Source organism: Astatotilapia calliptera, chromosome 13 (genome assembly GCF_964374335.1).
Source record: "Astatotilapia calliptera chromosome 13, fAstCal68.1, whole genome shotgun sequence".
In the NCBI taxonomy this organism is placed as follows: Eukaryota; Metazoa; Chordata; class Actinopteri; order Cichliformes; family Cichlidae; genus Astatotilapia; species Astatotilapia calliptera.
In genome coordinates, this window is record NC_137434.1 from 19149789 (window position 1) to 19254626 (window position 104838).

General features: G+C 39.8%; 3 protein-coding genes across 4 annotated transcripts; 1 reads left to right on the top strand and 2 right to left on the bottom strand.

Moving 5' to 3' along the window:
* Positions 1 to 2677: 2677 nt before the first annotated feature.
* LOC113034806 (SH3 and PX domain-containing protein 2A-like) lies at positions 2678 to 62776 on the top strand. 2 transcript variants are annotated; one of them, XM_026189864.2, is made up of 14 exons: positions 2678 to 3052; positions 13585 to 13665; positions 22362 to 22437; positions 23073 to 23149; positions 23913 to 24004; positions 31050 to 31081; positions 38932 to 39060; positions 52730 to 52843; positions 55220 to 55303; positions 57926 to 58043; positions 58133 to 58461; positions 58611 to 58660; positions 59561 to 59680; positions 59837 to 62776. In XM_026189864.2, the coding sequence occupies exons 1-14, from the start codon at positions 2981 to 2983 to the stop codon at positions 61763 to 61765; spliced, it is 3303 nt and encodes a 1100-aa protein (XP_026045649.1). In that variant the 5' UTR covers positions 2678 to 2980; the 3' UTR covers positions 61766 to 62776. The 2 variants fall into 2 exon arrangements, with proteins under 2 accessions (XP_026045649.1, XP_026045650.1); XM_026189865.2 differs by lacking the exon at positions 55220 to 55303.
* On the bottom strand, positions 4222 to 8548 carry LOC113034807 (N-acetyllactosaminide beta-1,3-N-acetylglucosaminyltransferase 3-like). Its single transcript, XM_026189866.2, has 2 exons — positions 8410 to 8548; positions 4222 to 6043 (listed from the first exon to the last, which is right to left on the bottom strand). Exons 1-2 carry the CDS (start codon positions 8415 to 8417, stop codon positions 4927 to 4929), a joined length of 1125 nt encoding a protein of 374 aa, XP_026045651.1. The 5' UTR covers positions 8418 to 8548; the 3' UTR covers positions 4222 to 4926.
* A 6536-nt stretch (positions 62777 to 69312) lies between the features above and the next one.
* Positions 69313 to 101397, bottom strand: LOC113034880 (E3 ubiquitin-protein ligase NEURL1-like). Its single transcript, XM_026190015.2, has 6 exons — positions 101102 to 101397; positions 95107 to 95348; positions 92501 to 92822; positions 76295 to 77014; positions 70308 to 70487; positions 69313 to 69701 (listed from the first exon to the last, which is right to left on the bottom strand). Exons 1-6 carry the CDS (start codon positions 101133 to 101135, stop codon positions 69457 to 69459), a joined length of 1743 nt encoding a protein of 580 aa, XP_026045800.2. The 5' UTR covers positions 101136 to 101397; the 3' UTR covers positions 69313 to 69456.
* Positions 101398 to 104838: the final 3441 nt, after the last annotated feature.

Sequence of the window (104838 nt, forward strand, 5' to 3'; positions counted from 1 at the left end):
CATTTGATTTAGATGATGCTTCAAAATAACTGCCAGAATAACTTCCCGTAGGAATGACCAAAATGGCTGCCAGGTGAAAAGCTTAGTTGACTAATACAATAAAGGGTTTTAAAAACCCCTCACATATTAAACTTATAAGACAAAAAGAAAATCTATAATAGACCTTCGACTGCCTACGTCATAACTATACAAGGGTCTATAGCGTTTGGAGTTAGGTGGTCATGGATGTCATATTACATCTGCCTTTCTGAGCTAAGATGTATTTTTGCTGTGGCTTTGTACACTATATATTCCGCATCTAAATAAACAACCAATTATAATTTACATACATTATTCACGTTAGATCAAATATAAGTATATTACGATAGAATATATAGGATTATAATCACATTTTATAGTAATACATTGTGTGACGGTACTGCGTGACAAGACCGAATTTAAACCTCGATGGTTAGGCGTTTCAATGTACGATAGGTGGCGTAAACGCAGTATCAACGTGATTTTACCGAACCGGTCCGCTTCACTGGTTCACTTTGGAGTACGAGAAACAGACTGGTTGACTTGAGCAAAACAACAGAGTGGACGCTTTTACGTCGGAGGATAAAAATAGATTTCCGCTGTCAGCAGGTCTATTTCTAGTTAGCTTGACGCAGCTGGGTAGCGGCTATTTCCTCCCCAGCAGGACGTGCTCCGCTCAGCCGGGCTCAGCCCCCTCGCCTCTACCACGCATGCCAGTTGTGGTCCTCCTGTTGGCATAAAGAGGAGAAAATGGTAGAATTCTTCCCCCCCCCCCCCTTTTTTTCTTTAAAAATATTTATTTATTTATTTATTTTTTAACCCTACAACTGTTTACAACTTGCATAGTTCCCATTTCTGTATAACTGTATATCTCAGATTTCTGTAAAGTTATTTATTTCATATTCTGTATAGTTTTTCATATTTATATCCTGTTCATATCTTGTACATAGTTGTACTCACTACAGCCTGTACATACTATTCACAACATACTTCATACCGTGTACATTATAACATACCATAATAGACCCATTTCTGTAATATACTTACATATCTATATTATTGCTAGTATATATTGTAATATATCTATATCACTAAAGCACTTCTGGATGGATGCAAACTGCATTTCGTTGCCCTGTACCTGTGCATGAGCAATGACAATAAAGTTGAATTCTATTCTATTCTAATTCTATTATTTTTCATTTTGTGAATACCTGGTAATATTAGTTTAATTAGTTTATTAGTCATTAGTTTTCACATTTAGCAACAAAACTCAGTGCATCACAACTCATCTTTGGATTTCACTGTAAAATAAAATTGTCTTTCACTTTTTTACTTCTCACTGGTTTTAACAGCTAAACAGTAAAAACTACAGTAAAATTAAAAGTGGACTACTTTTATAGAGTTACCAGTTAACCCGAAAAAAGCATTTTAACTGGTTGATACTTACATTAGAAATAATGCTGTGGTACAGCCTAAAATATATAGCAGAGTATTCATCTCTAATCTGAATTTGATAACAGCCAAAAAATTATAATATTTCACTTGCCTACAGTGAGCAAAACATTCAAATAATATACTTCAGTCTATGTTGGGAGCCTATTAAGAATACAAATGTCATTATTTATAGAAATTACGTTACACACATCTGATATGTCAACATTAGCAATATTCGCATATGACACAAAACCTTTTTGTTCTAGAGGGAATGTAAAGGCGTTACTAAATATGGTCACTTCAGAAATCTGCAAAGTAAAAATAAGTAGTTTTAAAACAGTTTATTATTATTATTATTATTGTTGTTGTTGTTGTTGTTGTTTTTAAAGCAGCATATTAGGACGACACAAAAAAGGTTTTGAATTACTGTATGTGGAATGAAGCTGTGGAGCAGACTGAGAAATGTTCCAGCATGACTCAGTTTCAAAAAGTGGTGCAAAAATATCTGTCTGTGTTTTTTTTGTATGTTACTATGTTACTAGATGTTATAAACAGTATACCTGTCATAAATTATAAGGAACGATTTATTATAGGATAGGGCACAAACAGGAAGGAAATTTATCTAGACAGGAGGACAACGCAAACAGACCACTTATGTTCTGCAGCGCCACAATGTGGGAATAATAATGAATTGTTCTCTTTACCTCCTCCTCGCGCTTTACCTCGTGTCTCCACAAGGAGGGAGCAACGGTATGCTGGCTGCTTTAGGTGCTGTCGGAAATCTAATGTATAACGTGGAAGCGATAGCCAAATTAGACAAGTATATACGCGTCAGCCAACTAGACAAATTGCCTGTTTGTTTGCAAGTAGCGAACACGGTCAATGTCCGTGCCTGCTCAGACACACGGACTGTTTTCTTGAAGTTAAGAGACAGCACATGTCGGGGACGTTTATTGTTGCAAAAAAGCGTTTCAAAATCATTAAAAAAAAACTACAGATGTTTCATCTTATACAGCAGTTCAGCCCATCGCCCATTTATGGAGAGGAAATGTGTCTTTTCACTATTCACATTTCACCCAAACTATCAGTCACTTTAGGGATGACCAACAAATCCAAGAACCTGTTTGAAAACAGTGTGACCTCCTTGGTCCCGTGTGGTGTGTCCAGCCAGCTGAAGCAGGACCGCCCCATAGCCTACATATTAAATCGCTGTACTGCTCAGACTGCCCCCCGTTTTTTGGCAACAGCAGCGGCGCAGCCCCTCCCGAAGGAGGAGAAGTCTGATTAGACGGCAGTTTTATTGCGTTGTCATGTTTCACAAGGAGTCCAGATGCTCCGAGGCCGTCTGACACTGTAATTTCATGGATGCACCCAAAGCCTGAAAGAGGAAAGTTATTTCTTTTCATTCCTCTCAACTCTTTCTTCTTCTTCTTGCGCTTCTACTACAAGCAACCAAGTTTTCATGGGTGAACATCGTTGGTGCAAACTGTAGTATTGTGTTTGGTGCAAATCTTGTTCGCTTGTCAAGATGCAGTTCCGCACCTTCCTTGACGTAAATGTTGTGGACGTGCAGAAAAGAAGGAATCCTTCGAAGCACTATGTAAGTTGTATACTCTCTCTCTGTTCTGTTCTTGTTCAAGTAGATCACCAGTGCAGTTATTGTGTATTGTCTCTGTGGAAATTTAACCCATGCTATGCAGCTCTGTGGACGCCAGTGTTGCTCTGAGGGTCCATTACTTTCACCAAACAGCTGTTGAACGGACCTGGTGCTTTTTTTTTTTTTTTTTTTAATTTAATTTAATTTTTTAAATAGAGACATTCATGGTACCCAGAAGATGTCTCTTTATGACTGTGGTGATCTGAGGCGTTGTATTTTTTGTCACCACATGGCTTTGATTGAAATGTAGATACAACCTATTACATTTGATTTTGTATATACTTGACAACAGTGATTTAATATCAGGTCATTTAAAAAATATCAGATGCTTTGATTTATTTGGGTATTTTAATAAACTAAAGTAATTGTGTTTTAAAAAATGTTTAAAGTAATAGTCTTCTTGCAAGCTTTTGCTTAGTGCTGTACTGTCGTGCCTGAAAAACACCAGTATTTTATTTTTGCCTGTAAAATACAGTGTCACTGTGTCTGACGTCTGACAGAGCCGACAGCATGCACTGAGGCTTAAAAACACAAACAAACTGAAATCACATATACGTGACAGCCAGCTGGATGAGGATCCTAAGACTTGGGCTGCACCCTAAGCAGCGCCATCGTCTAAATAGACGTAGCAAAAGTAGTAGTCAGGGATTTGCAGCTATATTTTTTACACACATATATATTTAATCTTTTAATTGTGTATATGGCATGCAGACTAACTGTGGTGCCCTGTTTCCCAAGTGATTTTTTGCTTTTCATTGTTCACCTAACAATCTAAAGTGCAGAAAAAGTGATGTTTTCATGTTTGAATGTTAGATGAGAACGAGCTAACCCAGGGATTAACTTTATTTAAACTCTGTTAAGCTGGGACCATTGGTAACTGATATGTTTTTTTTCCTCAAAGGAGAGCTCATTTACAAAGCAAATGTGTATGCTGTAGATGTCAAACCTGTAATTTAAGTTTTGAGCCTTACTTCTTGTTGAGGCTAGAATGGGTTAATATGGATTTGAACTAACACAACACCAAACTTAGCATACATATCTACACAACAACTACCCAAATTCACTTAAATATATCATATTAATGGATGAACAGATCACTCTTTACAATAACGTTTTGGTTGACAAGTAGTCTCCTTTTTATTTCGTGTTTGTTATTCATTAACAAACATTTTGCCCCATTGAAACAAACAAACCCCTACTTTAAACAAAACAACTACAAACAAATAACTAAAAAGTATTTCAATTCTACACTGCATTAACGTTACAAACAGATAAAAATCACAAGTTGCCTTCAATAAGTGCATTTTTTTCACTCTGACCTCAAATGTCATTACTGGTTAAATAATAGTGCATCCCTAGTCACAGTTAAAGCAGGAAAAGTAATTAATTAATACTTCAGATGAATACTTCAAATACTAGTGCCCCCGAGCACCAACCCACTTTCTTGAATTTGGCCTACTCGCAGTGAACATAACTGTGTTTGTGGATTACCTGCAACATATGAAAACATGACAAACACTTTCGACCCTTAGACTATATTCAAAAGCTGGAGATTACCTCCCAATCTGAAGACTTACCTCAACTCAATTCACATTTATTTACAACGCACATGTTAAAAAAAAAACAAAAAAACAAATCAGAAATAAAATCAGTACTGAATCTTTTATGTACTGTTTGTGATTATGTCACTCATGTAACAGTGGCTGTCTGGCTGACTGTCTATATGGGCAAACGTGATATATCAGTTTAAAACTTTTACATAATTCAATGATTGCTGTGACTTAAAGTCATAAAATGCAATATCACTAACCGTAAGTTTAAGTTTGGATCGTCCTAGTCGAATTTGTGACACCACATTTCAGATTAGGGTCATTTATTTGATGCCACATAAGGTACATATTATTAGGAAAGAATTGGTGTACCAAGAGGTAATCTTTAAAATAGCAAGGATCATATTGATCTATTTTTTTGGAGGGAATGTACCATCCGAATGTCTTTATACCGATATGAGGTGCTGGTGCCAGTTTTGCTTTTTCCAGGCACATTCCCATGTAAACGTCATCAATAGGAAAAAGTGGAATGGCATTGGAATAGCTATGTATCATTAAAGCTGTAAAGCTGGACAAAAGAAAGCCCCCACCACCACAATAGTTGGGGTAAACATTTTTTTCATATACTTGAGATGGAACAAAATACTTGCTCCTGTCCCATCTTACAGGAAATCCATTCTTTATCAGAAAACCAGTAAACAGATGCTGGCTTCCATTATTTTCACGGCGACCATGGAGGTAGTCCACAATATTGTCCGTATTGGCAAAAACGTCATCATCACCATTTAGCAAAAAATTAACTTGTTGACAGTTCCTTTTCATCCATTTGAGGAATAGAACCTGCTTTAAAGTGAGATTAAAAAATGTATCTTGAAAGTCCCATTGGAGGATGTCATTGTGTTCCTGGTGCTCTGTTTTGAGGAGTTTGTTCAATCGCTCTTTCTCAAAGTCATTACCCATTGTTCCAAGGATGAAAATCCTTCGAATCCGCAAACCTTTGTATGACCTCTCTTGAGCCCAGGTTTTTCGCAGCACTTCACGTCGTTCATAATGCATGGGGGAGCTTTTAATTACAAGCAGAAGGAAGATGTCTTCAGGTTCTTCGATGCCTCCGCATTTGTCAGGAAGGTCCAGAATCATGGGAAAATAGCGACAGTGACGATAGTAAAGAAAGTCTTTAAGTATATCAGGGAAACCATCGAAGCCTGAGATTCTGGCAGCAGCCATGTTTTGTTCACATTTTGGGAATGAGTATTTATAGGAATTGTTATACATTTTTACAAGTTTTGGTGAGCGGAACATTTCAGTGTCGCTATAATATTGAAGAAAAAAAACAATAGAGAGAAGTGATCCTAAGAGCATAACAATTTCGATGTGGCCGGCCCTGGAAACAGTGAAAAAATAAATAAATAGTCACTCAACAGAAATTTCAATCAGGCATGTATCAATAAATAACGCCTTAAGACATTCAGGTACTACAAACATATCATATCGTACATACATAGCATAGTTTCTATAGGCCGTGTCTAATGCATGACTAACTAAAAATGAAGTGTGGTCTCTCTGACTTGGCTCCCTGTTGAACCAGAAATGAATTGAAAATCCAACTCCTCACATACAAGCTCTTGAATAATCAGGGCCCATCTTAATTTAATGACCTTATAGTACCGTATCACCCCATTAGGGCTTTTTGCTCTCAGGCTGGTTCTGTGGAACCAGTTTCTAGTTTGGATTTGGAAGACAGACACCCTCTCTGCTTTTAAGTTTAGGCTTAAAACTTTCCTTTTTGATGAAGCATATAGGTAGGATTGGATCAGGTGATCCTGAATCCTCCCTTAGTTACGCTGCACTAGGTCTAGGCTGCTGGGAGATGAACATCCCATGAAGCATTAAATGTTTCTTCTTCAGTCACCTTTTTCACTCACTATGTGTTTTTACACCTCTCTGCATTTAATTATGTGTTATTATTAATCTCTACTGGTAGGGAGTCATATTCATTTTGAGGTTTTCTGTTTTCTGTGTAACATTGTAAGGTCTTTACCTTACAATGTAAAGCACCTTGAGGGAACTTTTGTTGTGATTTGACGCTTTGAAGGTAGGCCTCTGAAAAGCACATCACTGATGTTACCAGTGATGACATACTATCAAACTACCAGGCAACCTTGCTTTTATACAGGAGTATAGCCAGAATTAACCAGCTACTGCCCAGCTGACTCGAGTCCACTATTACAAAGAGATGTATTGCAGAGGAGTTGCACTCACTGGCACAGACTGACTTGGATTGATTGCAGCTTGTTGATAATATTTCTGCCTTTAAATTACACAGCTGTTATTTGCAAAAATGACAAAAATTCGTCCTAGAGGGCTTGGAGTCAATCAGAGTGACTCAATCTTTGATTTCCCCAACTACCTGCAGTCCTCTTTGATAAGGAGGTTAATAAAAAATAATAGCTTAATATAACTGATATAGGAACAGTACATTTTGTTGTGTTACATTTTAGGATTGATCTCTTATTGAAACTTCTTTGGAGGAATTCAGATTTTGGAGTCATGGTTTATATCGGATTAAACATTTTTTATTTTATTTGACATTTTTCAAAAAGCTCCGGATATTCTGTAATTATATAATAAAACATTTAAAACTGTGTCTAACTAAATGTAACCATTCTTAGGTTACACCATAAATGACAGAAGTATATTAAAAAGTAAAAGTGCTTAAAAGTCCTAAAAGCTGACCAAATCAGTTAATAAAAACAATGTGCTAATTCTGCTGCTGACTTCAGTGTAGACAAAGGAAACAAGCATAATAAAACTAGCTACAGAAAATTCACAATCAAAAACATGATTCTTTGCCCTCAACAAAACTTTCATCAACTGAAATGTATCAAATCAAAGGTGTTTTTACTAAAATAATATATCATTAAAATTAGTTCGGAATAAACTGAATATATACCAATCAAGTACATTTAATTTGATCATATTCTAATAAATTTACTTTTGACATTATACTTATGTAACAAAATTGCATGCAAAATGTCCATATAATCAAATTACTTAAAGTCAGCATTTTGAACATAACCTGAACTCTTCACCTTGAACAGGTGTGACAAAGACTGAAATGGATATTGTCACTAGAAACAATCTTCCATTTCACTGAAACGCTAGAAGAAGCAGATCATCCTGTTTTCTTCACTGTTATTTCCTAAACGTCTGCGAAACAGTAAGTTTTCTAGCGAACTATTAACTGTGATAAAATGCAAATTCAATGAATAATAAATCATAATGCTACAGAACCCCCCCCCCCCCCACACACACACACACACACACACACACACACACACACACACACACACACACACACACACACACACACACACAGAGCGTTAGTATTATATCATTCTAGCTTTAATGCTAGAATTGTTTGACTTATAACTTATCTTTATTTCCTCTTATAGTTAACTTGTAAAGGAATAGAGTCTCTCAGTGATAGTGTATTTGAAAGCTAAGAATCTTTTTCAGGACTTCTTAGAATGACAGAAAAGTTCTCATTCAAACATCATCTCAGCTTATCTTGTCTAAACCAATACAAGTTGTAACAAAATTAACCTCCTAAAGCAAAGCAAAATTCAATATTTTGGTCTAAATAACCCAAAATGTTATGTCCACATATGTGAACGCCAGGTCCTAGGAGGTTAAAGCACATTATTGTCTTTATACAAACGGCATAATAACAGAAAAGTCAATGATTACCTGATCATTTTGTCTGACCGAAGTGAGGGCCAAGTCTCCTCTGATAGCTGAGTTAGCTGTGTGAAATACGAGTCACTGTGGCACACAAACTTGTTTAACTTCTCAGGTTGTGTTGCTCGTCATCGCTGAGACTTAACGCTCTAGCGACTAAGCTATGCAAAACCCCAGTCAAACTGGCTGTGGTCTCTTGTCAACAAGTGGTGACAAGGGAAAAATGTGGGGTTGGCCCATCAAATTAAAATTTGAATTTCCATTTTATTACTGCAGTTCCTGGTAGTTTGGGATTAGTAGTTAGTAGTTAAAGCGTGTATTACTTCTATGCTGTACTATTGTAATTCGTTACAGGCTGTTTTAAAAGCTTCCTAAAAAGCCTTCAGCTGATCCAGAGTGCTGAGGTGTGATTACTGAAAGGGACTAGAACAAGAGACCATATTTCTCCCATATTAGCTTCTCTTTATTGGCTCCCCATTAAATGCAGAATCAAATGTAAAATCCTTCTCCTGACAACATTATTTAAAAGTAGACTGGGAGGGAGAGCTTTTAGGTTCCAGGCTTTTCTTATGTGGAACCAGCTCCCCAGTTTAGATTCAGGAGACAGATACTCTCTCTACTATTAAGACCAGGCTTAAACCTTTCCTTTTTAAGATAAGATAAGATAAGATAAGATAGAACTTTATTAATCCCTCGGGTGGGTTCCTCTGGGAAATTCGATTTTTGATAACACTGGAACTGGTATTATGGGTGGATCAGTTAAAAAAATCCCTTAAAACCCTTGTTTAAAATCCCCTTTAACAGGAAGAAATCTTTGGCAGAACCGAAGCATAGTTTAAAATGACATCACTTGAATACACGAATATTCTTGATTCACTAGTAGTAGAAATAGTCTATGAGTTTCACTTTCTCAGAAAAAAGGTTACGTAAATTACAAGGTCACAATCTTAAGCCCACATTACATCTTATTGTTAACATGGATGGTTTGAGACCGTCTGTGACAGCTGAGTTGTCATTCGTGTTATACTAGTCTGCTTGGAGCCTGGCCTCTCGTGATAGGTATAATATGTTGACCGTCCATGCTCGCATGCTCGCATGCTTATATTCTTGATAGCATAACATGATAAATGGTAAATGGCCTGTATTTATATAGCGCTTTACTAGTCCCTAAGGACCCCAAAGCGCTTTACATATCCAGTCATCCACCCATTCACACACACATTCACACACTGGTGATGGCAAGCTACATTGTAGCCACAGCCACCCTGGGGCGCACTGACAGAGGCGAGGCTGCCGGACACTGGCGCCACCGGGCCCTCTGACCACCACCAGTAGGCAACGGGTGAAGTGTCTCGCCCAAGGACACAACGACCGAGACTGTCCAAGCCGGGGCTCGAACCGGCAACCTTCCGATTACAAGGCGACCTCCCAACTCTTGAGCCACGATCGCCCCCCAGAGAGAAACTCTGAGAATAGAAGTATAATCAGGCAAGAAATGTCTCAACTGTCCAAAATATCTCTTCATATGATAAAGTCATTAAGACATGGCTTAGAGCCATACCTTTCTGAGTACACCTGATCTCATCCGATCTCAGGAGAAAAGAAAGTTTGGGCCTAGTTAGGATTTCGATGGGAGACTCCCTGAGAATACCAGGTGCTGTTGGTTTGGACTTGAGTAGTAGCGTGGGTCACCTACCAATTGGAAAGGATCCCTGGCTCCTCCAAGTATGCATGTTCAAGTATCCCTGGGAAACATACTAAACCCGAAGTAGCTCCTGATACTTTCACTCAGTGTCTGCGTGTGAAAGTCTGTGGTATGAATATGTTACGCAAAGCAGCTAGGCGTACATAAAAGTGTTGTGTGAAATTATTATTATTATTATTATGAGTTATTATGATTATTTGAATGAATTCATTTTAACAGGAAGAAACCTTTGCCCAAAATTGGCCCCTCCCCGAGCCTGCCATGTCCCTTTTTAACAGTTGCCAAGTGCTTACTCATCTTTCCATCCATCCATTCGCTTCCGCTTATCCTTTTCAGGGTCGCGGGGGGTGCTGGAGCCTATCCCAGCTGTCATAGGGCGAGAGGCGGGGTACACCCTGGACAGGTCTTACTCATCTTTATGTTTGCATTTTAGGATGACAATGTAATTACAGTCTTATCATCAGCAAGTGCAGCATGTTTGTTTTGTCACTGAAAGGTGATCTTTACAGGACATCTTTGTTTATATATATTTTAAATACCAAGTTCACACAAATAACACCGAACCCCAAATACTACTCCGTGAATGTCCACTGTGTGAATGTCTGTTTGAATATTAGTTAAAGTACTTCACAGGTGTGTGAATGTATGTGTGTGTGATTGTGTGACTCTTGCCAAAATTGAGTAGAAAGCCACTATATAAGTACCAGTCCACTGACCATATTTGGCAAAAATTAATATGGGTGTAATTAAAAGTGTATAATGCTTAATAATGTTAAGAACAATGTTTTTTGGAAATGGATAATTTGCAGATTTTCCTTGTATTACTGCAGGGTCTTTACCTCACATCACCTTTGGTATGATTTTGTGCTATATAAATACAATTGCATTGAATAACCAGAAATTTTAGGTATTGACAGTATGGCTGTGAAAAGCGATGAATCCTAGACCTTGATTTTTCATTCACAAACTCAAAATGTGCATTTTTTCCTGTGCTTTTATTTATAGTTAAATACTTGACATTAAAACTAACTGCATGCTTACATGCTAATGTAATTCTGTCAGGATGTGTCAGGATGTTAAACTCCTTCTGTGCCTGTTAGGATTCTTTATTATAGCCTCTAAGAGCTGCTTTTAAGCTGTGGACTTTCTGGCCTTAATGTTATCTCACTCAAACTGTTGAGCCATAACAGTTGAACCATGTCTCAGTGGGACAGCAAAAAAAATCAATTAGCCCATCAGGTCCAATTGGATTAATTAACCTGAGAGTTGGGATCAATTGAATCATCCATCTCCTGCTGAGGGAGGGTCCCCAAGGCAGCTAAAGACAGGGCACAGACCTTTTCTCTTGGGATTAAAGCCGGAGGTGAGGTTTGACTGGGAAGTCCCCCAGAGGGAATCTCATTATATATGAGCTAAGCAACTGGAATGCTTATCCGGTATTGAGAGAGGAAAGAAGCAGCCCTTTGTCTTTTGTCTCAACTGTCCAAGTGTGACTTCCTTCCAGGCAGTTGTAGCAGTGGTGCCAAAGAGTACATAGCAACTAAGCCTTGTTTACATATACTTCCAAAGGGTGCTTATGGTAGAGGAGATGTCAAATCCTCTGTTTACTATATTAACACTCCTGGTAACTAGATACTTACACATTTACAGTAAGTGCATGCTTATCAGCTGTGACTACCAATCGAGGTATTTAAACTCTCACAGCTTCGTGAATGTGTGTGAACAACAGAATTACACAATTGCTCTGAGCTCAGCTAAACACGGAAAGAAGAATGCAAATATCCAATGCATGTGGTCTGGTTTAAGCAGTGTTTTTTCTAGTTAACTCAACCTCCATGTTGAAAAAGAAGAAACATGAAATGTCTTTAGTTTTAGTCTTTGGTCAAATTAGTTAACCAAGCCTGAGGAGGCTTTGATGCATCTGTTTAGTAAGGCTTGGGAGGTCTGCATGACTGTGAGTCAACAGCCTTTACAAAATGTGATTGTGTTGTAATTTGGTATTACAAATTACTTTGTCAGCTCCTGACAAAGAACACCCTATTATAATGATTAAAAAGGCTAAAACACTGAAACTGATTAAAACAAAGCTAAGCTGAAATGAACAAACCCACTCTGGAAACAATTGAAAACTGATGGAAAATTACAAAACTAGCTAGAGTCAAGTCTGTGTGCCATTTGATTGTGCCAAAGTGTGAATACCTCAGTAAATAGCATGGTGCATTCAGTTAGTGAGTGTCATGTGTGGTTTCTTGTGTAAGCTCTCTTTCCTAAACTACACAGGTGCTATACATTTCTCCTGAAATCATGTGTGTAAGCAATTATACATGAAACAGAAGAAAAATATTATTATTGTTATTATTATTATTTTTTAAAAATCAGAATAACATAACATAACAATAAACATAAATATAAATATAAATACAACTGAAACATGACATTTAAAGTGTCACACATTATATCACTACTGTGTAGAGATCACCTTAAATTACCAAAAGTGACATCAAATATTAGCTTGGCAGCTGTGGCTACCCATCTGTTAATTGCAAGGTTAGTGGTTTAATTCCGTCCCAGCTTCTCCAGATGGCAAATTAATATTCTGATAATATTCTGCAACCCCTCCGCTTCTGAAGTGAACCGTGCTTTTGCCTAATATGAGAGAGTTTGGGCTGTCTGTGTCTAATTAGCGAGCTGCTGGAAAACTCTTTTGTAATAAGCAGAAGACTTCATTTCAAACTAGTAACTGATGTCCTTGCAACTTGCCACCATATGTGTAAATGATGCTTTTATAAACACTCTGCGCCATGGGTTTAGATGAAAATGTATTAGGTGTAGCCATCTGTTTCCGAACCTCAGGGTGAGCGCAGTTGTTTTTGGGGCTCTTTATTGTTGAGGTAAATAAAAAATTTATTTTGGGAGTATTTTGTAAGTGACCGATTTGTGCCAAGGAAAGGATACTCCTGTTTGCGCTTTAGCATGAGTCAGCACTTCCTTTCCTTGTTATCTTTTGTGGTGGTAGAACTGGCAGAACTTGACACAACGGAAGCAACTTTTCCCCTTCAAACGGTGGACTCATGAGACACTGGTAATGTAAAACTCAAAAATGAAAACTAATGAGAGTCTCATATTCATGTACAGCAAAGAAAATAACAGGCTTACAGCGTTTATTAAACCGCCGCATTCAATATTTGTACTTGTGAAATATTTGAATCAGCTGCATTCAATCGGCTGCACTTAAATACACAAGAGTAATTCAATATGCATGTTTTTAATGAGACACAATGCTTCAAATCTATTGGCCCTCTCATTGACCCCCTGATGGCTTTCCAATGTGTGACTGACAAAGAGAAACATAATGAATTTATTTGACCTTTGATGATCCTTTGAAGTAAAGTCAGAAAGGGGTAAAGCGGTGCCATGATGTCTCTGACAAAGTGATATTGTTCCTAATGGGCTTCTTTTGTTTGTTCTTTTCTCTGCAGGTGTACCTTATCAATGTTACTTACTCAGACTCCACTTCCCATGTCATCTACAGAAGGTACAGCAAATTCTTTGACCTACAGGTACGTTACACTGCAACGACTACAAAATAATTTTACAGATTTAATTCATAGTTGCACAGGCAGTTGCCCAAAAGCTCAATGTTTTGTATTAAGAATGGTTCTAATATGTCTTATGTGTTGTTGTATTGCAACATTAAACTCCGCAAGGCCAGTTTGACCTTTCAGTCAATGTCTTTCTGTTCAGCTCCTGTTTAGTGAAAGGTCTTATTTAAGGCGACTGCATGGAAATAGGAAAATAGGGGAAATCCAGTCACCAGATGCAGGAAAAAACATGACCTCAGAATGCAGAATGCAGTATGGGGCAAACTTCTGAGGCTCTTCTACAGGATCCTGTAGCAGTAAAATACAAACCCAATTCCAAAAATGTTGGGAGGCTGTGTAAAATGTAAATTAAAAAAAAAAAAATCCAGTGATTTACAAATCTTATAAACTGGTATTTTTCTCAAAGTCTGTAAATGTTTGGGGACTGAGAACTGTGTGTCTTTCCAATTATGCAAGGTCCCATTTTCTTAGGCATTAATGCACCCCCAAAACATTCTTTTAATGAAATTGTAAAATGTCTTAGTTTAAAATGTTTATATGTTTTCTATGCCCTGTTGTAAATAAAATAAGGGTTTATGAGTTTTGTGAAATCATTGCACTCTGTTTTCATTTAGATTCTACACAGCATCAACGTTTTGTTTTGGAAATGGGTGTTGTATCTGCCTTTTTGTATACTATAGTTTGTTTCTTAGAAAGAAAGTTAGAGTTAAACCCTAAATGAGTGCATTAAGTCCTTTTCTTGTAAAAGGCCGTCTGTGGACCTTCTCCAATGGCCCTCTCAAAGTGCAGTAAAGCACATTGGCTCTGGTGGGCTGGCTGTAGGAAACCCTTTGTTCTCTTGTCTCTTGCTAATAGCCAGGAAAAGTCTGCCCTGGTCTGTTTGACTGAAACAGACCTCCTCGCCTGTCTTTGTAAACATTAGTCTTGTGCATGGATCTCTGCTGCCAGGGTATGTTTGTCTGGTTGTGGTAATCATGAAGAACAACAGTCTGCAGCTGTCAATACAGAATGGTTAGGTTTAGGGCATTTGTCTGTATATATGTTGCATATAGTATGGATTGCTTAATACATTTTTAGAATTGAAGTCAGTAAGAATACTAAAGGACTATGCAGCTTAAGTAATGCAGTAAGGCCAGTCCCAAAATGCATTCGATTCAAAAGGGAGGCTCTTGTAGGTTGGGGGTTGTGGTAAAGAGCAATTTTGTCACCCTGACTTTAAAGATATAAGATAATAAGATAAGACAGCTATTGGATGCCTCAGAAGCAATAATTTGCAACAATAAAGGTTTCGTTGTCATCTGAATTTTCAAATACTCAATTCTCAAATGAGTTTGAGCTTGTTTGTGTGTCTGCCAACTGACACCTACAGTCTTTTCCAAACTCTTCACAGTTGCTCTCTTTTCGTAGCACAATTGCGTGTTTTGTGTTCGCAAGAAGCTGAAAAGAGGGGGGCCAAATGTGACCATGATCTCATCAGATAACCATGAATTCAAGTTGAAAAGCTAAATAAGGTCACAGAACAAGAAACGCCTTTTTAATCAATTTTTCATACCGTGTCTAAAATCGTTTTAGTAATTTAAAGCTGGCTATATACAAATCATTGTCATCAACAAGCTGTTTGGCTGATTGTCTTTTTAAAGATGAAGTATTTTCTTTTACTGCCAATTTGACATCCAAAAATGCACTCACTGCTGAAGTTTCAAACCTCTCCAGCACACTTAAGATAGTTCATAACTGCTCCTTTGGGAAGCAGTTATCATAAATTACCAGGATCCCGTCACCTTTTTTATCTGATTCCTCCCCCCTTTGTCTTTTCTGCTGACGTAAAGTGAAGTGCACTCTTTGTAATGCATGTGCAGAGTTAAGCACATTGATTTCTTGGTTTAGAGACATTTGTTTCTACGCTAGAAGATTGCTGAGCCTGAATTTCATCAAGCACTGTTTCTGTCGTCAAAGGGAAATGTTATTGACCTGCACATGTTTGACGTGAGCAGATTTGGTCAGTGTGTCAAGCGAGTGTGGTCTCCCCCTCCACACACACCCTTAAACCACAGCGTATAGGTCGCATGGGTCACAGCATTCCACAGGGGGGATTGTGGCGTGTGCAAGCTGGCCTGGTTTCCTTTTGGACAGAAACCTCTCCAAAATCCCTTAGTTGTCATTATTTTGGGATTGAGTGACTAGGCCAGCAGTGAGCTCTACCCTGTCTACATTATAATTTCTCTGTCCTACATTCCTGACATGAATCAGGACTTTAAAAGCTTTGAAGGGTTATTTTTCTCCAACATTGGTATCACACATTCAGAACGGCCTTTATTTAAAGGTTATTTAAAATGATGCAGCAACAATTTAGCATTGTAATAGTGTAGCATAATGACAAGAGTTAGATCTTTTTTACCTTGGTTTTAACACCCCCCCCCCCCCCCCCCCTCTCTCTCTCTCTCTCTCTTTAAGCTACATAACCAAGATTTCTCCTTGAAATTAGACCTGGAAGTGTAGCAGCTGTTAATGTAGTCCTATCCTGTTTGTTGTAATACTAAAAGCAGGAAGTGACAAGAACTGAGAAACACCTGGTAGGAAAAGACAAGGAGACACCTAAGACGCAAATAAACTAAATGTGATCAAACTACATTACCCAGATTAACTACGTTAATGAGAACCAAAAGTAAGATGTGGAATTGGCAAAGGCACCATAATATGGTATAAAGCATTATTAAGGATGCACCATTTGGTATTTTAGAGCTATATTAGCAAGCCTGATTAATGACATGCATTTATAAACTGGATTTATAAGTCACACAGATGTAGACCTTCTAATTAATAGCAAATTGCAAATAAGATACAGTACATCTGAGACTCTATAGGCATCAAGTGCATTTTAAATGTTAAAGTTTACAACAGTGCAGTTAAAACAGGAATGCATATGAACAAGTTTGGCTTGTTCCAAAGAACTGTCAGGAGAAAGACTCTTTTGCTTTAAAGAATGTGAGCGCTTTGGTTTTGTCTTGGAAATGTGCATCCGAACAAACAGTAAGTCTTGTTGAACACTGTCCTGTGGACAGATGAGATCGTGATAACAAAACAAAGCATATCAGCACCTTAAATGACTGTCAAGCATGGTGAGGGAAGGGTGATTATTTGGGCTTGTTTTGAAGCCACAATGTGAGACGATCTGTCCAATAGCCAAAGCTTTATTGAAACTGGGTCCCACAATAGCACAATGATGCCAAGCAGCAAGAGAATGGTTGGAAAAGAAAAGAATCAAGGTGTTGCAGTGGTTCAGAAAAAGTCCAGACCTCAACCTTAAAATGTTGTGGCAGGACCTTAAGAGAACTATGCATGAACTGAAGCAACGTTGTAAAGAAGTGTGGGCCATTCCTCCAGAATCTTGTGAGAGACTGTCACATAGAAAATGATTTCTTTAAGTCATTGCTGCTTAATCATGGGGTGTTTCATAGGAATTTCTAGATTTCTTTGAAATATTTAATATGACTGTAGTAAATTGTTATTATTACTCTATCCAAAAGGGTGTTGCACCACGATCTCGCTGCAGTAGACAACTGCAAAGAAGATGTCAAAACACACCCCAGCAATGAAATCTGATTGTTTTCCCACTCAGACATTCCTATCTCAGAACAGTTTCTTTGTCTTCTGTTACAGCTCAGTGTCTGTGTCGGTTTCTTCTTCCTTTCTCCTGTGAGCTCAGTTATTTTTAAATGGCTCAAGAGATTATCATTACAGTTTACAGAAGCTATTTCTGTTTTTTTCCAGTCACCATAATTCACATCATTGTGACAAAATAAAGATATGTTTGATGATTGACTTTTTATTGCAGTTCCTTCCTCTGGTATTTATTCACAACACTGATTACCAAACAGTGTGGAAAGAGACAGGACATGTCATTACATCATAGCACCTGTTGCCTGATAGACATTCCCCAGTGTTAACGCTACAACTTAAATACACTGCAGTTTCCTGGGCAGAGCGTGGGATAGAAATATAGATTAATTACACCATCTCTGCTCCCCAAAGCCTCTGAATTAAAGGTAAACAAAATATGAGGAGTGTTTTCAATCAGATTTTTGTTCCAAACTGTCCCATGGAGCTGTGAGTGTAGCCACGTAGATCTCCAGTAGTGATGTCATCCTCACTCCCAAATGAAAAGCTGAGGCAGTTTCTTACAAGTGTTGAGTGAACACTCCTGTATTAGAGGGAGTACACAGCTACATCCAGCTGTAAGCCTGATAACATGATGAGCGTGTAGCTTTGTGTATCAAATAAACAATATGGTTGTTATAACTACTGGGATTTGGAGGAATTACAGCCTAGCCTGTAAAGTTATGTTATTGCCATAGCATCCTAAACTACACAGTCTGGTTTACATACATATTTGATGTCGTGCCTTCTCGGCATTAGACTGTAATCACCGTAAGATTAGGAATTTTACCATGGCTATGTGCAGGTGTGGTTAACCAGGACGATTCTTTATCCTCTGCACTTTGCTTTGCCCTTAAAACACAATAATGATGACTGTCCATTTCAAAGGAAAACATTTCTTGTTAGCAGTCTGTAGTTTGGGGGAGAGGGGGGAACATGCTATACCCTGGGAGAAATTTTTAGATTCAGCAAAGCCAGCAGATTAAAGTGGAAACGAAAGAACCACAACATCAAACCAAACCACCTCTTGCTGCACAAGTCCTACAAACAACTCCCACAGACCCAGACAGACTGGATCCAACTTTAACCTCCAAGCCTGATTCTGTTTGTCCACCTGGTTTCTTTTTGGCTCAGTTTAAACTGAGACCTTTCCTTCTCCTCCCAGTTGAGTGTGCTTCAGCTTGATACTCACAGAATTTGCTGGTAAAGCACATCTGGAACAAGGCAAGGGAGGAAAAATTAAGGCGTGGTTACATCTACATCTTAAACCTGTTACTGTAAGATGCTCTCGTGTGAATACAAAGACGATACTACAGTTAAGGTCTATCATTTGTTTGACAAAGATATATTTTCCTTTTGAAAGTACCACATCACAATGGATTTTTTAAATCAGGCAGTCAGCATGCGATGAAAGTTCAGACAGTCAGCTTTCTTTTATTCAAGGGTTTTTACATGCATTTTGCATTAACTGTTTAGAACTGTTAAGGTTAGTACACCCATTTTATACCCAGAGGCTCAAACGCAATTGGACAGTTGACTGACCAGTAGCTTCCTGGCCAAGTGAGGCCTGTTCCATTGTTATTTGGAGGGAAAGGAATTTATGGGCTTTGTATTTATGGCTTTCCACTGTAATTTAAAATATGAGGTCGGTGCAAGTGAAGGAGCCCATCGTTTGGCTGAAAAACAAAAATAAACCTTTCAGAAAGATGGCAAAAACTTTGAGTGGCCAAGTCAACAGTCTGGTGCATTATTTAAAGAATGAATAAAGCTGCCAACTCAGCAGCACCAAAAGGCCTGAAAGACCATAGAGGACAGCTAAAGTGCATGTTGACAGAATTATTTCCATGGTTTAGAAAAACAACTTTAGAACATGTAACCAAGTCAAGAAATCAAAATGGTAGGTGTATCATTGTCTGCAAAGTCTGCAATCAAGAGACGCCTTCACGAATGTTTACAATAAGGTGTAAACAACTGGTTACGCTCAAGAACAAGAGAGCCAGATTAGACGTTGCCAGAAAATAAACATAAAAGAGCCTGCACTGCTTTAGACCCATGAAACCAAGGTTAACTTGTACCAAAGTAAATGATGGCAAGACAAAAGTATGGAGAAGGAAAGAAACAGCTCACGATATCATCTGTCAAAAATGGTGGAGAAATAAGACATTGCCTTATATGGTTCCCACTACGTTCACTGATGATGTGACTGCCAATAGAAGCAGCAGGGTGAATTCTGAAGTGTACAGGGATATACTCTGTGCTCAGTTTCAGCCATATGGTGCAAAAGCAAAAGCAGCCCAAAAGTGGCCAGATTCAGCCAGTAATACGATCTCAACCCAGATGAACATGTTTTTCAGTAAATGCACAACCAAAGGGAAATATCCACAAACAGGAACTCCAGGTGGCTGGAGAAAAAGCCTGGCAGAGTATAAAGAAGAACCCACATTTACTGGGGTAGACTGGGGTAGACTTCAGGCAGGAGATTTTCATCCAGGTTTTAAAAACATTCCTTTTTGTGCCTCTGGAGATTTGGGACTGGGTTTAAAAAGCGTTGCAGTTTTTTAAATATTTAATGTAAACTTCTTATTGAAACCCTTTGAATTAAAGCCAAATGCCTACACTTCAATCACATACTTACTGGTTAATTTAAAATTCACTGTGGTAGTGTAAACAGGCAAAATAACAAAAACCATGTCCTTCTGCGGCAAAATACATACCTACTCTTGTTTGTAGTATGTAACACACATGCAATGCATGTTTGTTTGTTTTTTAGCACTCATCAAAACTTCACCAAATACAAAATATGCGTATCCAAGGAGAATCATGTTGAAACTGTTAGGGACAGCTACCCTCAGAAGGAAATCTTCACTGTAAAACAGTTGTTTTTCATTGTTTAGCTCTGTTTCGCTCCCTGCTTAATCTCTTGAGAGATTGATGCTGTAAATAGACATACAGTGGGGCAAAAAAGTTCCCCCACTTAAAATGATGACAGAGGTCAGTAATTTGCACCAGAGGTACACTTCAACTGTGAGAGACAGAATGTGAAAAAAAATCCATGAATCCACATGGTAGGATTTGTAAAGAATTTATTCGTAAATCAGGGTGGAAAATAAGTATTTGGTCAATAACAAAAATACAACTCAATACTTTGTAACATAACCTTTGTTGGCAATAACAGAGGTCAAACGTTTACTATAGGTCTTTACCAGGTTTGCACACACAGTAGCTGGTATTTTGGCCCATTCCTCCATGCAGATCTTCTCGAGAGCAGTGATGGTTTGGGGCTGTCGCCGAGCAACACGGACTTTCAACTCCCGCCACAGATTTTCTATGGGGTTGAGGTCTGGAGACTGGCTAGGCCACTCCAGAACTTTCAAATGCTTCTTATGGAGCCACTCCTTTGTTGCCCGGGCGGTGTGTTTTGGATCATTGTCATGTTGGAAGACCCAGCCTCGTTTCATCTTCAAAGTTCTCACTGATGGAAGGAGGTTTTGGCTCAAAATCTCACGATACATGGCCCCATTCATTCTGTCCTTAACACGGATCAGTCGTCCTGTCCCCTTGGCAGAAAAACAGCCCCATAGCATGATGTTTCCACCCCCATGCTTCACAGTAGGTATGGTGTTCTTGGGATGCAACTCAGTATTCTTCTTCCTCCAAACACGACGAGTTGAGTTTATACCAAAAAGTTCTACTTTGGTTTCATCTGACCACATGACATTCTCCCAATCCTCTGCTGTATCATCCATGTGCTCTCTGGCAAACTTCAGACGGGCCTGGACATGCACTGGCTTCAGCAGCGGAACACGTCTGGCACTGCGGGATTTGATTCCCTGCCGTTGTAGTGTGTTACTGATGGTGACCTTTGTTACTTTGGTCCCAGCTCTCTGCAGGTCATTCACCAGGTCCCCCCGTGTGGTTCTGGGATCTTTGCTCACCGTTCTCATGATCATTTTGACCCCACGGGATGAGATCTTGCGTGGAGCCCCAGATCGAGGGAGATTATCAGTGGTCTTGTATGTCTTCCATTTTCTGATGATTGCTCCCACAGTTGATTTTTTCACACCAAGCTGCTTGCCTATTGTAGATTCACTCTTCCCAGTCTGGTGCAGGTCTACAATACTTTTCCTGGTGTCCTTCGAAAGCTCTTTGGTCTTGGCCATGGCGGCGTTTGGAGTCTGACTGTTTGCGGCTGTGGACAGGTGTCTTTTATACAGATGATGAGTTCAAACAGGTGCCATTCATACAGGTAACGAGTGGGGGACAGAAAAGCTTCTTACAGAAGACGTTACAGGTCTGTGAGAGCCAGAGATTTTCCTTGTTTGAGGTGACCAAATACTTATTTTCCACCCTGATTTACGAATAAATTCTTTACAAGTCCTACCATGTGGATTCATGGATTTTTTTTTCACATTCTGTCTCTCACAGTTGAAGTGTACCTCTGGTGCAAATTACTGACCTCTGTCATCATTTTAAGTGGGGGAACTTGCACAATCGGTGGCTGACTAAATACTTTTTTGCCCCACTGTATGTATCAAGTGTCAACATCAAAGTGCCTGTTATGCACCCTGATGGCTTTTTAAGCTGCTTAAGTGGCTTCCTTGTGAGGGTTTTTTCAAATAAGAGGGTGATGTAACCTTGCCTGCTGCCCCAGCTATCAAAGTGAAATGGTTTGCACTTTAAATGGTTTTTCAGATGATATATAATTATACTCTGTGTTGAACTCATGTACTGTTACAAAATGGTCAGTTGTTGCTGGAGAATTTTCAGACCCCCTTTTCCTGTATCTCATCACAGATTACTCTACTTTAAACTCGCGATAGATAATTGACAGTTTGTTTGATTTTTTTTTTTGCCATCAAGCATTTGCATGATTATAATTGCTTGCCTTTCATGTCTTTATTGTATTCGAAAGGGGGATTTTAAAAAAGTTTTGCTCCACAATTAATGTTCGTGTTACATTTTCATTTTTATTTCTTAATTTTTTTTCTTTTTTGCAGATGCGAATCCTTGACAAATTTCCAATTGATGGAGGACAAAAAGACCCCAAAAAGAGAATAATTCCTTTTTTGCCAGGTGATTAAACTCAGTATGCACACACTCGGCACTGTCAGTGTTGTCTTATTAGACATTTTGTTGTTCCTCCTACACACTCCATAGCATCGCCTACCACATTGCTTTGTTTTATTGGCTTCCATTCTCCATCCGGGCCAAATCATTTTGTGGTCGGCCATCTCAGTAGGAGGCTAGCAGAAAGGGATTTGTCTAATCTGATAAACTCATTGTGGGCCAGAGCAGAGGAGAGCAGTGAAGAGATCCTTTGTTAGACAAGCTGTAAGCCCACCATGGTGTGAACTGTATTCCTTTAAACCCCCAAATGGTTTGCATTATTTTTCTATTTAGTAGGCTTCATGCTCTTAGCAATCTCAGTCTCATAAGAGTTAGAAATTAGGAAATGGGAAAAAGCGAAAAAGTGGATTCAATTGCCTCACATTAGTCCCACTAGTTGAGAGCAATCAGCTCCAGAGAAGTTCTCCATATGTTGGTTGGAATTTTATATCTCAGTGTCAGTACCAGCTGAGCTGGAAAGGGATCATGCTGGGATTTTATAAATGTCTAAGCCTAAATTATAGCACGATTGTTAAGCATTTAATCATAATATTTTTGTGTTTTTTGTTATATACACCTGACAGTGCTCTGCTTTTCCTCAGGTAAAGTCTTATTTCGCCGCAGTCACATAAGAGATGTAGCCGTCAGAAGGCTGAAGCACCTGGATAATTACTGCAAAGTAAGACAAAAGCTGCATGCCTCACTGTTTCCAGAGCTGGATTTTTCTCAACTTGTGTGCAGCACAATGCATCTCTTATTGAAGAGACTACTCATTTTTAATTTATATGTTGTTTGGAAGAGTGCTTTATCTCTGTCAGTGCTCTACTCTCTGAACATTTACCACAGTTTTTTTCAAGGCCTCAACATTTATCTCCCCTCCACCAGCCTCAACAGGAAAGCAACTGCTCTCTGTGCTTGTCATTTCCTGTCACCAATGTAAATAGGCAGCATATGAAGGAAACGAGGGAAATGGGGGCACGCAGGGGTAAAAACAAAAGAGAGACTAAGAATGAATCAGCAGACTTTAATTGTAGCAATGAGTGCAGATAGCTACCTGATCCTCTTATGCTTATTAGCCCACAGATGGGAATGTGGGGCAGGTGTGTTGCCAAGTGTGGCAGCAGTTTCTCATTTATTGGACCTGAAATGAATGAATGAAAGCACAAAGCTTTCTTGAAAATACAGATTACATGAGGGTGTCTTTTTAATTTCAATCAAACTGAGGTCTGTGTTTTTCTCTTTGTTTTAACCCTCTCTCTCTGTGCTCAGAGCCTTCTTCCTTCCCCTGCACACCCTCCACATCTCTGCCTGGTTTTCTCATGTGACTGGGTAGTGACTAAGTGTTATAAACCAGTTACTCAGTCCAAACTGACACACATTAGTGTGACCTTTTATTGTTTTTATTGGAATCAGTAGCTTTCTCCCACCCTTCTCTCTCCTAGGCTCTGATGAAACTTCCCACCCACATTTCCCAAAGTGAGGAGGTCCTTCAGTTCTTTGAGACTAAGTCAGAAGACCTCAACCCTCCCACAGAGTGAGTAACTATAACTATGTGCTAGAAATCACAAGCTGTTATTGAGCATTGGCATTGTATGCATGAACTGTTAGACGCCAAACATTGCCCTCTGGTGGGATGTGAACATTGGATATGGAAGCAAACTGAATGTGTGTGGCTCAGCAGCTGCCTTTAATTCGTGCTGACCCATCCTGATCCAGAGGCTTTGCTTTGTCAGGGATGATTGATTGATCTGGCTCCAAGAAGCCCTGCTTTTTATTAATAATGATTTCTTGGAGGTGACACCTGATGCCAGAACAAATGGGGAAGGATTAGCAGTGTAACGACAGCACGTCGGAGTTCAAGTCTCAGGGCAGATAAGGCTCTCAGGCGAGCCATTTATCATACTCAGTTCAAAGTCAGAGTGGGAGTAAATCCGGCCTGGCTGCAATATCACTCATTGTCTACATTTTGTTCTTTCCGTTAGATTTATGTTCAGTCATATGTCTGGGATATTATATTTTTATCAGCAATGTGGGCCCATCACCTCTAACCTCTAATACCCCTGCATGTTAATCTCACTTCAAAGACTCAGAGACAGTCCAGCGTAGCTTAAATTAATATCTTAAAGTATAACACCCGCTGCCCAAGTTGTTTTTTTACTCCTGGGGTGGTCTGGGCAATTCACAGAAAACATGTTCTTTTTATGCTCTAAAATTATGATATTTAACACCCAGCTGTGAAACAAATAGTTTTTCTAAATATTTAATATGTTAAAAATGTAAAAGAACCATTCTGCTGTCCTGTTCGGCTAATTTATTTAATTACAAATAATGGTTTTAGAAGTGTTTATTTGTGAAACGAAAAACCTTGCTGTAGATTTAATAGAGCTTCACTCACACTCACTGAAACACGATGAAACAGATGAAAGAGGTCATGAAAGCAATTAAAAATGCGTCCAATCAACCTAGAAAATTGGTCCTGTCATGACATTTCCTTCCACACCGTTCAAACATGCCCTGCAAACAGCCTCGATAGAGATGCACTGTTGCTCATGTCCAAGCCTGTTGATGCTACTGCCATCTAACGTTCAACAGTGGTCACTGCACAGGAAAAAAACACAGGTACTGTTTTGCTTGTCACAAGAGGGAGCCACATGATTGGTTAAAAATTACAAGACGTTTCTATAGCATTTGGGTGAATGAAAGATGGTGCCTCATCCATCATAAATGCATGCCTCAGTCTGCGTTCAGTTTTCGATTGGGTTATTAGATTTATATTGATAATTAAATGTGTAGTATATTGGTGAAGTAAGCCTTGCAATCTTTTGAGTAAAGACACTAAAAGACACTACATATCTCTATCTATTGCTCTATCGATCTATCTATAAAGCTGTGTTTGGCTATATGGAAAGTTAGAAAAAAGGCAGATTTAATGAGAAAAAAACTCACCTGTGTTTATGCCTTCGGTTTTTTAACAATGCCATCGAAAAGGATTAACTAATATGTTGATACTTCTTAGACATCTGAATATTTCTTATTGTTAGGAAATCACTAAAAATGATTTTTCAGTGAGTGGTTGAAATGCAGTTAAACAAAAGGGATTCTTACAGTGCTTTCGCCCAATTCGTTCAAATTATGATATCCTCTTTTAAAATATTTCCAGACGGTTAATGGCCGAGAGCCACTGTATATTTCATAAGAAAGGGGAACTTTCAGAGAAGCTTTGAGACAAATTTGGAGAGACAGATGTTATAAATTTGTATAATAAAAACATGTTGTTGTTTTTTTAGTAGTCTTACAAATCATCTTACATCCTGGAGTCCAAATTAGGTTGTGATAAGAAACATGCGGAAGACCTTTTGAAGTTAGAGTTCCTTTTTGAGAATGAATGCCAGTGGCTAAATATAAAATTAAAATTCAAAGTTTTAGTCATCGGTCTTTGAACACTTCAGTGTTTTACAGTGATGCAGAGTTGAAAGTGGATGTCTCTGCTGTTTGAAACACAGCAATCTAACTCATTTTGACATCAGTTAGCTTTAAGGTGTTTTGCTGGAGATAATACATTCTCCGCCAGCCTCTGTATTATTGTTGTTTAGTGAAAACTATCCATGGGCTGTATGTGCAGTGTGACTGCAGAAAGTTCCAGTTTATTAACCTCCGAGGGGAAATGTTTTCAGGACTCCCACCTCTGAGGCCAGCATCTACGGGAGTGTTGTGAAGTATAATTAAATCTAGTTAACAGGCACATATGCCCATAATGTCAATTTAAAATAACATTTTACCTTTCATACAGACAAATTAAGTTTACACCACGCCATCTCATTTTTCTTTTCTTTTTTCTTTTTGTTAACCAAGGAGCTTGGAAACTATCCTGATTCAATCAAGAGGGAAAAAAACAAAAAGGAGACGAGATACACCACCTGTTCTGTTGTATTTGTTCTTTCATTTATATAAAAGAATCACATACATTTAAAATATTAACAAAACAAATGTTAATAAAAAATAAAGAGAGAGTGATATTTGATTTTAAATTTCTCTTTTTGAACCAAGTGGTTCTATTCTAATATAAGAAGTCACCAAGAGGACACAATCACAGTGTTAATGTATGGGATGCAATACAATAGCAGCCTGCAGTAGTGATGTTACACATACACACTATATTTTAGCTTATATTATGCATAAGCTCTAAACAAATTCGGATTAAGATGTTATGATTCAGATCAGTCAGATTATCCAAGTATTACTCGTATGAGAATTTTGGAACATTTGCAAATTTCGATCATATCCAAGAGAAATTAGTATCAGAAGTTACAAAATCATTAAAATCAAGATGACGCTAATGATCCACAATGATTCAGAGCAAAAGCTCTGTTGGCAAAGGAAAAGAAAATCTAACAGCGATGCAAGAAACAAAATTGCCTCCATAAGGTGTGACTTTGAAGGTCAGTCCTCCATCTTAACTTTAACTTCATTTAGTCACTTCTATGCATATGACAGATGAAGGAGGTTAATCATTTTCAACAGTGAAATAGTTGAATTTTGTTTAAATTCTTATCACTTTTGCAGCATCAGTTCAAAACATATAATGTTTTTGTAGAAAATCGGTGGCCCCTTTCTTCCTGATATATGTATGTGGATGTAAACACAAGCAATTTGGGAAGAAAATGTCCTGACTAACCTCCTTTACCTTAATTATAGTTGTTACATGCCAAACCCTAACCTTAATCTCAGCCAAAACACACATGACAGCTTGCTTTTTGTACTTAACTGGAGGGTGAGCCCTCACATTGGGATTGCATATACAGAACATGATTAATACAACAAAAGGCAAAGGATTTTAAAAAGTTATGAAACGCAGTTGTTCTTTACAGCTTAAGTCTTAATTCGACATCATTGTTTCACCACAAGGAGAGTAATTAGTGGTTGATACACAGTCAAACTAACATTCTTTTAACCTGACATCAGTGTGTGATCATAGCCAAGCTTTGCTGGAGATTGGGGCCAGTACGCATGAGGTTGACTGCAGCAGTGTGTGTGCCTTTGTGAGGATTTGAGTCAACCTCACCACCTTTTTTTTTTTTTGTTACAGGATATGCACAGAAACGGTGTAGTAAGAGATTATGTGCAAATCACAACCCTATCGTAATGGATTGCTGCTCAATGATGTCGACCCATTGACTCGAGCTCGAGGTTACTCCTGCAGAGGTTAATCCGAGGTCGTGCAGAAGTGTCTGTGTGCTGAAGAAAGGCAGATACCTCAGTCCTCTGGCTTGGATGAAAAATGCGAGCACTAATATCTTACACATTCCTTTTTTGTAATAGGCCCACCTACAAAGAGTTTGCAGTTATGTGCAAACAGATGGTCACTCCCAACTCAAGCTTCAGATGGATTCTCACGGGTTTGAATTTTTAATGATGTGTTCAGTGCTAGTGCGTGTGTCCTGCACTGTATGTGCGTCCTGGTCTGAATGATGAAACTAAAGCTTTATGGCTTGAAAAGACTATTTTTCAGCTTCTTGTGTATTTAGAGGTTGAAATTTACCTCTAAATACACAAGCACAGTCTTAAACTTTTAATAGTGTTTGGACATATTTTCGTTCCCCTTGCCTTCCTCTCACCTATTAGATTTTACTGGTGATAAGAGGAAAGTACACAAAGCCAGGACTGTGTGCTCAGTCTCCTCTTGGGAGAGATATTACTCCACCTCTGTGCTACAGGTCACAAGCAAGCAGGGCATGTCAAGAGTCTCCTTTATCTCCACTTTTCTTCCCCGCCTTACTTCAGTTTCATCTCTGCCCAAGCAGATTTTGGCAAAATAAAAACAAATGAAGACATCTTTAAAATAATTAAGAAATATTTAACATCTATAACAATTTTACACATAGGAAAATCTGAAACCAATGGAACAACACACACTTTCCACATCTCCCTAGTACTGGGTTGGAGCTCTTTTTGCCTTCAGAATTGCCTCAGTTCTTTGTGGCACAGGATCAACAAGGCGATGGAAATATTCCTTAGATTTTGGCCATCCTTGAAATGATAGCATCACACAGTTGCTGCAGATTTGTTGGCTACACATCCAAGTTGTGAGCCTCCTATTCCACCACATCCCAAAGGTGTTCTGCTGGATTGAGATCTGGAGTTTGAGTGCAGTGAACTCATTGTCAGGTTCAAGAGTCAGTTTGGGATAATTTGAGCTTTGTGTTATTCTGCTTGAAGCAGCCATCAGAAGATCGGTAGATTGTATAGATGAACGTGGTCAGCATGCTGAGATAGAGCATTTAAAGGATTCTCAACTGCAACTAAGGCACCCAAAGTGTGCAAAGAAAATGGACCTACATCACTATGAGCAGTGTGAATCGCTGATACATGCTTTTTACATGCTATTTACATTAAATTCTGACCCTACTATCTGAATGTTGCAGCAGAAATTGAGACTCATCAGACCAGGCGACATGTTTCTCATTTCTATTGTACAATTTTTGTGAGAATTGTAGCCTCCGTCTAGAGTTCTTAGCAGACAGTAGTTGCACACTGTGTAGTTTTCTGCCCCTGTTCTTCTTCAAGGTTTTGCATTTACAGATGCTCTTCTGCATAGACTGGTGGCGACGAGTGATTACTTGAGTGACTGTTGTCTTCCTATGAGCTCAAAGCAGCCTGCCCATTCTCCTCTGACCTCTGACCCTAGATGTGTTTTCCTTATAAAGTTGGGGTTTTAAAGTTTCCCATTGTTAGTTGGACTATGCATTTTTAATTAATCCACAGCTTTATTTATGTGGCTTGGCACAAAAGTTTAACTTTGTTTTTTGTTCTGTTCATCAATCTTATCGAAAGATATGACATTTATATTGCTGATGAACGATTAATGATTTTTCTTACGCCGTCGAAATTCAGTTCATGGCCTTTTTGTTTCAGTGTCAGTTTAGTCAGTCTATTATTTAATCTTTTAATCAATCTAATGTATAAGCAATTCATTATTATAATTGTCTCATAAATTATCTGTGTTTACTTTGCTCATTCATCGGGGAAAAAGAGAAATTGTGCCGATATTATTTTATCACGAATATATATATATATATTTTACATTATTTCATTATATAGATGTAAAACAAATGCGAAATAGCTTATTTGTACAGCAGTGTCAAATAATCTACTTTGAAAATTGCAGGGTTTTTTTGGTAACTTGGTTCAATCAAACACTGAGTATTGATGAACAGACTGTAACCTGGCAAACGTTGGACAGGTTTTATCCAAACATGTGCTCATATCCATAACTGGCTGTGGCTCCAGTCCTGCTGCTGGCCCTCCATAGAGCCAGGTGTCTGCTTCCATCTGTGTCAAAACTCAACTTCTCCTCGGTGTTTTCTCTCTGCAAGTTAACTAAACCAGGGCATAACACTCAGCCCGAACTTCCTAAAATGGTCTGGCCTGAAATGTTTATGCATTTCCACTTTATAAACAAATTCCCATCAAACTGAATGGAGTAATTATGTGAAGTACCATCACTTGTGTGCCTGCATGCAATTAATGAAGCGTGAGTGCTCCAATTGAATCAACAAACCTATAATGAATTAATTAAAAACTATTCATCATTTATTTATTGCCTGTCTCTAAATGACAAATTTCCGTCAGTGTGAAAGAGGCTGAATAGAACAACGGTGACAATTGGAAATTAGGCTAATGACCTGTTCTGCTGTAATACGAGGTGGCCGTCACAAATCAACGCTCATTTTTTTGAGAGAACGCGTACAAATAAAGAAACCACAAACAGTTCAGGAAAGCATTTTAACGAATTCAACAGCGCATGCACTGCATTTAAAAAAATAGAGAAAAAAACGCTTTACTTGAGTAAATTAAACACATAAATTTTCTATTGCTGTTACCTGCAGCTTGGTACTCTATTTGGTAGACTTTGCATGTGTTTTCACAAGTTGCAGTACACTGAGTGGGAAAAGTGCATATAGTATTTTGACAAAGTAAACATAAATATCCCATCTCTGCTGATTAAGCTCAGCTTTTTGAGCAGCGCAGTAAGCGTGGGTGCAGTGAAGGGATAGTCGCTGCTCTGTGACCTTCATGAGTGTCAAAGCACAGAGCAGGTTCATTGACACTAGCTCGCTTCCTTTCAGTGTTTTTTTCTGCAGTTCATAGTTCGGAACAGAAAGATGCTTTCACATCTTAAGATGAATGGGACTTAAAGAGGGATATGATACTGTTGTAAAGTCAATAAACGCTGTTCTGTTAAATAGAGGCAGCTGCATTCCCCTCATGTACAACATATCTGGCTTTTTAACAGAAATATACACACATTGGCTAAAAGGGCCGATGGGTTCCTTTGTTGCTGTCCTTGACACACTTATTGTGCGACTCACTCATACGTATCCCACCCTGTCTCCCTCCCACTGGTAGTGGGTCAAGTTCTTCATGCATTCTCAGCGAGGGTTTGGCTGATACTTGTGTGCCAACTGTACTTGGATGGTCCCGGGCAAAGATTCAGCTGTAACCAGTCATATAAATGCTCTGGCCTTTCTTGCTTACACACTCATTCTGACCATGTTGCTCTGCTGTTGTTTCTTTTGCAGAGACTGTGGAGGCACTGGCAAACGTAAATCGGGTAAGAAAATATCCTTATGTTAATTTTCATGGGTTTTAAAAAAGTTGTACCGCTTTAAATTTAAAAGAAAAGGCAACTCCTGCAATTCTACCTGTCAAAGTCTTAAGGAGTCTTAGGCAGAACTGAAAATGAGATCAGTGTTTGTTGATAATGGAAAAAAATTGATATCTCTTGTGGGGGCTTAAGAAGATAGATGACCTCAGTAAGACGATAAAGATTTTAATATATCAGTAAATATATGATATTAATATTTTCAGCTTCGATAGCAATGCTAAATGTTTTTTTCTGCTTCTTTAATTGCAGAATTTGCTTCCTTTCATTGCCCCATGTGACAGTAAATTGATTATATTTGGTTTTAGGCCTCTCTGGAGACTAAACAATCTGAATCTCTCAATTAATCAAGAAAATAAGTTGCAGATTAGCTGGTTATGAAGATAACTGTTTGGGGCAGTTTAGAAATAAAACTATTAAATAAATAACATGTACATTTCTGGTTGTGCTGCTGTGAATTATGTGTTGTTTTCTTTTTTCCAAACTGTCCGCCATGAGTGTGACTCTGGTGCCATAAACAATCCTGTGGTATTATTAAATGGTCAGGAAAACAGTGTAATGTGGGCGAGACCACCTGTCTGTGCCTCTGCATTTGCATTGCCAGAATAGGCCGTTGCATTAATATTTTGTGTGTTAGAGTGCTGAGTGACTCAGCTGAGCATGGGGATACGAGCGTAGGAGGTGGCAGGAAAAGCATGAGAGGAGTTTTAGTGAACAGCTGTCCAGTTCTTGTGCATGCATCCACTTGCGTGCTCGAAGTCTCAGAATACCCGCACGCGTTACAAATTACACGTTCGTCCTGCAATCAGATGTAAAGTTGCTTTGGCAATCCCTTCCTGCAGTCTGCCGCAGTTACGTACGGCATAGCTGGGCTATAAAAGCTCCTAGGAAGTTAATTTTCTGTGGGTGATCCACTCTGAGGAAAAGCTGCACTGGAATTGTCACCAAACGAAATAAGACCCCAGCCTAATTTCATTATGCGTTCCACGGTATTGAGGCTTTATGTAACAGTGAATTCCAGCTACATACTGGAATGGAAAAAATTGTCGTATTTCAGCTGTGTGTGTCTGTGCGTGTTGCCTGCATTCAGTCTGTGCAAGATATTAGATTGGCTTCCAGTTATATTCATATCAGTTGCCTGGAAAGTTTTATCATGTAGTAGCTGTCCTTTTTATTTTGAATAATTTAGTTAGATCTAAAATTGATCTGTTTTGCAGACTTTATTATATGCATGTATTTGTTCTTATTTTAAACATTTTTTTGGGTTCAAGTCTTATTAATCAAAGCACAATAATACACTTTATATCTGGTACGTATGCTGGTTTGTTATTCATACTGTTTTAAGCTCCCCATACTTGATCTTGAAGCCCCCCAGTATAGTCCCCATGCTGGACATTAGTGGTTAAAGATGGATATTTCTCTTTCAAAGCAGGACAGCAGATAAGTGCAGTGAGTCTGTGGTGAATTTCTGCTGTAGCTGCAGCTTATGTATTCCATAATTACACGTTGCAGGTTTCCCTTAAGAGTTTACTGATCCCCTGCCTAAAACAGAGAATGTAACCCCTCACCACAAAACTTTGAGCGATTAGAGGTTTGATTTGGAACGCTGTTTACCTGGGAAGAGAAGAAAACAGGAACAGCACACTCACAGATGATCATTCACTTTTGTTTTGTTATCATCTTTGGCTTCGTGACAGTTCTGTCATCATTTGCTGTGTTGGGATTTAAAAAAATGTTCTTCTTCTCTTTTTGTGTTTTTTGGTAGAGCTGATACTAGATGGGGGGTAGTGAAAAGAAGTGTAGTGAAAGGAAATTGTGTTATATAAACTGGGGATCTCATCTGTCATGTGTTTTCAGTAAAATTCAGACCCACATCTCATTTCTTGTTTATGACTCACGCTTCTGGAGCCCTGCAAGATCGAAGCAGTGATTGATTCTGCATCATAGCCTTGCAACAATCTACACGAGATTCAAAGAAAGCCATGCCATTTTTTTTTAGCATATAATGGATTTGTCAGGGCTGACTGCCGATACTCAGCTGGTCAGCATGAATCACTGTTAGGTGAAGAGACACACTGTCAGAAGCGAACCTCTAAAGGAAACAGGATCAACTGCTGCTTACTGTGCTCATAGGATGCCGAAGTTCAGGAGCTTAAAAGATTTAGTATTTATGTGCGTTCAGAAAGAGAGCTGGCTGACCAGAAGACAGATAGAAATTGAGTAGGAAAGAAAGAAATGGAGCGCTCGAGGGTGTAGTGCATGTGAAAAGCAGCTGGAGAGGAGAGGAGGTTTACGTGGCAAGTGGAAACCATGTCAGTGCTGCGCAAAGGCCCAGTGAGTGTGTTTATGTGTGCAGACTTGCTGTCTTTATTTGAGCTGCAGGTCTCTCAGGACCTACGGGGGTGCATATGTGTGGATGAGGTTGTGTCTGTGAGGGAGTTTACATACTACATGTAGTATGCATGGGTGTACGTGTGCGCGTGTTGGAAGGAATCTGGTAACAAGTCAGATGGTGGGTGGGTCAAGAGGGCCGTGTGTTTGTTTGTGTTTGCAGATGGATGTGATTTTTAAACTGGCATAGGAAATCATTAAGGCAAATGAGGACTTCCAAACCACTTTAACAGCCGTACGCTGCTTCAGCAAGCTTCCCTGTCAATGACAAGCTATTGAATACTGGGCATTTTTGTTCAGTCGTACATAATTATGAGTCAAGCAGTACATGAAATGTGTTAAGGTTTAAATCAAATGTCGATCAAACAGATGTTTTTTTTTATTAGTTGTTGTCATATAACAGCTCATTTCATGCACAGATTTCTAGGTTTGGTGTAGAATTTTTTTTCCATTTCTCCTGAACTCTGGCCCCTGCAGCACAGAACAGATACAGTACAGGATGCACGGTTTCTGATAAGAGATGACTAGTGACAGTTCTTCAAAGACTATACTGTTGAGGAAAAAAATTGCAAATGCATATTTTTTATTAGGATTTTGTGTAAGTAAAACCGAGGATCCATTATGTTTCTTTTTCCTTACGTTCTGTTTGTTCGGTGGTGCAGGCGTCAGATTTTCTACTGGAAAACCTGATGAAGTGGAGGAGTCTCGCTCATTAAATTAGCGGTTTGAATCTGATTCCAGTCTCTTTTTTTTCATATCAGCAACATCCAGTGAAGTTAAAGGTGCACTGTGGGTTGTTTTACACTGCCTCTAGTAGTGCTGTAGAGCAGTGTTTTTATGAGTGGGTCCCTGTTCTGTTGTTATCATGCGTATGTGGACAAAGATGCGGCTCACATGATACACAGCCTGGCAGTGATTTCATATTTTCCAATGATCAGCACTTGTTTTTGTGCACTTGTTTTTCAAGAAATGTAGCTTTGTGCCAAAAAAGGCAACAACACAGAGTGAAGTAACCCCCCCAAAAAAATATGTTTGATTCCTCCAGATCATCAGCTCTGTAGTTTTCATTCAATTTTTTTCAAAAGCAGAAACCCGTGTAGCAAATATAAACATACCGTGACTTTCAGTGTTTACCAAGTGGATCATGAGATATTTGGAACTCCAATAGTTTTATACTGCAGAGCTACGCTTTACTGCGAGAATCAGCAGGCAAAAGTGAGGATGATGAAGCTATTCAGCAGTTTCTAACTGAAATGTGAAGGCTGTCTAACTGAGATGATTTGGGTGAATGTTTCTGTACTATTTATTTGTGGTCTGCCTCTTTTCCCTTAGGGCCACATACTGATTCAATGACATGAGTACATCTGTACTACATTGAACAGCAGTTCTGTGTCCCTTTCTAATCCAGCTGCACATCTGCTGCTGATGAGCCAAACAAAGGCACTGCACTTTGCCAAATCTTCTCAACACGGTTCTGCTCTTACAAAGATACCCCAGGGTTAGAAATGTGGCACTAAAATATAACGACCTGTGCCAACCATGTTACCAAGCAAAAAGCTTGAAAAGCCTGAAAACCGTTTTTTAGGGAAAAAAGAATGAGTAGACTAGACTCTCTGGCTTCCTCCTGTTGGTGATGAATTATTGCAAAGTTCCAAACTGTCATCATTCCTGGATGGAGCTGATGACGGAAGAATGGGGGTGGAGTTGGGGGTTGAATGGAGTTGGGACATTTGGGAGTGGAAGGGTGGGAGCAGGAAGCACGTGTATAAATAGGAGAGAGGAGAGATAAACACCGAGTGGTTAATATCTGATGGAAGCCGAGAAGAAAGGTAGGTCTGACAGGGAAATCGCACAGTGTGCACACTGTACCAGACACAATCCTCAGTTTTAAAACACTATATGAACCAAGTTTACAAAATAGACTTATTTTGTAAATGATGGCTCGCCCATAAAAATAAAACGTGTACAGAGGTCGAGCCAACTGTTTTTTTCATAAACTTATATAATACCAGAAATCCTTTTTTTCAACTACAACTATCGCCATCTGGTGGCTTTCAGATAGAAGGTGGATTTAACAAACTTCATGCTAGCTTCATTTTTCTGATCTGGATGCTACGTCCATGTTTTGTACTGTCTATGGTAACAAGACAGTTTTCACACTTGTAGCTCTTCTGACGCACTAACCAATCAATTAAGTTCACTCACAGTGTCACTTCTAATTTAACACAACAGAAAATAAAGCACATTCTGGGCAACTTAACAGTAATGTGACAATCATTAACAAGTTAATATGGCATAACATGCATAACGTGTTAGATAATGTTTCTGCACGTAGACACACATTTTAAAAGACTAAAATAAATACAGTGAAATGATACTTTTTAAATGTAGCCTATTTATTGTGCAAAATAGTTCAGCCTAATGAAAAATAGTTAGCCATGCTGCAGTGTATGTTGGTTCTGGGGTTGGTTATGCTTTTTGTTTAGAGGAACAAGTTTGTTCTTTCTGGTTTCCTCCACTTATACATACACATTCACAAAGATATAAACCTGATCAGGTGAGCTCTCAGGATATTACAGATACTACAGGGGCAGGATTACTTTTAGCTATTGATTAAAACATTTAAATATATTTTCTTTTTCAGCAGTGTTTGTTGTGAGTAGTGTTCATACACTCTGCAGCTGCCTTTCTTTTGCATATACTATGTATATATTTTAGTTGTTATGATCACTATGTTTCACTGTGTTGTCTGAAACACTGTTTTGTACAGTTTGTATGATTCACATTTCGTACACTGTTTCGAAATTAGGCTTATCCTGTTCAAGTCTGCTTTTTTTTCCCCACACACATGTTCTTCTTGCTCTGTCTTCCTGCTGTTGCAAAACATTTCATTTCCTGAAAGAGGATGAAATATTAGCTTTTGTTTTTCAGGCCTGTTGACTTTACTGACAAAGTCTTTAGTCACTCAGGTCACAGATTTACGGTTTTCTCGCAGCAGCTGCTAATTGTGTGCTAAAGAAGGTTACATTTACGTCTTTTGACACAGAGTTTTATGAGCTCATGACCTGAGTATTATTTTCATCTGTCTTGAAAATGCATTGTTGACAAATGAGCCCTCTGTTTTCTTTTTCTTTGATAAAACAATGTCCAAGTTTGAAGATATTTGGAGGCGGGTTCCACAGAGGTCAGTGTTTTATTTCACAACCAGCAGTAGCTAAATCAACAGAATGAGTCTATGGCATTGCTGTTTATTAAAGCTATTTTAAATTACACTTGGTAAAAGTTATGCATGCTAATACATTTTAAAATCTGGACAGACCGAGCACAGGGATGATGCCTGGAAACATTTAAATTGTCCTCATGTTTTAACATTTTCTCCAGTCTACAAAATTTGTGATATTTGACAGATATGAAACATGATAGAAAACATATATAGTTGGAGATATTCCATAAATACAGGCGAAATTATAGACTTGAAATTACTCACTTACCCAGTACGCAGTAATTGCTCACATATCCTCATAGAGAGTTAATTGACCTGTGAGTTAAAACAAACCATTTAACAACACTTTTCTATTAATAGTGTCAAAATAAATAACTCTGCCTGCTGTACCAAAGTAACTACTGTCATATTATACAGTGAAGACTAAAAAGGCAATATTTATATAATATTCCTTCCATTGTTTCTGCACCCAATTTTGTGGTCTGACAAAACATCTTGCATAAATAACGTGAAGCTTCATAAACCGCAGCCCGACCACAGTAATCCAGTGTCAGACTCTTTGGCAGTTTCATCATGTGAGATGCTAATGGTGCTGAGTTCATCTATGTGAGTTATTAGCTCCTTGACATTTCAAGTGCAGTCCCTGAATTGAATGTGAAATATTATCCAGATTTAGAGAAATGTTAATCTCTAGTCTGCGGGACTGTAGCCAGGTGAGCTCTTTAGAGAAATGGCAGCTTAATCCGAACCTTCTCAATCATTCCTTATCTAAGGCTCAAATCTTCCATTTATCACACTGAACTTTTCTTATTTTCCATCATCAGGATACAAACCGAGTTGCTCTTTCCAGGAACTGTGATTACCCCATAAAAAGGCTTTTATTTGTATGTGCTTGGCTGTTTCTGTTAAACTAACCCTACTGATGGCAGTTAGTTAGAAGTTGGACCAGTGTGCCCACGAAGAGATGAGGATCTCCAGGAAGTTTGTTGGTATTTTGCTGATATTAAACCACCATTAAAGTAAACATCTGTTGCAACTGCAGTAATAGAGTAAACAGATATAATCTAGTGTGCACACAGAAGCTCCTCCTGTGTCCACACAGCTTTGAACTCGGTGATCAACAGAAGGTCTTGTTAATGTTTGAGCTCAGTGTCGCTGGCTTGTGACTAGATTCCAGCTGACACTTGTTAGACCTGCTTTAGTCCATTCAGGGATGCTTGTTTCAGAGATTGTTCCCGATTAAGGCTTCAGCCGGACTCAGTTATGTAAGGCGGGAACCAAAAAATGTTGCGGGTTGTCGGTTATGTACGATGCCTTCTTTAAATACCTTCACGAATGAAAACACATGTTTGCTACTTGAGAAAGCTGTGCTGGTGTTAGTTAATGAACCAAAATCTGGTGAGATGTTGACCCAGTTAGGAAACGAGTGCAAACCAAATCAACAAATCTAAGTCACTGCTGGCGCTTATATGGTTAACTCAGTTAAGTACACAGAGGAAGATTTCCATTGGCTGGGTTGCACGCTGTAGTCAGAGCTCTAGTGTTTCAAGGAGACAGAGGGCCATCCCTCTGAGCACAGCTCCAGCCCCTTCATCTGGTTCTATTTAAGGCCCCTTATGCCGACTCTTATGATTGGCGTACACAACCCCCCTACTCTTCCCCCAGTTCCAGCCCCAACTGAAGAGAAGGAGGCTTTTTAGCAGATGGTTTATTTTCCAAGGGAAACCATTTCTTTCTCCCACTCTACTGTCCTGTCCTCAGCTGGCTTTAGCTCACTTTTCTGTCACTTCTACACCTCCTTTTGCTTTCCCGTTGCTGCGAGCCTTTCCACTGTGTTCATGTGTCTATGTGTATCTACTGACTGGGAGTCAGCTTTGTTGGAGAAAACGGATAAAGTCCCTTTAGTAAAACAGAATGGATTTTCTGCACTTGAATGTCTGATCCTTTACTTCTTGGTGGGAGGTTCTTTTTTTCTAGACTGTCTCCTTTGCCCCTGATGTTGGGCTGGAGGGACATGCAGCTCTATGGCTAGACTTTGGGGAAGATGCACTGAACCTCGTGAATATTGTGATTGGCTAAGCTCTACAAACAAAGTGGCCTATGGCACAGCGAGTGCCCAACAGTCGTTCTCGTGGACCTATGGCTGGCAGCTGGCTGACAGCATGTTTTTTTCCATCAACCCCAGGTCTGGATGCTTCGGACCCCATGCTTCTGGAACAGTATGTGGTGGTGGCCAATTACGAAAAACAAGAGCCTGCAGAAATCAGTCTTCAAGCAGGCGAGGTGGTCGACGTCATTGAAAAGAGTGAGAGTGGTGAGTAATCAAAACAGATGCACAACAGTATTGAGCAAGAAAAAACAGCACGCATGCTATGTGTATGTAAAACACAAACATTCAGTATTCAGTCATATAGTTCCTCGAACACTCTGCCCTTTTCTGTATCCCCGACTCTTTCACCTTCTTTGTCCGAAGCCTGCTAGCTGTTGCTCAGCCCCCATCTGGAGGCTCGCTTTGGCCTGCAGTCAGCCCTGTTTTTTCCCACTGTTGGTTTAGGCTGAGGGCCAGAATGTTGCCTCTAGCAAGAGGAATGTCTTCCAGACTCATATTAATTATTCCACCTCACTTTAATGGAAAGCCAGCAAGACATGCTGGATTTACAAATGCCAGCTGCAGAGAGTCCTTAGTCAGCTGTTTAACCTCTTGGAAGAGCTAGCAGACAGGGCCAAGATTACAAATTTAGGGTATATGTAATTTAGTTTGACAATACTGAATCTTTAATGCCAACATAAAGCACAGTCTCACGTTAGTCAGTGATTATTCTGTAGTACTCCCAGGACTGTTTTATCGTAGGTGGAAGAAGACAGTAGGACCTAATGAAGTATATAATTTATACATATGAAATGGATTACAAATAATATCACAAATTTAAACATGTGTCCTAAATATGCTCAAATATCAACGATGCCAGGTCTAAGCACGTGTCTGAATTTGCCACATGAAGCAGAGGAGGGACTGGAGAGAAATAAACCTGGTAACAGGGTCTGACGTCCAGCTTTAATGGTGTGCTGAGACAGTAAAACAGTAATCAGACTCATGTGTTCTTCAGCGGGAGGATGGCAAAAGAGAGATGGAGGAGGAAATAGTGAAGGGAAGGCAACTGGATTTAGGTTCCACTGTGGGTGTGATTGCCACAGTGGCCTTAAGGAAAAAGGTCCACAGAGTAGGATCACTTTGAAGTGTCATGTGTCCTGCCTTTGGGTTCATGTATTTGTTTTCATTCTCTGCTCCGGTAGGATTTCAACCCAATGGGGAGCCACTGTGAGGCGGATATTCCACCACCTTGAAGTCCTTTTATTGGGGGCCTTATACGAGTGCTTTTCTCCATGAATTTCAAGTGCATGGTCCTGTTTTTATTATGGGCCCCTTCACTTTTGTCTTTCAGCTGACCACTGTGCACTGTTGATCCATGTGAAACTCATGCACATCTCATTGCAGATTTATGATTTCCAGGTTTCCGTGTTATTGCTCTAACTTTGTTTCATGTTATTATTGCTTTGCTTGCCTCTCATCTCTGAAGCAGGCTATATTTTGCTGCCACTTTCACTTCAGCTCATTCATTCATCTCTGGTTAGATGGATTTCTTATGAGTTTCTAGAAAGCAAAATAGTAGACGGCAGGCTTTTGAAAACACATCTGAAGGCTATTTGACAGTTTTATTATACACTGACACTTCCACAGAGATCACAGAAGTATAACCCGCGTTCCTTACAATTTGCTGTGGAGACTGTTTCCAGCAGCACTGCTAGCGTTTAGGCTGAAATATCAACACCTTTCCAGTGGAAGCTGGCTAACTCTGCTCCATTTGGCTGGGTGACATCACTCTGTGTCCCTCTGCCAGCACTAACAAGACCAGGTGTGTGCTAAGAAGATTTCAGAGTTCATTTGATTTAGCATCCATTCCCTTGCAGTATAAGTACAAACCCTTTAATAGCTTCTGACAGATTGATCTGTGTATTACAGCTCTATGTAGTGAATTTGCTGAGTTAGAGGTACTAAAAGTGTCTGGTGTATTTGTTATGATAAAAGGGCTGTATGGATTTTCAATCTGGGCAGATTTAAAGCCGCATGAGTCCCCCTGTAGAGTCTTGGATGCAGTGAGTAGAAAACTTTGCCATCTAATTTTATATCAGCATCTAAAGGTGCAACAGCATGAGCTTATAATAGAGCCAGATCTAGAAATGGAAAAGTGCAGCTTTGTATTGTTTCTGCCATTCACCCAGTAACGTCAACCAAAGTCCTGCTGTTAAAGCTACTGCACCATAGACATTGGCTGTGACTCCTGCCCAGTGCAGTTATCGACTTTCCCTTACCTTGGATTAGATAATGTATGCCTCTGACGGGGCACTGAATCTAGGTCAGCCCTATAAGTGAGCTCCGCTTTCTCCACTTTTCCAACCTGCTATCCCAAGCCAAGCAAGTATTTTCCGTCGCCCTGGCTTGATGATATAGTTTGTGTTGTGGTCGTTGTTTCAGTTGGTACAGTAGTTTATACTGTCGGCTGTTTTTTGGGGTGTTTGAAGTGGGTGCAGTGTGTGGTAAATCAGCAAGGTGGCCCACTGATTCAGTTCTCTTGAATAATACTATTTACTAACACAGATGCAGGAAAACAAAAGCTTTCTTAGAAAATGATTGTTAAAGTTTAATAATTTTTTGTCCTCACTCTTTGTGAAGCTATTTTATTTGTCTTTTTTATGAGAGTTTGCCAGGGGGAGATGGTGGCTCAGGAGAAGAGAATAGTGCAGGGAGAAACTCGGAGAGAAAATGGAAAAAGCAATTTCCTGCCAAAGTTAGTGGTTCAGAGAGGTTGGTTCATTATAATGGCTTAATGGATCCTCCAGGATGCCTCCTCAGTTTACACTATATTGGAGAGATGTTAACCAAAGCTAAGCTAGCAGGCTTGTTGGTCAGTTCAGTTGCTCTGTATTCAGCGGTTTAAACTTTGCCTTTTAAAGGGCGACGTAGGAAAGGAAAAATAATTTGCAGACGCTTCTGGAAATATCATAATTATTGTGCTAAGCGTGTTGCCCTCAGTTCTGTGTTGACAATTTCTCTATGTGGATACCATCAGCTTTTAACGTCTCTCTTCTAAGGGTAGATTAGCATTTGTGAATTACGGTTTGCCACATGAACTCCAGGAATGTCTGTCTGCTGTGAAAAGATCGACTTACAGCATCCCTCCATCTCCCCAAAGACCCCCTGGCACCACCTATGTACAGTATGTTTTGTGTCTCTGCTGCTTCACCGGGCTTATATAGGCAGGGCGGGGTTAGAGGAATTTCAGACAAAACCTTAACTTTCACTTACAAGACAAGACATTTTTTTCCAAAAGTCACTTGTTGGCAAGAATGATTCAAAGTTTGACAAAGCTTCACAGAGAGACTGGAAAGTGACAGGGGTATTCCTGCAGGTGATGTTTGATGGCTTCACTGAAAGCCCACAAAGGCTGAACACACAGATTAAACGGGTCTGGCCTTCAGCGTGGCATGATAGATGGGCAGGATGTCTGCTCAACCTTCACATGGAAAAAACGTATTAATACAATACTGTCTGTCCTTCCTGTCTTTAGGCTGGAAGTAAGCTGATCTCAGGGTAAACCTCAGCAGGGACTCAGTGTTCAGATCAGCTAAATCTCCTTTATCTGGAGTTGACTCAAGAAACAGAGAGCAATCTGCAAAATTATACAAGGCTAACCCTCCAGGTTCACATTAATAATTCACCTTACATCTGTCCATTACCAGCCATTTCATTTTCTACAAATTCACTTTTCCAAGTTTGTGTGTTTTTCTGTCTGACCAGATGCAGCTTTCTGTACCATCTTTACAATGTCACTATACAATTTCACTACACTGTGTTTATGTGCTAAAAGAGAAATCATATCCTTCCTCGTTACTAAAACAGATTCTGAAGTATGATTTTACTAACCCAAAGTATAGCAACCATGGCCATTTGTCTTCAGAAAAACAACTGTAATCTCCACATTTAGACTTTTTTCTTTTCATCACTTTTTGTTTAACTAATTCTTTTAGCATTTGTCACTGAGCTGATCAGTTCTGAAAGTCATTATTAGTTAATATAGGACATCATCTAGTCTACAGTTCAGGGCCACTTTTCTTTGTTTCGTAATGCTGTAAATTCTTTCACTGAAAACTATCTCCTGTGCTTTCTCTCTGTCTTTGGAGTTTTCCAGTTTTAATACTATAAATAGCAAATGTGTTTTGTGTTTCCTGTTTGCTTAAATAAGCAAGTTCTTCCATAAAAAAACACCAAAAGGAAAAAAAAAAGAAATCTGGTGAGCAGCATTTGTTTCCACAACTATGTCAGTCTGCTGTCGCCTAAAACCCTCAGAACTAGTTTTCAGCCTTATCTCCTTAACTGCTTTAAATGACATTTTATGCCTGTGATTAAATCTGTTAATTTGTTGTAATTTAACATAGAGTAATACACCAATTCATGATTTTTCCACTTAACTGAATTAGATGTGAAAGCTAACACCAGTTTAGTTTAGTATTACACAATATCTTCAGACGTTTATTTCCCCTATCCCAACTTTCTTGGAAGGTCAGTGTTGACCTGCTGCTAATCCTCAAACTCCAAGTTTCCCAATTTGGTATGTGCAGTTTCAGCAGGAACATGTTTCCTTGTGCAAGAGAGGAAAAACACTATAATTCATGTCAATGAACCACCAAAGACATTATACAGAAAACTCGCCAACTGTTAAATGTCTTTTTTAAGCCGAAGTTGCAGCAGCAGATGGAAGACACATTATGCACTCAGAGCAATCCTCATCCTTCACATTCTTTCAGCCCAGTGTAGGAAGTAAAAATGACCATCTTTAGAAATTAACCTTAGCCTATATTTTCAGATAGCATTATTTCCTTGCATCTTGTCACAGAGGCATATGGGGATAAAAAACAGGCATGGTGATGGTATTTAAGTTACAGTAATGGCTCTAATAATAGTGTACAGAAATCTATGTCTGGAGCCAAAAAAGGTATGTCTCCCTCTCACTTAAGAATTGACCATTGAGTTAAACCAGCATTTTAAGGGGTGGGTTCAGGCACTCAAGGACTGCTGTGTCTCCCAACTCGGTGGAGAATAGAGAGCACACAAGCTGTGGGTTACAGCTTCGTTCAGACCATGAGGGGATCCTTTCAGAGACTGGGAGGGAGTGAAGGTTGTTCCTTAGGTCAGCATTAGCTCTTAAAAGTCGTTTTGTGCCATTTCTTGCCCCTCACCCCTCCTTGTACCAGAGCCACCGAGGTAATTGAAATCCAGTGTTTTATGAAAACTGGAAGTGTGTGTATTGGGCTGGATGCCTTTCCCTTGTGCTTTGATACATGATCTACTGTTAATAAATACAGAAGCTGGAAATGAATGGGGTTTTCTCCTGCTTTACTCAACAGTGGTGTCGAGTATCTGCAGGACTGCTGAGCTCCTGCATTCCTCATCATTTCGGGCCATGAAAAAAAAAAAAACGACTCATGCTGCTGAGTCTGTGTTTCACATGTTCATGGAAGATGTGGTCGAACTCTTTTGTGAGGAGTTATTCCACTGCACAAAACAGTGTGGATTTCAACTTTAATCAAGTCGAGCCTGCTTAAGTTAATTATACATTTTTGCGGATATCTGGTCATTAACAAGTGTGTCAGTCACACTGTATTAAACATGCCAATGCTAAGGAATCAAACTTGATTGATCGCATTCATAGATTGTAGCGTTGTTTTATGGGTTTTTCCTGTACCTTAGGAAAAGAGCAGAGTTCCATAAATCTAGTTACTTTGTTGCAGCTGCGAATCTGTTGTTGATTACAGTAAAAATGAAGCATGGCTCTTAAAACTGATAGAGTTTCCAGATGGTAGATACTGTATGAGAGAGAAAGAGCTTAGAAATACTGTCTGTGCTTATTGTATGTCTACATTGTGCATCTGCTCTTGAAGGGGTATAATATATACTGTAGGTTAAGTGAGACTATGAAGACAGCCTGGAAGGAGCATCTGTTTACATAAATAATATAGAAATGTGTCTCTCTGTAGCTATTTTCATCTTGAATTTCTGTATTTACATAAAATAATCTAACCTAAATTAATGAGACATCATCTTTATCTTACATTTTTTAATATATTGTTTAAAGTTAAAAGAATGTGCCCCCTTTAAAAATTGTTTATTTAGTTATTGTTGGCGATGAGGAAGTTGATACCACTCTCATCCATGTCTGTTCAGTATTAATCTACAATGAGTACCAGGTTAGCTTATGTTAGCACAGTGACTGGAAATGGAAAAACAGATAGCTGGTTTTGTCCAGCTGTAAGAAAAAGTCCAACTACCAGCACCTGTATATTTAACGTTAGTCCTACTGTGTTCAATCCTTACCAAAACTAAAATGTAAACATAAAAAAGTAACAAATGCATAGAAATGCAGATTCCAGGAAATAAAAAGATTTTTTGCTAGGTCTTTACTGCTACCGCTTTTAGTTGCTAGTTGTTTTGGGGTCTTTCAGTTTTGTCTTCAGTAACTGCCGTGCTGGGTTGAGATCAGATGACTGACGGACATTGAAAAATATCAAGTTTCTTTGCCTTGTGAAACTCTTTGGTTGCTTTTGCAGTATAGTTTTGGGTCATTAACCATTTGAGTAGCATGTGTAGCCACTGTAGTATATCAGATCTTCAGTCAATAATAGTGACGCGGTTCCACTGGGGGCTGCAAAGTGCCCATGCCGTAACCTTGCCTCCACCATGTTTAATAGGGGATGCGTCATGCTTTGGATCGTGAGCTGTTTCAAGCCTTCAGCTTACATTTCTCTTCCAATCATTCTATTACGTTAATCATGGTTCCATCAGTCCAGAGATGTTTTCTGGCGATGTCTGATCTGGCCGACTTGTTCTTGAGGGTAACTGTGGTTTGCACCTTGTTGTAAACACTTTGCAGTTACATTCATGAAATGTCTCTTGATTGAGTATTCTTGACTTGGTTTGATGTTGTGACATTGCTTTTATTAACCATGAAAATGTGATCATGCACTTTGTTGGCCAGTGTTGCTGAGTTTTTTAAGGAATGTATCAGATTGTTGATTTAACCACCACTACATTTTTGCCATTTTTCTTGTAGACTTTTTTTTAGCCTAATGATGGTCTCCCTCACTTGCACACACATCTCTTTGGGACTCATTTGTTATGAAATAGCAATGGAGTAGGGCTTGCCTGCTTGGGGGGACAGCGGTCCTAGTATGATAGTGAAAAAAGGCAAAACTACAAAAACTCTCTTTGTCCAAAAAAAATATTAAGCTAACTGTAGGTAGGTTTCGGTGCAGCTTGTCAGGATTTGTCAACCAGCACAAACCAACTGCTGTCTTTAGCTTTATATGTGAAAGACAGAATTTGGGTATTTTAGACTGTCTAAATTTGTTTTTGTTCAAACAAGGCCATTATTGGCACCAAGCAGACATTTAACTTGATATGAGCAGTCTTATTTATACCTTATTTATACCTCAGCAGGCTGCTGCAGGAAAAAAACGTTATTACAACTTGTTCTCTCCGTAACATTCAGTTTTTCTTGGTCCTTGTAGTAAAATACAACACTGTAGTTAAGACAAACCATCCAGTTTCCATCTTTCCGAGGCTGTGACATTTGAGGTTGATGTCTGTGGTCACGATCCTATGGTGCGATGGTGTTATATGAGATTCCCACTAGAGTCTTGTGGTTTTAGCTATTGTCTTATGCAAACGCTGACCCTAAAATGGTGGTGGGGGGTTACAGAACTCAAATCTGCTCAAACGCTTTAAAACCTTTTTGATTTACTCTGGATGTTGACTAAATTGCTATAATCGTATTATTGAATAATGTTTAGCAAAGTGTATTGCAAGTCAGCATTTGGACATATTTGTTTTTCTTGTTTGTGGTTGAAACTTTGCAGTAGCTTTCCAGGGTTTTTAGCTTTTTATAGCAAGGCATAGAGATATGGAGGAAAGCAGGTTGTTATGCAGACCGATCAAAAAAACCCCAAGAGATAATGATACACAAGATGCACAGATGAAAACAAAGGTGTTGCTTTGCAATGTAAGTCTGAGCTCTGTGCCGTGGCAGCCTAGACAGTGGGTGGATCAGAATCTGACACATGCACATGCACATGCAAGTGTACCTGCCCAAACCCTCACATAGAAGTTTCCAGACACAAGAGGTATGCTTCTTTCATGTATTTCTTCCACATCTGTACAGATAATTAGAAGTGAAGAAGACAGTGCGTGTTACTCTGTTATGAATCTTATTTCTGTTATCTGCAATTTCACTTTTAAACAACTGAGTCTTATCCTTAACTTTCTCATTGTTCAACTTCACCGTCTGTAATTAAAATCACTGTAGTCTGAGAATTTAATTCCCGAGGGTTCTAGGTCATACAGGGGTAAAATGAAGGTCAACATATTCAGAAAACCACGTAAACTTACCAGTATGATTTCATTGAAATCTTAGTCACCATGTAATTCTGCAAGATTGCTGTCTTGGCAGCGGGAGACTCACAAAACAGCTGCTTCTTTTGTAATGACCTCAGTAAAAGGTTTATGTCACTGGGAAGAGTGTACAAATGATAACCCTGTCAAGTATGATGTTGATATTATCCAAAATCTTAGAATCAAATTCACCTCCCAGCCCTATGGAAAAAAATAGTCCAGAGGAATTATCATAAGATGACACACATGTATCAATTATAGGTGGGTTTCCTTTTTAAATCTAATAGAGTTTTTTCACCACATGGTTCCTGACAGCTGTATTTGTGTAATTTTGTGTTGCCTATACACAAATGCTACGGAGCAGTGAATGAGTGCATGCGATGAAAGATGTGGAGCAGTTTTTTCTTTCCCCACATTTCGTATAATTGCAAGCTCTCTGATATAAACCTGCCAAGGCCAGGAAATCAGCACTTACGTAATGTGTGTTTTCATTTTAAGGTTACTTTTATTGCTGCCTTTGAGGTTCAGTGAACTCAGCCTAAGCACCTGCCATGTAAAGGGATGGTTGAAAAATACAGACAAAGCCACCCAAGCCATCAGTAACAATGTGTATTCACTCAGGTCGTTTAAACTGACGCCGTGTCTTTGCACCATATTTAGATTCAGACTTGCAGCCCAACGGTCACATTTAAAGTACATTCACACACTTTATCCTTGTGGGTGCTTTTGTTGCTGTCAGTTGTCACTTCCCTAAAGTGAACCTGATATTTCTCCCCAGCTGCAAAGTAAGTGTGAACATGGCAGTTTGCAAATGTAAAGATTTTTTTCGTCCTTTGAGTAGATTATAGAGATTTTTCTCCTGCCAAGCTGACCTTTCTGTATAATGGTTGATTTAGTTTAATGTGCAATTCATGTAATTGATCTTGCCCTTCCCTGTTCATTAAACTCGGCACATCAGACTTATTTAAATGCTTTCAGTGACTTAATGAAGTATTGCAACATTTTCCTGTCATTATTTTGACACTAATTACAGTGAAATCCGCAGTTATGTTTAAAATACGGTAGAAATTTGTGATCTTCTAACAAGCTTTCAACTCCACAAAATAGGATCAACATATTAAGTCCATCTCAATGTTGTAGATGCCACTTTGTGCTTTTTTGTGGTTTGCTTTCTCAGCCTGATTTATTGACATGGGGTTTTTGCTCAAGCCAAAGCTTTGGTGAGCACATTACATGGATTGTTACATCCCTGAGCACAGGCCAGCTCAGTGTTCAGAGCCAACCAATATCCGCCTATCTAGACCCACCCTTACTTTATGCAGAACAGGCCCATAGCCCATCATGTTTTTGTTGTATAGCTAGGCAAGTTAAGCAATTAAATAAATCACCCTTGATATGAATCACAGAGATTGCACGTGTAAGTGACCAAGAGGCTTGGAAAGATTTTCTCGGTTATTGCTTCCGCAGAGAAAGCCAGTGGAAGTATTAGTCTGTCAGCAGGACATCTGTTGTTTTTCTAAATTCCAGTTTAATTTAGTGGACGAAGTCATATGGCTAGGGAGTCAATCCGATTCACTTTATGTAAGTCATCAGAGTTTGCAGTTGCCAGCATCAAGCAGATATTGATTATGTAATCATAACAACTAGGGATGCACCAACATAGGTGATCAATGTCAGAGGCCCATATTTATTTATTTATGTGTCATATCAATGTTTAAATGGCATTGGATGAAGAGTGAAACACTTTCTTTAAGTTTTCATGACATAGAATTAAGAACAAACAACAAAACAAACAAAAGTATTAGTATCAGCGTGACTCACTGCTACTTCATTATGTACACCTGTTCACCTATTCAGTCAAATGGCAGCAGCTTAGTGCACTTTGGTATGTAGACATGATTAAGATTAAGTTCAAACTGTGCATCAGAATGGAGAAGAAAGGTGATATAAGTGGTTTTGAATGTGCCAGATGGGCTGTTCTGAGTATTTCATAAACTACAGATCTACTGGGATCTTCCCACACAACTATTTATAGGATTTAAAGAGAATATATCCAGTGAGCAGCAGTTATCTGGTCAAAAACATCTTACCTAAAATCAGAAGTCAGAGGAGAATGGCCAAATTGCTTTGAGCTGATAGGAAGACAACAGTGACTCAAATAATCACTTGGTAGAACCAAGCTATGCAGAAGAGCTTCTCTGATGCTCAGCATGTTGAATCTTGAAGCAGATCGACTACAACAGCAGCAGATGACCACACCGCTGCCACTCACTTCAGCCTCACTATGGACTCACCAAAATTGAATAATAGAAGACTGAAACAACATTGCCTGGGCCATGAGTGATGAGTCCAGTTGGATTGTACGGTCAGAATTTGATGTAAACAACATGAAAGCATGGATCCATCTGTATAAAAAAAAATGTATAGGAGAGGTTTGAACCAGCTGTGAAATGGAACACTGCCATTGTCTTTATGGGTTGTCCAGACAGCTGTCAGCCATATTGGGTTCCTGTTACCACAACAAAGTGTGTGTGACAGTTTTTTTTCCATCCTTGTCAATCAAGTCTCTCATTGAGAAGCGAGACACAGTCCTAATATATAAATATACATATGTATTTTTAATGTTTTAATATGCAGAGAGGAAACGTTTGGTTTAGCAAAGACTTCAAATGATCTCTTTAGTGTATGAGGGGAGATGATAAATAAAAATGACGTTTACTTTTTTCTTAAAAGCATAAAACTTGATATAGCTGTACAGTGTAACAGAAATTGAGCCTTAAAAAACACAATTACTTGCCATGGCATTCATTTTAGTTTCTAGCATAATAAAATGTGTTTTGCATTCTTGAGGAGTTCTTGAGTGCTTCACAGGTCTCTTCTGTGATTGCAGCAACACCAAACTTAACTTCAGTCAATCTGGTGTGGAATAATTTACAAAGGCAGAATAATAGGTGGAACAAATAACCCACCTAAGAAACACTGGTGCAGCACCTTAAAAGAGCCCTGCATCAAAAAGGACAATGATGGATTCAAATACTTGAAGTGACATCAAATACGCAGTCCCCAAAGATTGGGACTGGATTTGCTCAAGCAATTGGAGACCAGTATGGTCAGCTCTGTCTGAATGTAATTTTACATGACACCATTTCCCAACAACAGCCATCTAAGAATCCTGCAACATTCTTGAGATAAACCCAACAGTCCAGCAATCTCTGCGACAATTGCAGGCAAAAAAACCTCAGTTTAAAAGGGAGAAATTTCAGGTCGAAACAGGCACAGAGAAAAAAGAAGAAAGAAAAGAAAATCAAGCCGGACCAACTTTGAACTCTTTTGGCTTTGGATATGCAAGGTTTTCTCTTTGGATGACACAGGGATACAAAATTCACGGTTCGGTTCGGTTCGATACTTTGGTGTCACGGTTCGATATTTTTTCGATACAAAAAAATGTTCATACCTTTTTAATTTGTCATTTATTAAAATTATAAATATATATTTTAACTCAAAAGTACAGTTTTTAAATTTAATGTTGCTGAAACAACAAAATAATAAAAAATAAATAAATAAATCTTTCTCGATCAGAGAGTTTATTACAGAGAAATGGCTCTTTCCAAAATAAAAGCTATACTATACGCTTCTTCTGGGCTATATTCTCAGCAGCATGTGAAACATAGCAGATCCCCATGAGGAGAATCATGTGCTAACGGCTGTCTAAATGACTCGGGTAAAGTTTGTAGCATGCGTGCTTGTTGTTTTTGTCTGCTTCCACTTGTCTTTGCACTAGGATGATGTCGGGGTAAATGTGCAGTCATATTCATTGTGTTCCCACTAGTGCTGTCAGCGTTAATCTCGTAAAAATGACTTTAACATCATAACACGGCAAATCTCTGTTAACGAGTTACCATGGATCGCCCCGTGCGTGGGGCTGGACGGCGTCAACACGTTAACAAGCTAACTGCGCTAACGCACTAGTTCCCACCAGTTGAGCATTGCATGGCACATCCGACATACTGTTATACTTTTTTCCATGACGTGCTTACCTTCAGGGTCATACTTCACATGAAAACCAAGATAGTTCCAAACGCCAGATCTGAATGAGGGTGGGGGAGGTTCAATTTTGGGTAGCGTTGAAGCAGTTGCCAAGTTGCAATGAGCTTAGCTTCTGTCTTGCTAGCTTGCGCTGCGCTCAGTGGATCTGCGCTCGACAGTACAGCCTAGACGGAGTAGTCGAATGCAGATCCACTGAGCTCAGCATCATCAGAAGAAAAGTTGATAAAATAAAATAAAAAAATTGTATTGTTCAATACATATGCGTACCGAACCGAAAGCACTGTATCGAACGGTTCAATATCGATACGAGTATTGTTGCACCCCTAGTATATATGTATGTATCCTACACACCTTGCATGGATAGAAATCCTATGATTACAGCATCTCGGACTGTAATGCATCTGTTTTCTGAACTGCTTATCTGTCTAGGGGATAGACCCTTTCCCAACTTACATTAGATGAGTGGCAGGGTAAACCCTTACCAGCCAATCACAGGACTAACACAACCACACACATTCGCACCTACAGCTAATCTAGCATGCATGTCTTTGAACTGTGGAACATTGTTGAAAGTAGCCAAAGAAAGCCCACATTGTCACAGGAATAACTATTAAATAAAAATGACCAAGGAAATGACCAAGATTATCATCAGGTTCGGTGAGGTGAGTTGGAAGTGCTGATCATTAACAACCTCCCATTGCGCCACCCTGACTGTAATCACTGACTTTCAAAACACAGCTTTGGCTAGGAGATATGATGCAAACCTGGAGTTTATAGCATGCCACTGCTAGTTTTAGGATCCATTTTTAAAATGAGCATTATTTTTTACTTTCTTCTCTCCAACTGAGGCATCTGTCATAAAGATGTAATAGCAATGCTGTCATACCCAGGAGAATGAAGTCAAATCAGCTGCAACCCTGCAAATGGATATCTTGGCTTGTAGGATCACTTCAGCAGTTTCCTGCCCACTGATTTCATGACTGATCCCGATGGAACGTAGGTCAAACAAGACCTCGTCATGGGTTGAGCCACAGCCAAGCAGTGTGTCCTCTGATGTTCTTGGTCCTGCCCTTAGTGATAGATTTCTGTTGGCAACACAATAAAATGCATCATATTCGTGTTCATTTGTAGCTGTGATTGGAGATATTTTATCCAGCTGAGGTTTAATGAGTAAAACAAAGAGGAAGTGATTAACGGGAATGTACAAATGGCATCTGTCTTCTTCTTTCATCTCTCTTTCTGGAGGCTTATTCTGTCTACTTTTTCTGGTGCAAGTCTTATCAAAGGCTCAACTTCATGAGGAAAGTTCAAGAGCAATTGCAGACCTCTGAAAACTGTTGAATTCCTTAAAGTTAACTTTAGGCTACGCTGATTTCTTGCTATCCAATTCATTGTTTGAAATGCAATTTACAACCTCTGTATGTTTCCATAGGTTGGTGGTTTGTCAGCACTGCAGAGGAGCAGGGCTGGGTCCCTGCTACCTATCTCAACTCTCACAGTGGCACACGGGATGACTTGGAGCTGGGTGCCTCTAAAGTTGGGGAAGGTAAGTAACTGCAAACGCTTCAGTCTTTGCCCACCCACACACGTTTGCACATGTAAACACAACCTCACCCACTCCACTGTACCCACACACAGAAACCACTTTTGCCCTCAATCCTCAGTCTTTGATCCGTGACAAAATAAAAATAAAAAACCTCACCGCTGCTGGTCTACGCTAACAACTGAGGCTGGGCCGGGTGAGCATGTTACTCTGTCTGCTTGCCATCATAAGCACATCAGAACAGAGTGTAGATTCAGACCTGGGTAAACATCAAGGAGGAGGGCCAAGAGAGACCAGACCTCAATGTTTCAAAGGATGTGCTGTGCAGTGCTACACTGTACAAGAAAGATACAGTGCAGTATTAAGTGATACGCCCGCCGTGTAGTGTAGCTCATGAAAGAGGCGTGTGTTTTCATTGAATAAAAATGAATATTTCTGGAGTCATGCTCTTTAAATCATGGTTATCGTTAAAGAAAGAAAGCTCTGACATGACTCACGCTATTTCATGTCCGCTTACCATTGAAGATGATGGATGTTAAGTTTCGTGAGCTTACTGGAGCCAGAGAAGGATCCAAAACAGTCGTAACATACACACCTATGAAGAGTTTGGTTTGCCAGAAATGTGAAACTGACGTGTGAAGCTGCAGACAGCATCCAACTGCCTTGATGGCCCTTTCAGATACAGTTATCAAGCCATCTACGAGCGACTAATGCTGTCTCACTCCCCAAGCATTTTCAACGTTAGTGGAGAGAGCACTTTAATCATAGACCAGAAGAGCTCAATTAGTGTCAGATGCGCAAACTTTGATCATTTTGGCAGGTATTGCAGCAACTGCAGGATATTTGTTAAGATATATGCAACATTGTGTTAGAGAAAACCCAAAAAACTGGAGGTACGGAAATAATTAAGTTGCATATTACACTTCCAAACAAACATCAAGATTTTCCAGCACTCTGGCCAAACATCTTTTTGCTGCACAACTGGTGTAACAATGGGACTCAGAATCCCTGCGGTGTTGTATATCTTATGACTCAGTGGTGGAAGAAGAGAGTGAACACACAAGGCTAGTCAGTATTAATGTTTTGCATTATGTTAAATAAGTTAAAATGCCCTTTTCTCCTCTCAGAATACAACAAATGGATAACACACAGGCGCATAGCTATATGCAAACCATGCACTCCTATCTCCTTTTTTGGAGTTATCTCTTTACTGAGTTAACCAGTAGGGGGTTTAGGAAGGACAGTCTGTCAGTGTAATTAATGTTTATGTGTCTCATGAGTCTTAGAAATGGCATGAACCTCTTAAAACAACTCTTTATCAGTTCTGCGGTCTTCAGCCGATTGTGCACAACCACATAGTCACTTTGACCCCTCCCCAAGAAAACAACAACATATTTTTCAAAAATTGGTTTTCTGATTCTGATAATGATAGTTGTTGAAAGCTCAGACATCTTCTGATTTGAGTTTACCCACTGATGGAAGCGTAAACAAACCCTCATCCTCCTTGTTTTGGTAGTAGAAAATAAGAGGAAAATAATGATACTGCCAGCACTGACACAAATGATAGTCATGTATTTCTGGGAGTGCAGCTATTTACCTTAGTCCAATATATCTGCCTACCAGTATCACTAAACACATTATTTTTGCTTTGTTTAGCATGTGCAAACAGTAAGGTGTGGAACAATAATGTGTGACTTTATGAAGACGTTTTGTGCCGAATTATTTCTTTCCTCTGAGGAAACTGGTGGGGAAAATAGACTGGCATATAGCCACCAGTAAAATGGCAAACTGATGTACTTTGGTTTTTGTGAACATTAAAGAAGTAAAATAAAATGTATTAACTGGTTAGATGCTGAGTCTTTGTGTAAAGTTTAGCTGCTTTGTGTGTATGATTCAGACTTGAAATCTTTTATAACCAAATGTTATTACTGTCTCTTTAAAATTTCTATATAAAAAGGATCTTGTTTAATGTCTGAACTGTTGGAATCATTTCCATTTTAGCCATCTTATATTTAAAATACAAGGAAATATGGACCCTTCTAGGTACACATCTCTAACCAGCTCCTTTAAGGCAATATGCGTCCCACATGCTCAAACCTAATGGGGGGGGGGGGGCTCTGTGATAACAACATGCTAATTACAAGCCACAGAGGAGATGTCTTGGTTTTTAACATTTCTTTTGTAACCTCCATCCACTCATGCTAACTGTCCACCATGTTTTGCGTTGTGGTCGTGTTTTAGTGTCCTCCATGTAGCTAATAATGGATCCATGTCATTTGTGTGTTGTGTGTTTGTGTAACATTTGTGCTTGCTCTTCATGTCTCCGTGTTTGTTTGATCCTTCCTTGTCATCTGGTCGCCGTGTGTGTGTGTGTGTCAGTTACTAAGCGACACAAGGCTCATCTGAAGAGGCTGGACCGGAGATGGACGTTGGGGGGTGTCATCAGCAGGCAGCAGAGCCGAGGTGAACTGAGAAACATGCTGCATCGCCTCCCTCCTTCCTTCCCTCCCTTCTCTTTTTGTTACTGTTGTCCTCACCCCATCTCATTTATTGTCTCTTATCACATGACTCAACTTTTATCACATGCACATATTTGTTCAGGCTTGCATTCTGCATTGTCCTCCAGCAAATGCAGTTATCACGAGCCACAATCCACAACTAACCACTAACTGACGTTAATATGAAACGGGCCTGGAAAGCAAAGGTGAAATCAGCAACTTTATATACACTAATTATTGATGCTAAGCTCAAATTATGCTACAAAATTGCTCCGCGTAAGCGTTTTTATTAAAATTATACTCCGCATGCCAAAGCCAATCGTCTCCAAATCACAGAGGAAAAAAAAACAAAAAACTACCCACTCATCTGAAAGTAGTTGCGTAATAGACTTAGGAATGCCTTATGCTGCAGTTTAGAGCCATATTTTACGTTTTATGAGCAAATGAAGCGTGTATGTAGATCTGTAATAAGTGTGTGTTCTGTCAAAGTGTGGTACAAACAGACATTTCTCTCCTGGTTTGCTGCAGATAGCAACCAGTATTGACTGATAAACAAAGAGTCTTATTAATCTTCCACTTAGTTTGCGAGCAAACTTGCACATTCTTACCGCAGCCAGGGGTTTTCTTCACAAGAGATGCATTTGGATGGCTGACAGAGGAGCACGGATAGGCTATTGAGTTCAGCCCAAACTTTGCACTTGGCAGTGCATGCTGCTCTCTAGAGTGGAGAGAGAGTAGTTTCCACCCCATGACTGAAATTCAGCTTTGCGTTTTGTTTTGTTTTTTTGCTGACTCCACATGAACACTTTATAACACCGATGCATGTTGTGGTTACTATAACATCTGATTCAGAATTTCCCTTCATTGGATATTGTTGAAGACTGTTTGAAAGAAGTTGGTAAGAGGCAAACGATTTAGCAGCCCCAACACAAAGTGGCCGGAAGAACCAGGGAAAAGGAAAATAAAGCATTCAGAAAATATCCTGTACCCAACGAGTTTGAAAGGACTTACTATCCCACAGCCATTTAAGCTGCCTACACAACCTTGGAAATGGGTGGAGAAAAGGAAAACAGAATAATTTGTTACCACAGTGTTGATTCCTGTGAACCAGCTGAGAAGACGGCATACAGAACAGCACTTTTTTTATGTGCTCCTCTCTTTTTTTATGAGCACACCTCTTCTCCTTGTGTTCCCTGTGTTTAGACAGGAATTGCCATAATGACAGGAAATGATGACTTGGCTCTGGCCCTCGGCCTCATGGGAATGCATAAATCAGCGTGGTGCCTCTGCTTTCTGTTATGTGCTGAGTTAGGAGATACTCCCTGTCGAAAGGACAAGGACACTAGTCCTTAAGACACTAGTTTGACCCATGTGCTGTAGTTTCCCATTGTCATGTTATAGAACTAATTACGTTCTGTCAGTGGAGCTGAAAATGACCACAAGGTTTTTATTCTTGGCTCTATTTGAGTGGAGCTGCATGATTCACAGTTCATAATTATGCTTATGTGATTTATACTGCACTTTTTCACTGCCTGAAACATTTCGTCTCACTTTGGGCAAAAACTTTCTTCTGATTGGCTGTCCCTCTAAAACAGAAGGTTTGAAAGAGGAGGCTTCTGTGCTGAGATGGCCCCGCTTAGTGTATCTGCTTTCACTTATTTTCATACAGAACCAAGACTAAAATATACGTTCACATGCCAATAAAGCATTTTAGAATATTATTTTGCCAACACTGGCTGCAAGCAGAATATTTCTTCAAGGGCTTTGCAATAAATAAATAAAAACTATATTCTTAGATTTAGCTGGAGCTAATAGGAGCTTCATGCAATCTGAGGGGTTAAATCAAGCAGGTCAGTTGTTTTTTTGTTTCGTTTTTTTTAAGTTGGCCTTTCTGTGTGCCTCATTTTCTCTTTCCACAAACTGTTTCTCTGCATTGCTATTAGGATTTGTTTTATCTGAACTTGGGCATTATTCTTCTTACAGAGATATATTCCTTCACTTACATGAAAGCACTGCTATCACGTGTGCATAATCACTGTGTATATTTAGTGCTATTTTAAGCAATGCGAACCTATCCTGCACCACCAGGGTGCCCCACTGCTCCTTATTTGTGCTGGGAATCAGACTGAAACTCATAATCCATTACCAGTGATAATGATGCAAACATTCCAAGTTACAATGGGTTTTATTGCTGTGTGAGACATTGCTAAACAGTTGCTAACACTGCAGCACATCTGTGTACGTTAACGACATGAATTAATTATGTCCTTTAGTTATTTCTTAGGTTGATAAAGAAAAATTTATAGACAAATCTCACGTGCCATTTGAGCCATACTCACACATCTGCCTGAAAGCACATCCAGTCTGTTTCATCTCACAGGTCTGGTGTATCTCAGGGTAATCTATCATTATATATTGCTTCATAATTTAATGTGTCATCTCATTACTGAAGTGTAGTCATAAAAATACAAGTCTATAAAAAGATTTATAGATTATACAGTTTTCTGTCTTGTTTTTTGTTTCCATTAAATATTTTGTTTTCGGAGATCTCGTTGCTGTCAAAATCTGAACTCATTCTCTTTTGCAGAAGAGAAGTACATAACAGTGCAGCCCTACTCGAGCCAAGGGAAAGATGAAATTGCTTTTGAGAAAGGTGTCACTGTGGAGGTGATTCAGAAGAATCTGGAAGGCTGGTGGTTTATCAGGTACAGTACAGCTCTCCTTACTTGCTTCTGACATTTTTTTTTTTCATTCTACACAATTTTATCATTTTCTCCTCCAACTTACTTCACAGGTACCAAGATAAGGAGGGCTGGGCTCCAGCGTCTTACCTCAAAAAGATGAAGGATGACTTCTCTCCCCGTAAGAAGACTGTGACAGGCCCAGTGGAGATCATAGGAAACATCATGGAGATCAGCAACCTCCTTAACAAGAAAGCTTTAAGTGAGAAGGATGTGCAGACTGAAGGTGTCCCAGAGAGTCCACAGGTCGCCAGGAGGGAGATAAGCTTGCCAATCCCCTGCGCTGACGCCAGCCCTGTTAATGCCCCACAGGATGGAAACAGCAAAGCAGAGCCTGCTTCACCCGCTATAGCCAGAATTGCCCCACATCGGGTAGAAATTGGTTAGTCATGCCCCTGACATTTTTTGTCATAGTGACTTGAATATTTTCAAATGTGGGCAGATATCTTTTGAATCTATGATATATTGACGTAAAGCAAATTCATTAAATGTAACCAAACCATGTGTGATTTTTCTGTTATTTTCTCACAGGTTCTCCCATTCTCAGGCAAAAACCTCCTCCTCGGAGAGATGCAACCCTGGTAAGAGTGATGATATTTCAGTCATCCATCTATCCCTCTATACATGTAATTATTATTTTTGGTTGATAAAGGTCAGAAAGCGTGAAAAAATGGTGTTAATAATAAATGTATACAACTTGTAAGCAATTATGAATGATTTTGATCATTGTTGAAGAACAAACTGGTAAATCTTTACTTAAAAAGACACATCACAGGGAAAATGTTACTGCATTCATCTCTAGGTAATGAGTGTGCATGGGACTTTGTTACTCGTGACTTTTCCTTCATACAGACATTTACCAACATACAACAATGTGTAATTGAAGAAGTATTCACATTGTTTAATTTAATGTCCTGTTCATCTACCAGCATATTTTAATTTTTAAAGATAAAAGTACCCATTCTGATAAAAACAAACAAACAAACAAACAAAAAACTCCAACCCTTATGAAAGTGACACTGATTCAATATGTAAGCACTCTGTAGAGCAGCGGACCCCGACCTTTTATGCGCCACGGACCAGCCATACAACAAAATAAAACAGTCCCGGTACCAAAAAAAGGAGATTTATTCATAACACATGGGAAAAGACCCAGGAAAACCGTGTTAACGATAAAAACAATAAAAAATACCGATATAAAGCCCTGAAAACCATAAATTTGACACCCGAGCCTCAACTCTGTTACCAAACGACTCACGGACCGGTACCAGTCCGTGGCCCGGGGGTTGGGGACTGCTGCTGTCGAGGATAATGTGTACTGCTGGAAACACTGTATTATTTATTATTATTATACATTTAAATTAAGTGGAGAAAAAAACTACTATTAGCGTCTTATATGTAGGGGTTTGAATATAAACTAGAAATGAAATTTTTTAATCACTGACAATAAATCTAATAGAACCCATTTTGTATTCATGTAGGGATTTCAGTTGCCCTCTCCTCCAGAGCCCCCTACAGTTGAAGCAGAGTATTACACCATTGCAGATTTCCAGTCCTGTATATCTGATGGCATCAGTTTCAACGGAGGACAAAAAGCTGAGGTAAGCGCTCTTTATTTTAAGGCACAAGATTACCACAAACATCAGTCACATATCTCTTGCTCAATAGCTCAATAACACCTCTGAAATTAAAATGTGTAAAATGGCTTCAAATAAAGACAAAAATATACTTTTTTTTTCTTTGGAAATGTGTTTTAGGTCATTGAGAAAAACTCTGGTGGCTGGTGGTATGTCCAGATAGGAGAAAAGGAGGGGTGGGCTCCCTGCTCCTACATTGACAAACGTAAAAAACCCAACCTGAATCGTAGAACAAGCACTTTGTGCCGCCCAAAAATTCCACCTCCAGCTCCACCTGTCAAGAAACAGGACTCGGTGGAGACTGCACCCCCCAGCAGCCCTGGGTCTGAGGCCCCAGAATCTCCTGTGTCTCCTGGTAAGCCTGTCTATGAAGAGCCAGAATATGATGTCCCTGCCATTGGCGATCTGGACCTGGAGTCTGAGTTTGAGTTTCTGAGAGGAGAAAGTTCCTTGGTTGATGGAAAGAATGAGGACACTTCCTCAGAGAAGGGCTCTCACATGTCTTCAAAGCCTTCACCAGCCTCATCACTCCACAGTGCCTCCTTCAAGATGGGTGAGTCATTTGAAGATGGCCACGAGGCAGAGGGAGAGGCCGAAGGTGAGGAAGAATGTATCTATGAGAATGATGGCTTTCGACCATTCAGGGAGACCCCAGAGAGGCAGTGCAGCAGGGACTCCAATTCCTCCAAGACAAATGTCTTGTCACAAAATGACAAGACTGCACACCCAACATCTGGTGGACGGAAACCTGCAGGTAATAAGCTCAAGATTGACTTGAATGGGAGCTCATTTTCAACCAAAACTGATGAGGCATCCAGTCCAAAATCTGCCTCCACTGAGTCCACCCCAGATCTATCTAGACCTAAGAAAGACCAGGAGGAAAGCAAGCCATCCTCATCCACCAAATCTTCCTCTAAGCTAAGGCCAGTGGTGAGGCCCAAACCACAGCTAGCAAAGAGTTCCAGTGCAGAGAAGATGGACATCAGCACATTAAGAAGGCAATTACGGCCAACGGGACAGCTGAAGAATGGTACCAAAGCTAAAGGTGAGGACTTGGAGACTGCTTCAGTTATCTCCTCTGAGGACTCCTTCTCATCTCAGAGCACATCAGATCTCTCCTCCATCTATTCTAAAGGCAGCCGAGGAGACTCTGACCTGGAAGGTTGTAGCCTGTACCGCACCACAGACCCGTACGAGAAAGTCCAAGAGTCTGAGCTTAGCTTTCCTGGTGGAGTGGAGGTGGAGGTGCTGGAGAAGCAGGAAAGTGGCTGGTGGTATATTCGCTGGGGAGATGCAGAGGGTTGGGCTCCAACTTATTACCTGGAACCTGTCAGGCCACAGGATGACACGGCAGGATCCGAATCCGATGGCACTCCGACTAAACCTGGAAGCCTTAGCAAGTCCAACAGTCTGGAGAAGAATGAACAAAGGGTGCGCGCATTGAATAATATTAACCAAAACCTAAAGAAGGTCACTCCACCCATCCCCTCCAAGCCTCCAGGTGGTCTCTCCAAACCTACGGGTTTGTTTGGCGCGTTCAAGCAGAACAGCATCAAGCAGCAGCAGGTTGTCAGACCGCAATCTGTCTTCATCTCAGCCCCCATCAGAGACGGTCCCAGCCCTGTTGGCTCTCTCAGGAGAAATGAGTCTCTCAACTCAACAGATCACCCACGCGCCAGCCCCACAGTGCGGCGCAATGCCTCCTTTGGCACTGTGCCACGCAGTTTGGCACCAAATAACATAGCACTGCCAAGCAGGAACAGATCTGGTACTGGCAGCTCTGAATCCCTTGGTGTCAGCTCTCAGAAGAATGCCCTTCCTGTATCTACAGTGAAACCCAAGCCCCATATCATCCATAACAACCTCAGAGAGGTTTACATCTCCATAGCAGACTACCCCGGTGATGAGGAGACGATGGGATTTCCTGAGGGGACGAGTCTGGAGGTTCTTGAAAAAAACCCCAATGGGTGGTGGTACTGCAAAGTTCTGGACAATGGCAGACCAAGGAAAGGATGGGTGCCCTCAAATTACCTCGAGAAAAAGCACTAGCACTCGTGTATGGAGCTGGCAGAACTCTGGACATGCGTGTAAAGACTACTCTAACAGACTTATTTTGTAAAAAAAAGAAAGAAAAAAAGCTAACTCCCGGACATTAAATCCGGATTGAATTCCGGTACCTTTGCCAAAGCGAGCACCCCCATCAAATTTTAACTTTGTAATGAAACAATGCATCTGGTAATATGAATCTACATGATAGAGTGCCTAAGACTTTGCATCAGGAACAATATATCGGGACTTAACTACAACCAAAGACAACACCAGAGAGTGGAAGAGTGAGTTAACGATATTCTCCAGTGGTTACCTTTAACTTGAAATAAGACGTCATTTTGTGTCTGCTCCTCGAACCCCTTTCTGTTAGTTTTTAACATAATTTTATTAAACACATTTTAAGAACTTAAAGCTTACTGCATGTTTGAAATGATTCATTATACTGACGATGCCTTGAGCTGTTGAAATTAAACCTTTTTTTAATTGTTATTTTTTACAGTATTTCCTAAAGAAAATCTCTGTTGTTGCCAAAGCTGCTTTGTGTTAGTAAAATTTTGGTGCTGCATGTTTTTTTTATATCTCTTTATACTGTATGTCACCTTCATGTGAAATATTTTATCCATTTAATTATGTAATTTTGTCCTCATGAAATAATTTGCAAGCATTTTCTCTCCCTTAAAGTTCAAAACAGTTACAGCAGAGCTCCCTTAACTTTTTTTTTTAATTTCAGAGGCAAAAGCTCAGTGAAAATGTTGTAAATTCATTACTTAATAATTATGTTAATACATGTTTTATTATTACAAAGGCAAAAGTCATTTAAACTTTTCTAAAATGAACTGCTCTATTAATTATAATAACATTTTGAATTTCTGCTGGGCAGTAAATTTGACAGTATTCCTTTTTTGGGGGGACGCTCACCTTCTCACTTTTGTTTGATGTTAACTGTTTGATCAGTGATGATAACTAAAGTGCCAAAAGAATTACTTTAATAAATGCACTTTTGAACATTCATTTGTTCTTTCATCTGTTTTTTTAAATTTAATTTAATTTTAAAATTTTACCTGTACTTGCTGTTTTCCTACTTCCATGGTTCCCAACATACATATAAAAAGAACATGGCAGCATGGAACTATTTTCTTTGGACGGATGAAACTAAACATATCAACACAAACACCTCATACCAATTGCCAATTATGGTGGTGGAGGGGAAATGAGTTGGTTTATTTTGCTGCCATAGGACCCAGGCACCTGATCCCTGAGTCTATTGTGAACTCCTCTGAATACCAAAGTATTCCAGAGTCAAATGTGATGCCAAGCTTGGCCAAAATTGAGTCATAAACAGGACAGTTTACTTTTTTCAGCCATTCTGTTGTAGAATGGAAAGAAAAGAAAAGAATCAAGATGTTGCAGTGGACCTTTCAAAGTCCAGACCAGAATTTAAATAAAATTATATGCTGGGACATATATAAATGTTTCAAAGAACTAAAGAAGGGTGGGCCAAATTTGTTCATCAGCACTTTGAAAGATTGCTAAACTCATACATAAAAAGGATCCTTTCAAGTTATTGCTGCTAAAAACTGTTCTAAAGTTCTTTGAAAACGGTCTTTTTCACAAAACTGCATTATTGAACAGCATTAATTATGTAAAATGGGATGTACATATAGAATTCTGATACTCCTTAAATGCTGCTAAAATGCTTCATTTTTAATATTTTCTGTCTCATTTTTTTAGGACCTATCAAGGAAGAAAAAATAACGAGTCATCTTTCACACATTTAAAAAACTGATATTGTTGTAAAAGTGATAAACCAAAATGAGATTATTCCTGTCTGCGTTGCAGGTGTGTTTAGGGGCACTTCTTTATTGTGAGTGAATGTGATCATTATCATCTGAGCAGATTGAGAGCTAGAAGGGCACACTAAGAGGACATCCTCTCCCAAGGCCAATACCTTGTTTCACAAAAGCATTTTGATTCGGCACCCACTCACAAAAGTTTTTTTCTCTTAATACAGCTCTCCACCAAGTTTCATGAAATTCTGGTGGGTAGTTTTTTTTGTATAATCCTGTTAACAGTTGACAGAAAGTATGATGAAATTCATTACCAGCCATAATCACTGGCAATAGGATACCCCTCAGTTCTCTTTCCACCTTTAACTTTGTAAAAGATCTCAGTATTGGATGTGTTTATATCTAGTTTCATTCCACATCTGCATATATCTATAGCTCTAATACAGCTCAAGTGTTTTACCAGCCAGATGATTTCATTCAAATAAATTAGATCATCCTGGGCTGCTTAGGATTCCATTCATTTCTAATTGACAGCAGCACTGCTTTAGGAGAACCTGCACGTTTGACATTGGCTTTCATTCTGCGGTTGCTGAGCGACTTAATTTAGCATCAACTCGCAAAGCAAACGTTTAAGTTACCAGTCTGGAGACGTATAATATGATCGCCTTCAGCTGCAATCAGAGAAACACCAAATCAAAACACTGGAGTGGTTTTCCAGTGTCAGACTCTGCATATTTCATATATATCGGATTTGATTCCGGAATTGTAATAAGATTTACCGCCCACAGGAATTTAATGTGGAATATGTCCATCCCACTGTTGAGACTCGTGCAGTCATTGGCTTGGAACTAATTGTGGATGTCCATTCATCATCTTTATAACAAGTTAAATGTGCACAATTGCATGCATGTTTATTTACATGCATGCAATCGTGGCTCAAGAGTTGGGAGGTCGCCTTGTAATCGGAAGGTTGCCGGTTCGAGCCCCGGCTTGGACAGTCTCGATCGTTGTGTCCTTGGGCAAGACACTTCACTGTTGCCTACTGGTGGTGGTCAGAGGGCCCGGTGGCGCCAGTGTTCGGCAACCTCGCCTCTGTCAGTGCGCCCCAGGGTGTCTGTGGCTACACTGTAGCTTGCCATCACCAGTGTGTGAATGTGTGGGTGGATGACTGGATGTGTAAAGCGCTTTGGGGTCCTTAGGGACTAGAAAATATACAAACACAGGCCATTTACTTGTGAATGCAAATGATGAATCACATGGGTAAGACAGGGAGAAGAAGGGAATGCATTACACCATCGGGGACTTCAAATTTAAAAGCGATGTGTCCCTCATTGTGTCACCACAAGTATCTGAAAACTAGCTGATAGTTTATGATGATGAAATATGGAAAATGTGATTTATAGCACCTGGAAAGAAAATATTTGATTAACTATATATATGTAATGATTAAAGAATGGTACTAGAATCTATATTTATGGCCAATGGTCAAAATTGATTCTATAAAATGAGATTCTTGTCAACCTACTGCCATTACTATTTATAAAAAATGGACTTGCCATGTATTGACTGAGTTTTTGAATGAAATATTTGTTTTTTTCAAAATGCACTGAAAGCTTTTTAAATCATACTGTCTGTGTTTTCTGCCCGGTGCATAAGATGCTGGACATGTTTCTGGCCACTGGATGGCAGCAGTACTCAGCATCTTGGTGCAGACAAAGCACTGCATCACTGTGACCTTCACCTGTGCCTTCATCAGCTCAATAATTACTGTAAGGCTGAAAGGACTCATTTGATATCAGGGACTTTAAAACAAAAAAATTGCAGTTTTTAAATAACACTTTTTAGAGTCTGTCCCTCGATGCCACCAATCTGACTGAGGAAAAGACTTTTACATCACACTGAATACCAAAAGCTGCTTAGTGCCTCGGCTACAGCAGAGGAACAAACACAAACTCAGACTGTCTGATGTGTAGTTAAAATTCAAAATCGATAGTGCCTTGCCTTCTTGGAATACAAATTTAATACATTAATACAAGTTGATAGTTTGCGCGTTTGACCAAACAGCTGTCTAGAAGAGATACCATAACACAGCTCAAACACGTCTGGCAAGCCCTTAAGCCTTCACAAGGCCCACAGCCAGGTTCACTGAGAGGTCTGAGTGGAAAGTCTGTGTGTACACAGACACCAGCGAGATGTACTGTATTCATGTCACTTTCACAGTACCTGGTTGTGTATTTCCCTCTCACCTCTGAACACACTGCTGCCTGTTTCATGTCCGAACGTCGCAGGCTGTATTTGTGCCTATTGGAGTGCAGCTTAAAACCTTGCTGCATTAGAGCCAGGCCTGCAGGGTAGTAAATAACAGATGATGTTCACTCTGTCCAGGTCTACATACCACAACTCTAAACAGTTTCCCTGTGAGTTATAGCCGTTTACTAAAAGCCATTGCCTTTGTTATTCATATAGTATATGGTGGGATGTTAGTCAAGTATACTACTGCAGAGAATGTTTGTGTTGGGCGCCTTTTTAGTTCTCGAGCTATTGCCTAATTTGAATTTTCATGTACAAGAGGTAAATCTCCCACAAATGAAACATTTGTATAATGTATATTTTGGGAAAAGGTAATGGCGCTAATGCACTTTCATTCCCCGTCTGTGCAAGATTGACTTCTTTTTTCCTGCTGTGCATAAAACAGAGAAAGCACCCCGGCAGTTAAATGGAAATGGTCAGTTTTCACTCTTTATTGTATCGAAAGAATTGCTCTGTGTGCTCTTTTCTTTTCTTTTTTTTTTTTGGTCATGTTATACAGTCATCGGAAATAACAGACAAAGAGGAAAGCCAGTGATTTAAATTTTATTTAACAAACAGAACATAATTAGCGAATTCAGAAACCACAAAGTAGCCCAGAAAACCAAAATAAAGAGACAATTTTCTTGTCCAAAAATACACAATGCCCATCTTCACGTACTGCCTCATTCGGATTAGTTTGGTCACGTTTGGGGGGAAAAAAAGAAGCTCTCGGAATCAACAGAACTACTCACAGGCCACAACACGGTTTAAATACGCTCAATTAGGAGAAATATAAATTACCAAAAGGTAAAGCTAAACAATTCCAACTTTACATTTGATTTTCTCTTATTTGGCCTTTTGGGAAACTGATGAATAGAGTGATACCACTCTCTTATCTGTCTGGAGATGCCTTTCTACAGAGTCGGGTGAGCTGCAACAAGTACCTCCAAAAATATCACACGGCTGCAATCAAAGTGTACAAATTACACCATTCACCACTTTTCCAGAGGATGTGTGACAGATTTGGCTGCACTATTATTTGGCAGGGACGAGTTGGCAGGCAAACAGCGAAGCCTTCGGGGTGTTTGTTCAGGTAGGCCACGGTTTGACGTGGTGTGGCAAACTTGTAAGCAAACAGTTGCTTTTTTAAATATCCATCAGTCGTGAAGTAGCATTATCATCTGGTTCTCAGTTTCTCTAACTTTTAGAGAAAGTAATATTTGATTTTCTAGCTCCATGAAGAGCAACAGACTGAGATGACATTCCCAAAAGTCGAATGTTTCTCTCTGAAATCCTGGAAATGCTCAAGCGAAATACAAAAATGTAGTTAAATAGAGTGCTTGACTTAATGTACGTACCATGCAACCACTGGAGAGCGGAACGGATCATCTCATCTGAATCTTCACCGCAAAATGAATAAGCATTTCCCAAAATGTCAAACTATTTCTTTCAGTGAAAATCAGCTGACACATCCGCAGGGGCCTTTCAGGGAAATAAAAGTTTCCTTTTGTCTTTGTCTGCTAACCATAAAATAAACAATGTTCTTACTTTTTGGACACTACACCCACACATACGAAAGAAACAGTGATAATTTCTTATTGTAGCACTGAAAAATAAATAAACCTCATAATGTACAGTTAATATTACACTCATCAATACCGTTTCATCCATTTCAAATGTTCAGCAATGCTGGATTTCTGCTAGGTAATATTTGGTCAGGAAGGAAAACGAACCCAGGTAGAAATGTACACTGTGAGCATCTCTCAACGCTCACAACTAATTTCCAGTATTGTACACTGTAGTGACACAAACATTTCATTAGTAGCAGTGAATAAAAAGCACACGCTGATATTAAGCACATTGATGCGTTTGCTTCCAATCTTTTTGTGCTTCCACCTGTGGCTCCAAGATAAAAAAGGACCTTGGCATCCCTCTAGGTTTTCACAGTGAGGAGCCTAACTTTGTCCAAGCTTCTCTTTATTAAAAGGCACACTAGAAAACTTAGCTGTCCTTCAAATGATCCACACAGTAACTGCCAATTTTCCCCCACAAGACGACAAGCTCGAAAAGAAATCAGCACTTACTACTTTAAAGATGAGCAATGTTTCAGCGAGGCCAGAGTAACACCTGAACATATCTTGTGTTTCTTAACATTTCAAAGCAGTACATAATGCAAGAGATTAGTCAAGTGAAAGTGTCCTTGGAGTTTGCTTTTATCGATGGAGAGCAGCACTCAGAAACTGATATGCAAATGACATTTTTTACACAAATGTCCCACAATAACAAGCTACATCCTTGCCGCTGATGACAAACTTGCGATTTGTTTTAAATTTCCAATCCGCTCAAGGACACATAAATATGTCATAACTGAAAGCAATTATTCACGTTGAGATTCGATGCATGAAAGAGAGGGGCGTAACCTGAAGTAAGAGGAGCCATCTGTAACTTATGTGGGATTTCATATTCCCTGATTCTTTCAGGGATGAAGAGGTTGATTCATCATCTTCATGTGCTCTTTCAGCATTTTAAAATGCTTCCCTGCCCACCACTGTTTATTTGGATGACGTTTGTGCAATTATAGCATCCAGCAGGCTTTAGCAACCAGCCAGAGATGGTGTGAACGGCTGCCAAGAAGCAGGACATGCAATCCACGCAAGTCCCTCATTTTACAGGCTTTCTAAAGTTGTATCTGGTACGTCTGCGTGAACATTTTCTTTACCCTGACATGCAGCAAAGACGCTTCTTTCTTCCCTGTCTCCATCCCAAACGTACAACATCCTCTCGCCTCCTTCCTCCTCCTCCTCACTGATTTACATGCTCATTCACCGCCAGCGTGACCTTCTGCGGTGACAACATTCACACTTTTTTACCCTTTGCGCAATCTTGCTTTGGCTGACATTCACAGAAGCACAGCAGGTGCTGAGATATTCAGCAGAACACTTCATTTATAACCCAACAGAGCTCCCTTTCCGGCTTTTCTTCACCCTGTAGGGTCAGACATTTCTTTGTGTTTTATTGCTAGAGAAGCACTTTCACCACAAACACACCACACTCGCCACATTCTTTCTCTGTCTTTCTACTCATTCCTCACCGCGATCTGATCTTGCCATGAGCTTCTACTTAAAAAACCCCCCAAAAAACACTTTAACCAAGGCGGCCTGAAAAACTGCAACGGAGCAGCTGGTGAAACCACCGATTTATTTCTCCACTCCTCTGGACAATTTTAATTCTCATAAAACTAGCCAGCAGTGATGCTATCACCAGCAGACTGATGAGCTACTGTGGCAAAGTAGGACAGATGCCTCTTCAGATTACTTCTTCTCTTCAGTGGAAGTAGGTCAAGGTGTGTTGTTGTTGTGCTGTTACTACACAAAAATGTGTCTCCGTTGATCACACTGTACGTTTGGATTGATCTCTGATGAATCTCAGTGGACCAACTGTTAGCTTGCTAAGGATGTGCATTAGACATGATATAATTAAAACGCTTTAATGGTGGAGTTTAAAGTACCTGAGCCAGACTGCACACGCAAACGATCAAGGCTTGTGCCGTGTCTTTACAAAGTCTCACATGGCTTTGACAATGTGCCGAGCTGAACCTGACATCGCCTATCGAGCCTACGTGCTCCGGTAGGTCTTGATGATATCTTTGATTGTCCTCCTGCAAATGGGGCAGCACGCGTTCGCCATCTTCTTGAGTTTGAGACCGCAGGCGTAGCAGAGACACATGTGCCCACAGGCATAGAGGACCGTGTCCACTGCATTCTCATAGCAGATGGTGCATTCATCACTCCATGAGCTGGAACAGGATGGGAAGGTGGGGGACTCTGGATGGTTAGAGAATGGAGAGCTTGGGGTTGTACCTGGGGTGACAAAAGAAAGCCATTAGAGATATGAGAGTCTGAAGGTGAGGCAGAAAAACGGAAGAAACCTTCCAGGTAGTTCACCCAGACAGATTCAGCTCTGCTCAATCCGACGTACCCTACATCCAACGCATCTTTTATTTTACCTGTCAGCACTATTCCCCTATTTTTCCTGCTAATGAAGCTTCAGGACAACTTTGTGCAAGAATAACTGAGTGCGCACTCCAATCATCACTCCTGTTTTGCTGTCATACTGCCGGCAGCTTGGGACGGTAGTGATGTCAAGGATCGCTGCTTCACATCACCAAGGTAAATATTTGCTTCATGCACTGACGTGCTCATCGCGACTTGACGTCTTGGTGCTGTTCAGTCAGCGTTTGCGTGCTGCTGGCTGTTTCACTGCTCTGTTGCACCTCTGCATTTTAATAAATGTAAATTTCATAAACATTTTCTTTTTATAAACACAATGGAAAATCTGGAAAAAACAAGGCATGTGGAAATACTTGAATCGGAGACCATGACATGGCTTGTAAAGATGTCACGAAACTTCTCCGAAAAGATACGCAAAGAAAGGAAAGAAAAAAAACCCAAAACGCTTGGACAAACCTGTTGAGGAGGAAAAAAGCGTGTGGTAGTTGGAGTTGAGACTTGAATTGAGGTTGATATTCAAAGGAGTGTTGAGGTTGGACTCAGAGTTGCCACTGCAAAGCATTGTGGGTGTGTTTGGTGTAAATGATGGAGAGCTGGGCACCGATGGGCCTCGCAGGTCTGGGTGCTGAGATGAGCCTGGGGATAGAGAGGAAACGATACCTTTATAGAAGTATTCAAAAGTGCCAAAGTGTCACATGCAAAGATTAAACATTTCACTTTTCAATCGTCCGCATCTTTGAGAGTCAGGGCTGATAATTAGCTAATGTAGGAGGTTTGATGTCTTGTTACATCTCTGTCGCTATCTCAGCCTGTCATTCTCTCCCTTACACGTACGTCAAATATTCTCTATCACCAAGCAGATGACTTATGAGTCTACAGTGTGTGTGTAGGCGTGTGAGTGAGTCAGGAGCCTATGAATTGATGTAATCTCCCCTCACCCTACTTTTCCTTCTTCCTTCACGAGCCCACAATACCTCCGGGTAGGGTACAAAAAAAACCCCTCTCTACAGACGCTCTCTTGTGCGTCCCATGTGATGTGTCCCCATCCGCACCCGATAACTACAGGCTCTGGCGTCATACTGGCACTTCATCTCTCCTCACAGAAGAGCGTACCAACCCCGATTTCATAGAAAGACAAAATCTGATCAAGTCTGCCTGGCAGTGATGTAGCATTGTTGTTTTACATTGAAATACTACTACACAGTTGGTTTGGTCACTTACTTGGCGCCACCATGCTTCCATGTGTCAAATTATCTAATGTCAGTGGTTTTCATTCAATTCCACTATTTGCTTATCCAAATTTTCTTACAATACAATGTGGAGTGGAGAACAAGAAAAAAAACGAAGAACCACAGATGGTGGGAAAATGCAGGAAAAAAGCAAAACGCTGTAAATTCACAAAAAAAGGAAGGGAAAACGTTAATAGGGTTTGTAAAATGTATACAGTTTGTTGCGTAACTGTAGCTACGTGCCCCTATTCGCTGCCCTGAACTCTGATGCCTTTTCCTTGGACCACTTGAACCGCTTGCAGTTCAGTTTCAGCTTATGTAAACAAGTCATAGTAGCTTTTTAATCATGCAACCACCAGTGTGTTTGTGTGAAAGAAAGAAGAAAAAAAAAAATCAGTAGATGGAGCAAAGTCTGCATGAACACACTGCTTCTGGTTATGCGTGCTTAAACGTTCCCTAATTTGCTTGCATTTAAGGTCAGCGCTGGGACTGATGATCGCAGCACTTTGCTGAGACACACTCTTCTCAGAGTCATCTGTTTATTTATTCATAAAGTTATTATATATTTTAAAGTGAGAGGACGTATGCATACAGTAGCATTTAAACGGTACTCCATTAAGCGCTTATGTGGCAGCTCTGAGTTAATGTGTTGGTGAACTCCAATAAGGCCAAATGGATAACCACCTTGTCTATTCATGTACCCTTCTGTCTTCTCTTGTATTATGCATTCATGGCTGGCTGTGAGATCGTGAGTATGTGTGTCTTTGGTTGTGCTGGCAGTGCAGGAGACTTATTTGTGGTTGAGCATGTGTATAGTGGCTTTCAACACTTGTTTATTTACACATCAAGCAATTATGGATGAACATTAGCATTCCTCCACCAAACCCAAGTTTGATATTCGCTCTCCTTTTAGCCCTGTTTTACCCCCCACTTAACTCCTCCATTCATCCAGTACTGCATATTTTCTTTTAGCAACTAGCTTATGTGCTAGTACAGTGAACTCACTGCCATGCTAAACGTGTTTTCCTGGTGTCAGGTGTGAGGGAAACTCATTTTTTAACTGTGTTTTTGTCCCCATAAATTTTGCTAAAGGTTGACTAAATATTATTCTTTTTTACCACCATACCCCAAAATCCAATCAATTATGAGTCAGCTCTAGTTACTGCAATGCAGCCATGGGTTTTATATTAACGATGGATGTCATACCAGCATTTAAAAGAAAACAAACAAGCAAGACATAAGGAGGTGGAGGAGGAAAGGCAGCCAAATCATAAAACATACCCTGCTTTGTCTTCTATTTTACTCTAAATGGGACCATAATTTAGAAAATGAACATCATGTAGTATTAAAGAAGACCTGAATCTAGTGATTGAGACCACAGACTCACTGGAAAAGTATTTGATGAGATCATGAAATTAGTAGTAGGGTCATTTTCTCGTACTATCAGATTTCATTTGGGAACCAAAGAAGCGACCTTCTGCTGGCCATCTGAAAGATTGCTAGATTTTGATATTCTGTTTTGACAGCAAATAGAAAAATGCTGCAAAAGCACACACAAACCCCCCCCCCCCCAAAACAATAGAAGTGGAACATAACTCACAAAACAAAATAGGAATTCTTTTGGGGCGACAATAACGTGAAGCAACGGCTGCAGAAGTGACGAACTAGCAGTAAACAGCTAATAGCAACATGTATCTACAGGATTATATGAATAATGCACTTGCATCTACTTCTCCATCATAACACTGATGAACCGTTTGCTTCCTTTAAGCGTGTCTCAATGCAGTCCTTCACTTGCTTTGGTTTCTCTCACTTCTGCAGCTGTTCTATCACGTTAGCTTCTCTGTGTTTTGTGAGATTTTTTTTTCTAACCAAGAACACGTTAATAGGGTTTGTAAAATGTATACAGTTTGTTGCGTAACTGTAGCTACGTGCCCCTATTCGCTGCCCTGAACTCTGATGCCTTTTCCTTGGACCACTTGAACCGCTTGCAGTTCAGTTTCAGCTTATGTAAACAAGTCATAGTAGCTTTTTAATCATGCAACCACCAGTGTGTTTGTGTGAAAGAAAGAAGAAAAAAAAAATCAGTAGATGGAGCAAAGCCTGCATGAACACACTGCTTCTGGTTATGCGTGCTTAAACGTTCCCTAATTTACTTGCATTTAAGGTCAGCGCTGGGACTGATGATCGCAGCACTTTGCTGAGACACACTCTTCTCAGAGTCATCTGTTTATTTATTCATAAAGTTATATATTTTAAAGTGAGAGGATGTATGCATACAGTAGCATTTAAACGGCACTCCATTAAGCGCTTATGTGGCAGCTCTGAGTTAATGTGTTGGTGAACTTCTGGTGTGTTTTGCCCAGAGACAGTGCTCCTGACTGGACAGTTTTTTTGTGAACACTAGAGTCCATCTGGGGCAAACATCTATATAACATTAAGTCACTTAAATCACCTTTTCTCTCAATTCTGACGCTCAGTTTGAATTTCAGCAGGTTATCTCGACCATGTCTATATGTCTGAATGTGTTTGGTTGCTGATGTGCGATTGGCTGATACACAAGCAGCTGAACAGGTGTACTTAACAAAGTGGCCGGTGACTGTACAGTCTATTCATAGCCAACGCATTAAGCTCCACAAGCAACACCAAGTGGCATGATACAAGCTGTCCTGTCCTACTGGTGAAGGATTTTGGAGCTGTCTGCAAGAATACCTGCAGAGTTTTCTTGCATCAACTACATTTTTTGATACTGTGATTGATCAAAATTAACATAAATATGTAAAGCACAAATTTTAAAAGATGCCAGTTCAGCAGCTAATTCTGAGTAACTGCCATCTAAAACAGAGTGCTAAAAAATAAGTAGCATTAGTATTAAAAAATACATTTTTTAATACTAATGCTATTACTATAGATCACAACTTTATAACAAATGGTTCATTTAAACCCTAATTTAAGAAGAGGTTACTTGCTGTGGGGAGCACAACCACAAAAATGAACTGAAAGAAGCTGGAAGCTCTGTGGTCAGAGTTAGGTGATAATTCTCTGCCGAATCTTTCTTGAAAATATTAATAAATTACAGCTCATATATGTATTAATCACATTTACAACTGAAATTAGCATGTAATTACACGAGTAGACCCTTAGACCGACCCATGAAAAGATCAAATCACTGTTTCTGAGATAACATGGACAAAATGACCACGTGAGAGCAACAGTCTCCCATCTGTTCCGCTTCACGGGCTTGACAACACCCAGCCACGACAAACTGTCACTTGCCTCACTGGCTAGATGTTTCCATGGCAACTCATGGCGTGCGGGATGCTGCGAGTGGGTGAGCAGAGACGTCACAAATGCACTCCCCACAGCTGGAGTGGGTAATGACTCGAAGAATGCTCATACCCCCAAAGAATCAGGATGGGAGGGAGAAAGAGGAAGAAAAAGGCAGAAGGAAAAGAGGAAGTACAGAGACGACTCGAGGACCAGTGTGACAGGAACTGGCTGTGGGTGGAAAACCCAGCATTGCAATTCTCCATGCAATTACATTTTAATAATGCATATGGAGGGCATCATGAGGAGCGATCACAGGCACCCTCCTGATACATAATGCTGACTGCTGGGAGCCCACGCAAGACAGAAATAACCTCTTCAGTTCCTGGTCTGACTGACTACATGAAAGGAGAGAGAGCAGAGAATCCACAGATGAATTATTATAGAAAAAAAAAACCTAACCAACCAGAGTATTTTGACCCTCTTTTTCATCTCAAATGTTAGATTTTCTATGAAAAGATGTATATCGTGTAATTCTGAGCTGTAAGAAAACTGTTCTCTATCAAGACTTAATCTGCGATGAAGATAAACAGATCACAAGCACTCACTCATGATTCCTGCCTGCTGTGATATTTTACCAATACAGGCAAATAAACTATGTCCAAGCTCCAGCTTATAAAAATCCTTAAAGTGCAGGAGACTTACCACTGAGGAAATCAAAATAAATATTTCAATCTTAACCTCGTTCTGCACAAAATGAGGGCAGATGCTGAATGTCAAATGACCTAGAAAAATAACCTTTTACTGACACGAGGGCCTTCAATTTTCCACCTACAGTAAACCCTGTTTTGAAACTCTCCCAAAGAGATTCAAATATGTACAGAGTAGACTGATTACATGTTCTGAAGAGTTGAACAATCAAGTGATCTGTAGCTCTTGGACAGAGCCTGAAGGCAAATCAATTTCCTCAAAGCTCCCTGAAAAGAAATCTGTTTTTACTCAGTCATAATCACTACAGCATTTACATATAACCCATATCATTTCATTTCCAACCAAGAAATTATTTTGGAGAGCGCAATTATCTGTTCCTACTTTTTTTCATTCTGAGTCCTGAACTGTGTACGCACACCCACACTTTTAGTTCAGAGTACCTTGAGGTAACGTCACGTTACCACTGTGTGAAATCTGCTGGAATCAAACCCAGCTGATACGAGGTCTGTTCATCCGACGGTACAAAGTTAACATTCACGGGCAAATCGTGGGGGTTGGATGTAAATTCCAAAAGCGATATATGAGTTGATAAAAAGGCAGAGAGCAGCCCCAGACAACAGAGGAGGGAGAAACTATTTCATGACTTGACTGAGTGGGAATTCAGCTTCCAAAGGTCATTCCACGATCACGCACTCAGTTAAGAACGGAAAGTTACAACTGACACCCTGCAAAGATCTGTGAGCACATCTGATTTCCTTGAACGAAGATTTAATTATTCAGAAGGAGGAAAAAGGAACAAAAATCTTGAAAAACTGAAATCTAATAAAAGACTGAAATCTAATTACCAAAAACTCATTTTCTAAAAGGGCCGTGGCTCGACAGTTAAACATGGCTTCAATGCAAGCAGCTCTTAGGTAAAAAAATCTTAGTGTTTTCTGAGGGAGCAATAACAGTGATGGAGTCCATTCTTGTGATAGCTTAGGTTTTTCCTGAATTTGTTCTAATCCAAATTTGATTTAAGAACATAAAAATAGATTTTTAGGTACACACACACACACACACACACACACACACACACACACACACACACACACACACACACACACACACACACACACACACACACACACACACACACACACACACACACACACACACACACACACACACACACACACACACACACACACACACACACAGAAAAGATAAAAACATGAAAAGATCAACTGAATCTACCTAAAATCCTGAGTTGTGTGATGGTGCCGTGCAGACCGAAGAACATCCAGAGAGGCCTGGAGTTATCGACGCACAGCTGCATCCCTGCACTGACGCCATTATGGCTCATCATAACCTCCCCCTCTGCGTTCACCACAAAGCCCAAGATATCGCCGCTGTGGAGTGGCATCGCTACGCGACGCACAGCCCAGAATTCCTTGCGGTCAACCAGGGACTCTGGGTTAGACGGCAGATCAATGGGCCTCAGGGTGGCAGGGTCACAGGATGTCACGCCATAAGAAAGCGACCCGGGCCGCGAGACACCTGCTTTCACCTTCACAAATACAGTCTCTGAGCAGCGCATTGGTCGGCTGGTGAACACCAATGTCCTTTCATCACCGCGGTGATCCAGCCGAGCCACCGTGTGCTTATCCAGCATGGTTACGTGGATGCCGTGCACAGAGTGAAAGTGCAGATCATTGTCCAAATGGCTGGGCAGAAGCGAGCACTGCTGTGAGTTCTGTGAGTTTTGGGGCACATGGCAGGAGGAGGAGGAGCTCAGGGGATGTAGCTGCTCCTCATCCTCATCATCTTCCTCCAGATGCATCTCTTGCTGCTGCAGGCTCAGGTCACACAGGCTGACGGAGAGGCGAGGGTCACCACTGCTTCGCTGAATGGCGGTCTGGTGGGCGGAAGCGAGAGAACGAGGACGCAGGCAATCCAGTGGGACCATCTCGCTGTCTGTGGAAAAAAGAAGAAGAAAAAAAGAACACACACACACAGCGATGTTATGTAATCACTTGTTTGTGGTGGGTTTTTTTTTTTTTTTTTTTTTTTACAGAGCACATTCAAATCTAAATTCATGCACACTGCCTTTATTTGTTCTCTAATAATTTTTATTAGCACTCTGGCTTTACAGCTGCAAAAAATGAATCAATTTACAGTCTTTGCAAGTAGAAAACAGAGTCAGGAGGACTAAATGAAATTAATGTAGCCACTTAGTAATCTGCATATTTCCTTGTATAACACTATTTTGTTTTATATCCTCAGTCTATACACTGTTTATTCATCACACCTGCCACTCTAAACAAATGGTGGCTTCCGGCTTCTCTGTTTTATAACATATTCATTCTAAAGCTCTCTCTGCACTAAGGCTTCAAAAGTATGAACAAAATTTTTCAATGTTTATATGTTCCCGAAACATATCAGCACTTTAAGTGGGGGAAAGCTATAGCTGCAGGCCCAGTGGCTCCATCACAGTAGGACATAACAGCTTTATGTAACACTGAAGGAAAAAGAGGTCCTGTGTTTGAGGCCCTGTCTCGCTGTCTCTAGCTCAGGGTCCTGTGGTTTCTTTTGCTTGTTTCTTACAGTCATGGTAAAAAGAAAGTACACCCTCTTTCAGTTTTGAGGTTTTATGTATCACAACATGATGAAAATACACTGGTCTCTCGCACGTCTTAAAATTAAGTAAATGCAACCTCTGCTGAACCACATGACATGAGATTTGTGCCATTACTTATTCAACAGACACTGAGCCAACATGCAGACACAGCGTGTGAAAAACTACGGACATTTTCACTGCTTCAAGTAGGAATTAGGAGGGTAAGTAGGAGCCAGGTGCTGCTCATTAAATGCACTTGATTAACTGATCATCAGCAAGTGTGAGCACCTCTATAAAAGCAGAAGATTTAGCAGTTGGCTGCTCTAGTATATTCAGGTATATGTTAACACAATGCCAAGGATGAAAACTTATCTTAGAAAGTCAATTACTGCTACCCATCAATCGTTCTAGGACATCCCAGCTAATTCTGCTAAAGGTCAGATTGTACAGTGCAACAAACCTAAAAGCTACGTCTTAGACCCTAAAGGCCTTAGTTAGCAAGTTACATGTTGAAGTTCATGACCTGTCCAACAGCTAAAGCTTGTCAAATTAGGCCATGCAACAGAACAATGATCTCAAGGACAGCAGCAAATCTGCAACAGAATGGTTGAAAAAGAAAAGCGATTTCCCAGTCAAAGTCTTGAATTCAACCAGAATGAAACTGTAGGTGGACCTTAAGAGAACTGCGCATAAAACAAATACCTGCAAACCTCAATGAACTGAAGCAACGTAAAGAAGACCGGGCCAAAATTTCTCCGCAATGATGTGAGAGACTAATAAGGTCATTCAGAAAACAATTACTTTAAGCTGTTACTGCTAAAAGTTGTACAAGCTACTGAATCACGGGGTGTATTTAATATTTCACACTCTGCTTCTGCATTTGGGTTTAGTTTTTGTTAAATAAATGATGGAACAGTGGAAACTGCTGGGTGTCATTTTACACCTAAGGCTAGATTTAAATAATTTTAATAGCTGCTAAAGAAAGATGATTTTCTTAAACTATGTCCTGATATGTTAAAGCCTAGAACTGATAAAGGGTGCACTATTTTTTTTTCTACCATAACTCCAAGTGTGCAAGTGAGACTTACCACAGCTCCAGTCCTCCGAGCCTTTAAATGCAAAGATTATATTTCCAAAAATTTACTGAAGCCAGTTTATATATAGTCTTTGTCAGAGAGTAAAACCATATGTATACATCCAAATAGCTACCACAAGTGTTTACAAAACAAACTGCCTCAGCACCAGCAACTTAATATACCTCTGTCTACTGGTGACATTTTCAGCTATGTGTCTGGATGCTAAAATCAGCTTTTTTCCAATCGTTGAAAGGTAAAGGGACTCCTAAAAACGGCATTACATGTCTCTCCATGCTCTCCACCCCACCTCACAAATAGGCCTTCCTGTGCTAAATCTGCTCACTGTTAAATAGAAACCACACAGGAGCATCATTTAAAAAAAAAAAAGAAAACACAGCGTGAGTGTGCTTTCCATGCACACAGATCATCTGCATCATGGCACGCTTGGGGACACAGAGACATATTTAACACGGCCATCTAAAACAAGCTAAAATTAGGCTGATTGGACATCTGAGGAGAGCAAGCAGAGGGCAGGCTGAGAGATGAGTGACATGACGGCTCCCAGCCTCGATCTGCTTTGGGCTTTCCCTTTGAGAAGTGGATGAAGAAGGAGAGCGCAGCAAGGGACGACCTGACCAAAAAAAAAAAAAAAAAAAAAAATAGGGTAGGCACTTGAATGAAAGGGCAGACCTCAACATCTCTCCTTTATCAAACAAAGATGGCACATCTCCGGCTAGCCTCTGATAAAGTGCTTGACATTCATTACTACCTCAGCCAAGAGCGTGCACGATCAGGCACGAGAGTCTTATTATTAGCCGCCTTATCATCTTCAAGGCAAAGTTAGCCGACTTACAGGAGATAATTTCTATTCTTGCTATTAAAGCTTCCTGTGGTTCACAGTTTTGGTTTCTGAGATTGGCGCAGCACTCAAGCCAAGCTGTGAGGGGAATAGTAACATTCAAAGATATACAAAAGATAAAAGAAGACCAAACAAAGAAAGACAAAGACGTGAGGCAACTAAATATGTATGAGCTCTTCCTGGGTTTAGCCTGAAAAGAGTCTGGGAAAGAATTTTACTCATGAAACTTTTGACAAACTATGAAAATCTTTGGGTAATACATGGTGAAGCTTGAAACACCTAATACACCACATTTATCTTCTGTCTGATAAAATGTGCAAAACAATGTCTTTTTACCAAGTATCAAAATGGGGAAGCAAGGTGATTTAACTGTCTGTGAATGTAGCATGGTTGTTGGTGCCAGACGAGCTGGTCTGAGTATTTCAGAAACTGTAGATCTACTGGGATCTTCTCATAAAACCATCTCCAGGGTTTGCAGAGACTGTTCCAAAAAAGAGAAAATACCCAGTGAGCTCAGTCCTGATGGAGAAAATGCCTTGTTGATGCCAGAGGTCAGAAGAGAATGGCCAGAATGCTTGAAGCTGCTAGGAAGATTGAGAAAATGTTGCCTGGACTGATGTGTCTCAGTTTCTGCTCTGAGGGTAAGAATTTGGCATGGACTATCCTTCCTTGAATGTGTGGGTGATTCTTGGCATGCTTTGGATCCCTTAGTACCAAATGAGCATCATTTCAAGTATTAGTGCTGACCACCTCCATCCCTTTATGGCCTGAGTGTACCCATTTTCTGAAGTCTGCTTCCAGCAGGATAACGAAGGATGACAAAGCTTAAATGATCTCAAACTGATTTCTTGAACATGACATGAGTTCACTCAACTCAAATGGCCTCCATAGTCTCCAAGCCACCAAATAAAGCAGCTTTGCGATTGCGGCGATTCAGACCACGGATGTGCAGCAACTGTGTGATGCTATCATGTCAGCATAGAGCAAAATCTCTGAAAAAACTGTTTCCGGCACTTTGTAAATCTACGTCACAAACATTTAGGGCAGCAAAAGGGTTTCAACTCAGTACTAGCAAGGACCATAGGTTAAAGGTGTTAGCTAAAAGTATTGGATACAAATGAAAACTGTTCTAACAAAGCAAATTCATAAACCAGTGAGTTTCCGCACACACACCTTTTTGTAACTGTAAGCCCTTTGGTTGATGAAGAACCAACTCTTCCTTACAATCTGCACTCTCATTAAAATGTCGCACACAGTCTTCTGAATTATGTGAGAAAATTAAGCACGGTACCAACAGAAATTCATTGCAGCTTAGAGTAACAATTTTTTGAGTCGTAACAGCTGGCAGTGCTCCAGTGGTTTCTTTAATAACATGTCCTAAACATAATGGTAATTATGTTCTACTTCGAAGTTCATGTCCTTAAAGCTTTTGAATAGTCTGAATTCGGATTTTTTCTTCTTGGATCTGGGACAAAAAACAATACTGAAATGATTAAGTGCATGGCTGCAATTGGCCCAGTAGCATTAAGAGGCCTTTTAACAGCTCCAGCTTCTTGGTCCCAGGAGAAGGAAAAAAACACTATTTGAAAAGAGGAACACATACCAGACTGATACTACAGGGTCAGCGGGTGACCGCTTTGACTCTGGCTCTTTATACCATCATTGTAGCTGTGAGAAAACATCAGTAATCAGTGTAGCTCAACTCCTGCTACACATTATGGGGACATTTCTTGGCTTTGAGAAAGCAAGAACACATCCATGCCAAAATATACACCTGTAGGAAAAAAAAAGAAAAAAAAAAGTAGTCGACAGATAGATAAACATCCCTCTGCCTCTTGCGTTGTTACACATTCAAACAAGTCCCAACATTCACAGGCATAAATGTCTTCACACTGCCTGGAAAAACCTGTTTCTGGAGACGATATTTCATGTGCAATGGGAGGCTGTAACCGAAACCGAAATCCTGTTTTACTGTAAACACAAGCCAGTTTAACAACAAACAAACTGCAGACAGACAAACTCACACACAGTCTAAACAAACAGTATGCTTTATATTAAGAGCTAACTGCATCTTGTGTAACTCACAAGAAATGCACATATTGCAATAGAGCTGTTTTTATGTACATTCTTTTTTTTGGGGAATGCTGTGCCTCTTTTAGTCATGGACACCTCTCAGTCAGACAGTGGCGTGGCACTATATAGACGAGGGAGATTTCTTCCTCTTCCTTGCGCTGGTAGAACAAGATTAAGAGGTATTTTGGTCTTTTTATGAAGCTGCAACCTCTATACAAGGTCAGCAGCACCGACTGTGTGCGTGTGCATATATGTGTGTGCGTTTGGGGATTTGCCGTAAGTATGCATGCATTGCAGAGCTATCCAGGGCTCTGTCTGCAATGACTGAGTGAAGTCATCCGTCATAAGAGAGGTGTTTGGCGAGGGTTATGCGCCTGTCCCAAAAAGGAAAGGGATGGGCTTCCGCTTATCAAAGAAAGAAAAAAAAAAACAAAAACCCCAGACTGAGCTCACTAAGGAAAGTGTACGTGAAGCAAGAGGGTCTAAAAGCTATAACAGTGATACATGATAGGACCCCATGTGCAACAAAAGCCACATATGTTGAGAGACCAAGTTAAGCAATTGGTTTTTAGAATTTATGATTGTGATAGTGAAAAGTAAAGGGCACACACTGAAGGGAGAAATGGCAGCAGATGAAGACGCTGCTGAGCACTTCAAGGGCACAGTTTCCTCTAGGGTCAGCCTTCTGAAACTGCCTGTAATGCAGTGCTTCTACACAGCCTTACTCATCTTAGGTAATTCCACATTGGACAACCGTCCACTGCTTGATGAGGTGTCTCAATCTGAAACACATTTCTCCAATTATTGATTCATCTCATTGTTTTTGGTGAAAGTAATATCAAGCGAACATCTGTGCACACATCGACACACAGGAAAGAGAGCACGCTTTCACGTCTTCACCGGGTCATCTGAAAGTGATTAGCCTCCTCTCCAAAGGCTTCCCCCGGTACAGTCCAGCTTCCTGGATCCAAAACTGACAGGCTCCATTACGATTTCTATTTTGATTTCCTGAAAATCTGTTCGATTCCATCTGCACCGATTAAATCACAGCTGAAGCATAATAGCCTGGCCAGCGGCATTTATTTTGGTTCAACAAATCAAGTGAATTCCAAGCCCTGAGATCACCAGAAACAGAGCTCTCATAAATAAGTGGACTCTAATCCCAGTGTGTACACTCTGGCAGATGTTAGGTCAAAATACAGCCCTTTAGTTTATATCAAGCCCCTTATTTAATTGTAGCTGACTGTCTGGCAGATTTAATTTACTTAGTTATAATCCAAGTAAAAACACTCAAAAGTGACTTAGAGAATACAGTGCTATAGGGAGCTGTACACTTGTGTCCTCCACTCACACCTCACCGGCCTGTAGGAGAGGATGTGTGATTAAAATACAAAACAAAAAGCTGAACATGCCATTCCTGGGTGTGTGTGCAGCATTAATAAAATAACTACTTGGAGATGAATGGACACATTTAGAAAGAAAGTGTGTACTTTATTGTACTTTATTGTACTTTATTGAGCCCCGTGGGGAAATTGCTCTCTGCATTTAACCCATTCACTCAGTGAAGCAGTGGGCAGCCATTGGGCGCCCGGGGAGCAGTGTGTAGGGACGGTACCTTGCTCAGGGGTACCTCAGGGTAGCTGTTAAGGGGAATCGAACCCCCGACCTTCCGATCATGGGGCAACCACTCTACCTACTGAGCTATCCCTGCCCTTTATGCAATCACTTAACAGTGGCTTTAAAATAGTGGAAATATAAGCGACCAAAAACTGTCATGAGAAATGGGAAGCGCTAATGGGCCATAATGTTGCGTAACACTCATGCACTGTGTGTCTTGGGGACGGTGAAACCAGCTCGTCTCTGTTCTGACTCCTGAATGCAGCTATAGAAGCTGAAAGGCTCTTCAAGGCCCCTCGGCAAGCACCCAATCACTTCACTATAATTATACCAAATACCAGCAACTGTTCAAACGCTTTCAGTGGTAGCTTTTGATTTTTTTTTTTTTTTCAGTCAGCATGCTAAAATAAACGAACAGTAAGGCAATTCTTCCTTTGAATTTGCAGATTCTGTTTGCTAGTCATTTATCAGGTCTTTCCTTGTGCTGATTGAAGCCACTGTACTATAAACTCTTTATTTACATAGCATCCAAAACATGCAGTCATATGAAAGAGAAAGTTTTCACAAGTACATACACCTCATGACTCAATAAGCCATAGAACAACATTTAGCTGCAATAAACTGAAGCAACGGTTTCCTTAAGGACTATCATTCGGTCACATCATTATAGAGGAATTATGGCCAACTCTTCTTCGCAACGTTGCTTCAGTTTACTGGATTTGCGGCCATTACTTTATACACAGCGCTCTTAAGGTCCCACTACAGCATTTCATCTAACTACAGCATCTAGATGAGGTCATGTTGTTGTTTTTTTTAAAGAGAAGAGGCTTCCTCCTGTCTCAGCCATACTTATTCATATATTAGTCTTTTTCTGGTTGTACTTGCATGAACTTTAATATTTAACATGCTAACTGAGGCCTGTAGAGTCTGAGCTGAAGGTTTTAGAATTCCTCAGAGCATTGTACATGCTGACCTTTGGTGAATTTGCTTTGACTTTAACACACTGCAACAATCCTCTAAAGAGTGAACACACACTTGAATGCTCCAGACCGGCAACCTGTCAAAACGTTTTGCTTTTACGGAGTTTGTCACACTTGCATTCAGTGAATCAAAATCAATCATTTGAACTGGCTGCTACTTGACCTCTTAATTTAGATAGAAGGAGTAAAGGTTGTCCTTTTGACACGACTGTGTCCAAGAGTCTTGTTTTCTCCAAACTGACGTTGTATCTCCACACTGTATCTCAAAAATGCTTTTTAAGTTAATAAATAGTTTTGCAAGGTTGGCTGCAAACATGCATGCAAATGGGAATTGTTTGGCTGCTATGAAATAAAAGGGTGACTCAAGTACAAAGATCTGTACTATCAAGTTACACTACAACTATACTCTGAGACTGTTATGTTTAGCAGTTTAATAATTTGTATTTCAAATACAGCAGTACAGAAAAATAATTTAAATATAGCAATTTCTGCTATTTTTATGACCTTTACGACCACAAATTTTGATTTATTTATTCTTTTTTTTTCTTTTTAAACTTAAAGGACGGGTGGATTATGGATAGATTTATCACTTGCCCGAGAGCTAGCAACCTCAGTATCAAACTGGTTATGACATAGAAGCAAAGACAATGTACCTAGTTAGGAATGAGTAAGGTTACCTCAGATCTTGCACAGGCCTCTCTAGCCTTGCATCGTTTTACCCAAAAAGGTATTAACATGGGCCTAAATGTCCTCTTGACCGGAACGTAAGTTTTAAGCTTCAGCAATTTCCATAACAGGAAAACTTGGGACGGCGTCCACAGCCTTGCGAAATCATAATGCGACTGTAATCAGGTTTAAATGTCCAGTCCCTTGAAAAAAAGGATCACTTTTCGTTCGATTTGTTCAGGTTTTCATCACACAGACAGCAACTGCTGAAGAAAACAGAAAGAAAAGCGCGACAAGCTGAAGTATGATTCATGATTTCAGTCTAATTCTGCCAAAAGAATTCACCTCAAGGAACTTACCGAATGTTTATAATATGGAGACATTTAGCATTTCTTTTTGCTTTCCTCTCTCACTGTCTGCCTTTTGCCTTTGGCTGCAAACTGACTTTTGACAGATGACTTTGCATATTGTTATTATCATGCTGAATTTCAAGTTTATTGTTTTTGGAGGATTTGGCTGTAAGCAGCAGACCAGAAACCCAATGTATTAGCACAACATCCATTTGCAGTACTTCAGGGTAATAAGAACCCTGAGGCCTATCGCGTGTCTTCATCAATCAAAATTAACAAAGAGTTTAGTTCTGCTCCCTTATGAAGCCCCTTTGAAAAAGGTAGGACCACATCATGACTGGATACAGTATAAAAACTGAATTAAAAGTTTTACTTGTATGCTATTACAGAAACCACTTTGGGCATCATTTTATGATACTGAATCTTTTTTTAAATCAGCCCCACTGACCCAATCCTGCGTGCACTTGTTTCCGACTGAACTTATCAGATCTGCCTCTATATTTATAACATATTAATCCACAAATCAAACCTTGTGAAAGGCCACATAATCTGTGTTGACAAGAGAAACAATAGGTGAGATCTGTAGCAAGTGAACATAAGTATGTGGCACACGGAGCGAGCACAGACAAAAATAGACACAAAGAAAGGAAAGTACAGCACAATCAGGTTTCGTCAAACATGTTTGTGCAGCACCGAGCTTTTCATCGTGTGCAGTTTATCTCTCTTGATAAAACAGGTATGAGTCAAAGGCAACTGCAAACTGTTTCGCTTTTATTTGAGTAACATGAAAGTAACACAATAACAAGAGTAAAGAATTGCTATGGACACATGATGAAATACTGTAAATCTGTTCAGCGACAAATTTGAAATGGGACTAAGAGTCTCTGCGGCCCTTGGGGAAAATTTGATAAAGTGATCATTTAAAGAATCTGGGTTGCAGTCTCACAGGCAATTGCTCAATTATTTTGTCGATATTGTTTCATATAATCAAATTCTCAGTAATCGGTCCACCGTTTTAATAATAATAAGAAGAGCTACCTCGATAGCCTTCCAGGGTTGATCCGTGGAAAACATGGAGATGTTTTGATAACACTCCATGTTTTCACAGCACTGCCAAAAATAACAGACACTACTATGTTTAATGTCCTTAATGTTTACATTTACTGAATGTTTATCTTCTCCAAACTAACTGACACAGTGACGCTGTTGTAAACTTTAAGCTTAGGCCTCAATTACACAGATGTAGAGACTAGTCTGTGACTCTCTTGCAACAAAAATGTGTATTCTCAGACTGAAGAGTCGTTGTTCCAGCCTGCTGGCTGTCACTAGTTAAATTTGGTGGCAAAGATGGTGCTGCACTAAGACATCCTGGTGATTGCTTTTGTCACTAGCAAACTGGTCGCTTGCAGTTTGCATGAAACTTGTCTGCAAACACTTGCCAACTAAAGTAACTACAGTAAAAGTTGCTCGTTTGGAAAAGTGTAGGATTCAGCAACATGATACATTTTCTACTAAGGTGCAGATAAGCTGGCATCTTCCATGCAAACTAAAGGCAACTGTGGCATTCTGCTAGGAAACAAAAACAATTGCAACAGGGTTTTTAATGCCACACTTTTTGGAACCACTTTCAGCTAGCAAATGTCAGCAACATCCAGCAACCGCTTGTTAACCAGTTGGAGAATACACATTGTTCCTTAGTGACCAGTGTGCTAGGGGGTTGCTAACTGGTCTCTAGGCCTGCGTGACAAGAGGCAACCACTTGCCAATGATTTGAGGAATACACATTTTTCCATGGACTATGGTAGGGTCACCCTCCATTCTTTAGGTGTGTGTGACTAAGAATTTAGCAGTCATCTATCATCTAAACCCTGTAAGCCAACTTGTCTAAGTTAGACTGTTCTGACAACTGTTTAGTGCTTGATGTTTCCATATTTGACTTGGCATATTTCAGTATGTGTGGTCCAATTCAGCCACAGCTTCACCAGCTCCAGCGGCAGCCAACAGCAGCAGCTGCACCCAGACAAGCTGGATGTGAAACCTCTTCCATCATTAAAATGGAAAAATATGATGATGAGAGCTGTGGAGTTTATTGCTTTGGACTTGAGGCCCGTCAGTGTTAATCTTCAATATTTCTCGAGTAGGGATAAATTATATGATTACAGGGAGGTGCATGCTTGTCAGCTCCGAGTCACTTTATAATAAAATAACTAGCTTAAAAATTGTTTAAACATACAGCCAATGCTAACTTTTTTGTGTTCTTTATGTTTATTAATATTAGCTCTTTTGGCAAATAGCTGGTTTGATGGCGCTGATTTAAAGGATAGTGATGTCTAATTTCTCATTTTATAGACTGAAACAATTAGGAATTAAAATAGTCGAAAGATGAATCATAATAAAGATAACCAACATTTCAGTAGCAGCAGCCATAAGGTAAATGAAGATTGCAGTTGTTGTCAGATTTGCACTCCAAACTAATCTGGACTGGCAGGAAAAAGAGTGCAAACTGGGTATCTTTTTATTATGGAGTAGGAGAGTGACTTGTGCTAATTTTAAGTGATCACAATTCCCAGTCCACAATAAAATAGTTCAGATCTCTGTATAATGCACAGTCTAATGATCTACCAGGTGAAAACACAAGAAATGACTAAAGCAATACAGATTTATCCTTATTGTGGACAACTTTAAAAAACATTCTCTCCACTGTTAAGTGAAGCTGCCAAAGCCATGCATGGATACTTGCAACTACTACGGATATTCTATGCAGCATGCATTTTAAAAAAAAGGAACCTTTCCTGTGTTTCATCAGGTGTAAATGTTAGGGATGTCCCTGAAGATGCTAGTAAGCATGAAAAGCAAATAGCAGGAGTTTTCCCCACCATGAAGCTCTACAGTCTAATGTGTCGCAATGCCGTGTATGGAAATGATTGATGTCAACAGTTCCCTCTTAATCACCTGAGAGGTACGCAGCCTCTTGACAGTCTGGCAGTCATTTTGGATTCTTCTCTAATGACTAGAGGACAGGTTGCAGATGATGTTAGCTGATGCCGGCCTCACGGATCACTACCATTCTGTCAGTGATTAAGTGACTCATCTACCTCTAGTAAACAAACCCCCAGTAAAGCATCTTGCATCTATCAAAAGATGCCTTTGACTCTGTCGGCTTATCTAACTTGGAAAAAATCCATCACACCTGTACAAAACCGAGGATGCTGTGTGGTCTCTTGGGATACGTCCCATAAACAAACAGATTCTGCTAAGACTGCAGCTATATAGGTGCAAAGGGAGCATTCGGATCCCCCATTACATTTTTTTTACCACAAAACGGTGTACCATTTCCCTGTGTGTTTCTTTTCAGATATTTATGACCTGGTTTCTGTAGCTTGACAAGTTGCCTATAAGTTAGCAAGTAAGAAAAGAAAACTAACACTTTTTGATTTCATATTAGTGGGGGGGGGGGGGGGGGGTATTAAAAAGGTTTACGTAAAGCCAGGCTTTTGGTTATACTGCTAGGGGAAACATAGTAAACAGAGACCTTTTTATGAAAACACAGCTGAGAAAACTGAGCTTTAAAACCAGTTATACTGCTTGGGACATATTATACACTTGAGGAAATCTTTTGTCAATCTTACTAAGGGCTAAAGTGGTAGTGTCGTGCATCCTCAACAGCACAGTCCGTTCTGTACAAAGCCCAAGCAATGCACTTTAGTCTTTATTGATAGCTGTGTGAGTAGGACAAGTGTGGTGATGTAACAGATCTTTCTTAAATTGCATGGGCAGCATTGTTGGTCTGGACAACCCCCGAGGCTCAGTTTGATTTCAGCAGATTAATTTAGGTTCCTCTCTTACGTAACGCCATCTCAGCTTTCAAGCAGTCTCACTGATCTCAGGATCACCTTTGGCTTCTTTCATGGGTGGCTAGCTACTGAACTGCACTCCCATGATAAGAGTGGAAACAACACTGCACTGGAAAAGATCCTTGAACATCAGAATAAGACCTGAGAGCAGTTAAGCTGTTTGACAGCAGACCGCATTAAGAGGCAGCACAAGTGAAATGGTGATGACGGATAGCAGCTTGGTTGAATCCCTTAATATAGCATGTTTTGGTTGTAAAAGATCAAATGGACACAAAGGTATGAGAACGATGCAGAGCATGCGTTTGATGCGGATAAGCCACTGGCTAAAGAAAACAACAAAGTTTTGACTGCGTCTCCTCAGGGGAGGTTGCAGCCACTGAATGAAAAACATCTATTGAAAAATGACTCGGATAATTATAAAACTTCATCATGCGTTCAGAATAAATTCAGATTTTTAAGAAATATTCACCCTGGAAGGGATCACAGAAAATATTTGTGCAGGAAAAGACAATCAAACCATCACCTTTTAACAGGGTAGTAATACTCAGGTGGCACTTTGCAGAAGTAACAGTTGTGATGCTGATGTGTGCAGGAACATTATTATGATTAATCCATTAAATATTAAAGACATGGATTCTTTTTACATAAAGGATGAAATCAGATCACAGCGAGCTCACTATGTGTGTCTCAAAGTGAATGGAGGGCAGTGTCTGCCGTGTCAGCTGAGGAATGAGGTAATAAGACAAGACTGGTTCGGCTTACAGGAATAGACATAAAATGTTACGAGAAGTGAAATCTGTTATCATACCATAGATTTTCTTAAGCTGAAAGTGAAACAAAGAAGACATGTTTAAAAATGGACTAAAACAGACTTCTGATATGCTGAATCTCATATATCTATTAATGTAAATAAATACCAACTAAATACCAAAAGCTGACATTTTTCTAAATGAATCAAGCTCCGGTCTCTGATGCGGCCTTCGGTTTTTAAACATAAAAGTCTGTTTACAGTGCTTAGGAAATGCATTTGGGAGAAAATCTTGATGAAATCATCTGCGGCTCTGAGGGAGGTGCATGAAATCTGATAAATTGCTTCCAAAGATGTCACTTGAATCAGGAATTGGTTGGATATGAAGACTCTCAGCTTATAATGTAAATTAAATCTCATGTTCGGGAAGAAGTGAACATAACAGCCGTCATCAGTGCTGGAGATTAGCATCTTGAGGCCACATCAGGCACCTGCAGCGAAACCTCTGACTGAAATGTCTTGGAGTGAGTTGTTTGGCTGAGTAGAAACGATTTTGCAACGGTCCTAAATTTGAGTGGAGTGGAGTACTCCCTCTGTACTAAAGTAGTCCTATGTAAACTTAGTGGTGAAGCCCTTTAACACTCCTGAAGCACATTATCTAATCAGTGATGCACATTATTATTATTATTATTATTATTATTATTATTATTATTATTATTATCATCATCATCATCATCATCATCATCATCATCATGAGTAAACAATTGATCGCATCTTATTCTGCCTTTTTTTCTTTTTAAACTGTCCTGCACATTTATCTCAAAAGCCAAATCAAGGTCACCCAACCAAGCCTTTCTCCACACTCCGTGGAGTCTATTCACAGCTCCTCGTACAATTTGTCTTCTGTTAAAAAAAAAAAAAACTGCTGGCGATCTATAATTCCCACCTGGGAAGATTGTGTAAGCCCACAACAGGTGAAATTTGGCTCAGCTTTTAAGCATCATTAAGAATCAAAAAGCAGCCTTCTGTTAAAGGAAATTGCATGCCAGTTTGCAACACCAGACTTTGATGTGTCTGCCCATATTTCAGGCTAAGTGTTTGCTGAACTGCAGCCAACCCCTGAGACAATACTGGCCTTTTGAGATATACCATGCTCTTGAGCAGTGACGTTCTCAGGCTATAGAGGAAAGCTGATAGCCAAGTGATCCTTTAGCTGACTGAGGGCTGAGGCTTTTCGGTTTAAGCCATCAATGTGAGGATAAAAGTGATCAATATGGAAAAACTAGAGTAGAAACTGTGGGATTTATGGCTGCTGGCCTCATTCACATTATACACAGGCATAGATTGCGTAAAGTATGATCTCACATTCCAGAAAACCCCAGATTTAATTGTAATTGTAAAACGGAAAAATTCTCTTATTATACCAATGGGACTTTCATTTAAACATATGAATCCGAGTTTGGGTTGAAGGCAAGTTGACTGCATGTCAAACGAAGTCAAACTCAGACTTGGATCCACAGAGTGAGACATTCCACTGATTTGATTGTCTTGGAAAAACACCCCAAACATCTCATTACCTGACATCATCCCTACTGTCGTCTATCCTGTTGGGATGAACACCACACCACATTGCTCTTGTGAAAGAACAAGAGCAATGTGCTGGTCAGCACCATGAGGCCAGTGAACCCCAGATAGCTACACTCTGGCGCTGGATACCAAACAGCCCATCACGAGATAGCACGCTTCTCGCTGTCAACCACACCACAAGAAATAAGGTTAAATGGCACTATCTACACAATATGGGAGCCTCTTCTATTTTTATTACTGGTGCTGACAGCCTCTTTTGTTTAGAGGGAGAGGCAGTGCGGTTCTTGGAAATGGTTATAAATAAGTACTGAGGCAACCACAAGGATTCCTATTTGTCCATTTGCATTGTTTTCAAAAGCTGGCTTGGTTATGATGTGTTTCATAAATACAACACAATCACCAATCCAAACACACTTGAGATGGTTTAGATTGATGAAACACTGCTGTTAATAATTGGGACGGACCGGTTTGCTTCACATTTCTTTGATGTAATGACCCTTTAAGCAGCACGGCAGAATTGTAAGAAAAGATTTCAGACATTTTGAAATTCTCCCTTCAGGGAAATTTCTTTGATACTAACGGCCATGCTAACTATACAATCTGCCTAATCTCCCACCATCTTTTTCCACTGAGCCATTTGGCCGGTGTGGGAAAAGCAGTGCAGCTGTATGTAACATCACCTTTTAATCACTTGATGAAAAAGCAGCAGATGCAGAGTGTTTTTCCAGTGGCAAAGCATTACACCAAGAACACAGAGTCTGCAGCAATGCTATCAACTCTGTAAGTGTCTACCCAGGCAGAGAGGTGCTGTGAGATAACTTCTAGCTGATGTTTAACAGTATAATGTTTACCATTTCAGCTTAGCCTCCTTAATGGGTCTCATGAGCTAATGCAAGATCATTACAACAGCTGTAAATAGAGCACAAATCAAACTTAGAACTGGCAGGAATATGAGTAGTTTTAAAGGTTTTTGGGAGTAAATAAAATATTTGAGATAATAAAACGTAGACCTGCCTCTGAATGCATGACTCACCTAGCAGTTGGACCCCCCTAGTGAGGCCATAGACGTCTATGAGAGCCCAGAGGGGTTCTGAGACATGTACCCCACTGAAGAACAGTATGGGGCTGGAGTCGTTGATTCGATAGAACACCCGGCCCTTCTTATCTACCCAAAACGAGATGACGTTTCCCTCATTGGAGAGCTCCTCTGGAAGTGCTTTTGCCCAGAAGCCACTTTGGGAGACCAGGTCAGGGCAGGCATACTTGGGCAGGGTGTCTGGATTGATCCTTGATGGGTCTTTGGATGTAAAACCAAGACGTAGAGCACCACTCCAGCAGCACTGCTTTTTAGTGATCTGGAGAGAACATATTTTAAATCAATGAAGATAATTTAATTAAGATAAATATGCAAGATAAAATATGAGCTAAAAAGAATAAAGCCAAATTTGGGCCGGCATAGTTTCTGCTGAGTTGCAGTGATACTACCTGCACTGCACTGTGATTAATTCATGACATTCAAAGCTTGCATTTGGGTAATTTTTTACCTCCACCCAGTCATAATTATAGCTGCAATTACCTTTAAAGTGGTATGACTGTGTTTTGTCAGTGCCAAGAGCAGCTAGTCCTAGATTATTGTGAAATGTGACTTCTTTATGTAAATGGATACAATCCAAAATGTTTTGCCTGATAGATCGGAGCATGTTAGCACCATGACAAATGGCCTATGGGAACCATTAGAATGGCAGAAACATGTACTGGGCATTAAAGGCATATACTATAAGAGCATTAAGATTAAAATATTGTCCAAAAATATCTAGAGTCTACAGACACATATGCACTTGTTGTGCAGTGTCGCTTTGAGTTTAAGAATGTCACCATGGTAAAAATGTCTAACTGATGATAATCATGTCCAACAGCTTATCTTCTAGCATGCCAACAGCTGATGATTACACCACTGTCCCAATTGCAAGCCAGTATACCAATTAAAACTGGTAAGGCTTAAATTAACCACTATGGCTGTTAATGTGTTTGAAAGATGGATATAACAATGGTGACATCACCCATTGTTTAGTGAAGTCTCATGGTGAAGCCTCAGCAGCACGTGGAAGACATTACAGAGAAAGTGAGTGATACCATGCTACTCAATACTCACATGTGACTGGCAAGTCATTGGCCCATGAGTGTACTCATAATTTACAAAATTTACTTCAGGTTTTATTCTGTTTGTTCTGAAACTAGCACTTGTTCCAATACAATCATCCGGAAAGTGGAGGCTGTTTACTACAGGAATAATTTGTACTACCAGAGGCACTTCCACCTTGGCTTCACTTTTCAGAACAACAAGAAGCAACATCCATGTCTTGTCTATTCCTCAAGCCATCAAATTTCTAAACATGGGCAACACATGGCCTGCCCAGGTGGTTTAGCCAAAACAACCTCAAGGTGCAATGAAAGTGTCCCTACGTATTGAAAAAGATGTGTTTGCTCCATGTTGGTGTATGGAAATGTGATTGCAAAAGAATTTCCCTGTGCGGGCAAATAAACCTTATTAACGTTATCGCTCACATGTGGTCCACAATGCTGACATAGAGGGAGCTGTAGCCGATGGTTGTCTGCTTGAACTCTCCTGCACTAATTCAATTCACTGAAGTGGACCTCTCAACCATGTTTGTGCTGTTTGTGCCTCTTGGAGCATTTTGAAAGAAACTATCTGCGAAATAATATGGCCCGCTGCATGGCGAAGCCTGTCTAAGCAAAGCTAACATCGAGGCTTTGAAATGTGGCTACATCAATCATTTACATAGAGTTACTGAGGTTATTTTTACTTATCTTGAGGAATTTAATTTGGTTTGGCTGGATGAGTGCTTAAGAAAATAGATGGACGGATGGGCTTCTATGTCTGTAAGTTTCATGCCAATTTATCCAATAGTTGAGATATTTCAGTCTGAACAAACAGACAGCACAACATTCCCATCATAGTGCCAAACCACTAGCAGGGCTAAAAAAACAACTTATCACTTTCAAGATTGGTTACCTCGGTATGTTTATCACCTGCAAACGATTTTTGTCTTATTTCGAAGCACTATTTACTTTGCATTTACTGTGCCAGATAACAGTGTTCCTCACATGGCAGTGCTTGCCCTACTCTCTCACATTCGAGACATAGATGGCCTGATAGGTGAAGTGGAAACTTGTTCTAAGCTGCTGCCGCTTTGGCCCACACAAGAGCACAGAGAGGAAAGAGAGAAAATGAAAACAGGAGAGTGAAGAGCTGGGATGAAGAAAGGGAGGCAGACAGGCAGGGAGAAGAAAATGAAAACATGCTAACAGAATTAGAGGGACAGAGATAAAAGAGGACTACTTTTCATCACACTCACAATTTGGATCTTCTCAGTAATTGACTGTAATAATATCAGAAAGTACAAGATGTGCTAATCTATGGTTTTGTAAAGTAACTTTTTTGTTACAGGAAATTATGAAAATGACAACCAGTTGTGCTCTAGTTCTGGTGTCGGACTTTGGACTCATTGTGCAATAGGTCAATTTTTAACCCAGTCATTTTCTGTGTGTAGCATACCGGGGCTCCAATAGTAATTATCCCTGTGAATACAAATGACATTCGAATAGTGCATCGTTTACCTTCAGTCGAACCTGCTCATATACAGCGATAGGTCTGTTGCTGAAGGTGATGGCATTGCAGAAGCTGGCCTGTCTCTTGACAGTTCTCTGAGACATGTCCATGACGATCTGCGAGCCCTTGGTGCTTGGGTGGAAGAGCAGAGGGAAGGAGGACAAATTTCCACATGGCTGGATGGGAAGGCAGCGCTTGGGCTTGTGGTGATATCGGTGAGGTCCTGCTGGAAACGGTCCATTTAGGGAATCTATGTGAAGAATGAGAAGCGTAAGAGTTGGTTATTTTGGTCAAGGGTTGAGGGGGAGTTAATTTTCTTGGGGTGCAATTTACAGTAAAATACCCAAATATTAGATTACATTTGACTGCAGTATTGAATCAGGCTGTCTGTACCACTGCAGGACCACACTGGCTGGTTCATTCTCCTGAATTATCCAATTTGGTAACAAAAGCACTCAGAGAACCCAACTTTCCCCAAAGGGCAAGGGCTATAGTTGTATAGTGTTGTATTGAGAAAATAAAAAGCGTGTTGTATAGCTCTCTCCATGCCCTTTTTCCATGCCCATATATATGATATATGATATTTTGCAAGGTCAACTTGCAACAATGACGGTCAAGTCAAATGCTTATCCAATTTTGGTACTCCAAGGCCTAGTATATTGTTGTAGAGTTTAAAGATGATCCATAAAAAGAAATCATGGGTAACATAACGTTTGGACTGATTTTCACATTTGGTGTGACCTTGACCCAATTTTCGCAAAAACTAAATCAGCTTGAGTTCTTGTTGGTAACTACCGTCACGAAAAATTTGAAAATGAAATCTTAAAAACTTTGGATGCTAGACTGCTAACAAAGAGACAGACAGATAGACAAACAGAAGCAATTACATTTATTTAAGCAATTTAAAGCATAAGTCTGTTTCCATCTTCTCACGGTAGCACAGTAATAGCACCTGTATTGTAAATTAGAAGCTAAATGTCCTTGGATTTAAAAAACAAAACAAAACAACAACAACAACAAAAAAAAAAAAACACAAACCCAACAGCACAAAGACAGACCTGCTCTCCTGGCACCGTAATTTAGGAGAACAATGCAGCTGCGAGAAGTCTGTGCAAAACACTCTCATTTCAGTAAATGGTCATTTCCGGTAACACCGAAATCTCACTTTTGTTATTCTACATCTTTCAAGATAATCATCTGATTTGTGCTGCATTTGGTTTTCTTTTTTTTTCTGTGGAAAACTTTTTGTTTGATAATCAGCAGAAAGCGGTAAAGGAAGCAGAAGGAGGCGGAGGACAAAGAAAAAAAAAAAAGATCAACTTACACACAAATAAGACCACAATTAGCCAAGGAGAAAATGACCTTTGGGATCTTACGGGAGTTCTTGATGCGTGTATGTTCAGCTGGCCAATACAGTATATTCAAAGCTACACCAATAATAGTGAGGAATGGCTGTTAACATGTTATTTCCAGTTACGGCTCGTGTTTTAATGAGCATATATCAATCTTATCATAAGTCTTTATGTCTGAAAGTCACGTACACGTGACGCTACAAAATCAGTGGTGCAAAATGTGAGGCATTTATTGTGATTTGTAAGTCAGAGGAAGTGGTAAAAAAAAAAAAAAAAAAAACAAAACTCCACAGGTACACAGTGAGTCACACCATGCACCCGGGTTTCTAGATTTTTTCCCATGTGAAAATGTGAACAACTTGTCCCACTTACAGTAACTCATAAAAGAGAACCAGCTTTTTTTTCCCCCCCAAACGTCCAATCTCAAAGCCTTCATAATCATGATTCACACGGACTCCCTCTCATTTGGATCCACTCTCCCCATTCTCATTTCCTACATTCCTCTTCAAAAGGACCACACCAAGGTCACTGTGGTTTTAATGGAGGAGGTGTTTTCTCACAAACTTTGGCTCACTCAAAACCCAACTTTTTATTCTACTGATAACACAAATAACTTTTATCTCACGACACGGTTTGATACAGATTTTATTCCATAAAACGCCGACCTCGTCTACAGCAGCATTTCAGGGTTTTAAAATACCATCGAGCACGAAGTGTGAACAAAATAAATAATTTAAGCCTCATTAACGCTTCTTCATCCTCGGGAACTGGTTGCATTTTCGCACCTAAACTTGGAAGACTGTGTATGAGCAGCTTGTGTTTGTCTGCAAGAGGAGAATGTGAGCCACTGCTGAAAGACAGCTATTTTTGCTCTCCTTTAATTGACCTTGGAAGGTCAAGAGGTATATAATGCACCACAGAGACAAATCAGTTAGGACTGCCAGGATTGGAGACGAGTCGCCATGTGACTTCTGAGGCCAGGTTTAATAGAACATCACAGCGTTCTAATTTTAGGGCAGAGACAGAGATTTGAGCAGTAGATGAAGACATGATTTATATTTTAAAAAAAAAAAATCTAAAAAACTTGTCATAGTCAACCCTGAAAAATAATTACAAATGCTGTCAAATGGGAATCGTTGTCACATATTTCTGTCCAGTCCTGCCCTTCAAATCACAATCAGAGAGCCTTTGCCAAGTGTTCTGTACTCAGCACAGTGTATTTAGTAAGCTTTTTGCATGCTCTTGTCAATGCTGAACAATGCTTAATTGTGCTCTGTGCACAACAGTGGTCTTAAATGAAGTCATAACAAACCCTTCAACCATATTGCATCCATGACGTCGTGTCAGACGTGATGTCTTGGGGAAAACAAAACAGCACTGCATTGTACTCCATCAAAGACCAGGCTTGAGAATAGAATAGAATATTTCCTGTTAGGGTTGAAAACAGAAGCAACACCTCACCTCACTGGCCCTGCAGACCGTGGCGTCTCTTATCCTCCACCATCTAACCAGAGAATCCAATATATTCTTTCATTTTTGCTATATTACTACCATTTCTGCTGCTGTGAAATTGAATTCTACAGACTTTCTTTTTTTTTTTTTAATCAGCTGAAGGTTTATTTCCACAACCCAGACATCCTGTCAGGGGTTTACAACTTTCAAAGGACTATATAAACTATGAAAGTCAAAAAAGTAAATAAAAGGATAAATAAAAATACCACATTTGATTTACTGTAGATGACAACTGATTAGAGCCAAAAGTGCTGATGATACAATGGTTGCTGAAGTGTGTTTAAAAAGTCATGCAACCCGACGGTGACGTCAGGGTAACCACCGACCAGAGCCCTGCCACGATAAAAGAGAGGTGCCATGACAAACGTCAGATGAGCAACTTAAGGATAATGTTACTTAATGCACCACCGCACACAATGTGACTGCCTCTGCTGTCATTAATTGGAAAAGACAAACAGTGCAGAGACAATGAGTGGCCCTGGCCAGTGTCACCTGGCCTCCTACGCTCCTCTGTGTTTTATCCTGAGGCTTGGTCTTACTAAGACGCCTCAGCAGAGGCCCTAATGTGGTGTGACGTTAGTATCAAGGCATGGTGGCCCCTCAAATGCATTCTAAAGAGCTCCAGGGCACATTTAGCTTTTTCCACATATGTCATAGCTGGCGTTGTTTCAATAAGAGATAAACATTTGTGATTTAAAAGTTTTTAAACGTCTTACCAGAGAAGATGCTTTGTATGAGGCCTCTGTAAAAGGGCTGCGCCTAGTTCAGGTTTGACAGGACCATCACTTGAATCTGTTTAAGTGGGTTTTGTTTCCAATGTTAGATCAATTCATTGTTTTTAAACTGCTTTATTTAAAAAACCTAAAGGAAAGCCTATTTTATTTGTCATGAGCTAACAGGTATACATGCACAGTGTTAAAGATGTATACTGGACTGTAACATGATGTAAACTTTGGGCTGGATTAGTTGTTTGCTCTAGAAAATTATGAAAACATGTCAAACAATTTCACAGCTCAAGGTGATACCTTGAAATGTCTTGTTTTTATTTTCTCAGCAACAGTCCAAAACCGTCCAAAAATGCAGTGTTCCTATTTGAAAACATCGAACTAAAGAATTTTTAAGTAAGAACAATGCATGCCAGAGTCGTCATGAAGGTTTACCAAACGGGGAGGAGTGAAGGTTGAATGATTCATGAGCCCTTAAGATGGAGGTGGGCCCTGCAATGCGACAGGGATTATTAAGGTTTACATTTTTAGGGCCCCGATTGAACACATGGCTGACAGCCAAGAACTTCTAGCTGTGCCCCTGTCTGCACCTGTATTGTGTCACACCAGTGGACCCTACAACTGAAACTGGAAAAGGGATCACATGAACTGGTTCATCTGGGTGTGCTAGAAAGCACTTGGTATATCAAAAAGTACCAAACTGCAATTGTAAACTAAAGCAAGATAATACCAATATGGAAGAGAGATGAAACCAAAAATATTATAATATGGATATGGAACGTAAAAGTTAGAAAAATAGGATGGGCAGGTTGGTGCTGATAGACAGCATTGGAGACCTGAATAAAAAGTGAAAAGGAAGACTGTAAACTCTATATAAGTTATCACCTTCATTGTACCACCTGAACAGAAAAATGAACCCAAAAACTGTTGCTGTCCTAAAACATTTATAGCCAGAGACAGTGGAAGATCATTTGTGCTGGTATAAAATTATTTCTATCCAATTTAGTTAATCTGACTTGAGTTCACTGAAATATAATGGTCACAAATGATCAGAAATACAAGAGAATGCCAGGTTTCTATCAAATAAGGCCACACAGACTTGTGGCATTTACTGTATGTGGACTGTTTACAATAACTAGGAACCAAAAACCACAGAGCATTCAATCATCTGGCAAATCTTTGCTGATGTAAAGCAACTGAAAGCTAATCAAAACACTACATCCCACAAAAGACATAGTGTAACACTAGAACTGCATCAGTTAGGCCCCCAACAAGACGCTATTAATGGGATTCTTATAATTCAATTTACCTGATGGTTATATTTCTTTATTAGTCACTTCATGTTCTTCCATAAAATGACAGAAAAGAGCGTAAACTCATCAAAATTCCCTGCCCGTCAACCATCAGTTCATACTCAAGGTTATTAAATTTAAAATGAGTAAGCCACAGAAAATCTGCAAACCATCACATGTGAGAGGCCAGAGCCAGAGAACTTTCTACTTGGTTTACTTGGGAATTAACTGAAACAATCACATATCCAAAAGCATTATGTTTCTGGAGACTGAATAATCGATTCAAAGTATTGCTTCAGCTCTACCCTAATGCCTGATACATGAACTTTTACTGTGCCAACTTTAAATTTAAATGCTTAATCTTAATAAAACAGCACTAACGAGTTAAACGCTTAAAAAAAAAACAAAAGACCACAGTCATCTTAAATTCATTTAGTGCTCAGCATAGTTTAATAACAGGTTTAAGAAATTTTACTAAATGCATGTTGTGTGTACTTATATCAGTGTCAGACTCCCAATAATCATTCAAAACTAAACGGGGTTCTATATGACTTTTACCACTGAACGTACACCTAAAAAGTGAAACAGAATACAAGCAAAAAGCAGAGGAAACAAGATACCCTGTACCTGCTCACTATTATAATTTCAGACACGCAGGTTCATTAAAAAGAGGCAGGAGACTCTAAAAGTGTTAGGCATCAACTAAAGGCAGAGATAAATAAATAAATAAAAATAACAAGCAGGTGGGTAAAAAAAAAAAAGTTGAAGGCTATTTAATCCTCTAACCAGCTCAGTTCAGTTTGTCCTGTTTGGTTTCTTTTGCTGGAAGTCGGTTAATATGTCGCAGAGGATTTTCACACTTAAAAAAAACACCAGTGTCTTTAATCCTAAACCAGTCGTGACTTACAAATGGTGCTTAAACTTGGCCAAAGCGGCTGTAATTTCACTTCTCCTTTATTTTAGGCTCCCAGGACGCCTACAGTTTTCATGCACACTGGCTTGAAGCTGCACAAGCCAAGCCTACAACTCGTTTATATCGTCTCCTCTTATAATATTACAGTTGTGGCGCATAATAAACAATCGGCACACGCTCTCCTGTCCGGTGACGCCAGATGCCCTTACCGTAAAAGGTATTCCTGGTGATCTGACCTCCCATGGCTGGATGCAAGGTGCGTTCACCTCTCCCTCTAACTGCGACCTGGATCCACAGTATTCACATTCAGCCTCGCGTCCTCAGCAGCGACATTATATGGACACCACACTGTTCACACACGCACAGGGGGGGAAAAAAGAGTCCCGACAGTGATTCAGCGTTAGGTTGTGTCTATCCAAAGATTCATCGACATCAAGCAGCAGCTCACAGCAACTAACAGATCCAGCACGCAGTGGCTCACTTCAGTCCGCGCGGAAATTAACATAAAAGGTGGTAGTGGAGGTGGAGCTTCACAGGACTATTGACGCTGTAGTCACCAGAGCAGACTTCAAGAGCGTTAACTAGCAAGAAATAGTTATTATATTCCCAGATTATATAGACACTTAAAGCACAGTTATCTCCAGTACAGTGTTCTGTTCACATTGTACGACTGCGAGGAATCACTCATCCAACAAAGAGCTTGTTTTGTTTTTGTTTTTTAATACTTTTTATTAAACTGTAAAATTTCTAATCATTTTCATAATCATGTTGTGTCCTCGTGTTCCACAGTTCGTGTAGTGGCTACTGCTGGTGCACCACAGTATATCAAGCACGTGGCGCTCGGTTTTCCACCCCACTTGTTGCCCACCATGTGTGCTGTCCCTACTATCCTTTCATCTTCCTCCCCCCCCCCCCCCCCAAGTAGGCAATTTACATTCCCATGGAGAAACTCACTGAATTCAATAGATGGTAAAATAAAAAATCCAAGGAAGAATATTTTCTGACAGTGTCTGATTTTTGTAGTTGTTTTGGCATAAAAATCCAGTTGTGACCTCAAGCATCCCTCTGGAGGATTAATCCACTTGATCAGCCATAAAGATATGTCACACAGCTGGAAGAAGTTCCTTCCAACAACAGGTTAAGGAGTTTATGTTCCTCTAATGCCAACATCTGTACTCAGAGCAGCATTTCAAGATTTACTTGGCAGTGTGTATGAGGATAAATAAAGACACTTTCTGATGGGTCTTGGCAGAGGAGTTGCCATGATGACCAGAGCAAGACACTCCTGGCTTGAGGCTCAATGCGATACTGGTGCTGTGAAACAGGGAGGCCATGTAGTATATTAGGTTTATTTGAGAGCTTTGATTGATCTTTGAGCTGGAAAAGTTTTTTTTATGCATGCAAGCAGATCTCAGAACAACTTTCATTCAGTGCAACATTTTCAAATTTCCAGATCATGACTGGACTTTCCACCTGTTAAATCAAAGGGGGTGATCTTACATTGAAAATGTTAATATAACTGACCTTTTTCAAATTAAAGTAAAGGAAGAGCTTGTTGCACACACATCTCCAAAGTGTCTGGCTCTAGACATTCAGAGTTGGCATGCTGGCCATGTTTCCCAGCGGGCACCTCTCAGGATCTGCCTTATTGTCGCTTTAGCATTTATATAACTTGTATCAGCAGCCAGGCCTGTGAGACACTGTATTGGCTCAGTAGCATGGGCTATATTCTTGTGTTGTTTATACAAACTGATTGCGGTTTACTTGACTGTCTGTAAGCAATTTCCAACGGGGGTAAAGCCATATGACTTGGGGTTTTTCATGCAGCATTTTACATCGTCATTTTCTATGAAAAGTGGTCAAAACAATTTTATTTGTCAAAGAAAGCAGAGATAAACTAAAAGTATCAAAACAAAATGTGTGAACAGAACACTTAGGAATTTATAGCATGGACCCCGTAGCGATCGCAGTCATGCTTAATGGTGTATGACATGCCACCTGATCACTGGGCTGTCAAAAAACTGACTGGCTGTTCTGTAATACAAGAAGAAGTGCAGTTCACTGTGAAATGATAAAACGTGATGGTTTGTGTCCTACGGTAATAGTTCAAAACTGCATGCTGCTAATCATGCACCATGGAAAGTTGCCAAAATACCTAGCAATTGCAAAAGATCACTTAGAAAATACAAAAAAACCCCGAAATGTGTGTTATTTGTGTAAGCTCTAAGTAGCACCCCATACCTAACCTGTTACGGTGCCGTGATGTGTGAGTCATCTCATATAAATGCAATGGCACAACCTTATATAAATAAACAGACTGACATATAGCTATGATATTTTTGCAGATGTCTTTGTTGCAGCTTTGCATGGCTAGAATACACCTTTGTTTTACATACCTATATTTGTTGTTGTTGGGTATTTCTATTTGTAGTCTTTGCATCTCTTTGTAATAGTTTTGCACCTGTTTATGCCTCTAGTACACTTTTCCTTTCTAATAATAGTGTATAGAGACATATTGCCCTTATATTCTTATGTGTCTATATTCTAGTTTTAAAAATACATATATATTCACACCTTTAGATTTAGATGCTCTGAAATTTTATTTTGATGTGCACTAACTGTTGTATGGCCTATATTTGTATAGCGCTTTACTTAGTCCCTATGGACGCCAAAGCACTTTACGCTACATTCCCAAATGTCAGTAAAGTTGCCTTTCTCTTCTATTGTATTCTTTTCTTCTCCAAGTCTTTGTAATTCTGTTGTCCACTTTTATAATTTGGTAGTTGTTTTGCATCTTTAATAAGCCATCATGCATGATTTTAAAGTCATTCTGCAATAGTTTTTTTTTTGGCTCTTTGTATTCATTTTTCTAACTATTTTGTAGACGCTTGCATCCCTTGCAGTCATTTATTCTTGCAACTCTTTGTAGTTGTTTTGGATCATGGTGTAGTTGTTTTGTATTTCTTTGCAGTCACAATGTGCAGGGTTGTTGTTTTTTTGCATCAGTGTTCATTATTTTTGCAGACATTTTGCATATTTTTGTAGTTGTTTCGCGTCTTTTATTAGTTATTCTAGATGTTTTAAGTGTAATTTTGTATATCTCCAAAATATGGTTCTTTGTACCTCAACTCTTGTAGCCCTTTTGCATCTCTTTGTGGTTGTGTTACAACATTTCACATCTGCAGAAATGCACATTGCATCCATTTTCTTAGTTATCTTGTGTCTCTTTGTGGTTTCATGTCTCTTTTTTGCAATTACTTTGCACCCATTCTAGTAGTTGTGTGTTTATTTATAGCTGTTTGTTACATTTGTAGTTGTGTAAATGTTGTGGTTTGCTCTATGTCTCTTTGTAGTCATTTTCAAAAGAAAAAAAAAGAACACTGTTTTGCTTCTCTTTCTTGGACCCCGGAGCAAGTCCCTGCTAGGTTCAGTAATCCCTACATGGAAGTCACAGAATGTGGCTTACATTTCAGAACTGGCTCAGTTTGCTTAAATACAAACACTATTGAGATTTTTATTATTACCTAGTTCTTTGTGCAATAGCTTTGAACCATTCACTCAGAATTGGATACACACTGTATACCCTGACAGAACAGACTGACACCTCCTCCCACAGTAGATTATTTGTAGATGGGCGCCTGGCAGGCAGCAGCTGCCTGGTGGGGTGTGCTGGCGTTGGGCCTCCACGGACATCTTGACAGGCTTGTTTGAGGGAGCCGTGTGCACTCTTGCTCTCTTCTGGGATGATCCATGTTGAACAAAAACACCATTCAACTCAGAGTTTGGATCCTCGCCCGGGAGCCATATGCAAAACATTACAAAGCAACACAAGAGCATCATATGATCCTCAACAGGGGGGTGTCGGGAGAAAAGGAACCCCACCCGGCAGGCACGTATTAGAGGTGAAATATAGGTTGTCACATAACATTGCAAAGTGACACTGACA

Excerpts from the sequence above, each read along its gene's own strand:
- LOC113034806 (XM_026189864.2), top strand. The coding sequence starts at position 2,981 with ATGCAGTTCCGCACCTTCCTTGACGTAAATGTTGTGGACGTGCAGAAA. Across the intron at positions 22,438-23,072 it reads AATAATTCCTTTTTTGCCAG|GTAAAGTCTTATTTCGCCGC; the intron begins GTGATTAAACTC and ends GCTTTTCCTCAG. Across the intron at positions 52,844-55,219 it reads TGCCTCTAAAGTTGGGGAAG|TTACTAAGCGACACAAGGCT; the intron begins GTAAGTAACTGC and ends TGTGTGTGTCAG.
- LOC113034880 (XM_026190015.2), bottom strand. The coding sequence starts at position 101,135 with ATGGGAGGTCAGATCACCAGGAATACCTTTTACG. Across the intron at positions 95,349-101,101 it reads CACCAGGAATACCTTTTACG|ATTCCCTAAATGGACCGTTT; the intron begins GTAAGGGCATCT and ends TTCTTCACATAG. Across the intron at positions 70,488-76,294 it reads CACACAACTCAGGATTTTAG|GCTCATCTCAGCACCCAGAC; the intron begins GTAGATTCAGTT and ends CTCTATCCCCAG.